Here is a 144179-nt window from a genome sequence, read left to right on the forward strand (position 1 = left end):
CACATTCCTATGTTAAGACTTGTGTTACCTGTGCTTCACAGAAAACCTGGCTTTTATAGCACATACACTCTTGAGTTCACTACATTTCCACTATTCTCTGCTGTCCCCCTATCCCAAAGTCCTGAGCCTATGTCAAGTCTTTCATCATAGGTCAAGTTCTTCTTAGGCCCTGCCTTGCCTCTCTCCCACCTTTGACCTAACAAAGGCTACTGGGCCTAGAATTGAAATATTAGTTGTGAAACTTTTGGTGGTGATGCACCAACTGCTACAACCAGCACTACCAGTGTTTGCTTCAGTATCGTTCTGGTTAGACTCTTGTAAGTTGAATGAAGAAATAAGAAAGCATCTTAACATGGCCCTCAAAACTATACAAACTCCGTAAGATTTTCAAACTTTATATCTTGAACAATGTAAGTTAACAGGAAAAAGTCAAATGACAATTTTAATAGACTTTAAAACGGTGTACAAGTATATAAAACACTGGTTTTGTATTTCAAAAGTTGGAGGAAGATATCCAGTCATTCAACAGTCTACAAAACATATGCCAGTAGATTACATAAAAGACTATGTACAATATAAAAAGAGCTGAAAACAGTCTTCACTGTAAAAATAATTTAAAACAAATTTTTCAATTTAAAATATCATCTATAGCACAAACACACATCATGCAAATGGAAAACTAAATATACTGCATTCTTTAGTGTAGCCAAATAAATTCAGACTGAAACATCTTTTAGGTAGGGAAATGGCCATTCAATAAAATTTCTCTCTCTGGCAGTAATGGTCCTAGCTGGGTATTTTATGCTTAAAGAACAGCTATATTTCAAACCCTTTTTTAAAATTGTAATAAATACTAAAGCAACATAGGAATACTTTATATTTGGGAATAATGTGGGGGGGAAGGTCTGGAAAATAAATTGCTCTGTGCAATTTTATAAAGTATGAATTTTTTGAAAGGCAGAAGCTTCTGCAGCTGAGAAAAGTTTGATCTCTAGTTTTAAGGCAGGCTAAGCTTTTAAATAAAGATGTTACAGGAACTAACTTCATTAACTATTCTGCTATTACAAGTTACATCATGTTCATCTTCATAATACTAGGCTAGCAGTTTGGTGTCTATTACACCAAATCCTCCCAACAGGAGACATGTACTTACTGGCTGAGTTATAATTAACATCTTAGTACTTTGGAACTGTAATCAGGGGCCTGTTGCTCTCCTCATTAGTGGAAAAGAAAAGCAGCAGTCCAAAATATTACACTCTTCCCAGTTGAAGTACCATTATTATAGATTCATAAGGGCTCTGCATATTCACATCTTGGCAGTTTAATACTTGTGGGAAAGAATCAATGTAAGCTCTACCACAGTGATATGTATTTAAACAACAATGGCAAATATTCTTGAAACTAAGGGTACCCAGGCAGGCACTATTGTCTCTAAAGCAATTGAAACATTTCCAAAGCATTTATTTGTTTTTCAGATTAGTTTTAGGAGCCAATATAGACATTACTACATGTCCACAGGAAGTACAAAAGCCATCTTCATTTCAACAATACAATATTCCTGAAATTCTTAGCACCAAGTCTTACTTTAAAAAGCAAAGACAACTGAGTGCTCTCCCACATATTGCTGACTTCCTTCTACACACACTGCATGTTATGAGATTTTTAAAAAGTTAGCTGCCACAAGTTTTGGAAAATGCCAGTGTTTAAAAATAGGTAATTGTGCTAATAAAGAATCAAAAGTTTAGCAGAACAGACATTTGAGGAGTTCAGACTATTCAATGTTACAAATAAAAGTGTGAAAATACCATTCTTTGGTCTAGATAAGCTGTTCCCTTTACATTAATTTAACATTCCAATGGCTTTTTGAAAACTTTAAAATGTTGAAACTCACTAGGCAAGAACAAAATTATATATACATAACGGATGTATCATACAAATGAACTTTTAAAAGAAAAGTCTTGACCAACAGGTGATTAAAGATACTTAGTACCCTTCTTTTAAAAAAAGTTAGTGTTGCGTGTACAAGTACAGAAATAAGAAGTTAAAAACTACCCATGAAGAAAAAATCTTATTTTACCAGTCTATAAATATTACACCTTTCTGGTTTCCTTGCTCTGTTGAATTCACAAGTAAACATTCCTTTTGACATGCTAAAAGTTCCTAATGCTGGTGGAACAATTCCTGTACCTGGACAACTATTACATTATGATTTGTTTGATGGATAGTTAATGTCTGTTGCTTCCTGTTTCATGGATATAGCTTCATTAACTGCCTCTTGATCACCTCCATCAACTCCAAATCCAGTTCCTCCAGCTCTCTCATTAACATCAGCATCGTCTTCCAAACCGTTGTAAAATTCTTCAATCTCACTTTCATCCTCCAAGTGTTCTTCTAAACTTGGACTCTGGCATGTTCCACTATCACTGTTACTGCCACAAGAACTAGAGGATAACACGTCATCTTCAGAGTCTGAATATACCTCAGCGCCATGGAAAATATAACGATTTGGTGGTAAAAACAGATACTGATTACCTGAAATATAGTAATAAAAGAGAAATGATAAATGATTCCAAGTTTTCTAACACTAACTTGGTCTGATTGTACGTTCAAGCCCTGCCTTTACCTGAGTATCATTACTAGAGGCTACTACAATAGTGGTCTTTAAAAACAAGCTAAGAGCTCAGTCTTAACTGCAAATCTTAGTTCTGCCACCCACCACTTTTGTGAACTCAGGCAGTTCTGTGCCTATGCCTCAATTTCCTTATCTAGAAAATTAAGCGATTTTCACAACTCTATCAGCTAAGTATGAATAAATTTAGAGGACGATGTTCAATAAAGCTTAATCAAACTCCTTTGAACAGATCTCATGATATTAAATATCCAGGCCAGCCTACATTACTCAATTCATGTTCACCGAATATAACTTCTCTAAAGCACGTATGCCTTCAAGGCACTTGCATTATTTTCATTTAACTTTAGATTATGAACCTAAAATTAAACGTTTTAATTCAGTAATAGCTTCACCATCTATTCAAAAGTGTAGTCTGCAGGCAATGGCATCACCTTAGAGTTTATTAGAAGTTCAATTCTCAGGCCCCACCACTCACCTACTGAACCAGTATTTATTTTTACCAGAGTCCTAGACACATTAAAGTATGAGAAATGCTGATCTAGCACTGGACATTAACCTTTCTTCTCCAACTCCCTCCCAAATTTGCATTCACACTATAAGCTGTGACCTGTGATGGTAAGGAGAATTCCCTCCCTTTTCCTACTATAGGTCCCAGGTTAAGAGCACCTCTTGGTGGGAACCTTAAACATTAATGATGAAATGTTTTCTACCACTAAATTCACAACAAGTAACTTCGAACTTAAGTCTGTTTCTACACATGATAAATGTCATTTATTTAATGCACCACATCCCAGACTAATTCACAAAAACCTGGCTACTAACATAGCTGAAGTGACATGTCATCTGCCAAGCATACCCAGGTTTGTCTTCAAAACAGCTTTCAAACTTTATACCCCATCATGACCCAAGTTCTCACTTTGAAACAACCTAGTATGTGTATAAGAATTCTGATCTGAACCCACAAAACTGACTTCACAGTCCACTAACATCACAAATTGGCAGTGTGAAAACCAATTATTTCCCTCGGTTTTGGGAGAAAGTATTTGTCAGTTTTCTAAGCCACTAGTATTAATTTCCATGATTGGAGGAGGGAGTACCTTTATTCTAGCTAACAGAAAAGCCCATTTGGCACTTAATATGTCTTCTAAGGGGTCCCGAGGGTGTGCATAGTTTTGGCCCATGCTTCTAAAAATGTTTCATTCTGCTCTATCCCCCATGATGAACAGAATAATCTATTATTTCTGAACCCAAGAATCCTATACCTGTTTTTCTTATTCTTGGGAACCATCAAGACAGACTCAGTTTGCTTCATACATGCTCCTCCTTTCTCCTTTTCAATCTGACCTCACCAACAGAAATCATGGTAAACAAAAATAAATTAACTCTAGTGTGGTATGGGAGCCCAACTCTTGGTTTTGGCTCAGGTCATGATCTCATGAGCTCCAGCCCTGCATAGGGCTCTGCACTGATAGCACGGAGCCTGCTTGGGATTCTCTCCCTCCCTCTTCCTCTGCCCCTGCTCCGCTTGCTGTCTCTCTCAAAATAAAATAAATTAAAAAAAAAAAAACTAGCGTGGTCATTTGTTTTTTAACAGCTGCAATTTAACAGCTGCACTCTACACCAGTTATCTTTTTTAATCCTCACAATGTTAACGTGTATGCTATTTTATTCCTATTTTACAAATGAAAAAAAACAGGTTAAATAACTTTGCCCACAGTGAATCTGAGACAACTGGGTCTGATACCAAAGCCTGTACCTTTTAAGGCCTAAATTGGTAGGGAAAAATCTAGAGACTGCTCCAGGTTTAATTTTTGTTTCCTGGGGCAGAGAGTTTTCTGTATTTGACCCATCTGTCAAAAAGATACTCAAAGAAGGGGTGCCTGGGTGGCTCAGTACATTAAGTGTCCAACTCTTGATTTTGGCTCAGGTCAGATCTGATGGGTTCATGAGATCGAGCCCCGTGTAGAACTCTGAGACTCTGAGCTGACAGTGTGGAGCCTGCTTGGGAGTCTCTCCTCCTCACAGTCTCGTGCATGCTCTCAAAAAAAAAAAAACAAAAAAAACTCAAAATCTCCAGTGCAAAAGTCTTCCAGTACATAAGCAGACTTTGTATATGATACCAGTATTTACCTGACTAAACAGAACAACAATTTTTCTACTTCTGATTCTTGCCACATTTGTAAATACAAGCATTCTTGTATGCTTTTTCTAATTTCTCTTGGCATATGTCCTTTACTTTTAACTCTCCACATACCATTCAAGACCAAAGTCAGAAATTAGGTTTTTTGCAAAGCCTTCTATAACCTAATTCTTTCCAAGTAGCATCTATGTTTCCTAATATCACCTACTTTTGTTTAATCAGCTATTTTTATAATTATACACAAACATCAATACATTGATCACTATATATTCAGAACTTACTACAGTGTGCCTGGTATGGAAAAGGTACAAAGGCTTACTATTCAACTGAACTAAAATTCACTTATGGTAAATGATTATAACTCACAATATATTGGCCTAAAATGTCAGTTTACCCCATGGGACTTAATGTTTTAAGTTGTACAAGATTGTTACATCTAAGTTTGTGTGTGTGTGTATTTACATTTATTAAATTAGGATGTTTCACCCTACTACTTGGTAAAGAGTTCCCATGAGTCAAAACAGGGTATTTCTATACACTATTTGCTAACAATGAAGTAACAGAAAGGGAAATTAAGTAATCCCATTTACAACTGCGTCAAAGACTAAACGACTAAGAAATAAGTTCAACCAAGGAGGTGAAAGACCTGTACTCTGAAAACTGGAAGACACTGATGAAAAGAAACTGAAGACAAATTTAAAGACCTCCTACGTTAATGGATTGGAATTAATATTGTTAAAATGTCCATATTATCAATAAGAATCTACAGATTCAATACAATCCCTATCAAAATACAATAGCACTTTTTCACAGAACTGGAACAAATAATCGTAAAATGTGTGTGGAACCACAAAGACCCTGAATAGCTAAAGCAATCTCAAGAAAGAACAAAAACTGGAAGGGGGATCATGCTCCCTGATTTCAAAGTATACTACAGAGCTATAGTAATCAGAAGAGTATGGTATTACCACAAAAATAAGACACACAAATCTATGAATAGAATAGAGAGCCCAGAAATCAACTCAGACTTAAATGGCCAATTAATGTATAACAAAGAAGGCAAGAATATGCAATGGGGAAAAAGTTTAGCCAATCAATGGTGTTAAGAAAACAAGACAGCTACATGCAAAAGAATGAAACTCCACCACTTTCTCATACCACATACAAAAATAAACACAACTGATTAAAGATCTAAAAATGAACTGGGACTACATCAAACTAAAAAAATTAATTTGCACAGTGAAGGAAACAAAACAAAAAGGCAACCTGAGTGGGAGAAGATCCTTGCAAATGATGTATCCAATAAGGGGTTAATATCCAGATTATATAAAGAACATACAGCTCAACAGCAAAAACACCCAACCCAATTAAAAAATGGGCAGAGGCCACGAATAGGGGCACCTGGCTGGTTCAGTCAGTGGAGCATGCAACTCTTGATCTCAGGGTTGTGAGTTTCAGCCCCACACTGGGTGTAGAGATTAGTTAAAAAATAAAATCTTAAAAATATGGGCATAGGCCCCAAATAGACATTTTCCAAAAGACGATATACAGATGGCCAACAGACACATGAAGACGCTAAACATCACTAACCAGAGAACTGCAAACTGAAACTTCACTGAGATCACTTAACACCTGTCAGAATGGCTAATTATCAAAAAGACAAGAAATAACAAGTGTTGCCACAAATCTGGAGAAAAGAGTACCCTCATGAAGTGCTGGTAGGAATGTAAACTGGTGCAGCCACTATGGAAAACAGTATGGAGGTTTCTCAAAAAGTGAGAAATAGAAAAATCAGAAATAAAAATAAATCTGGCAATTCTACTTCTGGGTATCTTCCTTAAGAAAGCATAAACACCTATTTGAAAAGGTATGTGTACCCCTGTGTTCACTGCAGTATTTATTTACAGTAAGATATGGAAGCAACCTAAATGTCCATCTATACATGAAAGGATAACGTTGTTCTGTATACGTACAAAGGAGTATTACTCCGCCACAAAAAAGAATAAAATCTTGCCATTTGCAACACAGATGGACCTAGTGGGTATTATGCAAAGTAAAGTAAGAGAAAAACAAATACCATATGGTTTCACTTATATATGGAATCTGAAAAACAAAACAGACTCATAAAAACAACTGGTGATTGCCAGAAGGGAAGGGAGGGTGGGGTGTTGTAATAACTTTGTATGGTGACAGACAGTACTACACTTCTCATGGTAAGCATTTTATAAGGTATATAATCACTATGTGGTACACCTGAAACTAATACTGTGCCAACTATATTTCAATGAAAACAAAAAACAGGGTAGATGCTATTCCTAATATTCTGTGGAGAAGGATCAGAGATGTTTCCCGTTCTGAGACAACACAGCCTACTGGTTAAGAGGACATGCTCTGAGGAGAGACCTGGAATCCAATTTGGCTCTTCCATGTCCTAATTATCAACCTCACACAGGGTACTTAACCTCTATGGGCCTCACAGTTTCCCCACCAGCAGGAGACAAGTAGTAATAGTCCCTACCTCATGAGATTAAAATCAGATAATGTATATAAATAAAGCAGCTACCCTACAGTAACCACCCAAATCTGTCATCATTTCTACCAGCTAAAGCTCACCAGACAATGGCAGAGCACAATATATTTCTCAATTTTCTTACCAATTCAATGCTTACCTTCTCAGATACTACTGTTTATCCTTTCTCTGGCTTAAATTCTCAACCTCACATTTTCTCTAAACACACTCATCTGTTACATAAAGCTATACACTATCACCTAACCTGCCAAAATTGCTTATTTCTTGCAAATATTTTGTTAAAATAATTATACCTTCAAAACGGTTCAACAGTGCTTCCTTACCATCAAGCCGTTTGCTAATCTGCTCCTTTGCAAGTCTAGCTGGCCAGCACTTCCTCACTGTTTCAGCAATTGAAGTTCTTTCATTTTTTTCCCCAGTATTAGAGTCAACATTCTTCGAATCCGGACTTCCCAGCTGTTCAGTAACACTGTCAATGTTCCTAGTAGAATTCTGTCCTTCCTGTGATTTTTCTTCCATATGATCTCTTGGTTCAGACACCTCAGAATCATTAACATTGCTCTTAGTTGCTTGGTCTAAAAGTGTAACAATCACTGAAGAATCTGGTGGTGAAGTTCTTTCTGGTGAACTTGAGTCTTCTGAAATATTAAGAGGTGTGGGTGGCAACTCTGACAAATGAGCCAACTCTTTTTGTGTTCGTGGAGGTTTTTCAGTAATTTCTGAAAGCTTTACAGGGTTGCAGCAAAGTTTGGCATATTCACCACCTAACCTATGACATAATTCATTAATTATGACATCACAGTCTCCAAGAAGCTCTACATCAAAATGCAGATGAGGCAAAGGTTCTCTATTTATTAGTATCTGAGGCACTTCATGGGGTATGGAACCTAAAAATAAGTGAAAAATGCATTAGAAAAAGGGAAAGGCACTAAGTTACTAAAGCCACAACAAATGTGCAATGCAAAAATCTAACATGCTCCCAATACCAAAAAAGAAACCCACCACCACTACTAAACCAACCCATCACATTCATTAAGATGTCAAATAAACAGATGAGCATTTAAGCATCTTTTTAAAATTTCAGGTCCTGTTTCCCATCACCTGATTACCTCTGAGCAATCTTTTCAGAGTTTTCTACTTTGTACCTCAATTTCCTTGTCTATTATATATATAACGGGGATAATAATACTTTTTCACAAGGTTGTAGTGAGAATATAAGTCAAATGCATAGAAGGGTTTTTGGCATATAGTGATAGTTATTCTACTGAAATAGCTCCTGGTATAGTGTGAAAATTCAATTTTCCACCATTATATACCTGTGTGTTACATTTTTAAAAAATTACCTTTGCCTATCACCAATACACTATTATACTGCCCCACAGAAAGCTTTTAAGAATTTCTCTGCCTTATCTTTAAAGAGAAAAAAATAACTCAAAAATAAAGGAACTTATTCATTAAATTTCATGTTTTCATTACAAATTATCCTATATTCTGCTTTCAAAGACTTTGACAGCTATTTGAGTTAAAGCCACCACATTTAAGTAGGAAAAAGATGCAGAAAGTTGTAGAGCTGAACTCTTGTTTCTTCCAACTGTTTGCTCTGGGTGCCTATATGACTGCTGAAGTAGGGTCTAATTTAATTATCTGGTTAAAGAGTTTGATATTCTCTTTCTCCCTCGCCTTTTAGGGCACACCTGATGCTACTGAATTAGTCCCTCTATCTTCCTCTCCCTTTTGCTTCCTCGCTAAAGGGAGAAAAGAGATAGTATGAGAGCACATGTTAAATACTCCTGAGGGTTAAAGGGACTTAAATTATATTTGAGCATTTTCATACACACAAACACCCTTATGGGCAAAGCTGATCCACACAGGATAGTAATCCTAAGGCATGACTCTTATTCTTATAAAAACAGACCAATCATAATAAATTCTCTAATGTGAGTATATTACACTTGTATCTAGCTATATATACATTTGAACTTACTGTACCTGAAATCAACTAAATTTGAAAGATGGACAACTATAATTAAATTAAGACTAAAAACACACAGATTAAGATCACACGTTTCCTGAACATATGTAAATCAGCTGAAGCTAACTCTTGTCATATTAAGAACACATTCCACTGAAAAGTTGAACTGTTTCCCTGGTTGGAATTTGACATTACTTCTGTTTTGACAACTCTTCCACCCAACCCCTGCACCAAAGCATCAGATTAACCAATCTTTGTGAACAAAAATGTCACCTAAAAAATAAAACTGGCTCTCTACCACTCTTTAGCCAGGAAGAGAGTAAGATCATTGGGATCCAATGTACAGACCCCACAAACCATGGCAATATATATAGAAGTATTCTCTAAAAATCATCACCAACTTACTTGGAATTAGTGCTACTGGTCTTACTTTCAGGGAAGACCCAATAACAATAAGGAGATCAACTTCATCTTTGTCATACTTCATGGCTCTATGAAACTGCTCTGGTAAATTTTCACCAAAAAAGACAATCTCTGGTTTCATGATAGCAAGTGGTTCATCAGCTGGGCACCTAGGACAACGAGGAACCACCTACATGTTCCAAATTTTGGTTAAGATAGGGAGGAAAAAAGAAAGCTGAAGTTAGAAATAGTCAACATTTACACACTAAGAATGCATTTCAAAATGATAAGTTGAATCACTATGTTGTACACCTGAAACTAACAGAACACTACATGTTAACTATACCAGAATTAAAATTAAAAGCAAATTTAATTAAAAAAAAAAAAAAAAGAATTAGAATTCCCACATAAAAAAAAAAAAATTTCAAACTGAAGTATAGAAACCTGTGGAAAGAGCTACATGCTAGAAGTCCTGAGGGAAAAAAAAATAATCAAATAAAACAGAAAAGCCGTGGATAAATAGTAGGGAAAACTGGATACAACCTCAATGGCAATGTCAACTGTCGATTACTTTATTAACATACAGTGAAATAAGATGGTGTTGTTATTGGTGTATGTAGGTATTATAGTATCCATGTGGACCTACATTTGATATTTAAGAGTCCACTGCAGATTAAGAGAAACCAGCATCTGTATATATGTACACACACACAACTTAATCCTTTAAAAAATGTAAGAAATGATTCCATTATAACATTATAACATGATACCCTCACTATGTATGATTAACTATATATGCAGCTAAGTACACAGAATTTATATCTGGATGGTTTTTATTCTCTGCCATTATTTTCTTGCATTTTTTTTGGCAGTGATCATACATGAAACATCTTTTACAATAAATTTTTTAATGTTTTAAAGAATTACCAAGAATTTAAAATTCAAAATCCAACAGGCACTTTTAAAAAGGAAGAGTAAGGATAAACTCTAATAGAGCAAGACTCCACTTACGATTTGCATTTTTATTTTAACTTAGATATTTTATTTTAACTTAGATATTAAGGAGCCTATTTCATCATTTTAGAGACATTATAGAGCAATGTTTCCAACTTAAGGGATTAAAAGTTTCTTGTATATTTCCACATCAGAATTCCCAGTGGTTAACACTCTTTCTGGATCTTTCTGTCCCAGATACTTTCAGAAAAAAAAGAATTTGGAGGCAAAAGAAGAAACAGATCAAAAACAAGCACAATTCCTCAAGTATAGGTGATGAATTACCTGATTAAAAATATCTCCTCGTACAGCTTCACAGTCTACTTTGTATTTACAAATCAAGCAAGAGGCTGTTGCAAAGGAACCTAAAACAACCAATACACACATGCTTTATTAAAGGAATATTTCCATTTCTTAAAACATACCACAAAGGTATAAAAGAGAATTAAGACTCCACAGGGGAATCTCAGGGATAATTAAAATACTTATATATTAAATACAGACAGAATCATGGGGCGCCTGGGTGGCGCAGTCGGTTAAGCCTCCGACTTCAGCCAGGTCACGATCTCGCGGTCTGTGAGTTCGAGCCCCGCGTCAGGCTCTGGGCCGATGGCTCGGAGCCTGGAGCCTGTTTCCGATTCTGTGTCTCCCTCTCTCTCTGCCCCTCCCCCGTTCATGCTCTGTCTCTCTCTGTCCCAAAAATAAATAAAAAACGTTGAAAAAAAAAAATAAAAAAAAAAAAAATAAATAAATACAGACAGAATCCAATCCTCAATTATCGGGATGTTGATATAGTGACACTTCCTAAAGCTATTCTTTTTTTTGTTGTTTTAAGTGAATTCTAGCCACAACATGGGGCTCAAACTCAGAACCCCAAGATCAAGAGTTACACATTCTACTGAGCCAGGCGAGCACCCCAAAGTTGTTCTTTTTAATAAAATAAACCAACTCCCCCAGAACTAAAACTCTGCAGAATTGAAAGATGACAATTATGTGACCTTAGCCGAATAGCTGTACATTAAAAACAGTTCAGGGGCACCTGGGTGGCTCAGTAAGTTACACGTCTGACTTTTTTTTTTTTTTTTTTAATGTTTTATTTATTTTTGAGACAGAGAGAGGCAGAGCATGAGCAGGGGAGGGGCAGAGAGAGAGTGAGACACAGAATCTGAAGCAGACTCCAGGATCCGAGCTGTCAGCACTGAGCCAGATGCAGGGCTCAAACTCACAAACTGCAAGATCATGACCTGAGCGGAAATCAAGAGTCGGACTGACGGAGTCACCCAGGCGCCCCATGTCTGACTCTTGGATTTCGGCTCAGGTCATGATCTGATTCATGGGACTGCGCCCCAGGTTGGGCTCTGCCCCAGGTTGGGCTCTGCCCCGGCAGTGCAGGGCCTGCTTGGGATTTTCTCTCTCCCTCTCTCTCAGAATAAACACATTTAAAAAAACAAAAAGTTTAGATTTGTAAGAAAATGGTCTGTTCCTACTTGTTTTAAAAGTCTTCTAAATTTCAAAATTCTATACAGCTTAACTACCCTGTTCCTATAGTTTCATACCCTAAAGATGTCATATTTTCCTTACATAGCTAGTATTACTTTGTAACCAAAAAAGGTTATTTAGAAGAATTTAATGGAATACAACAGCTACTCCTTTTGAAACACAATAGAACACTGATCTGGTATTTTGTACAATTAAGTATCAAGGCCAATACTTCTGGTTTCATTTTTTTGCATTCTACTTTTTAAAATTAACATGACTAAATAAATCTCCATTCCTGGATGGTAGCCTACTTTCTAATCCTATTTTTTCCTCTAAGACTAACTAAATAACAGAAAGCAATTCTGAAGTTTACGAACCATGACACTGAATTATCCTTTGGATTCCTGCAACCTGTTCCAGTGTATCTATGTTCTGAGTATAGTTCCGAAGCAGTTTTCCTTCCTTATCTGACAAGGCTATGAATTTGTGACAGAGAGATGGTTGGAACTGTCCAGGATATATTTCCTACATAATGCAAAAGGTAGAAAAAATATTACATTAAAGAAATAAGTATAACACACATGTCACATTTAGGTTTAACCAAAAACTACCATGATAGCCCCCATGTATAAATAAATTAAAAAACAGTACATGAGCATCTCAAAGCATCTAGATGGTTGCTACACACACCTATAAAAGGATTGCTGCTGCAATATGTATAAAACTCAGCAATTAGTGAACTTGGCCCCTTGAAGGAAAAAGTCAACCATAAGCATCTCTAATAAATGTTAATAGATATTTTAATAAAAGAAGAAATATACACCTGAGAATATATCTAAATTTTGTTGGCTGCAAATTCAGGTTTGTTTTTTGTTGTTTCCTCTTTTTAAGGAAAAAGAAAAGTTTAAGTTGAAATTAAAGTTATCAAAGGTATGGTGACTTCTTTTAAAAACTAAAAAAGGCACTGTCAACACAATATTAAAAGTTGTTTATTCATCATTCATTATAAATATCAACCTGTTGGAAGTTTAAAGCTAAAGTTTTAATTCCTTACCAAAATTGTTTTCCTTCCACTGCACAGGCACATACTGGTATAGTATAGAGTTGCTCATGAATGCTGAGTTGCTGGATTTTGTGTGTGTGTTTTTCCCCCCAAATAATGCTTCAATGCTGTTTCTTCTTTAAAAACAAAGAATTCAGATATACACATGGCAAAAAGATCAGAGAAAAAGTATCAATTTTGGTCCTCTCAACTTTTGACAGTGTTTTTATTAAATTTCATTTAGTAAGTGACTATGGCAAAGGAAGTTTCTTCTCTACTTTTTTCTTTAAAGTAGTAATGCTACCTACTTCCTTACCATTCATTACAGCCTCCAACGTATTACAATGCTAGCAAAAAATCAGACACAACCGTATGTCCGTCAATAGGGGACCGGTTGTAGAAATATAGTACATCCATAATAGTGGAGTATGCAGCCATTAAAATGAATGTGAGAGGTCTAGATGTACTGACCTGGAAAATGGTCCTATGACATGTGAAAAAAAGCAAGTTAGTCACCAGTGTGTATAGTTTTGTTTTTGTTGTTTTGTTATTAAGCAAAAACGGTATTTATATGCACATGTACATGCTCATATAAACATCAAGAAAAATACAAACAAGCTATAAATAGAGGTGGGGAAACTTTCAACTTCTGACATTATACAAAAGTTTAAGAACTTTTTAAATGTTAATCTACTTAACATTTCAAATAAAACATCTACAGGGATACCTTTTACATAAAAATTATAAGCAAATCTCATTACAAAAACTACCATGTACATGTCCATAAGCAACTGAAAATACTATACAAAATCCAAAAACTTTGCCTCGCATTCAAAATTTTCTCATGAATTTCTGGGACAATTTTTCAATGTAAGAAACAGACAATGCATATAGAAAGAAGTATCAAGTGAAGGGCTTATTAAAGCCATGTTTCATAGAAAATCGAAAGCTACATTATGCTTTGAACCACTGGACTGTGCTATACTAACCACTGTTTTCTCCCCATGATGCCTTGTTTTAGTACATTTAAAGGATTAAACATCATAGTGGCTTACTAAGCTCTCTCTGGAAATGGCTGTTAAAAGTATTTGTACAAAAAAAAAAGTTTTTACAACAAATACTACAATATGCTAGGCTACAAACAAAATAGGCTCTAAAATAATGACAGTGAGAACAGCATGCCAAACTCATGATATAAACAAATGACTACCTCCAGCACATGCTGGGGAACAAGAGTACTAAGACTCGACCTTCCTGGATTGACCTTTCCTGTGCCTTATCATCCCCTATTCCCTCTATTTTTTAAAGCAGGCTCCACACTATTTATTATAATGCTGCAGACCAGGCTGAAGACTGGGTTTTTACATTTTAATGGGTTGGAAAGGTAACCAAAAATGACAGCATTCCTGTATCATCCACAAAGAAAATCACATTTACTACTCAGCCATATACTGAATAGGTTTGTGGACTCTACTGTAGACATATACATCCCCATTTTGCATATGAAAAATCTAAAGCACAGAAATAACTTGCCAAATGTCACAAGAGGCAGTACGTAGCAGAGCTATCATTCAAACCCAATTTTGACACCTAAGTGTGGCTCTTAACAAATAATGCATACTGCCTTTTTAATTTTCAATCTCTTGACATCACGTTTCCTACTTCTTTTAAGCTAATATGCACCACTGCTATTAGGTATTCCAAGCTAGTCTAGTAAGAATAGTAAATACAATTTGGGGTGCCTGGTTGGCTCAGTCAGGCGTCCAACTCTTGATTTCTGCTCAGGTCATGATCTAACAGTTCATTAGTTTGAGCCCTACATTGGGCTCTGGGCTGACAGTGCCAAGCTTACTTGGGATTCTGTCTCTCCCTCTCTCTCTGCCCCTCCCCTGCGTGTATGCACTCCCTCTCTGTCTCAAAAATAAACCTAGAAAGTATATATACTTCGGGGCGCCTGGGCAGCTCAGTCAGTTGAGCATCTGACTTCGGTTCAGGTCATGGTCTCACAATTCGTGAATTTGAGCCCCACATTGCGCTCGCTGCTGTCAGCACAGAGCCAGCTTCAGACCCTCTGTCTCCCTCTCTGCCCCTCCCCCACTCTCTCAAAAATAAAAAAAACATTAAAAAAACACACTTCATTTTGCACAACTTTGGGATTACAGCAAGCTGGAATTCCAATCACCTTCTAACTTAAAAACACTCTTCAAGAATCCATGATCTCTCCACAAACCAGTGCAGAAAAGCAGCCCAATCGGAAAAAACAGCTAAGAACAAACAGGCAATTCAAAGATATACACGTGGTCAGTAGTGAAAAGCATTCATCCAGGGGCGCCTGGGTGGCTCAATTAGTTAAGCTTCCAACTTCTGCCCAGGCCATGATCTCACAGTTTTTGAGTTCGAGCCCCACATCAGGCTCTGTGCTGACAACTCAGAGCCTGGAGCCTGCTTCAGATTCTGTGTCTCCCTCTCTCTCTACCTCTCCCCCACTCATGCTTTCTCTCAAAAATAAATGAACATGAAAAAAAATTTAAAAAAAGTATTTATCCACACTAATAAACAAAAACAAAACATTAATATAAGAAGATGCTAATTTTTATCTATTAGATAGTTTAAAATGCCTTAAAAACAACTCTAGATAACGACTAATAGAACTAATTAAATATATTGTGGTACAACTATTAATACTATGCAGACTTTTCTTAAAAATGAGGTATATCTGTTAAGTGCCTTTGTGAAACTATTTCCAATATTAAGTAGTACAAACAAAAGCAAGGTAGAGAAAAGGGTGCATGACTGTTGGTAATTATTTTTAAAATGTTGGAAAATTACAATAATGCCCTTCTCCTATATATAAAAACAAGTTTACTCATTCTTCTTCCTAGAAAGATACCCAAGAATACATCTTATGATGGTAGTAACCTTTGAGGAACGAGAGGTAGAGAGGACTGAAGGGGGAAGCCAACTAAAATATGTGTTTTACTGTTAGAAGCAATTTTTAAACCCTAAATACAACAAACCCACACCCCCACACACACTTTTTGAAAAGTATTTTAATGCTAATGAAGTATCGTGGAGGATTTTTGGGTGGGTAGGGAGCAGGGGCATGCTTAAATCAGCCTTTTTATTTTTTATTTAAAAAAAAAATTTTTTTTTACATTTATTTATTTTTGAGAGACAGAGCATAAGTGGGGGAGGGGCAGAGAGAGAATGAGACACAGAATCTGAAGCAGGCTCTAGGCTCTGAGCTGTCAGCACAGGGCCTGATGCAGGGCTTGAACTCATAAAATGTGAGATCACGACCTGAGCCAAGGTCGGATGTTTAACCGACTGAGCCACCCAGGTGCCCCCTAAATCAGCCTTCTAATACCCTTCTGATAGGAGTGTATCTTATTCCACCTTTCCAGGTAGCAGTGAGACAAAACATATCAAGACCCTTAGCAATTTCACGTTCGGGAATTTATCCTTAAGAACATTGGAAACATACCAAAAAGGGCAATCAGAGCAACACTGTTTACAACAAAAGTAAGCAGGAAGGATTCAAAATGTACTCTTGTGGAATTACAGTACATCACTTGATGAACGTTATGACCATTATATCAGTTTAATAGATAAAAAGTTTATTAAATAGAAAATATAAGGATAAAATAACCCATTTTTATAATAAAAATATATGTTTCAGCTATAAAACTATATTTACATTTATACACAGGCAACCCACATACACATAGGTATTAAAATTGTCTTCAGATAAATGGGGCTGTGGCTTTTCTTTGGGGGGGTTGCATTTTATTATTTTTAGATAATGAGCTAGTTTTAAGATTCCTTAACTTTATAACTACAGAATCTCTTATGTTTGCACATTATCAATAAAGTGATAATTTATTGAATAAATATAAAGACACAAGTTTGGAATTAAGTTCATAAAAATTCAGTTCATATTTCTCTACTTTTTCTTGATTTTTAAGTGCTTTAGGGTAAAGAATATTCACTGAATTCAATATAGGATAGCATCTATACTCTCTGAACACAGTCCTTTTTAACAACAAAAAGTTATTTACATATCCTCAGTTTCACCTTAAATCTTAATATAACCATTCATTTTGACCATACCAGTGAATTATTTTAGACTCCTGAGAACCTTGACAACTCATTATCATTCCAAACCCTTACTATGCAGGAGGGTAATGGTTCAGAACATAGCTATACAGCTTTAACGTTGGGCTTAATTATTCCTATATACAAGAATTCAAAGAGATAACCACAGGTAGACAGACACACTGTAATACAGCTGTGCTCAAACACAGAGCAATTATACAGGGGGTATTTGGCAATGTCTGGAGGCATTTGATTGTCAAGACTGGGAGTGAGAGTGTTATTAATAGCATTTAGTGGGAGGAGGCCAGGAATGATGCTCCATATCCTACAATACATAGGAAAGCTGACAGCAAAGAATTACCCACCCCAAAATGTCAGTAAGTTGAGAAACTGCTCTAATGGGCCAGTAACCTCTTTAACACACTTCTCTTTTACTTGGAATTTCTTGTCTAAAAGAAATCTATGTTTCTTCTCAATAATTATATACAACCAATGCCTCCATACATGTGTAGAAATTCTTTCCTTCCAAAATGTCTAAATTTCACCAGTAATATTTCCTCTCTTCATGGCTTCATATTAAATTCACTTTCTCATAACTGACAAAAATCATAAGCTGATTTTATGAACTTTCTGCCAAGTTAGAAAAACTGGTAAACAATTTTATGTTAAGAGTATTTATGTAGTATTTTAAGAATCTAGTAAAATACTGTGCAATATTTACATACCCTCCCCACCCACATTTTTATGTTTTTCATTCTTTGTCCCTACTTATTTCCCCTTAAGCTTTTTCCTATTCATTTTGTAGACCCAAATTAACTCAGTCTTTTACCATTACATCAATTGCTTTTTTTCCACTGTATTAACTAATACACACAAATTCTCAAAACTTTTATAGAAGTGAAAAATGCTGCCTCTCCACACCTTTCTCCCAGGTGGCACAAAAGATGTACACAGAAACATTATAACACATTAACAGTGTGCCATTTTTACTGTAACTCACTTATTTTCTCTTATGCATGGTCTAAATTTCTATTAAGTGTATTTTTGAAAGTCCCTACCATGTATCTTTATCAGAGTAATTCTTAATTATTTCTACAGATTCTTATATATCAAAGCTAATTTAAGCTACAACTGAGTACCCAGTCTGTATATGAGACAACAAAGGTTTCTTACCCTTGCTATTTCTATTCTCAGTTACCACATTTTCCATGTGTCAGGTTACTACTTTACTAGGCAACTTAATATATACTTAAGATAGGGAAAAAAGCTGACCAGTTAGTTTGGGCAACATGTTTTCTCTCAGAATAGAATTTAAAGCAAAAGTCTAGTGAACATTATATAAATGCAGTAGTGAATCAACTTTTATCATCAAATATAAGATCAAAGTAATTTCTAGTTACTTGCTGGCCCTCTAAGTGTTGATTTCTGCCAACTAGAGCTATTAGAACGTGAGTGTCCTAGGTCCAATTCAAGAAACCTATAATTAAGTGATATTTCATTGTTCTTCAAAATCATGCAGTAGTACCACTAGCACTGGAACATGAGAGCTTTTCCAAGTTATAATAAATAGACCATATGGTTTGAAAGTAGCACTCTTTAATTAAACTACAGGTTCCTTTAACTTCTAGATTTATGAAAAACTAGTCAATAATACAGAAGACCCTAACCAAATATAATGAAGTTTAGCGATTAACAATTTTATAATTTCTTTCCATAAGACTATAGAATAAAAAAATAAAAGTTTTTTAATGACTCAAATCTCCTGGGCATGGTATAATGTAATTATCAAACTTTATACTCTACAAGAGGACTGCCCAACAGAAATATGTGAGCCATGTACACAATTCAAAATTTTCTAGTAATCACATTAAAAAGCATGAAATTATAATTTTTGACACAATATATCAAAAGATTACTTCCACACATAATATTTGTTATGATATATTTTCTATTTTTTCCATACTACGTTTCCAAAATCTGGTATGTCTTCCACACTTACATCACATTTCAATACACTTAAGTACCAAGAGCCATTTGTGGCTAGTGGCTTCTCAACTAGACAGTGCAGCCCTAGAGACTCTAGAGCAAAATAAAGCAAATGACTAAAATGCAACCTAAAAATCTTCACCCCTAATCACAATTTTTTTAGGCAAATCCTCATGTGTTAAAACCTGACTACTATAAAACACACCTAAACAGAGATTACAATGCTTATGACCCATAAAAAATATTAAAAATCAAAACAGTGATGTTACTTTCATATGGTTTACTAACTCTAAAACAGTCTGAGTAATGTAAAGGCCATTACTAAAGTGCAGATTTGAAAAATATGAAATAATTTCTTCTTTAAACATAAGCCCAGTCCTAAAATGAAAATTAAATGATAGCCCGTTCTGGGAAGAAGGAAATTCTGACTGAAATAACTTTATTTCAGTGATCTTATCCTACCACAGTCCTAGTGCCCAAATAGCAGACAATGAATGATAAACTTAAGAACACTAAATGTGAATAAAATCTGTTTTCACAAAAAAAGACCAAAGAACAGCTAGAAGACTTCATAGTACCTTTGCAAACTTGAAGAAAGGTCTTGGATCTTTTCTGAAATATTCAATATCAAACATTGCTTGAGGGTCTGGAAGGTCTGGGAAGTCTATTGCAAGGCGAGCATAAATACCATCTCTTGACCTGAAGTCAGGTATTCCACAAGAAACAGAAACCTGAAATATGCATGGCATAATTTGTACAATTAAATCTTTTACCTCTATATTTATAATTACTAATTCTTTCATCACATAAGTAGGGAAGAACTGAAAAATATTTTACTTTAAAATTTATTTTGGGGGAGGGGTGCCTGGGTGGCTCAGTCAGTTAAGCATGCGACTTGTTTTTGGCTCAGGTCATGATCCCAGGGTCTTGGGATTGAGCCCTGCACTGGGCTCCATGCTCTCTCTCTCTCTCTCCCTCTGCCCCTGCCCTCCACACTCTCTCTACAACATTAAAAAAAATTTGTTTTGGGGAACAAAAATACTGTCCTACTCTAATTTCAAATTCAAATAAAAACAAAACAACCAGTATAATGAAAATCCACCACATTTTCCATTCATAGTGGAGTAAGGAATTTTAAGTCAGGCTATTTTTCTTTTCAGGCTAATTTCAAACCTTTAAGCATTTAACCAACAAATTAAAGCAACTGCAATTTGAGAACAGAGTAAACCATTTCAAATTATTTTAACTAGAAAGCAGGCAAGATTTTCTATCACAGTCAAGTATTTCCAAAAACAAAAACCAAAAAACTGTCATCTGGTCAGGGTTCTACTTCAAGAATATTAAATTACTGTATTTTCTTTAAAAACTCTTATCATAGGGGAACCTGGATAGTTCAGTTGAGCATCCAACTCTTGATTTCAGCACAGGTCCTGATTCTAGGGTCATGGGATCAAGCGCCATGTCAGGCTACTCACTTAGTGTGGAGACTGCTTGAGATTCTCTCTTTCTCTCTGCCCCTCCCCAAATGTTTGTTTATTTTTGAGAGAGACAGAGCACAAACGGGGAAGGGGCAGAGAGAGAGAGAGGGGCAGAGAGAGAGAGAGAGGGAGACACAGAATCTGAAGCAGGCTCCAACTCACAAACCGCAAGACCGTGACCTGAACCAAAGTGGACACTTAAACTGACTGAGCTACACAGGCGCCCCTTCAGTATTTTAATTCTTAACGGACACTTCAAACAAGGATTTCAGAAGTTAACTTCTTGTTTCACAATTTTATCAGAGTTGACTCCATTTTGACCTCAAAGTAAAACTAACTAGTCTAAATCACATCTGGGAACAAAGCAAAACGATACTTGATAATCATTTATGATTAACTAGCACTCTGCCTTAACTCAAAATGGCAAAAAGCAGGACTGAATTTTACTCCAACAGTTGCCCTAGGTCACTACTTGTAACATATTCTGTATTCAACACACAATAAGAGCCTTAGGTAGCTAGTTAAGTGTGAACCCAAAGTAGGGCAAATGAAAAATGCCAAGCCACCACAATCACATCACCTTAAACTAAAATGGAAGGGAGGTAGGAACCTGTTGCCTTCCCAACACTGTAATTTTACTTGTGAATACCAATTAGGTTCCCAGTTTCCCCATAAAGATGGAACAAATACCCAATTTTTCCATCAAACTCTGACACATTTTATGCAAATAGACTTCCCTGCATCTCCTTTAGGAGCTGTAGTATAATGTAAGGAAAAATGTTGCCTTAACTCCACTTAGTTACGAGGTTAACAAACAGAAACAAATCTTATTTAAGGTTGTTAGAGAGGTTTTTAAAGAACTAAACCAATTTAACAACTGCTACTGCACCTTTTTAGTAGTTTTCAAACACAAATGCCCATTATCATGTCAGGATAAATTCTTCTACACAAGAAAAATGTTTCTTAATTAGAAAAGACTTAATTAAGAAGTATCATACACCACCTCCCCCTTTAACCAATGTTATATACATCTTACATACCCCAGCTCCAGTTAGAACTATTATTTTTTTGCACTCTTGTAATAATTTCACAGCATCTTCAATTGTATTAATATCTTTTCTTTTTTTCCTTTTTGGTGGTTCTGAAAGGATATTAATAACAATCTGCCACAGTGTCATATCATCCAATTCAGGTGGAGGAATTGTTTCTGGTAATAAATCTTTAAGAATTGTTCGAGGATCTGTGCCAATCATGAGATGCTGCTGAACAAAAGTATATGGACCTGTATCAAGAGAAAAAAGAATTAGATCTAATCCACTTCCAAGTAATTCAAAATCTCATTTATTTTCAAGTAATGAATTATCAAACTTTGAAGTTTTTTTGCAAAGTCAGAAAATGCAATATAAAGGTATTTCATTCTTTAGAGCTAGTGCTCAGGGAGATCAAATCCAGAGTTGGGCCTGCCCCTGGAGTTCCTGAATCCAGCCTCATCTCTCCTGTTTCTAAGAAAAAAACCAAAATTCACTCTTCAGATCATTTAGTACTTTTTCTTTCAAAAAAATATTTGTCATGTTAGACTTAAAAAAAAAAATTTACTACGTTAATTTGATCTGGATCAAAAGACTACCAACATTAATTATTCAACTGCTGATAATAATCACCTTCATTTACTGAATATGTATTTAATGTCAGAACAGTCAGTTATTAATTCACATAAATCTTCCCTGAAAGAGGTTTAACAGATAAGAAAACAAACACTGAGGCAGAAACCTCTTTGACCTGGGCCACAGCAACTTCTTACTCAACACGTCTCTGAAGGCAAGGGAAACAAAAGCAAAAATGAACTATTGGGACCTCATCAAAATAAAAAGCTTCTGCACAGCGAAGGAAACACTCAGCAAAACTAAGAGGCAACAGACAGAATGGGAGAAGATATTTGCAAACAACATATCAGACAAAGGGTTAGTGTCCAAAATTTATGAAGAACTTATCAAACTCAACACCCAACAACAAATAATCCAGTGAAGAAATGGGCAAAAGACATGAATAGACACTTCTCCAAAGATATTCAGATGGCCAACCGACACATGAAAAAATGCTCAACATCACTCATCATCAGGGAAATACAAATCACAACTGCAATGGTATTTAGGTATTTATCCAAGGGATACAGGTATACTGTTTCTAAGAGACACATGCACCCCCATGTTTATAGCAGCACTATCAACAATAGCCAAAGTATGGAAAGAGCCCAAATGTCCATGGATGGATGAATGGATAAAGATGTGGTATATATGCACAATGGAGTATTACTTGGCAATCAAAAAGAATGAAATCTTGCCATTCTTAACTACATGAATGAAACTAGAGGACATTATGCTAAGTTAAATTAGTCACTCAGAAAAAGACAAATATCATTTGACTTCACTCACATGAGGACTCTGAGATACAAAACAGATGACCATAAGGGAAGGGAAGCAAAATAATATAAAAACAGGGAAGGGGACAAAACATGAGACTCTTAAATATGGAGAACAGACAGAGGGTTACCAGAGGGGTTGTAGGAAGGGGGGGGGATGGGTTAAATAGGTAAGGAGCATTAAGGAATCTATTCCTGAAATCATTGTTGCATTATATGCTACCCTGGATATAAATTTTTAAAATAATTTAAATTTAAAAATAAAAAAAGAAAACAAACACTGTGAGAGGTAAAATAGTTTGCCCAAAATTACCCACTTAGTAAGTTGCAAAGCCAGAATGCACACCCAGAGCTGCATGCCAAATTTCATGTTCTAAGTAACTTTATAAGTTTCCAAAGCAATTGTTTCTACTTCTGCAATTTCTTTCATGCTTTTTAATCATTTTGAACACCATCATTTGATGAAAACCAAAGGAAAGATAAATGTTAAGTTATGAATAAATAGAAAAGAGTTAGGTTATCCCCTTGAACTATAAAATACTAAGTATGTATTTTAGGAGTTAATTAACTACCAATTTTTAATGCTATTACAAATTATATCCACTTTTTTTTTTTTTTTTAATGTTTTGTTTTCGAGAGAGAGGGACAGCAGGTGGTGGGGGAGGGGCCAAGAGAGAGGGAGACAGTGGATCTGAGGCAGGGTCTGCAAGAACCTGGAACTAAAGAATCCACGAACCATGAGATCATGACCTTAGCTGAAGGTGGAAGCCCAAATGACTGAGCCACCCAGGCGCCCCAACAAATGATATCAAGGTCTAAGTTTCAAATTCTGATTGTCTGTTGCTAATATATAGGGATACAGTTGAGTTTTAATAATGATGACATATCCTACAACTTTCTTCTAATCATTTAACTCTAGTAGTTTTTGACGTTTCCATAAAATTTCTACTTAGATAATATGATGTCTTCTGCAAATAATAACAGGTTTCCAACTGCCTTCCTAATGTAGATTCCTTTTATTTTTGTCTATTGTAGTAGCCAGAACCTCCATGATAAAACTGAATAAAAGCAGTAAGAACAAAAAAGAAAAAAAAACTACCAAAATCAAATTTCTATAGCTAAGATCTAGAAAAATACACGGTAATTAACAGAAGTTATGTACAAAAGAGTTCTAAAAATCAATAAAGTAAAGGTACCAGCCCCTAAAGCCCACAGGAAATCTATATATAATTACTATCTTTTAAATGATACATACATTATTGATATTTTGACCATTCATAATTTTTACTGTGAAATTTCTTACATCAGTTTCCTAGTTTGAGTAAACATTACAGACACTAAACAGGAACTAATCACCACTAGTTTAAAGAGACAAGGCACTTTTGAAAGAATGAGAGCACAGTAAGAGAAAGATTTTCAGGATGCTCATAACTTTGGTATAAAAATCTGATAGTGTTCTCTATTTCAGATTACTTTCCCATTTCATCCACATATTTAATATTTGTTAAGCACAAACTGTGTGCTAGGCACTGACAAAACACTATACCAAACAGTCAAAATCCCTGCCCCCATGGGGCTTATATTCTAGCACAGCAACTAAGACAATAAAGAAGTTAGATACAGACTTTGTTAAGAAGTGGTAAGTGTTAAGGAGGGGGGGAAAAAAAAAAAAGAACAGATTTGACTTGAGGGAGAGCAAGATACTCTAACTGGAGAAAAAGTACTCCACACAGAGGGGTACAAGTGAAAAGGATTGAAGGTGTGAGAAGGACCTGATTGAAAAACACCAGAGGCCAGCTTCCATGGGCTTGAGAGGCTTAAAAACAAAAACAAAGCACTAGACTTTCCCTAAAAACATAAGCTGATACTAAATCTCAGAAAACACCTAAGAACCTCATCACTAGGTTATAAGGGTATAGAAAACTATATTTTCAGTTGGCACAAAAAGATATACAAAGAAAAAGACAAGATATACAAAGAAAAAGACACTATTCACTAAAGATCTGAAATCATACCTATACGTGGCCTTGGAGTCCAGTCGCTAGAACTTGCATGTGAGGCTCTATCATCCTCATCACTTTCACAGGAATGAAAACCATTGGTGATTATTTCATCACCAAACAGAAGGTTATCTGCAAAAGAAACCAAAGTAACGCAAGGCTGCTGAAACAATCTGAATCTAAAATGTATGCAGATCTGTAACAGTTATTATGTAAAGATTTTCACTGAATAAACCACTGAACATTCATTCATACTGACTATGTAAAAAAAAAAAAAAAATGCCTACTGGGTCAGCTTGCACCATTCACAGGAACAGTATGTCTTCATCTTTAGGGATTCTGCCCATTATCTACAACTTTCAGTTCATCAAAATCTAGAAGTAAGTTAATTATACTTAATCAAAACACAAAAAGTAGCAATCTAGTTGGACTGAATTGATTGATCACAAATAATGGGAATGCATGAAACTTGTCAAAAATTTAACAAGTGATTCAAATATAATCACAATAATTTTCCCTTCTCTTATATAATACCAGACACAAAGATTTCTTTGCATCATTATTAGTTTCCCATATTAAACTGTATTTACTGAAATCAAGGGTCGTTTTATTAATGCAGACCTTAATGCTCAGGTATGGCCAAATGGTCCACTGGTAAGATTTATTGATAAAGACAAACATCCATCCAAGACATAAACAACTCCGATCAAAAAAATGAAACCCTCAAAGATGACATGACATACAAAACTAACACATCTATCTGCTTTAGCATGCCAAAAAAATGTCAATTCGTGTTTCAGGGTTACAGATACGCGCGCGCGCGCACACACACACGCAATTACACCTACTCTAAAAAACATGAGCACATAATCAGAAAAAAAGTACTATTTATATTAAGTACTCAAGGTACTATAATGCTTCCATACCCAGCATTAATTGCACCACAGAATGGTAATGTCTTTAGAATAGCCTTTGCTTTTCAAATTTTGCAGGCTATGGCTTTAGAAAAAAGCTTTGCTCCTGAAAATTTAAAACAAGTTTAAAAATAAAAACCTTCAAGGGGAAAAAAAAAGTTACCAACTGCACAGGTGTGTCAGTTTGCAAACACAACTGCAAAAGGTCGATGCAAGGGACAGACAAAAGTTGCAGATTTAAGTGTGGAGAGAAGGGGTGTGAAAAAGCGAACGATGTTTAACAAAGGCAATATGCTAAAAGAGTTAAGAGGATAGAGAAACTTACTTTAAAACCAACTGCGGGAGCTGGGCGGCCCGGCGGCTGCGCAAAGCGCAAGGCCGCCCAGGCGGGCCGTGCAGGGAAGGAAAGAGGGAGAGGAGGGGGGAGTACTCGGGCCGCTCCCGCAGCCGGGCCAGCAGCCCCGAAGGCGCGCAGCTAAGGAGGCCCGCGATGGGGAGCGGGACGCCGCAAAACCAGCCCTGAGCCCCCGGCCCGCCCCAGAGAACCTCCTCACCCCACACCCGAAGGGGCCCCAAGAGAGGGAGGAGGGGATGCGCAGTCCCAGCCGCCCGCGCCCTGCGCACCTCGGTACCCAATCGCCGCCGCCGCCGCCGCCTCTTCCTCCTCTTCGCCCTCGTCGTCGTCGTCGTCGTCGTCGTCGTAGAAGTCGTCGGCCGGCGGCGGCTCCCGGGTTAGGCCCTGTAGGCCCGGCCCATTGTCTCCTTCTCCGGCCGTCGCCGCCTGGGCCTCCCGCTCCTCGCCCGCCGCTGCCGCCTCCCGCCACAGCGCCGCGGCCGCCGCGGGGCAGCCCCCGGTCGCCGCCGGCACTTCACGCTCGGGGGCCGCCCCACCGGGCTCGCCCGGGCTCCGCCCCAGGCCTGGACAGTCTCTCCGCGGCCTCTTGCGGAGTGGCTCTCCGGCGGGCGGCGACGCGGCCTCCCTCTCGGCCACCACCGCCGAGGGGGAGCCGCCGGGCTGAAGGGCGAGCGCCGCCTCGTCCGCCATCTTCCAACTGCCTCTCTGGCCCTCCTCCCTCGCCTCCTCTGCTCCCGCTCGACTCGCGGCACTGGCGCCCCCGCGGCTCGGGCTGCGGGAGATTTAAACCCCGTCACGTGACCCGGCCCTCTTCGCCCCCGCCCTCCCGCCGCTCCCGCCACCCACGCGGGCCGGACCACAACACGGCGGGTCACGTGGCGGGCGGAGGCGGCGTGGGCTGGGAGGAAACTCGGCCCCACCCCTCTGCGGCAAGCGCTTCTCGCAGCCAAACTCTCCCGTTTCCCAACTTATTTTCAAAACTGTCCTCAAATCACTGCCTCAGGGGTGGCCCTAGTTTTGGTTCACCCTATGCGTTTCCACTTAAGTCTGAAGTGCACACCTTGCTTGCCTTAGTCTTTCTATATTTAAGATAAAGGTTTAAAACTTCGTTCTTGAGAGGCGATAAGGAATGAAGCTGGCCAAGGCTTAGCTTCGTGAATTACACTGGATAGTCTCGTTAACCAGCGTTAAGTAGAGGGAAAAAGACGCAGTTCACTCCGCACTTTCTTCACACCCTTCTGATAGCTGCTCTTAGCTCCTTTTTCTTCCTAAACACAGAATGTTTAGCTGACTGCTTTCCCCCCTTCTCTTCATCGCATGTATACGGTGGTGTAGATTGTCAAATACTTAAAGGCATATGTCCCCCATGAAAAACCTCTGACTTGGGGGGGGGGGGGGGGGTTGGAGGTTAGCATGTCTGCTTTCTGACCCCAGCTTGGCTCCAAAAGTGTGAATTACCTTCTCTGAGTGTATTAAGCCCAGTGGGCCGTATGGAAAGAGCAGAATGAGCATGAGTTGGGCCCGTATACACTTCTGAATTTGGGTTGGAATTTGCGATTCTTGCCTACTAGCTTCAGCAATTTAGCCTTTGTAAACGCAATATTCTCATCTTTAGTATGGTAATTTCTTATTCGCAGGGTTATGAGAATTGAACAAGATAGATGTAAAGTGAGGAGTACCTAGTGGCTCAAAAATATTAGTTCCTTACACAAACAAATAATGTAGCTCTTTGCATACAAGAAGCCCCTCTACTTTCCACCTTCCCTGAAATTCCAGGAGCCTGTCCCTCCATATCTAGCCTTAACTAATGACTCCTATAATACATGGCAGATCTGGAGCCAATGGTTGGTAGGGCATCTGCCCCTGCAGTATGGCATTAGAACTGCTTAAAGGACTGCTCCAAGTTTATAGTAAATCATACCTGAAGTTTACCATGGGGGCCTACCTATACTGGGCCAATTATTTAGGCAAACAACCTAAGTTGTTTCTTCAACCTTAAAAAAAAAAATTAGAATGTTGTAAGTGTATCACTAAGGCCCCATCTAAATCCAAAAGCCATTGCACTTCAAATTAAACTGAGAAACTTTGTCTACAACTACTGACTTTTCATTTCTGAAAGTAATCTCTTTTGTCCTTAAAGCCTAGGAATCATATTTGATGTGTTCCTTTAGATTGATGCCCTCTAACCAATCGGTGACCAAATCCTGTTGTCCTTCCCTTCCCTCCTACACTCTCTCCAATTCCTAACTACATAGACACCTCACCCTTCCTGGCTGACATTCTTGGTCCTGCTCTCTCCCTACTTTCTCCATCTTAACCTGCAAAATAGTTCATAAATTGATTCTCAACCACACTGCTGAGATGTAGTATATGAAATGTTGAGAGTCAGTATCCCATCAAAATTGAGAGAAAGATTGGGGTGCCTGGCTGGCTCAGTCAGTAGAGCATGTGACTCTTAATCTCAGGGATGTGAGTTCTAGCCCTACCTTGGGTGTAGAGATCACTTAAAAACAAAAACACCTACAAAATAAGGAAAACAGTTTATCTTTTTAAAAAATTTGAGGGGCACCTGGGTGGCTCAGTTGGTTAAGCATCTGACTGGCTCAGGTCATGATCTCGAGCTTCTTGAATTTAAGAGTTTGAGCTCCACATCAGGCTCTGTGCTGACAACCCAGAGCCTGGAGCCTGCTTCAGATTCTCTATCTCCCTCTCTCTCTGCCCCGTTCCCACTCACACTCTGTCTCTCTCTCTCAAAAAAAATGAACAAACATTAAAAAACATTTTTTTAAAAATTGAGGGGCACCTGGGTGGCTCAGTCGGTTAAGTGTCCAACTCTTGATTTCAGCTCAGGTCATGCATGATCTCATGGTTTGTGAGATCAAGCCTGGTGTTGGCTCTGTACTGACAGTGTAGAGCCTGCTTGGAATTCTCTCTCTCCCTCTCTCTGACCCTCCCCTGTGCATGCTCTCCCTCTTTCATTCTCAAAATAAATAGATAAACATGAAAAAAATTAAAAGTTTTGAGAGAAAATTGTCAGCTTTTTGTGAGAAAGGCATTTGTAAGCTTATGGACATCCATTACCTATTAATTCAATCATTCATTTATGTATATTGTACATCAAAGACACTTGCTGATATTTATGAAATGCTATGTGATCAATATGGTTGCCACTATGCTGAAATATCAGAAAGCAGTATACATGACAGGTAGGATAAATGAGACACAAGTGGTATTAAAAACAAAACAAAACCCTTTCAACTAGACTTCTGGCCTACCAGTAGTTGAGAACTACTTGTCTGAAATTCAAGTCATAGTCCTTAAAGCTTGCAAGTTTGCATTCAGTTTTTCAAATGTTACCTGAATCTGGCCTTCACCTTCTTATAAATATTTTTAGCATTAGTATACTTTAACTTGAATTTATCATTTTAGGAAGCCATTTTTTTTTAAATGAGGAAGCTCTTTAAGTTTTCATATGGGATGATCTCTAAGCTGCACAGTGTACAATGTAGAACAGTGTGTATAATATAATGCTATTTGTGAAAAAATAGAAGGAGGAGTGTGGAAGGGAGACCATATATATGTATTTGCTTATATATGTAGAAAATAACTCTGAAAGCACTTAAACACATACATGTCTGCCATATATTTGTCATACTTTTTTGCCTGTGCGTCCTTCCCTAAAACAATCTTCTCTATTCCTTATTCAATACATTATCCCCTATTTATTTGTTAGTTTATTTTTCTCTATGTTTTATTGATGGTCTCCCCCAACTTGAGCAGGAATTTTGTCCATCTGGTTCAGCTCTGTATCATTACCTTTTTAAAAATTTTTTTAAAATGTTTATTTTTGAGAGAAAGAGAGAGAGAGAGGAGAAGGGGCAGAGAGAGAGGGAGACACAGAATCTGAAGTAGGCTTCAGGCTCTGAGCTGTCAGCACAGAGCCCGAAATAGGGCTTGAACTCTACAAACAGTGAGATCATGAACAGAACTGAAGTCAGACGCTCCACCTACTGAGCCACCCAAGTGCCCCATTATCAGCTTTTTATTAGAGTAACTGGCACATATATTTATTGAATGAAAGAATAAATGAAGAATGGAAATTAATATTTCCACGTAGGAAAAGAATTATTGAATGAAGGATGATGGGCAGTGTGGGTCTAAAAAAGAAAAGAAAAAAGGCAAGAAGCAAGGGAAGAAATTCAGTTTGTCCCCAGCACAGTTCAGGTGAGAAAGTCTGTGAAACATGACATGAGATTGGTGGTACCTTGTTTGACAAGATGAACATAGGTGTACTGACCTATGAGGTGTTTTTCAGTTCTCTGATTCTTCAGACACCAAATGGGTGTTCAATAATTCAACTCAATCCTGACACTAACTACCCAGAGTTAGTAAAGACCTTACAGCTTAAGGGCTCAGTCTTACAGGACTGCCCCTAGTTCAGATGCCAGTACAAGTCCTAGAACTCCTGTACTTTTGACTAACTATAAAATGGGTGTTCCCATGATACCCTCCTAAAATTCAATCATTTCCTAGAATAGCTCACAGAAGTCAGGAAGACACATTACTTACATTTACAAAGTAAACATATCTTCTGTATCCTTACAAAGGATACAAATGAAGAGCCAGATAAAAAAAGAGGTACTGAGGGCAGGGTGCAGAAAGGTCCTGAGCATAGTAGCTTCTGTCCCTATGGAGTTGAAGTGCACCACCCTCTCAGGATGTGGGTGTGCTCACCAATTTGGAAGATCTCTCTATTGTTCAAGAGTTGTTTTTTTTTTTTTTAAGTTTATTTACTTATTTTGAGAAGGTGGGGAGGGGCAGAGAGAGACAGGAGAGAGAGAGAGAATCCCAAGCAGGCTCCACTCTGTCAGAGCAGAACCTGACTCGGGGATCAAACCCACAAACCATGACCTGAGATCATGACCTGAGCCAAAATCAAGAGTTGGATGCTTACCCGAGTGAGCCACATGGGCATCCCTTCAAGAGTTTTCATAGAGCTCAATCTCCAGCACACCCCAGCCCCTGTATTTGGAGGTCTAGAGTGGGCTGAAAGTTCCCACCCTCTAATCACTTTATCTTTCTGGTGACCAGCCCCATCTTGAGGCTATCTGAGGGTCCCAACTCAAGAACTACATCATTAGCATGAACTCAGAAGTGATGGAAAGGGGCTCATTATGAATAACCAAAAAACACTCTTATCACTCAGGAAATTCCAAGGTTTTACAGAGTTCTGTGTCAGGAACTGAGGAGAAAGACAAAATATTTTTTACTATATCAAAGCCTGTCATAGACTTCTGATACTAGTCACTAAGATTTTTTACTTGCTTTTTAGTACTAAGTCCCCTGAGCAGTCTTCAACAGTAATTTGGTTTCCATATAGAATTTCCCATTGGGGAGACAATGTTTGAAGAGTCAACATTTATATTCTGGCTGACTTTGCAGTTCTATTTATATAAACAAATAAACTGACTTTATAGCTTTAATATCAGTCTCATATGACTACAATTTATTAGAGGAGTTAGTACCAACTCTTTGTGTTCTAAAAAAAATGGTATTGACAAAACTAGTTACTAATGTGGAAAAATATAGATTCCTACCTCAAAGTAGATAAAAAAATAAATTCTAAGTGGGCCAAGGATCTAAATTAAAAAATACAATAAGAATATCATATAATTCTGTATGAAGAAAGAACTTAACTAGGACAGGAGCCATTTATTTATTTGTTTGTCTTAAAACTTTATTTTTTGGGGGGTCTGGGGGTGAGGAGGAGAGGGAGACAGAGAATCCCAAGCACACTGTGCACTGTCAGCACAGAGCTCGATGCGCGGCTTGAACTCACAAACTGTGAGATCATGACCTGAGCCAAAATCAAAAGTCAGATGCTTCACCAACTGAGCCACCCAGGCACCCCACGACAGAAGCCATATAAAATCTGTATTTCCCCATATGCTCCACCAAAAAAATTAAATTAAATAAAAAAATTAAGTTAAAAAATAAAATGCATATTTGACTACATAAAAATTTAAAATATGCTTAAATTTATTAGTAGTCACAGATATGCAAGTAAAACAATGAGGTACCCATTTTTCATTTCTTACATAGGCAAACACAAAACAAATTTTATTATTGCCATCTATTGCTTACCAGGATATGGGGGAACTAATACTCTCATACATTGCTATTATAGTGTTGGAAAGTAATCTGGAATATTTATTAAAACTATAAATATATACATACCTTTCAATCCAAAATTCCATTTATCTTAACAAAATAAAAGTATGAATATGTAAGGCCATGAATGCAAGAATGTTTATTATGGTATTGATGTTGAAGGAAAAGAAAAAAAAAGAAACAATCCAGATGTCTTCAGTAGGAAACCTGTTGATCAAATTATGCTATACACTTACTATGGCATATTATTCAACCATTAAAATGATCTATAACTGATCTCAAAAAATGTTTATGATGTACTGTGACAAAGCAAGTTGCACAAAAATGTGTATACTATGACCTTTTCTATTATTTAACAAATACCCACTTTTTTATTATTTTTAAAATCCCTATAGGGGGTGCCAGGGTAGCTCAGTCAGTAAAGCATCTGACTCTTGATCTCAGCTCAAGTCTTGATCTTAGGGTCATGAGTTCAAGTTCCATTTTGGGCTCTGTGCTGGGCATGGAGGCTACTTAAAAAAATAAATAAATAAAAAATAAGACCCCTAAATACGTATATACAAACCTCTATACAGATATGGCGGTAGAGACTTGGAAAAAGTATGGAAAGTTAATGTCAAAATGTTAACATTTTAATATCCCTGATAGAGGAGGTAGGCATAGATACAAGGGTTAGGGACACATCAATAAATGTTTCTTGCTAAAATTTCATATATTAAAATGAGAATATATATATGTGTGTGTGTGTGTGTATATATATATATATATATATATACATATATACATACATATACATATATACACATATATATACATAAAGGAAAAGAGGATCCATTTTTTGAAACTACAGTCTGAGGGCTAGAATCTGGATTCTGGGGTCTCCTCAAGCCCCTCCAACCCTATGAGGCTTAAGTGGTAGCTGACTTGCCTGTCTTAAACTACTTCTTTTTAAATTTCCAAGGTATAACCACAAGTTTAGCAGATGTTATTCTTTTATGGTTTCATGTATATTATTTAGTCTTTTTGATCAGTTTATAATACAAGTGTTGTACTTCCATACAGAACTTAGTATTCTATATATTATCAAACACCATTTGGGGAGATGTGTGGGATGTCCAAACTAAAGCAAATAGATAGGCTGATAATGTGGCCTGCCTTCCACCAGCTATATAAAGTCCTAGACCAGTGGTTCTCAACTGGGGCAATTTTGCTCCCCTACCCTCCAGAGGATTTTTGACATTTTTTTCTTGTTTATTTATTTGAAAAAGAGAGAGCAAGAGAGTGAGTATGTGTGCACGAGCTGGGAAGGAGCAGAGAGAAATGGAGAGAGAGAAACCCAAGCAGGCTTCTCACTGCCAGTGCAGAGCCAGATGCAGCCAGATGCATGAACCGTGAGATTATGACCTGAGCAGAAATCAAGAGTCAGACACCTAACCAATCGAGCCACCCAGGCGCCCCTGAAGACATTTTTTAGTGGGGGACGTAGGGAAGGTACAACTGACATTTAGCAGATAGAGGCCAGTCATACTTCTCAACATTCTGCGATGCAGAGGGCAGCCCCTAACAAAGAATTTTCCAGCCAAAACATCAGCAGTGCCACAGTTGAGAAAGTCTGTCCTAGAGTTTCAACCACAGGGCAAGTGGTACTGGATGGGACTCTAACTGACAAAGATTCCCAAGGGAATGAGGGGAAAGTTTTTATTAGCAAGGCCATGTTAAAAAGCAGCATAGGCGGTGATTTTCAAACTTTGGTTTTAGCAGCTGAATTTATCTATTGAATGATCTTAACCCTATTATATAATGTAGATCCATTTCCTTTAACATTTAAAGGACTCACACCAATCAATAAGGAAAAGATTGATAGCCAGTTGAAAATGAAGAGTTTGGTTCACAGAAAAGGGAATGCACGTGGCTTTTAAACATGTGAAAGATATAAAACCTCACTCATGAAAAGAGAAACACTCACTAATTTACAATGAGATGCCGTTTTTCACATTATCAAGGTAGTAAGGAACCAAAATTTGATCATATGCTGCATTGAAAAGAATGTGCAGAGCCAGACCCAGTTGTACAGTAATAGTAAAAATGGAAATTAGTACAACCCTATGGAAAGCAACTTGGCACTGTTAATCAAAATGTAAAATGCATATACCTCTTAATCTGGCAATTCTAATACTAGAAATCCATTTTTATAGATACACATACTTGCATATGTGTAAAATGACTTTTATTCAAGAGTATTTATTGTGCCATGGTTTATATTAGCAAAAGATTGGAAATACACTAATTTGCCATTAAGAAGGAATTGGTTAAACATACAACCAGTACATATTGTTTATATGTATATGAATTGTCACTTAAACTCAGGAAATGGGTAACAGAACTTGCTCCTAGGGCATGCAAATGGGAGACTGGAAGACAAAGGTGAAAGATTTTGCAGGTGAGGCAGGGGTGGGAGAGGTGGGGGGCGTAGTGGGGCATGTGCCTGGGTGGTTCAGTCAGTTAAGTGTCCAACTCTTGATTTTGGCTCAGGTCATGACCTCACGGTCATGGGATTGAGCCCCATGTCCAGCTCTGCACTGAGTGTGGAGCCTGCTTGAGATTCGCTCCCTCTCCCTCTGCTCCTCTCCCCTGCTTCTCTCTCTTTCTCTCTCCCTCAAAAATAAAGACTTTTTTTTACTGTAGAACACTTTGTGCCTTTTGAAGTCTTCACCATGTGCATCATTATGTATCATATGTGTGTGTTCTTATGTCATACATTATATGTCTTAAATATATAAAAGGAGGGTTGTTCTGATTGAAATAGGCTCCCTAAGTTTCTACCACATCCCTCAAGGCATCATTAAGAAGATTTAGGGTCCCCAAGGAACACAGTAAAAAAGCCACTGTCAGAGTTGTGGTAGGGTAGACTAGCTGCTGTAATAATCATCCAGAGATTTCAATGGCTAAATACAGCAAAAGTTTACTTCTCATTCACACAACAATCCTACATGGGTGTTTTTCATCTGATGGCTTCTGGGGTCAGCTTTCCATTAAAAAGTGGCCAAGAGACCCTTGTCCCTTTTGTCTTGTAGCTTTGCCATTGGACAGGCAAAGGAAATTAAGTAACATCTGTTGAAAGGTTTTATGGGCCAGTCCTGGAAATGATGCTACTACTTCTCCCATTCAACTGTCTGGGAATAGTCAAGTGGCTACACACAAGGAATCCTGGGAAATTTTATCATTCAAGGTGACAGAATGGAGTGGAGGGCAAACAGAAGACCATGACAAGCATTTAATGAAATCTAGCTACATGGCCAGTTCGTCAGCTGGATCCATTCATTATAACTTTATAAAGTTTCCTATTAGCTTTTCACCAAATGCATCCACCTCTTTAATGGTGTCTTTTGATGAACAGAAGCATTAGTTTTAATGCAGACTAATTTATCATTCTTGTACTTTGGGTTTTTTTTTAATTTTTTAATGTCGATTTATTTTTGAGACAGAGGGAGCCAGAGCATGAGTGGGGGAGGGGCAAAGAGAGAGGCAGACACAAAATCTGAAACAGGCTCTGGGCTCTGAGCTGTCAGCACAGAGCCGGATGCGGGGCTCGAACCCACGAACCATGAGATCATGACCTGAGCCGAAGTCGGACGCCTAACCAACTGAGCCACCCAGGCGCCCCACAATCTTGTACTTTGCATTGCACTGTTTGTTTTCTTTTTTTCCTTTTTTTTCTACTGAACTATAATTTACGTATAACATTGTATTAGTTTTAGTTGTACAACATAATGATTTGATAGATAAATATATTGCAAAATGATTACCAGAATTTAGTTAATTCACCACCACACATAACTACAAAATTTTACACATATGTATTTAGCCTTACTTTTTTAGCAATTTTTTAATATATAATACAGTTACATTAACTAAAGTCACCATACTGTACATTACATCCCTAGGATTCATACTGGAATTTGTGTCTTTTGATCATCTTCATCCATTTCACCCACCCCCTGCCTGTGGCAACCATCAAAATGTTTTAATGCATTTGGTTTTTTTTTGTTTTTAGATTCCACATATAAATGAAACCATACAATATTTTTTAAAATATTGATTTATTTTTGAGAGAGTGCACACATGTGCGCATGTGGGCCCACATGAGTGAGGGAGGGGCAGAGAGAGAGAGAGAGAGAGATACACAGAATTCAAAGCATAGTCCAGGCTCTGAACTGTCAGCACAGAGCCCAATGAGGGGCTCGAACCCATGAACCATGAGATCATGACCTGAGCCAAAGTCAGACGCTTAACCAACTGAGCCACCCAGGTGCCCCTGAAATCATACAATATTAATCTTTTTCTGTCTGACTTATTTCACTTAGTATAATGCCCGCAAGGTTCATCCATGTTGTTGCAAGTGGCAGGATTTCCCTCTTTTTTATGGCTGAACAATATTTCACATATATCATATTTCACATTTTCTTTATCCATTCATCCATCGATGGATACTTAGGTTGTTTCCATGTTTTGGCTACTATAAATAATGCTGCAGTGAATATGGCGGGTGCAGATATCTTTCAAGATAGTGATTTCATTTTCTTTGCATAAATTCCCAGAGTGAAATTGCTGGATTATTTGGTTATTCTATTTTTATTTTCTTGAGGAGCCTCCATACTGTTTTCCATTGTAGCTACATTCCCACAATATACACAAGGGTTCCCTTTTCCACATCCTTCCTAGCACTTAATATCTCTTATCTTTATTTATTTATTTATTTATTTATTTATTTTTAAATGTTTACTTGCTTTTTTTCAGAGAGAGAGAGAGAGCATGAGTGGGGAGGAGAAGAGAGAGGAACAGAGAGAATCTCAAGCAGGCTCTGAGCTGTCAACATGGAGCCCAACAAGGGAGGCTCGATTTCACAAACCGTGAGATCATGATCTGAGTCAAAATCAAGAGTCAGATGCTCATCCAACTGAGCCCCTCAGGTGCACCTCTTATCTTTTCGAGGACAGTCATTCTAACAGGTGTGAGGTGATATCTCATTGTGGTTTTAATTTGCATTTCCTTGTTGATTAGTGACGCTGAGCACCTTTTCATATTTCTGTTAGCCATCTGTATGTCCTTTTTGGAAAAATGTCTATTCAGATCTTCTGCTGAGTTTTTAATTGGATTGTTTGTTTTCTTTTGAGTTGTCTGAGTTTTTTTTTAATATATATTTTGGATATTAACCTTTTATCAAATATGTGATTTACAAATAGTGTTTCATATTCTGTAGGTTATCTTTTCATCTCATTGATGCTTTCCTTTGCTATTCAGAAAGTTTTTAGTTTGATGTAGTGCCACTTGTTTATTTTTGCTTCTATTGCTTTTGCTTTGGTGTCAAATTCAAAAAAATCATCTCTAAGACTGATGTCTAGGAGTTTACTCCCTATGTTTTCTTCTAGGAAGTTTATGATTTTAGGTTTTATGTTCAAGTCTTTAATCCATTTTGAGTTGATAATTGTATATGGTAAAAGATAGTGGTCCAGCTTTACTCTTTTGAATGTGAATGTCCAGTTTTCCAATACCATTTTCTTATTTTTAAGGTTTATTTATTTTTGAGAGAGAGAGAGAGAGACAGAGCACAGGAGGGGGAGGTGCAGAGAGAGGGAGACACAGAACCTGAAGCAGGCTCCAGGCTCTGAGCTGTCAGCATAGACCCCAACTCGGCTCGAACACATGAACCATGAGACCATGACCTCAGCTGAAGTCAGACACTTAACCGACTGAGCCATCCAGGTGCCCTGCCCAACACCATTTACTGAAGAGACTATCCTTTACCTACTGCATATTCTTGGTTCTTTTGTCATAAGGTTTTGTTGTGTCTTGTAAATTCCCTACATATTTTGGATTAAAGTCCTTTGTTGGATATGTGATTTGCAAATATTTCTCCCAGTCTGCAGCCTGTCATTCATTCTCTTAACCAGATCCCTTTCTTTACAGAGCAGAGGTTAATATTAACGAAGATCAATTTATCAATTTTTTCTTTTGTGAATTTTGCTGTTGGTATTATATCTAATAACTCTTTGCTTAACCCAAGGCCACAAATATTTTCTTATATTTTTCTTCCATAAGTTTTTTGGTTGTAACTTTACATTTCTGTCCACTTCTTTTGGGCTAGTTTTTGTATAAAGTATATGAAGTATCGGTCAAAGTGCCTTTTGTTTTTGTTTTCTTATTGTTTGCCTATGGATATCTAGTTGTTCCATCACTACTGCTAGAAAATACTGTCTTTCTCTGTTGAGTTGACTCTGCACATTTGTCAAAAATCAGTTGTGGGTTTTGTGTGGGTCTCTTTTAGATCTTGATCCCGTTCCATGGATGCATATGTCTTTCACCAATAGTATGCTATCTTGATTGTATAACTTTATACTAAATCTTAAAATCTGATAGTAGCAGGGGTGCTTGGGTGGCTTAGTTGGCTAAGTGTCTGACTCCTGATATTGGCTCAGGTGATGATCTCACAGTCATGATCTCACAGTTGTGAGATCCAGCTCTGCATCAGGCTTTGTGCTGAGCATGGAGCCTGCTTGGAATTCTCTATCTCCCTCACCCTCTGCCCCTCCACCTCTCGCACATGAGCAGGCACTCTCTTTCTCAAAATAAAGAAACATTTTATAAAAAATCTGGTAGTAGCAGCCCTCCAACTTTGCTCTTCTACAAAATTGCTTGGGTTATTCTAATTCCTTTGCCTGTTCATATAAAATTTTATATTAAGCTTGCCCATATATATCTAAAAAACCAGGCTGAAATTTTGACTGTGATCACATTGAATCCATAGTTCAATTTGGAGAGAATCAATATCATAACAATACTAAATGTTCTAATATTCTCACATAGCATATCTCCCCATTTATTTAGACTTTAATTTCTTCCATCAGTGTTTTGTAGCTTTCAGTATATAGATCCTGCACATATTTTGTTAGACTTATACCTAGAGATTATATTTTTGGGGTACTATTGTAAGTGGTTACTTTTTTATTTTTTAATTTTTATTTATTGTTTTGAATGGTACTTTAAAATTTTTTATTTTTTTTAATGTTTATTTTTTGAGACAGAGAGAGACAGAGCTGGAGCAGAGGAGAGGTAGAGAGAGAGAGAAAGAGGGAGACACAGAATCTGAAGCAGGCTCTGGGCTCTGAGCTGTTAGCACAGAGCCCGATGCAGGGCTCAAACTCATGAGATCATGACCTGAGCCAAAGTTGGACGCTTAACCAATTGAGCCACCCAGGTGCTCCAGTAGTTTTAAAAATATTAAATTCTAATTGTTCATTCCTAGAATATAAAAATACACTTGATTTTTAATATTAACCTAATAATCTGTGACTTTACTAAACTTACTTATTAACTAATAAGTTAGGAGCTAGGAGCTTTTTTGTAGATTCCTTGATGTCTACATAGACAATCATATTGTCTGAGAAGAGAGATAGTTTTATTCTTTCTTTTCAAATCTATATGTCTTTTCTTATTCTTGCTTCATTGCACTGGTTATAATTTCCAATAAAATGTTTAATGTGAATAAGAGCAGACATCCTTGCCTTCTTCAGATATAAGGAAGAAGCATTCAGTCTTTCCTATTATGTATATTAGCTGCAATGTTTTGTAGACATTCTCTTTCAGGAGAAAGTTCCTTTTATCCATAGTTTGCTGAGATTTTTTTAAAATCATAAATAAATGTTGAATTGTTAAATGATTTTTCTGCACCTATTGAGATGATCATGTACCTTTTATTCCTTAGTCTGTTGAAATGATGAGTTACATTGGTTGATTTTTGAGTGTTGAGCCAGCCTTGCATTCCCAGGATAACTCCTACTAGATTTCATTTGCTAATGTTTTGTGGAAGATTGTTTCATCTATGTTCATTAATGATACTGATCTGTTGCTTTAATTTCTTGTACTCTTTCTCTGGTTTGGGAAATCAGAGTAATACAGGATTCCTAATATAAGTTGGAAAGTATTCCCTTCTATTTACTGGTATTACTTCTTCCTTAAATGTTTGCTAGACTGAAATTTTCTTTGTTGGAGGATTTTTACAAATTCAATGTCTTTAATAAATATAGAATTATGCAGGTTATCTATTTCTTCTTATGTGAGTTTTGGTTCTTTGTGTCCTTCAAAGAATTGGTCTATTTCTCTTGGTAATTTGATTTATGGGACTTGCTTGCAGTATTGTCATTATCTTTTGGATGTCTATAGAGTCTGTAGTAATGTTTCCCCTCTTTCATTACTGTTAATGATAATTTGTGTCTTCTCCTATTTTTCTTGTCAGTATTGCCAGAGGTTTATCACTTTTATTAATCAGAAATAAGGGAGTCTCTTCTCCACCTCTCCCATATTCAGATTTTCCCCGCACTCTCCAGCTATCACAGTCCCCTTCTTTAGTTCTCTGACTAGAAAAATGAGCTTTGTCTTGGAGGTTTAGCTGTCACATAATTCTGCATGATTGGGACCAACATTGGGGCAAAGCAATGAGAGAAAAGAAAGAAAAACATAAGGGGGATTCCCTACACACACACACACACACACACACACACACACACACACACACACTCTTTCAGATCACAGGTTCACTTTATCTTAGTTCCTCTGGACTGAAAGGTTTCTCACTGGGATTTTAAATGCCTGTGCCACTGCCACCACAATACAGCTCTGTGACTGGGGTTGTCCTTGGGGTAAGGCAAAAGAAAAAAACAACAAGGAGGATTGCTCCATACTCTCTTGCTTATAGGAACCCCTTTCCTGCTCTTCTGACCAGAAATGTAGGATTTCTCTAGGGGTTTTTGATACCTGTATCAACTGTACAGTTATATACAGTTATGTGGCTGTCTTTGAGTCAAAACAAAGAGAAAAAAGAGGAAAATGTGGGAAACTGTATGTGTTTTTCTTCAGCTTTGGTTCCCCTCCTCAATCTATCTGCTACTATGTTTTAAGTGTCCTTAAATAGTTGCTTTATGTATTTTGTCCAGAGTTTTTAGTTGTAATCATTGAGAAAGATAGGCTGTAGCGGGATTACTCTATCTTGGCCCAGTACCAGAACTCCTGAAGTGTTTTATTTATTTAAAAAATGTTTTTAATGTTTGTTTATTTTTGAGAGAGAGAGAGGGGGAAGAAGGGGCAGAGAGAGAGGGAGGGAGACATAGAATCCAAAGCAGGCTCCAGGCTCTGAGCTGTCAGCATAGAGCCCGACGCGGGGCTCAAACTCATGAACTGTGAGATCATGACCTGAGCTGAAGTCAGATGCTTAACCAACGGAGCCACCCAGGCACCCCTCTTGAAGTCTTTTATTGATCACATATCACACCTTTGTACTATATATACTGATACATATAATTTCATTTAAAAAACCACCTGAGTGTTAAAAACATTTCTTCTGGATTGAGATATTGTTACCATTATTACTATTATACAATTGATTAAAATAACATTAATATAATTATGATAAATAATTATTAAGAAAAAATAAAATTTAGGGTGCCTGGGTAGCTCAGTCAGTTGAGGGACCAACTCTTGATATTGGCTCAGGTCATGATCTCATGGTTCGTGAGTTCAAGTCTTGTGTGGGGCGCTGTGCTGACAATGTAGAGCCTGCCTGTGATTCTCTCTCTCAAAATAAATAAACTTAAAAAAAAAAAAAGAAAGAAAAAAATTTTATTGGAATTGCATATCTTTTTAAAAAATTTTTTGTTAATGTTTATTTACTTTTAAAGGAGAGAAAGAGAGAGACAGAACATGAGGAGGGGAGGGGCTCTGAGCTGTCAGCACAGGGCTTGATGCAGGGCTTGAACTTATGGAGTGTGAGATCATGACCTGAGCCGAAATCAGATGCCCAACCAACTGAGCCACCCAGGCAGCCCAGAATTGCATATCTTATTGACACGAATGGGACTTAAAATTTTTTTCAATTAGCTTAAGTATCTGTGAATGAATATTAGTTATTACTAGAATGAGACAGATTCAACATCAATCAGCTCTGAGAAACCTTGTCCACATATATGGGTAGACATAAATGGAAGAAATTTTGTTATTGCTGCCATTCAATTCTTTGAACTTCTTCCTAGTTATATACCAAAAATCACATAATTTTCTATTTTCAAAAATTATTCTTAATGATCAAAGAGCTACCAATTGTATTAGTTCTTCCTTTGGATTTTGGTAGGAAAGAATTAGAAAATACCTGACTCCCCCCAAAAAAATTGTTACTCAGTTATTAGAGTCATTCACTTTCTCATTTTGTGAGAAAGTTTAGCAAATTGTATCCGATCTTCTTCTATTAGAGGTACCTTGTTTAATAAGGAAAGGTTAGAATATTAAATATTGTTAAATTCTATACAACATTTTTGGTAACAGTCTTTTATCTTATCAAATAGTCTGAATATATTTTTGTTGAAACATTGAAGTTCCAGATTTAGTTCAGACAACGTACAGAACAGTGATGTCCAGCAGAAACAGAATGTGAGTCACATACATAATTCTAATTTTTCCAGTAGCCACACTAAAAAAAGTTAAAGGAGACTGGTAAAATGAATTTAAAAATGTATTTCATTGAGATCAATATATAGAATATCATCATTTCAAAAATATAATAAAATTTACACTGTTTTGGTTTTTAACTTTAAAATTGAAAAATCAGGCCACCTGAGTAGCTCAGTCAGTTAAATGTCTGACTCTTAATTTCAGGTTAAGTCACGATCTCACTGTGGTGAGATGGAGCCCTGTGTTGGGCTCCACAATGAGCATGGAGCCTGCTTGGAATTCTCTTTCTCCTGTGAGGCACCTGGGTGGCTTAGTCGGTTAAATGTCTGACCCTTGATTTTGGCTCAGGTCATGATCTCACTGTTTGTGGAATCAGGCTCCCACACTGACCGCAGGGAGCCTGCTTGGGTTTCTCTCTCTTCCATCTCCCTCCCCCTACCCCCTGTGCACTCTCTCCCTCAAAAAAATTAAATTAAATTAAATTAAACATTCAATTCCAGGGGCACCTGGTTGGCTCAGTTGGTTGAGCATCCAACTCTTGATTTTGTCTCAGGTCATGATCTCATTGTTCATGAGTCTGAGCCCTGCATCAGGCCCTGCGCTGACAGCACAGAGCCTGCAGAGGATTCTCTCTCTCTCCTGCTGGCATGTGTGTGTGCACGCTCTCTCTCTCTCAAAATAAACAAATAAACTTAAAAAAATTCAATTCCACAGTTAACCTTAGCTACACATGGGTAAAGCCTACTGTGTTGGTCAGTATAGGTATAGAAAATTCCCAACACATAAAGAAGTTTCAAAGCTAGTCCTCATTATCAATCTAACCAGCAAAATTGGATTTACTTTCTTTCAGAAAATGTCTTCATTTCTCAACAAGAAATTATGTTCAAATGCACTGTGATAACTATTGTAAGAACATTTTTTAAGAGCCATACTTGTGGTGAGGATAATGTAACATACAAACTTGTTGAATCCCTATCTGGTACACCTGAAACTAATTGCATTAGTGTAATGTGTGTCACATTGTGTGTCAGCTATGCTTAAATTTTTTAAAAAATTAAAAAATTTAGCAGTGCCTAGGTGGCTCAGTCAGTCAAGCCTTGGACTCTTGATTTTGGTTCAGGTCATGATCTCATGGTTCATGAGTTGGAGCCCCACATAGGGCTCTGCACTGACAGCAAACATCCTACTTCAGATCCTCTGTCTCCCTCTCTCTCTGCCCCTCCCCTGCTGGCATGCTCTCTCTGTTTCTCTCTCTCTCTCTCTCTCCTTCAAAATAAATAAATAAAACATTAAAAAATTTTTAAATGTGGGGTCCCTGAGTGGCTCAGTCAGTTAAGCATTCAACTCTTGGTTTTGGTTCAGGTCATGATCTTGCCTAGTGAGTTCAAGTCCCGCGTCAGGCTCTGCACTGGAGATGTGGAGCCTGCTTGGGATTCTCTCTCTCTCTCTCTCTCTCTCTCTCTCTCTCACTCTGCCCTTCCCCCACTTGCACTGTCTCTCTCTCAAAGTAAATAAACCTAAAAAAATTAAAAATTAATTTTTAATGTTTTATTTATTTTTGAGAGAGAGAGAGAGAGAGAGTGCAAGTGGGGGAGGGGCACAGAAGAGACAGAGGGAGACACAGAATTTGAAGCAGGCTTAAGGCTGCTTGCTGTCAGCACAAAGTCTGACTCGGGGCTTGAACCCATGAATGGTGAGATCATGACCTGAGCCAAAGTTGGGCGCTTGTCCTACTGAGCCACCCAGGCACCCCAAATTTGATGCTTTTCTTGATACTATTGAAGACAATGCTGATTTGTCTTCCGAGTAAAGTATATTGCATATAGTTATATTTATGGGCGCCTGGGTGGCTCAGTCGGTTGAGCATATATTTATATTTAATATATTAAACACTTCCCAGCTCATTACCACTAGGGGAGGCTCTAAAACAGGGTCTAATACTACTACTACTAATGGTGATTAGTACCTTTCACAGTTTCTAAGCCTCTTCTCATGGTTCTTGTTTGAACCTCACAACCAACCTCATTTTCCTGAGGAAATTGTAGCTTTTGCTACATTCTAAAAACCACACTACTGGGGTGCCTAGGTGGCTCAGTCAGTCAAGTGTTTGACTCTTGATTTCGGCTCAGTTCATGATCTCACGGTTTGTGAAATCAAGCCCTGCGTTGGGCTCCATGCTGACAATGCCAGGCCTTCTTGGGATTCTCTCTCTCTCCGGCTCTCTCCCCCTCCCCCACTTGTACTCTCTGTCTCTCTCTTTCAAAAATAAATAAACAGTAAAAAAATAAATAAATAAGTCTTGGGTGATGTATTGTACAGCATGTTGACTATGGTTAATAATACTGCATTGTATATTTGGAAGTTGCTAAGAGCAGATCTTAAAAGTTCTCATCACAAGAAAAATATCTGTAACAATGTGTAGGTGACAGATGTTAACAAGACTTATTATGGTAATTATTTCACAATATTCTGATATATACACATATCAAATTATCAGGTTGTATACCTGAAACTAATATAACATTATATGTCAATGATACCTCAATAAAAAAGAAAGAATAAATGAAGAAACAAAAAAACACTTGATCACTCATGCTTCATAAGATCAACTCACAAATTACTAAAATACAAACTGTTACTTCTCTAAATAACTTATTTAAAATATAACAGGACTTTCAAAGATATTTAATAATGTTATAAGAACTTAAATGAGGGGGCACCTGGGTGGCTCAGTCAGTTAAGCGTCCGACTTTGGTTCAGGTCATGATCTCATGGTTCACATGCTTGAGCCCCGCATCAGGCTCTGTGCTGACAGCTCAGAGCCTGGAGCCTGCTTCGGATTCTGTCTCCCTCTCTCTCTCTGCCCCTCTCCCACTCATGCTTATTTTCTCTCTCTCAAAAATAAATGTTAAAAAATATTTTTTTAATAAAAAAAAAAACTTAAATGAGTGTCTCCTCTTTTCCACTCTGTAGGGTCAATGACCACCTATTTTTTTTCACTTTTGGCTTCAGCTTTTTACTCGATGTCTAGCATTAACATTGGAGCTCAATAAATGTTTTTTTTAATGAATCATAAAGTTCATAATCATTCCTATAGCCAAATAAGTTTTGGTACTAGTGCCTCAAAGGAAGAGTCAGAAACCCAAAGGAGGAAACTAAGATGAGTAATATTCTCTTCTATCTTTCCCAATTCCTAATGCTGGGAAGCATGGTATTTACTCATTCAAAATAATTACCCCATACTTGAGAGATAATGGATCAGAACGATCTGCTTTCTGCTTACCTTGTGGGTTTCTGAAGAGGCACTGGCTCAGCTCAAAGACATGTTGAAGTCCCCTGAGCAAAATCAAGGTATGCTGTGATTATTAGGCCAGCCCCTGAAGAATGAAGAAATGGACAGAAATCCGGGTGATAATGTTTTCTCGGAAACATCTTTGCCACTTACACCTCTTTTATGGAGCCCTCAGACATTTCTACCTAATTTTATTGGTTCAAATAATATCAAATATGTTTGATTTAAAACTTTATTGGGGCCTATTTTTTAGTTTTAAAGTTTATTTATTTATTTTGAGAGAGAGAGAGAGAAAGAGAGAGAGAGAGAATTAATGGGGGAGGAGCAGAGAGAGAGGGAGAGAGACAGAATCCCAAGCAAGCTTCACACTTTTATCTTGGAGCTTGATGTGGCACTCAAACTCATGGACCTGTGAGATTATGACCTGAGATGAAATCAAGAGTCGGTTGCCTAAATGACTGAGCCACCCAGGCACCCTGGGACCTATTTTTTAAATCTCCTTTACCACTAATATTAATTCTACCTTGAAACCTTCACTTATTTTCATATTTGAATATTTCTCTCTGTTTCTATAGAAACTGGTACATGATATTTTTTACTTTACACATCTTGCATCAAAATAGTTATTTGTGCATTTGTATTATCTCACCTATTTGGTGATAAGCTTTTTAAGTATATTAAAAAGTATATTTTTATATTTTAAGTATATTAAAGTATATTTCATAAAATATAAAATAAAATAAAAAGTATATTTTAAGTACATTAAAAAGTATATTAAAAAGTAAATATATTTTACTTAGTCTTCAATTGATCATTTCATCAATACTACAAAGTATCCACTATATACATAATGTGATACAGAGTGCCTGGCTGTCTTAGTTGGTAGAGCATGTGACTCTTGATCTTGAGGTCTGGAGTTCAGGCCCCATGTCAAATGCAGAGATTACTTAAAAAGAAAAGAAAAGAAAAAAAAAGGCAACCAAGTACATAATGATGCATAAATGGGTATGAACATGGAGAAGAAATATACAATTCCTGACCACATAGAACTTGGGGAATATATCACTTATCATTCATACAGAAGGCATTCACATGAGAAAACTGTTTTTTTTGTGTGGTAGGTGAGATTTTGAAATATAGCATCTCTTGCAATTATAATTAAAATATAAGCTGGTTAAGGGTACCTGGCTGCCTCAGTCGGTACAGCATGCGACACTTGATCTCATGGTCCTCAGTTCAAGCCCTGCGTTGGGAATAGAGATTATTTTAAAATATGTGTGTGTGTGTGTGTCTGTGTGTGTGTGTGTGTGTATTAGTTAGACTGCAAATCCACTAAATAGTTAAATTAATACATCACTTAAATTTATGATGGTAGTAGTAAAGAAAAGAAATAAAGTAGATAATTAAAATTGCAATTAATTTACCATATTCTTATGAAAGAAAAATCACCATGAAGATTAAATATCACCTGCAGGTAACTGGTGAAATTCCAAGCAGCCAAAACCCTGTTCTAGGAAGCACATTACTTTCTGGAAGAGGATATTCTCCCTTGAACTTTGTGGGTTTAAGTCAGGTGCTGATTCAGAAATGATAAATTTAATCAAGAAAAAAATTTTTTGCAATTTTTAAAAATATTTACTTTTGAGAGAGAGACACAGAGTGTGACCAGGGGCAGGGGAGGGGCAGAGAGAGAGGGAGACACAGAACTCCAAACAAGCTCCAGACTCCATGCTGTCAGCACAGAGCCCTATGTGGGGCTCAAACTCATGAACTGTAAGATCATGACCTGAGCCTAATTCCGATGGTTAACCGATTGAGCCACTCAGGTGCCCCTCAAGAAAAAAATTTTCTAAGAATGTATAATTTAAATAGATTATTAAAAGCAACCAAATAAGACTAAATCAACTTTTATGTAATATAAATTAATCTATTTTTTATTATAATGATAAAACATGATCTTTTTAAAAAAATTGTTAACATTTACTCATTTTTGAGAGAGAGAGAGACAGACAGATATAAGCAGGGGTTGGGCAGAGAGAGAGGGAGACAGAATCTGAAGCAGGCTCCAGGCTCCGAGCTGTCAGCACAGAGCCCAATACGGGGCTTGAACTCAAAAACCATGAGATCATGACATGAGCCAAAGTCAGATGCTTAACCAACTGAGCCACCCAGGTGCCTCAACATGATCCTTATCTAAGGCTTTTATTACTTAATTTATAATAATACAATATAATATACAGCTAAAATTATTTATAAAAATGTGGCATTCTTAAGCAAATTTATATATGCATATTGGTCTCTGATATAGTTTTGAAGGAATAGTTAAATAAGGATTATGAAATAATTCCATTAGTTAAATATGGATCCTAAATTATTCTGCTAATTTTTCTAGACACCATCATCACATTTTCCCTGTGTATTGTAGCAAAAAGAAGAAGTTTTATCATGCTAAAAATTAATCAGCTGCTCTAGCCACTAAAATACAATTTTGTATTTTGGTAATAGAAGGCAGAAATTTTTAAACATTTCATTAAAAAATTTTTTTTTAAGTTTATGTATTTTGAGAGAGACAGAATGAGCTGGGGAGGGGCAGAGAGACAGGGAGAGAGAGTCCCAAGCAGGCTCTGCACTGACAGTGTGGTTGACACTGCACTGACAGTGTGGTTGACAGTGCGGCACTGACACTGATGTGGGGTTGGAACCCACAAAACTGTGAATTCATGCCCTGAGCCAAAACTGAGAGTTGGATGCTTAACGGACTGAGCCACCCAGGCACCTCTAAACATTTTAAAAATGGGAATGAGATGAAGATGGTGGGGGGGAGGGCAGAATTCTAAGATATTCCCTAGAATATCTGCCCTTCTGTATCTATCATCCTTTCTCCCAGGTATGGGCGGGGCCTATGAATAGGCAGGATAGCTCCTCCTTTGATTAACTCACATTGCATAAACCTGTTTTAAAATTTTTTAAAAGTTTACTTATTTTTGAAAGAGAGAGAGCATGAGCAGGAGGGGCAGAGAGAGAGAGGGAGAGACAGAGACAGAGACAGAGAGAATCCCAAGCAGTATCTGTGCTGCCAGCACAGAGCCGGAAGGGGAGATTGATCTCACAAAACATGAGATCCTGACCTGAGCAGAAATCAAGAATTGGATGCTTAACCTCCTGAGCCACCCAGACGCCCCTCTATAAACCTGTTTTAGCTCACTGGAGTGATTCTCCTGCTGGCTTCTGAGAGGTAACCTGGCCACCTTGTGAGCTGGCCACCTGACAAGGAACTGCAGGGGCCTCTAGGAACAGAGTGGATCCCAGCTGTCATCAGCAAGAAAGGTGGCTCCTCAGTCCTACAACTGCCAAACTGAATTCTGTCAACAATCAGTGAGCTTGAAATAGAACCCCAAGCCTCAGATGAGACCAACCCCCCAGAGTACACCTTGACTGCAGACTGTGAGACCCTGAGTAGCAGATTCAGTTAAAACCTCCGTAACCATGGAAACTGCAATAATAAACGTATGCTGTTTAGAACTACCAAGTGTGTGGTTCATGGTAACTTTACGCAACATCAGAAACTTATACAGATGGCTTGTAGTACGGGAAGAAGTATTTTTGATATGATTTAATAAGACATGTGGTAACTATGGTATTTGATAATCCACAACACAGAATCGAAAATAAGTTACATAAGGGGCACCTGAGTGGCTTAGCTGGTTGAGCGTCCAACTTCAGATTTCTCAGTTCGTGAGTTCAAGCACCACATCCAGCTTGCTACTGTCAGCACAGAGCCTGCTTCGGATCCTCTGTTCTCTTCTCTCTGCCCCTGCCCCACTTGTGCGTGCTCTCTCTCTCAAAAATAAACCCTAAAAGAAAATTTAAAATAAGTTACATAAAATGTTTATCTATAGGTTTTATACAGTGTCAAAAACTCAAAAAATTTGGTTCTCCTGGCTGGCTCAGTCAGTAGAGCATGTGACTCTTGATCTCCCGGCCATGAGTTCCAGCCCCACATTTGGTGGAGTGTTTATTTAAGGAAAAAAAAAAAAAAAAAAAAAGGCATTCTAAGGAAAATTTCTAGTTATATTTAAAAGAATCAGCCTTACTAACCTGCATTACTTCAGCTACTCAACTGTATTTTCTTTCCAGCTAATGACACATCCTGGGGATTAGTGCTGTAATAGATGAAAGAGAATTTTTAAAACTTAAATTCATACTAAAGCTATTTTAAACCTTTCAATATTTCTAACTTAAGTTCTCTTTGCTTTTCTCAGACTTTCCTTCATGAAAAGACATTCTTGGACAATAGCTGAAGGATGAAAGAAATTAGGTTAAACACGAATTACCATTGCTCCCATTGTCCACACTGATTTCAGAACATCCCAAGGCCAGTATACCCCATTTATAAATCAGTGATCCACCCTTAACAGAAATATGTTTAAGTCTGGAAAAGGCAGGAAGCTAAGGAGGGCTTATGGAATCTTGATAAAACATTAAATTGGTCCATTTCCAACTACTGTCCATTTGTATGGCATCTTAGAAGTTGTCTGGGGCGCCTGGGTGGCTCAGTCGGTTAAGCAGCCAACTTCGGCTCAGGTCATGATCTCGCGGTCCGTGAGTTCGAGCCCCGCGTCGGGCTCTGTGCAGACAGCTCAAAGCCTGGAACCTGTTTCAGATTCTGTGTCTCCCTCTCTCTGACCCTCCCCCATTCATGCTTTGTCTCTCTGTCTCAAAAATAAATAAACGTTAAAAAAATTAAAAAAAAAAAAAAAAAAAAGAAGTTGTCACACTGGGGACATTGTTACACTGCAGTAGTATTGTGGACCAAGGTGGGCGTGACTTTTCTTTCTAAGTATGAAAGCTGTCATGAAAAGGAAATGGAGAAGGATAGCCTGAATCAGGCTACCAAAAGGTATAGGTGACGGTATGGGCATATAATTTCCTTAACTTATATATACCTACATATTCCCTGTCAAGTCTTCCAGTACTCCAGTTTGAAGACCTCAGCCCTAGAATATGAGTTAATCCTGGTCAATGACTGTATCTCATGATCTTTATTCTTCTCTTCCTCCCTTTCCTTAACACCAGGTGAGGCAGGTAATAGAAAAGTAGATAATGGCCTCTCAATGGGCTCCAGAGACTCTGGTCTGCCAGAAATGGTGTCCCTCTGCCTGGAGAGGGCAGGATAACCCGTCAGATTGTTGCTTCATAATTCTCCAGTATATTTATTTCCCAGAGGCCATCTTTTAACCACCACATTACTTCAGAAATTACCATGTGAAATGAACCATTCTCTAAGCACTATAAATCCAACACAGATTTATTGAACACCTACCTCATGTAAACGTTGGTTCTGTACTTGGGGGAAGGGTATGCTGATACGAGAAGCAGGTTCCTGAGTTTTGGGAATTCACAGTTCAGATGGGGAAATGGACTCATGTACAGAAAATTCAAACATAGGATTATGCATTTTGTTTTAAACAACATCCGTGCTCCTGAAGATCTCACATCAATTCAAACATCACATTTTTCAAGACTAATTTGGATAAAGGTCAGTGGTGAAATGTTTTTTGTTTAGCAGCTAAAGTATCAACAATATTTGCAATGGACTCAGCTCCCCAGCTCTGAAATCATGCTATTCTTGAATTTTTTACTTAGGAAGTTTGCATTATATCCATATTTACATATTCAAAAGAACATTTAATCACAGGATTTCACCATTTTATAATACAAATTCTCAAACAGTGCATTTGCACGGTCCAAGGAACAAAGGTACTGGGTGTACTGGGTGCCTCAGTTGCTTAAGTGGCTGACTCTCGATCTTGACTCAGGTAGTGATCTCATGCTTCTTGAGTTCGAGCCCCATGTTGGGCTCTGTGCTGACTGCAAGGAGCCTGCTTGGGATTCTCTCTCTCACTCTCTCTCTCTCTCTGCCTTTCCCCTGCACTCTCTGTCTCTCAAAATAAATAAATACACTTAAAAAAAAACAGTACCGTACACGGTTGGATGTGTTTTACAGAGAGCACTTTATTCTGTAAATTAAATATCGGGACTTGGAAATGTTTTAACCTGGCACTTGGTAGGTGCCCAACAAATGAGTATTGTGATGAACTAAGTCTCTGGGGACACTATACAGATATGATGGAAATGAGGAAATTTCATAAATCCTGAACAAGTTGAGGGAGACTTTTTGAGGGGAATGTGGGGGCAAACATTAATGTGCCTTCAAATAAACCACAACAGGACAGAGGAGGTAGTTTTGCTTTGCCTGAGGCTTCAATGTAATTGGTCTGTACTGACCCCATTGAACTGGGATTTGCAGTTCCCCTATTCTCCCATCTAGCTTTCTGGGCAAAGAGGAGGGAGGAAGGGTTTGTTCTCTCATTAATTCCTTCCCTCTTAGGCCAAAGAGAGCTGGATATGGGAGACAAAAAAAACCTTCAATTTAGCAAGCTGGAAGAGGTCAATCAGAAAACACACTCAAAAGCAAACTTAGTGCATTGCCAAGGGGAATGGGGCACTGAACCCCCAGCAGATTATATCCAGAGAGGGAGATGTAATCTGGGCCTCAGAGCCCCAAAAGTGGGGATAGGGCACTGGAGAGCAGTTTGATTCCAGGTCAGCACTAAAACAGTTTGAGACTTGGGATTGGGAAGGTATCAAAATCTAAATCTTAAAGTTTTCTTTAAATAATCCAATAGAAGGCAATGATGGGGCGCCTGGGTGGCTCAGTCGGTTGAGCATCCGACTTCGGCTCAGGTCACGATCTCGCGGTCCGTGAGTTCGAGCCCCGCGTCAGGCTCTGGGCCGCTGGCTCGGAGCCTGGAGCCTGCTTCCGATTCTGTGTCTCCCTCTCTCTCTGCCCCTCCCCCGTTCATGCTCTGTCTCTCTCTGTCTCAAAAATAAATAAATGTTAAATAATCCAATAGAAGGCAATGGTAGTTTCTAGGGCCCTTATTATGCAAAAATGCTCAGTCATTCTTTGATGGGAGTCGTTTTAAAGATAGAAGAAAGAAATCCAGGTGGAATTGCCCAGGCATTTGTTTCCAACCTTGGCTACTTTCTGGCCTTGGACTGCTTAAAAATTTCAATGCTGAGGCTGGACCCCAGACTGATTACATTGACATATCCGGGTGGGGTGGGGGTGGGAGGTTCCAGGCAGTAATAGTTTTAAAGCTGCCCAGCTGATTCCAGTATCCTGTGAAGCTCCACTGATGGGCACTTTTGTAGAGAACTGGGAAGCCCAAGTCTTAACTTCCAGGCAGACACTCAATGAATTTAACATATTCTATTTATAAGTCAAAACGTTGGATTTAGTCTGCAGTAAAAACTCAAGAGTAGATGTGGTGTTAGGCATAATTGATAATTGGAGCATACATTCCACAGGAACTATGTAGAAGGTATTTCTTCATATTTACTAGTTGACTCCCTCCCCCCACCCCCTTCCTTTTAGAGCAAAGTAGTTTTAAATGAACTAAATGGTTCTTTGAGGCCTGAGAGAGTCTAACTTATTAATCTTCCTGGGCCTTGGGTTAAAAAAAAAAAGTCTATGGGGCGCCTGGGTGGCTCATAGGTTAAGGTTAAGCATCCAACTCTTGGTTTCAGCTCAGGTCATGATCTCGCAGTTTGTGGGTCCAAGCCCCGCACTGGGCTCCTCCACATGGAACCTGCTTGGGATTCTCTCTCTGCCCCTCCCCTGGTTTGTCCCTCTCTCTCAAAATAAATAAACATTTAAAGGAAGTCTATAACCTCAATTTTATGTAGTTTGAACCTGATACTGATAGACTACGCAGTTAGTTAGATATGAAGAGGAAGAAATGCTATCCGACAGGTAAAAGGGCAGAAACCAAGTTCCAAAAGATGCATGCGGTCTTCCCTAGGATCACGACTCTACAGTAACCTATAGCTTCATTATGATATATTTACATTGTGGTTTTTACCCCCTAAACCCTGGGGGCGGGGGCGGGGAGAAGTTGCCTTGACACTTCTGACATAGACCACAGAGGGCTCCAAACTGCCCCTCTCAACCAGGAGGAGTCCCTTAGCTGATTGGCTGCAACCTTGGTCAAGAACCACCCTCAGTATGACCCAAAACCTACCTAAACATAAAAATGAGTACCTGGCAGGGTGCCTGGGTGGCTGTCAGGTGCCCAACTTCAGCCAGGTCATGATCCCGTGGTGTGAGGGTTTGAACGCAGCATAAAGATAAATAAACATTTAAGGAAAAAAAAAAAAAAAAAAAAAAAAAAAGGAGTACCTGGCTGGCTCAGTAGGTAAAGCCCTAGACTCTTGATCTTGGGGGCTGTGAGTTCTAGCCCACACTGGGCATAGAGACTGCTTTAAAAGAAATAATAAAAGCTCAGTCGGTTAAGTGCCCAACTGTTGATTTTGGACTCTTAATTTTGACTCAGGTCATGATGTCCAGGTTTGTGAGATCGAGGCCCTCATAGAGCTCTGTGCTGTCAGCCTGCTTGGGATTCTCTCTCTCCTTCTGTCTCTGCCCCTTCCCCACGCACACACACACATTCCCTCTCTCTCTCTCAAAATGAATAAATAGACATTTTAAAAGAAATAATAATTAAAAAAAAAGAAAGAAAAACAGTCCTGATCCCTCTTGGGGAATCTGCCACCTTTGGACGTGCCCACTTTTCGTCTCTAGAATGTACCTTTGTTTGAATTGCTATTAAACACTTGCCTGTTTAAGAGTTTGGCTCTGAATTCTTTCTTGGCTTGTCAACTCGCCACTGACAAAGCTGCTTCTCTAAAGTACCTGTGGCCAGAATGACCTCTATGTTTTTAATCGAGGTAAAAAGTACATACAGTAAAATGCACAAATATTAGCTTAACATTTTGATGAGTTTTGATAAATGAATACATCCATATGGCCATCATCACCCCAGGAAGTTTCTTTATGCCCTTCAGTCTCCCACTCTCCCCATTCATCAGGGAACTGCTCTTCTTTTATTAACCTACATCAGTTTTGCCAGTTCTTGCACTTTGCTGAAATGGAATCTCACATCATGAGCTTTATCACAGTGATCTTTTAAAATTTACTTATTTTTAAAGTTTATTTATTTAAGTAATCTCTACTTCTCCCAACGTGGGGCTTGAACTCATGACCCTGAGATCAAGAGTCACATACTCTTCCGACTGAGCCAGCCAGGCATCCCTGCTCTTTAAAAATTTAAGACACAGTGCTCACTTCGGCAGCACATATACTGAAAATTTAAGACACAAATTGGATATTTACTCTTGGAATAAAATCCAGACTCCTCCTTGTGGCCAGCAAGGCCCTGTATCCCTCTCAGTCAGTCCTCCAGCACTGTCTCCCAACTCTACCCTGTGCTCATTATAATGGTGTTCTATCCACAAAGGCCTTCCTTCCCAGCACCTTCCAACTCAGGGTCTTTGCTCAGCTGTATTCCTCTTCACTCCTATTGGCCTTCAGGCATCATCTTAAGTGTTACTTCCTCTCAGAGGTATTCCCTTGTGCCTCAATTCCAAATTCCAATTCCCTTTGTTCTTTTCATTTGTCACTATCACAATTAATAATTATATATCTATATGCGTTTATTCTACTTTAAAATTGTTCATCGCTTTCAGTTTATCCACAAGGGTAGTGGCCATGTCTGTTTTGTTCACCACTGTGTTTCTAGCCCCTAGCCCAGAACATGAAACATATTAGGTGTCCAATAAATGTGTTAAAATAAATGGATGAAATGGTTTAATTGGACTATTGTATTGAAAAATGAGAAAAAAGGGATAGAAAGGAAAGGCAAGAAAGATGTGGGCAAGTAAGGGTAGGATTTCAGTGGAGAACGGCTCCTCCTTTAACTTTGAGTAGTGAGAGTGAGGAGCAAGTGTTATATACAACAATGGAAAGAACATTTGGGAAGAAGTCAGATCATCTGGCTCAATGACTTCTCTGGACTGTTTTCCTCATTTATATAATGCATGACCTGGACTAGAATATTTCATCAGTACTACCTCACCCCCATGTAGCATTTGGAAATAGTAAGTGGGAATTTTCCATAGTCACAATAATTGGAGACCACTATTGGCATTTATTAATTTGGAGCACCAGAATGTTAAATATCTTACAATGCATGAGACAGTCTTAACCTTGTGTCATCCAAAGTACCAGTGCTGGGGCACCTGGGTGGTTTAGTCAGTTGAACTTCCAATTTCGGCTCAGGTCATGATGTCATAGTTTGTGAGTTCGAGCCCCACATTGGGGCTCGCTGCCACCAGCTGGCTTAGGATCCTCTGTCCATCGCCCTCTCTCTTTCAAAAACAAATAAACATTTAAAAAAAATTCAAAATACCGGTGCTGAGAAATACTACTACAGTAGGCATAGCCTGTGGTTCCGCATTTTGTGATTCTTCTTAGGTGATCTTCCACGCGAATGCTTATTGCATTTAAATAACCTTATTTAGTAAATTATCTAAGTCTAACTGCTTAATTTAGTTTGTCGTAAGAACTCAAGGACAGACATATCAGCATGATTCATATTTGAGGTATATACTCCACAGGAACTATGTAGAAGTTATCCTATTTCTTCATTAGTTAGCTTTTTCCACTTCCTTTTTTTGGGTAAGCGTTTCTCTAAGAAATTCAAGATCTTGATCCTATTTCGTTCTTCCTTAGTTGATGTGTAGGTAGCAGTGAGTTTAAGTTTGGGAAACTGTTATGGACTGATGCTTGTGCCCTCTCTCTCCCCCCAAATTCACACATTGGAGCCCTAATGCCCAACTGCAATGAGATTTGGAGGTAGGGTATTTGGGAGGTAATTAGGTTTAGATGAGGTCATGAGGGTGAAGCCCCATGATGGGATTAGTATCTCCAAGGAAGACTTAGAGAAAGAGACTAGAGCTCCTTCTCTCTGCCACATGAGGACTGTGAGCAGGTGGCCATCTGCAGACAGAAAAAAGTTCCTCACCAAGGAACCAAATTGGCCATCACTTTGATATTAGACTTCTTAGCCTCCAGAACTGAGAAATAGACTCCTGTTGTTTAAGCCACCCAGTGTATGGTATTTTATTATGGCAGCCTGAGCTAATACACAAACTAAGGCTCAAAGAAAAGAAACATTAAAATTACACAGAGTCCTGCTGTGGCAAGGTTGATATTTTCAGTGTTGTGTTTCCCAGCCTAATGTTTTACCCACCAGAAATGACTCAGTAGTTAAGGAGACTATTTGCTAAATGTAGTATCATCTTCACAATCCTAAGGTCCTTGGCTGCACTAAAATTGTATGTTGCTATAAAAATACACGGTGGAAACAACAGAAATGTTCATCAATGGCAAGTGGATTAAAAAATGTATATCCACATGACAGAATATTATTTGACCATAAAAAGGAATGAATCACTATACATGCTGAATTCATAGATGAATCTTAAAAACATTATGCTAAGTGAAAGCAGCTAGTCATAAAAAAACACATATGATTCTATTTCTATGCAATATCCAGAAAAGGCAAATATGTAGAGACAGAAAGGAGATTAGTGGTTTCTTAGGACCTGGGGCAACAGGGGGGAAAGGGACTAATATCTAAAGGATACAGGTTTTGGGGCACCTGGCTGGCTTAGTCGGTGGGACATGTGACTCTCTTGATCTCAGGGTCATGAATTCACACCCCTCACTGGGCATAGAACTCACTTAAAAACAAAAACAAAAGGATGCAGGTTTCTATTTGAGGTGATGCAAATATTCTAAAATGGACTATGGTGGGGCTCCTGGGTGGCTCAGTTGGTTAAGTGTCTGACTTCAGCTCAGGTCATGATCTCATGGTTCGTGAGTTCAAGCCCCATGTTGGACTCTGCACTGACAGCTCAGAGCCTGGAGCCTGCTTTGGAGTCTGTGTCTCCCTCTCTCTCTGCTCCTCCCCTGCTTGTGCTCTCTCTCTCTCTCTCAAAAATAAAATAAACATTAAAAAAAATTTTTTTTAAATGGATTATGGTGATGGTTGTGAATATACTAAATAGACTTTAAGTGGGTGAATTATATGGCATGTGAAATGTGTATCAATAAAACTATTTTTAAAATATGAAAAGGTGTTCAACTTCATTCATGATTAAAGAAATGAGAAAACAATGAGCAACCATTTTTCATCCATCAGATTGGATGAAATAATATTTTCAAGTCAATAATACTTATGATGGGAAAGAGTGTGGGGAAGTTAGTGCTCTTGTACACTGTTGGTGGGGATATAAATTGAGGCAATCTTCTCAGAGGGAAGTTTGGTAAGATCGCTCATGATTCAATATACACACACCTTTTTATTTAATCATTCCACTTCCAGGAATTTATTCTACTGTACATTTATTGAGCATGAAAATAATTATTGCAACAATGATTACAATTGAAAACAGTGATTAAAAATTGAAAACAACTAAACGTCCATTAATAGAGAATTGAGTAAAATAAATTATAAATCCATATATAAATTCTGGGTTTGTGCTTGGTTAAACAAATGAAGTATAGAAACAGTATACATAACCTGCCACTCTTTTGTGTAAAAAAGGAAGAAAATAATAAATATATGTGTATTTGCATAAGGAAGGATACACAATAAATGAATATAAATGATTATCTGGTTGAGTGGGAACTAGGTAGATGGTAGAAGTAAATGCAAGACTTTCCACTGAATACCTTTTTATATTGTTTTATTTTTGAGCCATGTGAATATCTAAAAAATTAAATACAGAATATAACTGAAATAAAAGACTAAAGCTTATCCACAAAAAGTAAAATACAACCTGTACAAGATATATTAAGTGAAAAAACAAGTTGCAGAATAGTATGTACAACACTTTTTCATTTATTCAGTTAACAGATACCTTTTGAGTCCCTAATTTATGTTCTAGAATCTAGGGATATGAAGTAAACAAGGCAGCTATGGCTCTGGCTGTCATAAAGATTACATTTTAGTAGTGCATAAGTATGCAAGCACATAAATAAACAAAGGTAACAGAGACTGACTTCGGTAGGGAATATTTATTTGATGGATGTCACAAAAAGCCTGAGGAAGTGACAAATAAGCTGACCCCCGCATGAGAAAGATGTGGGAAAAGAGTGGTCCAGGAAAATAATATAGTCAGTGCAAAGGTCTTAAAGCTGAAACAAGTTGGCAAGTTTGAAGATCTGGAATACAGTCTGCATAACAGGGGGAAGGTGGTAGGAGATAAAGTCACAGTGGTAGTCAGAAGATAGATCACGGTTTTAAATAAAAGAATAATACATATGTTTGGGGCACCAGGGTGGTTCAGTCAGTTAAATGTCTGACTCTTGGCTTCAGCTCAGGTCATGATCTCACAGTGTGTGAGTTTGAGCCCTGCATCGGCTCTGTGCTGACAGCATGGAGCATGCTTGGGATTCTCTCTCTCCCTCTCTCTCTGATCCTCCCCCATTTGTGTGCTTTCTCTCTCTCTCAAAATAAATAAATAAACTTAAAAAAAAAAAGAAGAATAATACATATATTCATATAGAAATTGAAAATATTTGGAAGGACACACAAACATCTTAACATTATAGAGGCGCCTGGATGGCTTGGTCAGTTAAGCGTCAGACTTTAGCTCATGATCACAAGGTCTGAGAGTTTGAGCCCTGTGTTGGGCTCTGTGCTGACAGCTCAGAGCCTGGAGCTGCTTTGGAGTCTCTGTGTCTCCCTCTCTCTCTCTCTCTCTCTCTCTCTGTCCCTCCCCTGCTGACGCTCTTTCTCTCTCAAAAATAAATAAACATTAGGAAAAAAAAAAAGGAATCAACATTATTAAGTGGCTATTTTGTTGGTGGGTATTGGGGATAATGGTCAATAGTACTCTTTAAATTTTATATCTTTCAGAGGAGCCTTGATTTTTAAAAGTATTTAAAAGTGCATAAATAAGAAATATGCTTCAAAAAAAGTGTTTCTTAAAATGCAGAATGTTGAGTAAGAATCTAGTATGCAGTAGGAATCTAATACAGTGAAGCTTGATGATTCCTTCGGTTCTAGTCCCTCTAGTGGCAATCACGAGGTAGTGCTGGTGGCTGTTTCACAGCAGGAGAGCTAAAAAAAACTTTAATGAAACTGACATACTCAGAAGTTTGAATTCTTGAAATTGCATAATTCTTGCTAAATGGTGGGTGGAGAAAACCCCAAAATCGCTACAGTTATTTTTACAATCACCGCCTGTACATCATGAAGCAGGGGCCAGCAAAATCATCAGATTTTAAAATTAAAACATGAGGAAAATGCTAGGGTTCAGTTGTCTTGCAACTGCATGGCTTAAATATCCAGGGTCCTGGTCACCATCTCTTCTGAGTCTTTTCTCGGGCCTATACTGCTCTGTCTTCTCTCCACCTGGATAAATTATGTCTCTCTCCCTTCTTGGTCAGCTCACTGCTTCTACATAGCTTCTCCAACAATTCACTTTGTCCCCCCGCCCCCCGCGCCCTTTTTTTTAAAGTTTATTTATTTATTTTGAGATAGAACCATCGTGGAAGGGGCAGAGAGAGAGGGGGACAGAGGATCCGAAGTAGGCTCTGCATTGATAGCAGCAAGCCCCATGCAGGGCTGGAACTCATGAACCTGAGTTCATGACCTGAGCCGGTTATATAGAAATTGAGCCAACTGAGCCACCCAGGCGCCCCTCTTTAAAAAAAAAAAAAAAAAAAAAAAAAAAAAGCTTATTTATCTATTTTGAGAGAGCATGAGAGAGGGAGAGAGAAAATCCCAAGCAGTTACCACACCATCACTGCAGAGCCTGATTCAGGGCTCGAGCTTATGAACCCTAAGATCATGAGCCAAAATCAAGAGTCGGATGCTTAACCAACTAAGTCACCCAGGTGCCCCTAGTTACTCTCCTTTTTGACAAATCCTTTAATAATTCCTTGAGAGTAAAGGCACTAAGGTTAGAGGGGAAAGAACTGCTGAGTGTGAGTGTCAGAGTTTGAAAGGATCTCAAGTCTTTCGCTATTCCAAGTGTGATCCCTAGATCAGCGGCCTGCTTGGGATTCTCTCTTTCCCTCTTTCTCTCTGCCCCTCCCCTTCTCGTGCTCTCTCTCAAAATAAGTAAACTTAAAAAAAAATCTGTTACGGGCACTTGGATGGCTCAGTTGGTTAAGCATCTGACCTCACTCAGGTCAGGATCTCATGGTTCACGGGTTTGAGTCCCACATCGGGCTCTGTGCTGACAGCCAAGCCTGGAGCCTGCTTCGCATTCTGTGTCTCATTCTCTCTCTATCCCTCCCCTGCTCATGCTCTGTCTCTCTCAGAAATAAACATTAAAAAAAATTTTTTTTAATCTGTTATGCTAATAGATGCAAACCAATAATTTAGTGACTTGTTTACTCACAAATGGCATATTAACCACTTTTTTAATGATCATTAAAATGAGTAATTTTTAAAAATTGGGGCGCCTGGGTGGCTCAGTCGGTTAAACGTCCGACTTCAGCTCAGGTCATGATATCACGGTCTGTGAGTTCGAGCCCTGCGTCGGGCTCTGTGTTGAGAGCTCAGAGCCTGGAGCCTGCTTCAGATTCTGTGTCTCCCTCTCTCTCTGACACTCCCCCATTCATGCTCTGTCTCTCTCTGTCTCAAAAATAAATAAACATTAAAAAAATTTTTTTTAATTGAAAATACACACTTAGTAAAAATTCCAAAGGTATGAAAGTATATAGTAAAGTTAACCCACCATGCCTGTACTTGGGCCACCTAGTCCTCCTCTCTGAAGGAAAGTACTCTTACTTGTATATCTTTCTAGAGGCATTACTAGCATAGTTTAAATAGTTATTTTTTATTTTTAATTTTGTCTCAAGATAGGAATTTTTAGTAATGCCCCTTTCCTTTTTCTTTTTATTTTGAGAGAGAGAGACAGAGGGAGAGAGAGAGAGAGACAGAGAGAGAGAGAGCACAAGCATGGAAGGGGTAGAGAGACAGGGAGAGAAAGAGCATCCCAAGCAGTCTCTGTGCCATCACTGCAGAGCCTGATGCGGGGCTTGATCTTACGAACCCTGAGATCATGAGCCGAAATCAAGAGTCCAACACCCAACCAACTGAGCCACCCAGGTGCCGCTAGTCACTCTCCTTTTTGACAGATCCTTTAATAATTCCTTGAGAGTAGAGGCACTAAGGTTAGAGGGGAAAGAACTACCGAGTGTGAGTGTCGGAGCATGAAAGGATCTCAAGTCCTTTGCTATTCTGAGTGTGATCCCTGGATCAACAGGGACTTCATCTGGGTCATGGTCAAAAATGCACAATCTCAGACTTCACCCAGATATCCTGAAACAGCAGTTGGCCTTTAACCAGATCACCAGATCATTTGTATGAGCCTTTAAGGTTGAGAATCATTGCTCAAGGAAGTCAAGGAAGTATGGCTCAACAAGGAGCCAGTGGAGAGCTGATGCTAGAAATCAGGTCTCCTAACAGCCTTGTCATGTGCATTTTCCAATAGGCCAAAATTCTGGCCAGGTAATTTGATGTAGTGTTTTTATGTATTTTCTTCACAGTCGGCTCAAGAGTCAGACACAGCAGCAATCAAAGCAGCTTTACCACTAGCATATAGTAGGAGCCCCATAATGGTGGTTTTTATATTTTCTGTTCTTACTATTATTTTTCTAAATTAATAAAAACTTTACTTTTTAGAATTTTAGTTTCACAGCAAAATTGAGTAGTTTCCACATACCCTCTTTCCACACGCACAAACTCCCCACCACCATCCATATCCCTACACACCATTTTAACAACGGGATCACTGATTAAAACTTCAAAGCAATGTTTCAACAGCCTTTTTAAGGACTCTTTCTCAAATTCTATTCGATGTCTGACTTAACAAAAATACTCTGTTTTAACATATCCTGTACTTGTCTCAAAATGCTATTTTGTTCTCACAGCCAGGGAAGGATTTTATTAGGTTGTTTTACAAATTGGTGACACTGACATATTTGGAGTCTAAGGTCCTGGCAGGCTCCGTTTATTTCTGCTGGATCGCATGCTGGAATGGAGCAGTAGATTCTGAGGAGCAGGAGTTGAAAGCTAGGAGCTAAGATAAAATCGAGGCCTTTTTATCACAGTGCCTGTGATAAATGGTGTCCAGGATCCCAGCCTAAGCAGGGGGATGGGGGCCTGCGTTGTGGGAAATCAGGACGAAGGGTTGCAAGCAGTTTCTGGAACTTGGGTTTAGTGCCTTGAAAGCTCGAGTTCCAGAAAACCGCAAGGAAAAAGTGCCAATTTTGTTTAGCAGGACAGAAATTTGGCGCGAGAGTATAAGGAAAAGCGAGAGGCAGGAGAGCGGCCAATCTGAGGACAACTCTAGGGGCTGCCCAGAGCTCACCTATAGGCTGCCCAATTTCTTTTTCCTTTCTTTTTAAAAATTTATTTATTTATTTATTTGAGAGAGAGAGAGAAAGAGAGAGAAAGAGAGAGCGAGCAAGCAGGGCAGGGGCAGAGACAGAGGGAGAGAGAAAGAATCCCAAGCAGGTTCCGCACTGTCAGCTCAGAGCCCAAAGCCGGGCTGCAACCCACCACAGCAAAAACCAAGAGCCAGACGCTCAACCGACTGAGCCACTAAGGCACCCCATAGGCTGCCTAATTTTTATTCTCGCTCAGTGCTTCTGAGGCTTGTGGTCTCTTACCTTCCAACTTTTCTCCTTTCTGTCTTGCTGACCTTAGCTGTTTTTTCTTTCCCACTTAAAGACTAGGCATTTGTAAAAAACCCCAAGACAGAAGCCACAAGCACTTCCGGAGGGATGGCTCCCAGAGGCCGGAAGTAACTAGGACTTCCCAAGATGCCCCTTTCCCTCTAATCCCTCTATGTCTTGTGGGAGTTGTAGTCCCAGAGTGGGTGAGGCTTCTCAGACTTGAGGAGATTGGGTGTTTCTCTGATCTGGTTGGTCCTGAGGTTGGGCATCTGACTCAGCGAGTCTTGAGGTGTAAAGAACTTTAACTTTGTTAAAAAGTTCTACGTGATTGCTACTATATATTTTGCACTATGCATTTTTAAGGGTTTTATTCAATGGCCATATGTAAATAAAACAAATGGTAGTTGCTCTTTGAAAATATTAAAAAGCATAACGAGAAATCAAAATTGGTGGGATGAATACATTGACCTGGTACAAACAGTTCAGAAAAGTATAAACTGAAACTAAAAGCCTCTCTTCTGTATCTGCCCAGCTCCCCTCCCTTAAAAGAAAAGCACCATCTTTTTAAAGAAAAAAATTAAAAGTGCAAATGTACACACTATTAAAAAGTACACAAAAGTGATAGTGCTTTAATACTCTTCTCAAACTTCCTTTTTCATTTGATAATCCATGTTAGACATCTTTCCATACTGTACAGAAAGAGCTATCCTACTCTCTTTTTAATGGCTGTACAGTAATTTATTCCACAAATTGCCATCTTCTTCTCCATCTCATTGAGGGACATTTTGGCTGTTTCTGATTTTTTTTCTGCTGCAAAGACTGTTGCAATGATCACCTTGAACATATTTTGGTGTAAATCCGGGTAAATTCAGAGACAAAATTGCCCAGTTAACGAGATATAAGCTTTATTATATGTGCTGCCAAAGCAAGCACAACGAGATATAAGCTTTATAAAAGTTAATAAATACTACCAACTTGCCAAATGGTGCCAGTTTACACTCTTATCTAGCAATGTATGAAGGTGTTTACTTCCTTACTTCTGCTTTAGGATTGGGTATTATCAAACTTTAGAAATTCCACTCTCCGAGAGGTGAACAATTTTTCTTCCTTTAAATTTCATAGTGATAAGTAAGGTTGCACTCCTATGTGTATCGGCCATCTATATTTCTGAGAGTAGCTGTATTCTCAGCCCAGTTTTCTATTGGATTGTTAACCTTGTTCTTATTGATTTGTCTGCACTTTTTGTAAATTAGGGAAGTTGGTCTTTTGTCTATTATGGGAATTGTGAAATTGTTCTCCCTGTACATTATTAACCTGATTTTACTTTTGTATTTTTTGTGCTGCACAAATGCACTTAATATTTATATACTCATGTTTATTAATTTTCTCGATGGTTTCTGGGTTATTTGATTATATGTAATTTATTTTGGCATAAGGAGGGACGGTTCTAGCTTTATCATTTCTCCAAATATTAGCCAGTTGGTCCCAACATGATTTTTGGTACCTTTATTGGGAGAAAACCCCAATGGGCATTAACAATACACCGTATAGGGGCGCCTGGGTGGCTCAGTCAGTTAAGCATCCGACTCTTGATTTTGGCGTGGGTCATGATTTCATGGTTCGTGGGTTTGAACTCCACATTGAGTTCTGCACTGACAGTGCGGAGCCTGCTTGAGATTCTCTCTCTCCCCTCTCTCTCTCTGCCCATATCCTGTTTTCTCTCTCCCTCAAAATAAATATATAAACTTGAAAAAATATATATATATTCCCTATAATGACATGCTGTGCTAGGTTTGAAGGTTAATTTCGGGGAAAGAGTAGAAATAAATAAGTGGCACTCCAACTTTTCTCAAAACATCTGCTCGCTCTTTCTTTATATATTTATTTATTTGTTTGTTTGTTTTTTAAAGTTTTTGTGGGGGGAACGCATTTTCTTTTTCTTTTTTTTTTAAATGTTTATTTATTTATTTTGAGAGAGGGAGAGAGAGAGAGAGAACATGGACAGGGGAGGGGCAGAGACAGGAGAGAAAATCCCAGGCAGGCTCTGTTCTGTCAGCGCAGGGCCCCATATAAGGCTCAATCTCACGAACCATGAAATCATGACCTGAACTGAAATCAAGAGTCAGCTGCTTAACCAACTGAGCCACCCAGGTGCCCCCTGGTAACCTTTTATGCCCCCCAAAGTCTGGTAATCTATTTTAAAGTAAGTAATGAAAACTTTTCTGAGTTAAAAAAGAGAAAACATTTCTGAAAATGATTTTAAAACCTAAGAATATAAGATATAAGACAAAGTTATTTCCAAAATCATCCTTTAGAAAAAAAGGTAGATTGCCTTATACTTGTAAACTTACAATATATTTTTTCATAATATATGATATAAAACATGTAGATTAAAGTAAATTTTTAAAATTAAATATTGTGAGGGGCATCTGGATGGCTCAGTTGGTTGGGTGTCTGTCTCTGGGTTTCAGCTCAGGTCATGATCTCACGGTTTGTGGGTTTGAGCCCTGCCTGGGGCTCTGTGCTGACAGCTCAGAGCCTGGAGCCTGCTTCAGATTCTGTCTCCCTCTATCTCTCTGTCCCTCCCCTGCTGGTGCACGCTTTCTCTCTCTCTTTCTCATTATTTTAAATAAATAAATAAAAACTTAAAAAAATGTTTAAATGACCACATGGTATACTACTGTATGTGGACATTATTTGTATGATTGCTAAGCATTTAATTTTCCTAAAATATGTTCATTGTATAATCATGTTTTGGTAAAAATAACCATCATTATTGCTATATCTTTGTTCTTGGTTATAATCTTTGGATAAGTTTCTAGGTATGAAATTTCTTAGACAAAGATCATTTAAAATCCTGACTTCTGATATGCCAATTTCCAATTCAGAAAGGATGTACCAATTTCTTCTGCTGCTGGCATATGCTGACTGGGACTCTTTACGAACTTAAATATTCAGAATGTGAAAACATGGTGGTTTAGGAGAAAGATCCTTCCAGTTGCATTCGAAAAACTGAAGAGAGTGCTTTACCAAAATTCCTTTCATAATAATCTTTTCTTTTTGTTCTTCAGGACAACATCAAAGCATTGTCCTCACTGTTCTCAGGATCGAGAGTAAAAGAGCAATATTTTTTTTAGTCAAAGTTGTCTAGTGTTTATATAACTTTTTAAAAAAATTGTGGTAAATATTTACATATATAACATAAAATTGGCCACTTTGACTATTTTAAATATACAGTTCAGTGGCATTGGCTACATTGGCATAGTTGTGTGACCATCACCATCATCCGTGTCTGCAACTTTTGTCATCTCTCCAAATTAAAACTCCATACCCATTAAACAATAACTCTCCATTCATCCCTCCCCTCAGCTCCTGGTAACCTCTACTTTTCTTTCTGTCTCTATGAATTTGACTACTCTAGGTATCTCATATACGTAGAATAATACAGAATGTGTCTTTTTGTGATTGGCTTATTTCACTGAACATAATGTCTTCAAGATTCATCCATGTTGTAGTGTGTGTCAGAAGTTCCTTCCTTCTGGGTGGCTCTGTCGGTTAAGCGTCTGACTTTGGCTCAGGTTATGATCTCATGGTTCGTGGGTTCGAGCCCCATATCTGGCTCTGTGATGACAGCTCAGAGCCTGGAGCCTGCTTTGGATTCTGTGTCTCCCTCTCTCTCTCTCTCTGCCCCTCCTCTGCTTGCTCTCTCTCTCTCTCAAAAATAAACAAACATTAAAAAAAAAAAGTTCCTTTCTTTTTAAGACTGGATACAATTCCATTGTATGTGTATAACACATTTTGTTTATTCCTGTGTCAAACACTTGGTTTGCTTCTACTTTTTGACTATTGTGAATAATGATGCTATGAACATGGGTGTACAAATACCTGTTAAAGTCCTTGCTTTCAGTTTAAAAAAAATTTTTTTTTCAAGCAGGCTTCATGCCCAGCGCAGAGCCCAGTGCTGGATTTGAACTCATGTCCTTGAGATCAAGACCTGAGCTAACACCTGAGCTGAGACTAAGAGTCAGATGCTTAACTAACTGAGCCACCCAGGCTCTCCCACCTTGCTTTCAGTTCTTTTAGGTATATACCCAGAAGTAGAGTTGCTGCATCATATGGTAACTCTATGTTTGATTTTTTGATGACTTGTTACCATTTTCGACAGCAGCAACTTCACATCATTTTAAGGCCATTTGCCAGTTCTGGTCTTATTTCTGGTCTGTATTTTGTGATACTCAAGTAGGCCTCCAAATACCCCAAGGGATGTGAAGTTTCCAAAAAAATATTTATACTTTATTTTATTTACTTATTTATTTCAGAGAGAGAGAGAGAGTGCAAGCAGGCAAGGGACAGAGAGAGAGAGAGACAGAGACAGAGAGAGAGAATCCTAAGCAGGCTCTGAGCTGTCAGAGCAGGATGCGAGGCTTGATCTCATGACCTAAGCCAAAATCAGGAGTTGGCCACTTAATCCACTGAGTCCCCCCCAGGCACCCTGGAAGGGAAAGAGTATTAAGCAGACTCCACACTCAGTACCAAACCCGACAAGAGCTCAATTCCATGACCCTGGGATCACGACCTCAGCCGAAATCAGGAGTCAGATGCTCAACCAACTGAGCCACCCAAGCAACCTATACTTTATTTTAAAATTCCATACAGAAATTTTAGCAAGAGAAGATATATAATGAAGGAATTGTAAAATGGTGCTTTAGTGCTTTATTTCATTTCCAAAATAAACCTTAAAAAAATGTGTTAGGTGAGCTCAGTGAGAATGTTTCTTTTTTCAAGGTGGTAATGTTTAAAGGGTTAAGGTGGTTAAAATGTTGTATCTGTGACCACTGACCTTCTTCTCTAAATCCTAGACTGACCTGCATATCCTAGGACCACAGTGAGCTGAAACACAGACTCCCTGAACTCACCCTAGGCTAGATACCTCCTGAGTCTGGACAGCCAGCTCAGGAATGATAGCACAGTGAATCAAACGTGGTCATCATACAGTTCTACTTCTCACTGTCCTGTTTTATTTCCTTCATAGTATAGATCACTGTTAATTTTTTTTTAATGTTTATTTATTTTTGAGAGAGTGAGAGACATAGCGTGAGCAGGGGAGGGGCAAGGAGAGAGGGAGGCACAGAATCCAAGGCAGGCTCCAGGCTCTGAGCTGTGAGCACAGAGCCTGACCTGGGGCTCAAACCCATGAAATGTGACATCGCTCCTGAGCTGAAGTCGGATGCTTAACCAACTGAGTCACTCAGGCACCCCATAAATCACTATTTTAATTGATCTTGTTTATTTGCATGTTTCTTGTCTATCTCCCTCCATCAGAATGTAAGCTCTTTGAGAACTGAGACTTATTTACCACACCATTTCCTACAACTGTACTGGACATAAAATAGATTCTCAATAAATACTTGTTTAATGAGTAAATTATCAAATGATTGAAAATGTGCTCTCCTAGTCTATTTCCTTCTACTCTTAGACTGTTTGAAAAATTATGAAGTATTCTAAGCACTCAGAAAAATGCCCACTACTCAGATTTAACACATTCTAAGATTTTTATTACATTGCTTCAAAGTTTCTTCTATTTCTTAAAAAAAAAAAAAAGAAAAAGGTAAAAAATATACAGGCGATGGAGAAATGGCTAATTTGGGGAGTACGTAAAAATGAACAGTTTTTGCCAACCTATGAAGGGAATGGTTCGTGTGCATTACTTACATAAACTGAAACTACAGATCCCAGGCAGCACTGCAACAGTTAGGCACATGACTTATTCTTTTCTCTTCTGCCAACAGCCAATGAAAGGTAGAGTTTACAAAGGTCTAGGATGACATCTGTTATATGGACTGTGGCCAGCCTTAAATCTGGTTATTGCTGTTTGGAACGTGCTGCTGAAAACCAGACTTAAAAAGGCTTTTCCTGTTAATGCACAGCTTATTCTGTCTCTTGTTTCACAGGGAAGAAAAGCTGATTTAGTAATTGAAATGGATGCAATACTAAATTACAGGTCAGAAGATACTGAAGATTACTACATGTTACTGGGATGTGATGAACTATCTTCGGTAAGACAGTGGATAATGCTGTTCTTTTTCACAACAGGTTTTCAAGTTTTTATTTAAGGTTTTAACTTTGAACTTTTAGTCACATTGCCTAAAAACCTAATCTTACATTACTTTAAAGTACGTTTGGCTTAGAGAAAGTTAGGGATTTAAATCCTAGATCTTTACTGGAGTAGTGTCCTTTTGTGATTTTACAGATGTTTCTGATTGAATATGTGTATTTGGGCACATGGCCATAGACTCTATTTCAAATATACTAAAAATATATATTTGAAATTTTATTGTAATGCTGTTGGCAGTGTTTTACAGAACACATAAGCTGTATCTTTACTATGGTAATTTATACTATAATTGAGATGAAATGTAATTTTCTGGTAATTAGTGATTTTAAAATATTTTATTAAAATATGTACTCTTATATGAGCAGTTAAATTATATAGACCAAAAATATCCTTTTATGTTAACATCTTAACTTAAAAATTACTTAAAAGGGTGGCTTCTGAAACCAAACATGTGAAAACTCTATAGTTGTTCACTTGATCTACAATGAAATAATGTTTTTAAAGGGCCACATAGACAATGATGAAGGTTGTAAAAGTTTTTAAAATTATGGAAAACTCTAAATTTCATATATTAAAAAAATTATGGAAAACTCATTTATAATTCTATCTCCCAAGATATAATTATCTCCCAAGGATAATACTATTAATGTTCAGTATATTAAACTTCAGTCTTTTTCCTATATATATATATATATATATATATATATATATATTTAGAAATATGTTTGGGAAGATATTATATATTTACTTGTTGATTCCTGCTTTTTACCCGCTAACATTATAACAAGGATTTGTCCATGCCATTAAACACTCTTCATATGTAGTTTAATGTTGCATATTTCATTTTATTGTTGTATCACAATTGATTATTTTCTTATTGTTAAGTATTTCATTGATTCCTAGTTTTCCAATGTTTTAAATACTATTGAGATGAATATGAAGTATATTTCAATTATATTATTGAGTATATTATCTTATATTTTATATAATAGTTACTAAAATGTTTTATTACTAAAACATAGCTATTAATATTAATATTTTCAAGCAAAATATTTTTCTATTTATCTTTGTTTCATAAGGCTGTAGTTTAGTAATAATATGTGCTTAATTTTGTTTGGAAAATAGAATGTGACCTTGGACACAAAGGATTAAAATCTCTATCTTCATCACACTGAGGAAGTCATCTTAAGTATCTTGTAGTTAAACACACACACACACACACACACACACACACACACACACCACACCCCAGATTATAACACTCTTTTAGTTGCATATTTCCCTTTAGGATAATATGTTATTCTTGTTTATTTGGTGGTGATTTACTTACAGCAATTAAGAAAGCTTATTACCATTTTTACTATCTTTATTATGAATTATGCTATTGCCAAATAATTTTTGAAGGAGATTTTTAAAATCAAAGGAACATCACTTAACTTGATAAGCTTCACAATTTAGATTTTACAAAAATGTTGTCATGCTAAGTTATGAGGTAAAGGTTGTTCTATTCCCATAATAAATGTCTAGACCTGATTAGTCAGTCTTTTATAGTTATGTGATTGTTTCCTCAGTCTTTGAAGGAGAAAGAGCATTGGTTTTGAAAAGACTTAAAAAAAAAGTTCATATTATTTATAATGTTTATAACAGTGTCCTTTCATTATAGTCAGCCCTTTTGTTACCAGTTATAGTCATACTTCTCTGTATGTACTGTGGCATGTATGAAAAGGAGAATAAAAGCATTGTCTTGCAATTCTTTCATTACTGATTCTGTCCCTGCCATAGATGTTTAAATTACAATCATTTATTTAAAATGAAATGATCTGTCACAATTTTGTCAATCCTTTTTATATGTATCTTTTCCCTCTTTTCATATATATCTTTCCCATTTAAAAATATTTCAATTACATTTTTTTAAGTATTTAGTGTGACATTTCCTTTATTGATTTGTATTGGATGGTTTTCTTTTGCTTCAAATATTCCTTGATTTGATGCTTTAAAAAATTGACCAGAAATGTTCATACTCAAAAGCATTTAGGAGCACCTAGCTGTCTTAGTTGGTAGAATAGAAGACTCTTGGTCTCAGGGTCATGAGTTCAAGTTCTACATTGGGCATGGGCCCCACTTAAAAAAAAAAAAAGAAGCAATTTAGCAGTTATAATTTCAAAGCGACTTAATATGTTGATTCTATTTATAACAACTGAGTTGAGCCACACACAAAATTCTTTTGCTTTAGTATATAGTTGTTACAATTTATTTATTTATTTGTTTGTTTGTTTATTTATTTAAAAGTTTATTTATTTATTTTGAGAGAGAGAGAGAGAGCAGGGTAGGGCAGAGAGGGAGGGAGAGAATCTCAAGCAGGCTCTTCACTGTCAGCATCACTGACACTGTCAGCATCACTGACTGTCACTTCACAGCCTGACCGGGGGCTTGATCTCACAAACCGCAAGATCATGATTTGAGCCAAAATTGAGAGACGGCTGCTTAATAAACTGAGACCCTCAATATATAGTTCTTACAATTTAAAGCTTGTGTTGAAAATTAATGAAATGACATATATAAACCATAGGAGGATTTCTGCTCTGTTCAGTAGAAAACAACATACCCTCATTTCAAAAACATTTATTGCAGATTGATTCCAAGTTAATCAGCTTTTTCGCCCTGCATCAGATTTTACACAAAAGACACATGTTATGAAATCTTCTAAAGTCTTTATGAATGCATACACCACAAACTAGGATGTATATCAAATAAGATATCTCCTTGATGTATATTTTATTTGATTTTTTGGTATTTGGTCACCATTTCAGTAGTAATGATAAGAAGGCATCCTGATTTTAAGATTTCACAGTCTTGAAAATTGAGCATAAACTTGATAAATGGAGACATCTATTTTTTGTTTCCAGTTCTCTTCCTTATTGACTTCAGACCACCTGGGTTTAAATCTTACCATTTACGAGCTGTGTGACCTTGGGGAAGTGACTTAATTTTTTTCTATGCCTTTGTTTCCTAATCTGCAAATGGGGGTAATAATTATAGTACCCACCTCATAGAGGTGTTGTGGGGATTAAATGAGACATGCTAAATAAAGACTTAGAATAGTGCCTGGCACATAATAAGTTGTGGTGTTGTTTTGGCCTCACAATAATACTGGACACTTGGAACTTTGTAAATTTAGACAATTCTGTCTAAAGGGTTGGGGGGGGGGCGGGGATAGAGGATCTAAGGCGGGCCCTGCCCTAATAGCAGTGAGCCTGATGTGGGGCTGGAACTCAGGAACTGTGAGATCATGGTCTGAAGTTGGACACTCACCCAACTGAGCCACCGAGGTGCCTCTTAACAGACTTTTTAAAAGCAGTTTTAGATACATAGCAAAATTGAGTGGAAAGTATAGAGCTTTTCCATATACTTCCTTCCCTTCACTAATGCCTAGCCTCTCTGTTATCAACATCTCCACTAGGATGGTACACGTGCTACAACTGGTGAACCTACACTGATATAATCACCCGAAGTCCATAGTTTGCATTATGGTTCACTCTTGGGTTTGTACATTTTATAGGTTTGGACAAATGTATAATGACATTTACCATACAGAGTAGTTTCACTGCTCTAAAAATCCTCTGTGCTCCACCTGTTTGAATAATTTTTGACTTAAAGAAAAATTGCAAAAATAACACAGAGTTCATGTATACACTTCATCCCGCTCCCCTTAATGTTAACATTGTATTTACAATTATCACGCATAGTAAAATTATACAAATCAGAAAATTAGCATTGGCACAATAGTATTAACTCAACCAGGGGCCAGCAAGCTTTTTTTTTTTTTTTTTTTTTTTTTTTTTGTAAGGGGCCAGACAGACCAAGTCAGGACTAGGGTGAGGCAAGCAGAGCACTTGGGATACAAAATTTAAGGAGGCACTAACTCTCAGGATTGTGCAAGTGCAAAAGTCTATGAGAGTAAGGCTACCTCCTTAAACCTAGGCATCCTGCTTGTTTCTCCTAGGTGCTGACCCTGAGACAGCAAACATTTTAGAGTTTGCAGGACTCTAGCACAACTATTCAATTCTGCCATTGCAAGAAAGTAGCCATAGATAATATGTAAATGAATGACGAAGGCTGTCTTCCCATACAATTTTATTTAAAAAACAAAACAAAACAAACTGGTGGCAAGCCAGATATGTCCTTTGGGCTAGAGTTATTCAACCTCTGATCTAAAGGATAGGTCTCATTCTAATTTCATCAGTGTTTCTACTAATGTCTTTTTTCTCTTTCAAGATCCAAGCTAGAATCCATTATTACACTTAGGGGTCTTGTTCCCTGAGTTTCCTTCACAATGACAATTTCTCATACCTTCCTTTTTTTTCATGACTTGGACACTTTGAAAAGTAATGGGCAGTTATTTTGTAGAATGTCCCTCCGTTTTGGTTTGTCTCAGGTTTTCTCCTGATTAGGCTGAGGTTATGTGTTTTTGGAAAGAATACTGCTGAAGTGATATTGTACCTTTTTCAGTGTGTCATATCTGGGTACGGGATGTCAATATGTCCTAATGATCCAAACACATAGTTAAGGTTGTGTTTTTCAGGTTTCTTCTGCCAGGTTTTTCCACTGTAGGGTTACTATTTTCCCTTTGGTAATTAAAAAATATTTTTGGTGAAGATTCTTTGAGGCTATAGTGTTCCACTTCAGACTTTCACTGGCTGATTTTAGCATCTTTTGGTGTATCTTGCCTGTAACAGTTACTACGATGGTATTTGCCAAATGGTAACTTTCTATTTTCTTTATTCACTTTACATTTATTACTTGGAATTCTTCTGTAGAGAAAATATATCCTTTATCCCACATTTATTTATTTATTCAACTACTTTTGTCACTATGGATTAATAGTTACTGTATTTTATGGGTTATAACACAACACTACCATTATATATTTTGTGGCTCATGTTATTTCTATAGCTTATGTTTTGATTATCATTTGATTACAATGATGTAGGATGATCTCACTGAATTTATTTTGGGAATATTGCTAACGTTTGGAGTTTTATATAAGGGAAAAATCCAGTTTCACACTAAGTGAACTGAAATGATGGATACTAATTCACCCACTTATTAAGATGAGTCTTCTCTTTTCTATAGCATATGAATTTCCATCACTAGAATCAGTTCATCCTTTTAATGAATAAATCACAATTTTCAGAAAGCTTCTATTATGCTATAATCGTGTTAAAGAACATCTGTTAGTCTATAATCAAGTATTTATTCAACACTTGGCATTGGGCCAGTACTAGAAGTGATGGGGGTAAAAGAAAACAAAACAAAAAGGTGAGAAATTGTATAAGAACCTTGGCATCCAGCTGAGGAGCCAAACTAATACAAAGGAAATAGAGAAAAAATAAGGACTGTGCTATGTGGTATTGTTGGTAAGTGCTACAGAAATTACAGGAAGACTATCTGAAAAGATTTCAGAGAAGAGATGATGCTTGAAATGATCAGACTAGGTCAAAATTTAGACACATAGAGGGAGAGACAGAAGGCATTTGTGTGGCCAGAGAAAGCTGGAGAAGATTCATCCAAGTGGGAACCAGATTAGTGCCTATTGCACACTGGAGTATTTGCTGACACAGATCAAAATATTGTGCTAATAGGCTGTGGAAAAGATAAGTTCTTAAGTTTTAAAGTTTAATTTCTAAAACTAATATTTTTTTTAAAAAAAATTTAATGTTTCTGTAGTTTTGAGACAGAGACAGAGACAGAGAGAGTGAATGGAGAAGGGGCAGAGAGAGGGAGACACAGAGTCCAAAGCAGGCTCCAGGCTCTGAGCTGTCAATGCAGAGCCTGACATGGGACTTGAACTCACAAACTGTGAGCTGAAGTTGGATGCTCAACTGACTGAGCCACTGGGTGCTCCATAAAAACTAATATACTTTCAATAAGAAGATGTGGGGTATGAAGAGAACATGGAGAAAAATATTAGCTTAGATGCTTAAAATCTGGGAGTATATGTGCGTGTATACACATATGCTATATTTATGTGTTATGTAAATACATGCATATATGCGTTAATATTTACATTGTGCATGTCTATATGTGTATGGAGTCAGACTGCCTGAGTTCAAATACTGGCTCTGCTACTTACCAGCCCTATGGCCTTGGGAAAACCACTTAACTTTTCTGTGTATTGACTTCTTAATCTGTAGAATGGGAATAATAACAGTACCCACCTCACAGAGTTGTGGGAATTAAATGAGATGCTATATGCACAGTGCTTAGAACAGTGCTTGGCATATAATAAGTCTTAATAAATCTTAGCTATTATTATTGTTATTATATATGTATACATATATATATTATAATCCTTTTTAAGGTAAAACATTATGGTTTTATGCCTCATATAATGCTTTGTAGTTTACATTTCTTCATAGAACTATATTATATAATTTTTCTCAGATTATTAAAAGTCTTCTACTACAAGATGAGTTTTTAAAGTTTATTTATCTATTTTTTGAGAGAGATTGATAAAGAGAGAGAGAGAGAGAGAGAATATGAGCAGGAGAGGGGTAGAGAGAGAGGGACAGAGAGAATCCAAAGCAGGCTCTGAGCCATTAGCCCAGAGCCTGATGTGGTGCTCAATCTCACCAACCATGAGATCATGACCTGAGCTAAGATCAAGAGTCAGCTGCTTGGAGCGCCTGGGTGGCTCAGTCAGTTGAGCGTCCGACTTCGGCTCAGGTCATGATCTCAGGGTCTGTGAGTTTGAGCCCCGCATCGGGCTCTGTGCCGAAAGCTCAAGGCCTGGAGCCTGTTTCAGATCCTGTGTCTCCCTCTCTCTCTGACCCTTCCCCGTTCATGCTCTGTCTCTATCTCAAAAAAATAAATAAATGTTAAAAAAAATTAAAAAAAAAGAGTCAGATGCTTAACCAACTGAGTCACCCAGGTGTCCCTACAAGATGATTTTTTTAATGACTGTAAAATATCTCAGCCTAAGAAATATTTCAGTTAACTTTAATATCTTATTACTGGACACGTAAGGTTTTGTTTAAAATTTATAACATTTTATTCATTGAACCTTGTTATAACTAAATAATTTTCCCACCTCTGACTATCTCCTTAGACAAATTTCTATAAAATTTCTATAATTGGAATTGTTATATCAAAGAGTAAAAAAAATTATACACTTTTATGTATATATACATATACATAAATATCTCCAATTCTATCACTCTTTGATATCTAGGTAGATAGATAGATAGATCTCTGTATATATCTATTTTCAGGAAATTTGCATCCTCCCCAAGAGAGTATGAGAATGTTCATTTCTTTGTACCCTCAATGACACTGGTCATTATCATGCCTTAGATGTTTTGATTTATTTGATTATGAGTAAAGTTGAACATTTGTTTGTATGTTTATTGGCTAGCATAATAGGCAGTTTTCCAGACCATTGAACATTGGATCAGGAAAACAGGATTCAGTGGACCTTGACATGGAGGGCCTCATTTGTCCATGGACTCCACTTGGCATGAGCACATGGGGTGGGGATGCCAGGAGATAAATGGAACATTCCCAAGACAAACTAACCTGCTTACCAGTTAGTTTACCCAGAACCAGCCTACCTAGGAGATTTGTAATAAATTTTGTGACACTAAAACTATAAAAAGTAATGAAAGGCAGATATGGACTATTCTTAATTTTTTTAAATATTAATTTGGCAAAGTAAAGAAAATATAAATGAGAAACTAACAATCACATACATTAGCATTATTGAGAATTAACCATTTTAGTACATTTGCTTCCATGGACTTATACTAGAATGTTTCTTAATGGGATAAAAATGAAAAAATAAAACAACAAAAAAACCCTCCGAATTTCCTACCTTTGATAGATATGTATAATTTTATCCATTTATCTTATTAAAGTCCTCCAATACATATATACATAAATATGTGTATAAGTGTGTAAAAAATGTATCTTGAAGGGTGAAACCTGTTATTCTGGGGGGCTGAGGGGTAAAGGAACTTTTACTTTTTGTTCTGTATTGATATAAGTATCTTCAAAGAGAGATTATGAAATTCATAAATAGCTTAATTAAAAATGCTTACTACTACTACTAGAATCTTTAGAATTTTTAGTATTTTAAAATTTAAAGACAAGTCTCAGTCTCATTTTCTTTGTTATATAAGCAGTTTATAGTGACTGATGGTCACTATAGGTCACTCTATGGTCACTATAGGTCACTATAGGTCACTCCTAGGGAGCACCTAGGAAGAGGAAACACAATTAATCACAGTTCTGAACAGGAAGTCTATCTCTTCCTGTTATTCCACTGGATTCCCAGTAGATGCTTAGCAAAGAAAAGAATAGTTATTAGTCTGGGCATTTAATGCATATGCTTATCTAGTACAGCCTGGCTGTATTATTATTATTTTTTAAAGATTTTATTTTTTAGTAATCTCTACGCCCAGGTGGGGCTTGAGCTCACAACCCTGAGATCAAGAGTCACATGCTGTTCCAATTGAGCCAGCCAGGCTTCCCTACAGCATGGCTCTATAAAAGTGAAGAAAATTTTTTTCAAGGATTGATTAAGGATGACATGGAGCTGATAAATTTATGTTTTTACCATGAGTCTTATGACAATTTTAAGCTGAGCCTCTTGAGAATTTGTTTCTCAAACAAGAGGTCCTTTCCTTTCATTAATTAGTGTTTAGTAAATATGCAACTTGGTAATAGATCCCTAAGAATTCTGCCATTGGTTAAGATTATTGGATTTGAGAGGCACCTGGGTGGCTCAGTTGGTTGAGTGTCCGACTTTGGCTCAGGTCATGATCTCACAGCTCATGAGTTCAAGCCCCGCATCGGGGGCTGGCTGCTGTCAGCGCAGAGCTCACTTCAGATCCTCTGTCTCCCTGTGTCTCTGCCCCTTCCCTGCTCATGCTCTTTCTATCAAAAATAAATGAATATTAAAAAAAAAAGATTACTGGATTTGAAGTCCAACTTCTTAGTTAACAAAAAATTTGGCTTTTTTAGTAACTAGTTAAATGATTTCAGACAAGTTACTTAACCACTGACATTTAGTTTTAGCTATTATTATTAAGTTCTTACTACAATTAGGCTTTGTGTTAAATGCTCTATTTCTATCATTTATGTAATATAAAGATAAGGAAACTAGGCACATGGAAGTTATACAACTTGCCTAAAGTCTCTGGCAGAACTGGGCTTTAAAATGAAGCAATCAGGGGCACCAGCCTGGCTCAGTCAGTAGAGCATGTGACTCTTGATCTCAGGGTCATGAGTTTGAGCCCCACGTTGGGTGTGGAGCCTACTTAAAATAAAAATTAAAAAACACTATAAAACAAACAAAATAAAACAAATTATATTGTGGAACCACATAACCACTGTTGTCTCCTGCTGCTGTCATTGGAATTACAATTAACAAAGACAAGTATTGATTATGCATGATAATAAGGTTTAGATGGCTGAGTGAAATCAAATCAAATCAAAATGCCTCTCAAACTTCATATTAGTTTGGCTGAAGTTTCTCTTTTCCCAATCAAAATCTCCAACTACACTGTTAATTGGTAACAAAATTAAGAGGTTTGAATTATGTCCTTTTAATTGTGAAATTCTTAATAAAAAAAAAGAGGGGGGCAAAAGGCCTAAAGAGGGAACTTTATAATGGGTCATTTATAAACTAGACAGTCATCCTTGAATAATGAATGATGACTAAGCATCTTTTGAAGAACTCAGATGAGTGAACACCTCTTCTATGTATTCTTAGAATAAACCTATCTGACCATTTGTGACATTTAAATATATTGAGCTCACAGGTGTCTTGGGCTATCATCTAAATGCAGTAGCAAGTTAAACTGTTATCAGTATTTGGACAGAAGTTTTTATTGAATGCTTTCTGAATTTCATTATCAAGGCATTATTTCTTAGAGTAAAATGTCAAAATACAAATACAAGGATCACAATAGAAGTTGGGTTGATCATGGATGTTTTGAAAAGGAATGATGCCCAACTTCTTTCTTTATGCCGTTTAATTTGGAATCCTTATTTTTAACATCAGTTTTTGTTTTAGGTTGAACAAATCCTGGCGGAATTTAAAGCCAGAGCCTTGGAATGTCACCCTGACAAGCATCCTGAAAACTCCAAAGCTGGTAAATATTTAATAATGTCTGTTTCCCATAAAAATGAATAACATCTAAATCTAAAAAGCTATTGAATAATTACCTAATTTTCTTTTATATATTATGCTCAAACTTATTCTTTCATTCAATGCCAAAGAATGTTTTTTGCACTATTGGATGGTAGGAGGGGAGGAAATGGTGTAGGGTCCTTTCTCCAATAGTAGTCATTTCTCATCCATTTTTCTTTCTGCTGTAACATGCTGCTTCCTGGTTTAAAATTTGTTCACTTTATGCTTTATTTCACCAGCTCTTGAGAGTTAACATGACTTAAGTATGTTTGTAACTAGGTGATTGTCTTGATGAGAACTTGATGTATTTTCTTCTTTTTGGGGAACTGAATATGTCTCTATATGATATATGGTAATATATTCATACTTTTGAGTTTTTTCTTTAGCATAATTTAAATTCCCTTATCATAAATTTTGACATAACTGCTCATGTGTATCTTAGCTTAAAATAATACAGACGGGAGGAGCACCTGGGTGGCTCAGTCGGTTGAGTGTCCGACTTTGGCTCAGGTCATGATCTCGCGGTCTGTGAGTTCGAGCCCCATGTCGGGCTCTGTGCTGACAGCCCAGAGACTGGAGCCTGCTTCTGATTCTGTGTCTCCCTCTCTCTCTGCCTCTCCCCCGCTCATGCTCTCTCTCTCTCTCTCTCCCTCTCTGTCAAAAATAAATAAACATTAAAAAAAATAATAATACAGACAGGGGCACCTGGGTGGCTCAGTTAAGCACCCAACTCTTAGTTTCGGTTCTGGTTAGGATCTCGCGGTTTGTGGGTGTAAGCCTTGCATCAGGCTCACTGCAGTCAGCCTGTCAGTGCAGAGCCTGCTTCAAATCCTTGGTCCCTCTCTCTCTGCCCCTCCCCTGTTTGCGCTTTCCCAATAAATAAATAAATATTTAAAAAAATACAAACATACCATTTATCCTTCTTTAACCTGTCTCCCTCCTGCTCCTCTTTTATCTCTCTCCTTCCTTTTAGAGCCAAACTTCCTGAAAAAGAAGTCCACAGTTTATATCTCTACTTCCTTCGCCAATTTTCAATTTATCCCAGGCTGACTTCCCTCTCACCTTTCTTGGAAATGGCTCTTGTAATAGTCATCAAAGATTTCTTGGCTGCCAAATCCAACATTTACTTTTTTAGGTCTTATCTTCCCTGAGTTTGCCTCAGAAATTGGCACTGTTGACCAGGCCTCCTTGAAACATTCTTTCTTTTAGGTACCAAGATACACACTCATACTTTTCCTCCAACTTCTTGGGCTTTTCTTTCTTTCTTTCTTTCTTTCTTTCTTTCTTTCTTTCTTTCTTTCTCTTTTTAATGTTTATTTATTTTTTAGAGAGAAAGGCAGAGTGTGAGCAGGGCAGGGCAGAGAGAGAGGGACAGAATCCGAAGCAGGCCCCAGGCTCTGAGTTGTCAGCACAGAGCCTGATGCGGGGCTTGAACTCATGAGTGGTGAGATCATGACCTGAGTGGAAGTCAGACTCTTAACCAACTGAGCCACCCAGGCACCCCTTCGGTTTCTCTTTCTGGCTCTGTCGTGACTCCTCTTCTGCCTTAAATTTCCCTCCTAAACTCTCATTTCTGGGCTAACTCCCCACTTTCTCTCTGGAGTCTTTTTTAAAAAAATGTCTTTATTTGTTTTGGAGACAGAAAGAGAGAGAAAGAGAGCAAGTAGGGGAGGGGCAGAGAGAGAGGGAGACAGAATCTGAAGTAGGCTCCACACTCTGAGCTGTCAGCACAGAGCCTTAAGTAGGGCTTGAACTTGTGACCAGCGAGATCACAACGAGAGCTGAAGTCAGATGCCTAACTGACTGAGCCACCCAGGCACCCCAATTTCTCCCTGGAGTCTTGTCCAAGTCTGTGGCTTCAGTCATTAGCTCTTTGCTGATGGCTTTCCAGTCTATCCTTAACTCCGTTCTCATTCTGATCTTTGGACTCTAGTTTTGAGTGTTCTTAGAAATCTTCGTTTGGAGACATTTCAAAGTCACCCTGTCAGAAACTGAACTCATTGTTTTCCTCTCACCCTCTCTCAAATCTTGCTCATCTTTGTGTTTCCCCATCTTAATAAATGGCAACCCCATCCATTTAATTGGTCAAGCAGAAACCTGTCTCCTTGCTCTCCCTTATGTCTACATCTGTTCAGTTACCAAATGCTGATGATTTACTTTCCATGTCTCTCCTGGAGGTCTTTTTCCCTACATCTTCACAGCCCCTAGAGTAGACAAGTAACCATCATTTCATGCCTGGATCCCTACAGCACTCCTTTCATTGCTTCACACTGCAGAGAGTGGATTTCTTTTTAATTATGGAAAAAATAAAATATTTAATATGTACAAAAAAGGTATAAGAATACTATAGCAAATACCTATGTATGCACACCTAGCTTAAAACTTCAACAATGTAGTTGAAGTCTTTGTGTATTTCTTTTGTTTTAAATTTTTTTAATGTTTATTTATTTCTGAGACAGAGAGAGACAGAGCATGAGTGGGGAGGGGCAGAAGGAGAGGGAGACACAGAATCGGAAGCAGGATCCAGGCTCTGAGCTGTCAGCTCGAACTCACAAACCATGAGATCATGACCTGAGCCAAAGTTGGTCGCTCAACCAACTGAGCCACCCAGGCTCCCCAAGTCTTTGTGTATTTCTACCTTGATTTTATCCTCAGGGTAGGTACTGTAATACTGTCTTACATTAGATGATTATGTTTACTATAGGTGCATATTATGGGTTTGTGTGTAGTATGTATATGTATATGATTTTTCTATAAGGAAAATATTTTTTTTTATTTTTTTTATTTTTTAATATATGAAATTTACTGTCAAATTGGTTTCCATACAACACCCAGTGCTCATCCCAAAAGGTGCCCTCCTCAATACCCATCACCCACCCTGCCCTCCCTCCCACCCCCCATCAACCCTCAGTTTGTTCTCAGTTTTTAACAGTCTCTTATGCTTTGGCTCTCTCCCACTCTAACCTCTTTTTTTTTTTTTTTTTTTCCTTCCCCTCCCCCATGGGTTTCTGTTATGTTTCTCAGGATCCACATAAGAGTGAAACCATATGGTATCTGTCTTTCTCTGTATGGCTTATTTCACTTAGCATCACACTCTCCAGTTCCATCCATGTTGCTACAAAAGGCCATATTTCATTTTTTCTCATTGCCACGTAGTATTCCATTGTGTATATAAACCACAATTTCTTTATCCATTCATCAGTTGATGGACATTTAGGCTCTTTCCATAATTTGGCTATTGTTGAGAGTGCCGCTATAAACATTGCGGTACAGGTGCCCCTATGCATCAGTACTCCTGTATCCCTTGGATAAATTCCTAGCAGTGCTATTGCTGGGTCATAGGGTAGGTCTATTTTTAATTTTCTGAGGAACCTCCACACTGCTTTCCAGAGCAGCTGCACCAATTTGCATTCCCACCAACAGTGCAAGAGGGTTCCTGTTTCTCCACATCCTCTCCAGCATCTATAGTCTCCTGATTTGTTCATTTTGGCCACTCTGACTGGCGTGAGGTGGTATCTGAGTGTGGTTTTGATTTGTATTTCCCTGATAAGGAGCGACGTTGAACATCTTTTCATGTGCCTGTTGGCCATCCGGATGTCTTCTTTAGAGAAGTGTCTATTCATGTTTTCTGCCCATTTCTTCACTGGGTTATTTGTTTTTCGGGTGTGGAGTTTGATGAGCTCTTTATAGATTTTGGATACTAGCCCTTTGTCTGATGTGTCATTTGCAAATATCTTTTCCCATTCCGTTGGTTGCCTTTTAGTTTTGTTGGTTGTTTCCTTTGCTGTGCAGAAGCTTTTTATCTTCATAAGGTCCCAGTAATTAACTTTTGCTTTTAATTCCCTTGCCTTTGGGGATGTGCCGAGTAAGAGATTGCTACGGCTGAGGTCAGAGAGGTCTTTTCCTGCTTTCTCCTCTAAGGTTTTGATGGTTTCCTGTCTCACATTCAGGTCCTTTATCCATTTTGAGTTTATTTTTGTGAATGGTGTGAGAAAGTGGTCTAGTTTCAACCTTCTGCATGTTGCTGTCCAGTTCTCCCAGCACCATTTGTTAAAGAGACTGTCTTTTTTCCATTGGATGTTCTTTCCTGCTTTGTCAAAGATGAGTTGGCCATACGTTTGTGGGTCTAGTTCTGGGGTTTCTATTCTATTCCATTGGTCTATGTGTCTGTTTTTATGCCAATACCATGCTGTCTTGATGATGACAGCTTTGTAGTAGAGGCTAAAGTCTGGGATTGTGATGCCTCCTGCTTTGGTCTTCTTCTTCAAAATTACTTTGGCTATTCGGGGCCTTTTGTGGTTCCATATGAATTTTAGGATTGCTTGTTCTAGTTTCGAGAAGAATGCTGGTGCAATTTTGATTGGGATTGCATTGAATGTGTAGATAGCTTTGGGTAGTATTGACATTTTGACAATATTTATTCTTCCAATCCATGAGCAGGGAATGTCTTTCCATTTCTTTATATCTTCTTCAATTACCTGCATAAGCTTTCTATAGTTTTCAGCATACAGATCTTTTACATCTTTGGTTAGATTTATTCCTAGGTATTTTATGCTTCTTGGTGCAATTGTGAATGGGATCAGTTTCTTCATTTGTCTTTCTGTTGCTTCATTGTTAGTGTATAAGAATGCAACTGATTTCTGCACATTGATTTTGTATCCTGCAACTTTGCTGAATTCATGTATCAGTTCTAGCAGACTTTTGGTGGAGTCTATCGGATTTTCCATGTATAATATCATGTCATCTGCAAAAAGCGAAAGCTTGACTTCATCTTTGCCAATTTTGATGCCTTTGATTTCCTTTTGTTGTCTGATTGCTGATGCTAGCACTTCCAGCACTATATTAAACAACAGTGGTGACAGTGGGCATCCCTGTCGTGTTCCTGATCTCAGGGAGAAAGCTCTCAGTTTTTCCCCGTTGAGGATGATGTTAGCTGTGGGCTTTTCATAAATGGCCTTTATGATCTTTAAGTATGTTCCTTCTATCCCGACTTTCTCAAGGGTTTTTATTAAGAAAGGGTGCTGGATTTTGTCAAAGGCCTTTTCTGCATCGATTGACAGGATCATATGGTTCTTCTCTTTTTTTTTGTTAATGTGATGTATCACGTTGATCGATTTGCGAATGTTGAACCAGCCCTGCATCCCAGGAATGAATCCCACTTGATCATGGTGAATAATTCTTTTTATATGCTGTTGAATTCGATTTGCTAGTATCTTATTAAGAATTTTTGCATCCATATTCATCAGGGATATTGGCCTGTAGTTCTCTTTTTTTACTGGGTCTCTGTCTGGTTTAGGAATCAAAGTAATACTGGCTTCATAGAATGAGTCTGGAAGTTTTCCTTCCCTTTCTATTTCTTGGAATAGCTTGAGAAGGATAGGTATTATCTCTGCTTTAAATGTCTGGTAGAACTCCCCTGGGAAGCCGTCTGGTCCTGGACTCTTATTTGTTGGGAGATTTTTGATAACCGATTCAATTTCTTCGCTGGTTATGGGTCTGTTCAAGCTTTCTATTTCCTCCTGATTGAGTTTTGGAAGAGTGTGGGTGTTTAGAAATTTGTCCATTTCTTCCAGGTTGTCCAATTTGCTGGCATATAATTTTTCATAGTATTCCCTGATAATTGTTTGTATCTCTGAGGGATTGGTTGTAATCATTCCATTTTCATTCATGATTTTATCTATTTGGGTCATCTCCCTTTTCTTTTTGAGAAGCCTGGCTAGAGGTTTGTCAATTTTGTTTATTTTTTCAAAAAACCAACTCTTGGTTTCGTTGATCTGCTCTACAGTTTTTTTAGATTCTATATTGTTTATTTCTGCTCTGATCTTTATTATTTCTCTTCTTCTGCTGGGTTTAGGCTGCCTTTGCTGTTCTGCTTCTATTTCCTTTAGGTGTGCTGTTAGGTTTTGTATTTGGGATTTTTCTTGTTTCTTGAGATAGGCCTGGATTGCAATGTATTTTCCTCTCAGGACTGCCTTCGCTGCATCCCAAAGCGTTTGGATTGTTGTATTTTCATTTTCGTTTGTTTCCATATATATTTTAATTTCTTCTCTAATTGCCTGGTTGACCCACTCATTCATTAGTAGGGTGTTCTTTAACCTCCATGCTTTTGGAGGTTTTCCAGACTTTTTCCTGTGGTTGATTTCAAGCTTCATAGCATTGTGGTCTGAAAGTATGCATGGTATAATTTCAATTCTTGTAAACTTATGAAGGGCTGTTTTGTGACCCAGTATATGATCTATCTTGGAGAATGTTCCATGTGCACTCGAGAAGAAAGTATATTCTGTTGCTTTGGGATGCAGAGTTCTAAATATATCTGTCAAGTCCATCTGATCCAATGTATCATTCAGGGCCCTTGTTTCTTTATTGACTGTGTGTCTAGATGATCTATCCATTTCTGTAAGTGGGGTGTTAAAGTCCCCTGCGATGACCACATTCTTATCAATAAGGTTGCTTATGTTTATGAGTAATTGTTTTATATATTTGGGGGCTCGGGTATTTGGCGCATAGACATTTATAATAGTTAGCTCTTCCTGGTGGATAGACCCTGTGATTATTATATAATGTCCTTCTTCATCTCTTGTTACAGCCTTTAATTTAAAGTCTAGTTTGTCTGATATAAGTATGGCTACTCCAGCTTTCTTTTGGCTTCCAGGAGCATGATAAATAGTTCTCCATCCCCTCACTCTCAATCTAAAGGTGTCCTCAGATCTAAAATGAGTCTCTTGTAGACAGCAAATAGATGGGTCTTGTTTTTTTATCCATTCTGATACCCTATGTCTTTTAGTTGGCACATTTAATCCATTTACATTCAGTGTTATTATAGAAAGATATGGGTTTAGAGTCATTGTGATGTCTGTATGTTTTATGCTTGTAGTGATGTCTCTGGTACTTTGTCTCACAGGATCCCCCTTAGGATCTCTTGTAGGGCTGGTTTCGTGGTGACAAATTCCTTCAGTTTTTGTTTGTTTGGGAAGACCTTTATCTCTCCTTCTATTCTAAATGACAGACTTGCTGGATAAAGGATTCTCGGCTGCATATTTTTTCTGTTTAGCACACTGTAGATATCGTGCCAAGCCTTTCTGGCCTGCCAAGTTTCAAAGGAGAGATCAGTCACGAGTCTTATAGGTCTCCCTTTATATGTGAGGGCACGTTTATCCCTTGCTGCTTTCAGAATTTTCTCTTTATCCTTGTATTTTGCCAGTTTCACTATGATATGTCGTGCAGAAGATCGATTCAAGTTACGTCTGAAGGGAGTTCTCTGTGCCTCTTGGATTTCAATGCCTTTTTCCTTCCCCAGTTCAGGGAAGTTCTCAGCTATAATTTGTTCAAGTACCCCTTCAGCACCTTTCCCTCTCTCTTCCTCCTCTGGGATACCAATTATGCGTATATTATTTTTTTTTAGTGTATCACTTAGTTCTCTAATTTTCCCCTCATACTCCTGGATTTTTTTATCTCTCTTTCTTTCAGCTTCCTCTTTCTCCATAACTTTATCTTCTAGTTCACCTATTCTCTCCTCTGCCTCTTCAAGCCGAGCCATCGTGGTTTCCATTTTGTTTTGCATTTCGTTTAAAGCGTTTTTCAACTCCTCGTGACTGTTCCTTAGTCCCTCGATCTTTATGGCAAGAGATTCTCTGCTGTCCTGTATACTGTTTTCAAGCCCAGCGATTAATTTTATGACTATTATTCTAAATTCACTTTCTGTTATATTATTTAAATCCTTTTTGATCAGTTCATTAGCTGTTGTTATTTCCTGGAGATTCTTCTGAGGGGAATTCTTCCGTTTGGTCATTTTGGAGAGTCCCTGGCGTGGTGAGGACCTGCAGGGCACTTCCCCTGTGCTGTGGTGTATAACTGGAGTTAGTGGGCGGGGCTGCAGTCCGACCCGATGTCTGCCCCCAGCCCACTGCTGGGGCCACAGTCAGACTGGTGTGTGCCTTCTCTTCCCCTCTCCTAGGGGCGGGATTCACTGTGGGGTGTTGTGTCCCGTCTGGGCTACTTGCACACTGCCAGGCTTGTGTTGCTGGGGATCTGGCGTATTAGCTGGGGTGGGTAGGCAAGGTGCAGGGGGGCTGGAGGGGCAGGCTTAGCTCGCTTCTCCTTAGGTGATCCACTTCAGGAGGGGCCCTGTGGCAGCGGGAGGGAGTCAGATCCGCTGCTGGAGGTTTGGCTCCGCAGAAGCACAGAGTTGGGTGTTTGCGCGGAGCGAGCAAGTTCCCTGGCAGGAACTGGTTCCCTTTGGGATTTTGGCTGGGGGATGGGCGGGGGAGATGGCGCTGGCGCCTTTGTTCCCCGCCAAGCTGAGCTCTGCCGTCTGGGGGCTCAGCAGCTCTCCCTCCCTTTGTCCTCCAGCCTTCCCGCTTTCCGAGCAGAGCTGTTAACTTATGACCTCCCAGACGCTAAGTCGCGCTTGCTGTCGGAACACAGTCTGTCCGGCCCCTCGGCTTTTGCCAGCCAGACTCGGGGGCTCTGCTTGGCCGGCGAGCCGCCCCTCCGCCCTGGCTCTATAAGGAAAATATTATGATTAAGACCTATCTTAATCCACATTGCACAAATGATAAAACCCAAACTCCTCTTCATTAAAAAATTTTTTCCTTTATCTCTTTTTAAAGTTTTTATTTATTTACTTTGAGAGAGAGAAAGTGTGAGCAGGGGAGGGGCAAAGAGAGACAGGAGAGAGTGAGAATCCAAAGCAGGCTTGCACTGCTAGCGTGGAGCCTGATGCAGGGGCTTGAACTCACGGACCATGAGATCATGACCTGAGCTGAAGTTGGATGCTTAACCGACTGGCTTAACCACCTTAGCCACCCAGGTGCCCCAATTTTCTTTTATCTTAAGTTTCTTTATTAATTTTCTCTAGAAATCATTGATCCTTTTGATTTGTATAAATAGGCCATTTTCCAATATATCAAGTCATTTTTGTTATACTTTTTAAAAATTGAAAAAATTATTTTATTATTATTATTATTATTATTATTATTTTGAGAGAGAGAGAGAGAGCAGACAAGAATGGGAGAAGGGCAGAGGGAGAGAGAGAGACAGTCCCAAGCAAGCTCCACATTCAGCATGGAGCCTGATGTGGGGCTCGATCCCACGACCCTGAGATCATGACCTGAACTGAAATCAAGAGTCAGGTGCTCAACCAACTGAGCCACCCTAGTGCCCCATTTTTTGTTATATGACTTTTGCCCTTTTTATTGAGGCACAATTTGTTTAAGGCAATGTGAAGAAACTGTAAGTATAAACTTGATAAATTTGTGTCTACATATTACCAGTTTAACTGCTGCTCAGATGGATGTAGAACATTTCTGGCACCCAGGAGTCCCTTTTTACATCCTGTTCAAAGTCAGTATCCTCTCCCATTTTTGGATCTCTATTTCATTGACGAGTTTTGCCTAGTTTTGAATTTCATATAAATGGAGTCATACAGTATATACTCTTTTGCTTTACATTATGTCTGTGATAGTTGCCCATTCTGTACTTGCAGCAATAGTTCATTCTATGTAATTGCTGGGTCTTTAGGTACAAGCCCCTTCATGTTGTGCTTCCTGACTCCTTTGCATCTCTCCATTTTCATTTTCTCTCTACTACCATGCCTAAAATCCCATGTTTCAGCCACACAGAACTACCTTGATTCCTCAATATGCCTTGTTTTCCACTCTTCAGAACTTTATGCCTGCTTCTTCCTCTGTCTGGCTCCCTGTGAGGCCTGCACACCTCTCCACCTTGCTTTGATTGGTTAGCTCATGCTCTTGTGTCAGGTTTCAGCGTAGTCATGATTTCCTCTGGGAAGTTATGTGTGCCCCAGTTACCCAGAGCACACTGTACGTCAGGCAGCAAACCGTGTATCACACCATCTCCTTGTTGCCTATTTGCTTATTAGTCATACTGAAAGCTCAGTGAGGCAGGCCTCCTGCTATCTTGTTCACAGTAATATGCCCCACACCTCGCAGAGCACCTACCATGGAGGACACCTCCTTTGTGCAAATCATTTATTGAATGAGTGAATGAATAAATTTCATGAACATTTCTTTAGGAGACATATTAATTACCTCTTTGAACCGGAGTTAGTATTAAGATAGATGCCCTGACGTAAAAGTATAAAAATTTGACAAAAACTTAAAAACAACTACCACCCCAGGTTATTCTTTAACTGGGTTCTTTTCCAATAAAGCGTGGCTTTGAGTTGTTTCTCTGTCCCTGGCAAACAATTTCTGTTTGGGGTACATGATGAATCACTGTGCAATCATTGCCATTTCTGGTTACCATAGTGATGGGAATTTTCACGTACGGGCTACCTCAAGGCTTCTTGTTCAGAGAAACACTGAACTGTAAATATTGTTTAAAATGAAAGGTACACAGACATCAATATCTTCCCCTGTCGGGCTTGTAGTTGATAGATGATTCAATCTTTGGGTAGAAATTGTTTTCAAGTCTGTTTAAGCATCCATTTACTCAATTTAGATTAATATGACCTTCTGAAAATTTAAGTGGTTCTTTATACTTGAAGAAGGATTAAGAATACTGATAAAAATATTGTAAAATGTTAAACAAAAATTCATCCGGTGCTGAATTTTAGTTTGACAGAAATTCAGAATACATTAGGCAGATTTTGAAACATATTTCATTAAGGTGAAAGTTTATAGAGCAACTACATTGTACTTGTATGTACACCTTTCTGGTTCATTAAGTGTAGTCTTAATCATTTCCATTACTAATTACTAATTTGTTATCATGATGGAGTAGTAGATATGGAGCACAATCTTGTCTGTCTGGATTGCTCCTAGCTCCCACTTATGAGCTAGTTGAACTTGGACAATCTCTTTGAGCCACAGTGTTCTAATAGGAAAAATGGGTAGACTAAGAACATTATTGCTTCATGCACCTGATGTGGAGACTAACATTCCCGAGCATGCAGGAATAGCTCAGTGAATGTTGGCAATTGTGACCCACTGGACTTTCTTTAGTTGTTGTTTTTTTTAAATGCAGGATTCCAAGATAAAAATTTAATAGAATGAGATAGTTTTCTTTTTTGTAAGTAAACATTACATCTTTCTCCTTTTCATTCTTTCTTTTTTTTAATTCTAAATCAAAGGCTTTTAGGTTTTGAGAAATCCCTTCTCCTCTTCAGGTGGGGGTGATGTAGGCAGGACCAGTTATGCTATAGACATTGTGTCACTGAGCGCAAACGCTCCTGGCTGGTGTTCATGACAGTCCTGTGTGTACACGTGACAGTAACTGTTCCAGGCCAATGCTTTATTAACTTCTCTCTGACCTTGAAGAAGGGGATTTCAGACTGAATTAAAGATCTGTGAAATGGTATTTTTGTTATTGATTTGTAGGCTTCAAAAACATTGGGGTATTTGAAGGAGAGCTCCTTGTCCTTGCTAACTGATATCTTCTCATGTCTCCATGCTTTCCTACTTTAAAAACTCTTTATTGCTTTTTTATCTGTGAATAAAAATAACATACAGTAATAAATAATGTTGAAAGTGAAAGTCCTCTCTTATCTCTCCCTAGCAGAGAAACACTATTAACAGTCGTGTATTTTCCTCCAGATTTTTTTCAAGGTATGTTCTGATATTATATTTTTATTATTATTTTTCAAGTAATTGTAAGTGGCCTACATTTAAAACGAGGCTATAATAATACAAATTCTATTGTGAAATATGAATTTAAAAGAACTTCTGTATTTTCAGAACAGACCTAGGAGTTAAATCAGAATGTCTTTCAAAGGTCCCAGCATCATTTGCTCACGTAAGCTTATAAAATGAGATCTCTCTTCCCAGAACTGGTAAATGTTTATCTTGTGTGATTCATTTGATTAGCTATATATTAAAGGGCAAATATAAACCCAAACTCATTTTTATTAAATGTGGTGGAGAGGATGGAACAAGGAAAGGCCACCTATCAGGAAAGATAAAGTCTCTTTAGCTTTCTGCTTATCAATTGTTGTCAAGGCATTGACATCAGAATAATCCCAAACAGCCTTATTTCATTCTGGAGACTCTGTAAAACAGGTTAACAGTAATGTGCAAAGAAAAGGTGACTCATAGGGGCATCTGGGTGACTCAGTCAGTTGAGCATCCGACTTCAGCTCAGGTCATGACCTTGCAGTTCATGGCTTTGAGCCCCGCATCAGGCTCTGTGCTGACAGCTCAGAGCCTGGAGCCTGCTTCATGTTCTGTATCTACCTCTCTCTTTGCCCCTTCCCCACTCATGCTGTCTGTCTCTCTCCCAAAAATAAATATACATTAAAAAAAATAAAAAAAAATAAAAGGTGACTCATAGATAAATATATAAATCTTTACAACCACTGCTGTGGTAGTAACTGGCATATGCATCTGTGGTGATAATTTAATGAGCTTTTTATTCCTGTTGGAAAAAGTGACATCTTATTTGTACAGTGGGACATTTAAATTGTCGTCAGCAGCAGGAAGGATTACTCACTGGAGTGAGCTGCTATGGCAAGATGCTTTTTATTAGTTTGTTATTTCCCTGTAATTTTCAATAACCCCATCTTTAGGGTCTTTCCTTTAATCTACCAGTTGCTCCTACCTCCAGTGGTGATATTAAGTAGCAAATGACCTGTGAGGTACTGTGCTGTCCAGCTTTGGAGTAGGGTCTTGGAGGGACCCTGCTGTGGCAGGAAGTATGTCTGGTTGTTGGGGGAACACTTAAAGTGGTGGTGTTTGGAGGATGGGGGCTCAGAAATACCAAATCTTTACCACCTGGGGTATAGAAGTATTTCAGTATTTCCAGTACCATCAGTGTTGATGGTACATTTGCTTCAACACCTGTTTGAGAGACTCTTGACTAATTCCAATGAGGTATTTTAAGCACTATCAGAGCAATTTAATTAGTTTCCCCACTGATACTATTAAAATGTTCCTAATTCACGAAGTGTTTGAAGAATATGTGTCATTTCTTTGGTGGTTGGAGCTCAGAAAATAGCACTATATAACATCTTTATTATATTCACCTCAAAATAGGAAACATTCACTCATTGATTCATTGAACAAATACTTTTTGAGCACCTGCTATGCTGTTTCAATGCAAAGGATATAGCAGAGAACAAAACAGATAAAGTCTCTGTTTTCACAGAGTTTGTATGAAGTTTGTATCCCTGGTAGAAGGGATAGATCATAAACAAATAAATACATAATGGCCAAGGACAAGTACTATAAAGAAAGTAAAGTAGGGCAAGGGAGATAAAAGCATGGGGCTAATGGACAGGCATTTTATATAACATAGTCAGGGAAGACCACCTCCACAAGACAGCATTTGTGATGACATCTGAAGGAAGTAAGCCATATGAGTGCCTGGGGTAAAAGTATTCTTTGTGGAAAGGATTGTAAGTGCCAAAGTCCTGCTTGGCATACTCAAGGAGGATCAGGGAAGCTCCTTTGGCTGTATCAAGGGAGATGGGAAAAGCAGAAGAAAATGAGGTCAGAGAAGGAAGAAAAGGTAGAGGGCAGGCAGAGCATGTTAGGCCTACTAGCCATGCCATTTCTCATAAGAATTTTTAGTTTTACTCTGAGAGAAATGGGAAGTTATTAAAAGTCATTTTGAGCAGAGGAGTGATATTATATTACTTGTTTTTAAAAAGGTCTCTCTGACTGCTGTGTAGAAAACAGATTGAGGCAAAGGCAAGGAGATTGGTTGAGAAGCTGGTATAATACTCCAACCAAGAGAAGATGGCGGCTTGAACCAGAGCACTGATAATGGAAATGGCAGCAAGGGGTCAGATCTTGGATATATTTTAAAAGTAGAGCCACTAGAGTTTGCTAAGGGATTAGAAGTGAGATGTGAGAGAAAGATAAAAGTCAAGGATGACTCCAAGTGCACAGATAACTAATGAAATATTTTCTGACCCCCCAAGCAGAATCAATTGTGTCTCTATATTTCTTTTTTTTTAAGTTTATTTAGAGAGAGAGAGAGAGGCCCTTGCCTCTGTATTTCTATCACATGATTTTGAAATGGTTTGTTTATGTGTCTGATTCCTTACTAGACTTTGAGCTTCTGAAGGGCACAACTTGGATCTTACTGATGAATGATGACATTTCATTATCCCTGGAGGTGGAGAAGAAAGTGGAGATTGGAGGGTAGCATCCATTGCAGGAAAATGGAAAGTGTAGGAAGGAAGGGAGTGCAGGAAAATGGAAAGTGCATGAATGGAAGTGGAGAGCACCAGCTGGGGAGCCTGGCAGGTTAGGGTTTGATTTTGTGGCTCCATCACTTGATGGTTTGGGACTTTGGGCAAGTTACATCAACTCCTTCAGCCTTAGATTCTTTAAAATGGGAATAATAATAATAATAATAATATCCACCTCATAAGGTTGTTGTGAAAAAGAAAGAAACTCTGTACTCATTAGTAATTACTTCCCATTTTCCCCTGTCCAGCCCCTGGTAACTATGAATCTACTTACTCTCTCTACAGATTCATCCATTCTGGATATTTTATATCAATGGTATTATACAATATGTGGCCTTTTGTGACTGACTTCTTTCATTTAGCATAGTGTTTTCAAGTCTCATCCATTTTGTAGCATGTTTTAGTACTTAATTTATTTTGTGGCTGAGTGATAATTTCATTAAATGTATATACCACAGGGGCACCTGGGTGACTCAGTGGTTGAGTGTCTGACTCTTGATTTCAGCTCAGGTCATGATCCCAGTGTCATGGAATCGAGCCCCGCATCTCTCTCTCTCTCTCTCTCTCTCTCTCTCTCTCTCTCTCCCTTTGCCCTTCTCCCCCCATTTGCACTTTCTCTCTAAAATAAAGAAATATATATATGCATTTGTTTATTCAACTAACTGATGGAAATATGAGTTGTTTACACTTTATGGTTAGTATAAATAGTGTAACTATGAACATTCATATACAAGTTTTTGTGTGGGTGTATGTTTTCATTTTTCCTGGGTGTATATTTAGGGTTGGAACTTTTGGGTCATATGGTAACTCTATGTTTAACATTTTGATGAACTGGTAAACTGTTGGGTATTTTTTGTTTTGTTTTGTTTTGTTTTATTTATTTATTTTGAGAGAGAGAAAGAGAGAACAGATGGGGGAGGGGAAGAAAGAGAGAGAGAGAGAATCCCAAGCAGGCTCTGCACTGTCAGCACAGAGCCTGACATGGGTCTCAAACCTACAAACTGTGAGATCATGATCTGAGCTGAAATCACAAGTTGGACGCTTAACTGACTGAGGCGCCCAGGCGACCCTGGTAAATTGTTTTTCAAAACAGTTATACTGTTTTACAATCCCACCTGCAATGCATGAGGCTTCAAATTTCTCCACATCCTCACCAACGCTTGTTATTATCTATCTTTTTATTTTAGCCGTTCTAGTGATTATGAAGTGTTATCTCACTGTGGTTTTGATTTGTATTTTCCCAATGACTAATGATGAACATTTACTCATGTGTTTATTGCTCATTTGTATATCTTCTTTGGAGAAATGTCTATTCACTTCCTTTACTAATTTTTAAATAGGCTATTAGTCTTTTTATTGAGTTGTAAGAATTTATATATTTTAGATATACATTCCTCATCACATCTCTAATTTGAAAATATTTTCTTCCATTCCATGGTTTGTCTTTTCACTTTCTTGATGATCTCTGAAGCACAACATTTTCGGTTTTGATGAAGTACAATTTTGTTTCATTTGTTTGTTGCTTGCACTTGTGCTTTTGGTGTCATGTCTAAAGAGCTGTTGCCTAATCCAAGGTCACAAGGATTTACTACCATATGTTTTCTCAGAGTTTTATAGTTTTAGCTTGTACATTTAGATCTATGACCCATTTTATCACTTCTTGGCATTTTGGTTAAGAGCAAATGTAAGTCTATGATCCATTTTGAGTTAGTATTTGTATATGGTGTGAGGTAGGGATCCAATTTCATTCTATTATATGTGGATATCCAGTTGTCCCAGCACCATTTGTTGAAAAGACAATTTTTTTTCCCAATTTAATGATCTTGGTAGTTTTGTAGAAAACAAATTGACTGTAAATTTGAGGGTTTATTTCTGGACTCTCAATATCCCATTTATTTATGTTTAGTCTAATGCCAGTACCACACTGTTTTTATTAGAGTAGTTGTGTAAAAAGTTTTAAATTGGGAGTGTGAATTCTTCCAACTTTATTTTTATTTTTCAAGATTATTTTGATTATTCTGGGTCCCTTGCATGTACACATGGATTTGTTAGGATGAGCTTGTCAATTTTTGCAAAAAGAGGCAGCTGGGATTTTGATAGAGATTGTGTTAAATCTATAGAGCAGTTTGGAGAGTATTACCATCTTAGCAATGTTAGGTCCTCTGATCCATGAATATTGATGTCTTTCTATTTATTTAGATATTTAATTTCTTTCAACAGTATTTTATAGTTTTCAACATGTAAATCTTCCACTTCTTTTGTTACCATTTTTTCTAAGTATTTTATTCTTTTGGATGCCATTGTGAATGGAATTCCTTAATTTCATTTTTCAGATTGCTCATTGCTACTGTATAGAAGCACAATTGATTTTTGTGTATTGATCTTATATACTGTTCTATGGAAAGTTTTAACCTCAGGGGCACCCAGATGGCTCAGTTGGTTAGGCATCTTACTCTTGATTTCAGTTTGGGTCATGATCTCATGGTTTGTGAGTTCGAGCCCTGCATCTGGCTCTGCACTAACAGTGCAGAGCCTGCTTGGGATTCTTTCTCTCTTGTTTTCTCTGACCCTCCCCCACTCACACTGTCTCTCTCTCTCTCAAAAAAAAAGGTGCTGCAATGGAAATAATCCAGCTCCACTAAAGAGAGAGAGAGAGAGAGAGAGAGAAAGTTTTAACTTCATTGAGGAGCAGAAGAGACATTGCAAGCGTTTCCAAAAGGGACATGAATGGTTTCTATTGTATGCCATCTGATCAAATAGATCATTGACAAAGCTACCACTTATCAACTACCTACCATTTTATGTCTTGTGCTTAAAACCTCCCAATACCTTCTTATTGCTCTTACAGCAAAAAACCAGACCAGAATCCTTAGGCCTCTAAAGTCCTGGATGATCAGGCCCTTGTCTAGTCCACAGCCCCATTCTTCATTGTTCTTTCCAGCCCTGTGTCCTCCAGCCACATTGGCATCCTCTACTTTTTCTAAATCACCATGCTCTTTCCTGCCTTAGAGTCTTCATTTACACTGTTCCTCTAGCCTGATCACTGCCCTTCCTCATAACTACCACTAGAAAAGAAGTTTTCTTCCTAGTAGATAAAATTGTAATTTTGAAAATGTTTATAAATGTCAGTCCCACTAAATAGTTCATGTATACTGTTCACACTTGTGTCATTATCACCTGTAACAGCATCTGGCACATCACTGGAGCTCAGTAAAAGGAGTGGCTAAATTGTGAGTCAGGCACTTTACATACATGATCTCACTTGTCCTTATGATTCACTTCACAAGAGGAAACTAAAGCTTTAAAAGGTGAACTGGCTCAAGGTCACACAGTGAGTAAAAAACAGAGACATACTCCAGTGAGATCAGTTTGCTTGGGAGTTTAAAATAACTCCCCCAGGAAAGAAGTGCTCATCTTTTGATTTGTTTTCCAGTGGAGACTTTTCAGAAACTGCAGAAGGCAAAGGAAATTCTGACTAATACAGAGAGTCGTGCCCGGTATGACCATTGGCGAAGGAGCCAGATGTCAATGCCATTCCAGCAGTGGGAAGCTTTGAGTGATTCGGTGAAAACAGTAAGTTTCTCTCCAGGATGATGTGAATTTATGAAGCTCAGGCTTCCCATGGATTAGACCCACACAAGAGCTCAAGAAGTCAGTAAGTAAAGGAGGGAGACCAAGAAGCTTGTAGAATCTGTATATAACTCAGTGTCCACAAACTTCTGTGAGGGAAAATTCAATGGATCAGTGCCAGAAGAGCTCATGACTGCAAGAGCTCATTGGCTGTTTGATTCAATATATACAGTCTTCATTATCATTTATTGTTTTACACATTCTGATAACTGTGCTTCTCAAGTTGCTCATAGAATACTGCTGAATTTGAACCAATGCAAATTCATCTCCTCCATCTTTTTAGTTCATATCAACCCGTTCTCTTCTCAAGGCTTATGAATTCCATAAAACACAGAGTTTGATTAATTAAAGAAAACTGTAAATTATTTTAAGCTTATTATTGTTATAGGTTCTGGTGAAAGAGCCATTGGATAGATACGGAGAGAGATTTCTTAAACCATTGTGTTCTCTTTCTTCATGCTATTAAAAAAACTAAATATATGGGGCGCCTGGGTGGCTTAGTCGGTTAAGCGTCCGACTTCAGCTCAGGTCATGATCTCACGGTCCGTGAGTTCAAGCCCCGCGTCGGGCTCTGTGCTGACCGCTCAGAGCCTGGAGCCTGTTTCGGATTCTGTGTCTCCCTCTCTCTCTGGCCCTCCCCCGTTCATGCTCTGTCTGTCTCTGTCTCAAAAATAAATAAATGTTAAAAAAATTAAAAACAAACAAACAAACAAACAAAAAAACTAAATATAGGGGCCTAGGGTGGCTCAATCAGTTGAGTGTCTGAGTCTTGATTTTGGGTCAGGTCATGATCCCAGGGTCATGGGATCCAGCCCTGCATCAGTCTCTGCATTGAGGGTAGAGCCTGCTTAAGATTCTCTCTCTCTCTCTCTCTCTCTCTCTCTCTCTCCCTCTGCCCCTTCACTGCTCATATGCATGCATGCTCATTCTCTTTCAAAAAAACCCTAAATATAAAAAAATAAGTATAATTACCATGTTATATACTTATTTTGTTCTTACATTGACCTTTATATATTATATAGAAAATACGATTTAAAAATTTTTCTACATTCTCAAGTATGACTTATTATCCAGCTTTTTAAAATAGGGACACTTTTCTATGACATGAGACTTAAAATACACAAGTTACTTTATTATATGTATATTTACTTATTTAAATGCAAGTTAGTTAACATAAGTATAGTATTGGTTTCAGGAGTAGAACCAAGTGATTCATCACTTACGTATAACACCCAGTGCTCATCCCAACAAGTGTTTTCCTTAATGCCCATCACCCATTTAGTTCATCCCCCATGAACTTTCCCTCCAGCAACCCTCAGTTTGTTCTCTGTATTTAAGAGTCTCTTATGGTTTTCTTCCCTCTCTGTTTTTATCTTATTTTATTTTTCCTTCCCTTCCCCTATGTTTATCTGTTTTGTTTCTTAAATTCACAAATGGGTAAAATAATATGGTATTTGTCTTTCTCTGACTGACTTATTTCACTTAACATGATACTCTCTAGTTCCATCTATGTTGTTGCAAATGGCAAGATTTCATTCTTTTTGATTGCCAAGTAATATTCCAGTGTGTGTGTGTGTGTGTGTGTGTGTGCACAAATTAATTTATAGGCAAGTCTTTAGGGACACTTGATAGAATTAGTCTATAAAGGGATTCACATCTCTTAAATTACACCCCTTCAGGTCATTTAGATTTCCTTCTTAACAGTTTTTATTTAAAAAAGACAAGCAAATTGTTTTTTCACTGATAAAAGACCTATAATAGTGAGGGAGAGTCTTTGACATAATGGGGAAAACATTGCAAAACTCTCAAAGTGTATATAGTTGAAAGCCACTCTACATAAAATGTAAACTGTTTTCTTCATCTCATATTGGAATAAGTTATATATTCATGTGATTTGTTTCAAGTAGGTTAATTATTTATGAAGGATTAACCATATGATTATTGAGTATATACACAAAATAACTAGATTATTTAAAAAAATAGTAACTACTTCACATACTCAAAAATAAGAGTTTTTTCCTTTCCATTGTGTATATCCAAAATTCCTTGTTGACACTGACTAAATAAACACTGTTCCACCATCTCCACATAACCATATTTCCATTCTCCTGAGTATGACACATTGTAACTGCAATTGAATTAGTGACCCTTGCTATGCTAATACGTTTTGATTTACAATGTGCTTTTTTTCTTTTTTTGATGATCTACTGAACTCTCTTATTTAATTTTAACCACTAATATCAGATTAGCTGTGGATTTTTCAAAAACTTTTCTCCAAATTTCTCCTTTATATTGCCAATGTCTTTCCTTTAAGTGCTAATTTTCTGTCTCCAAACATGTCATTTCTGCCTTGAATTTAGGTTAACTATGGACTGTTTGAAGTCTTACAATATAATATAATATTTTATTTTATTTTTTGTTTTTATTTTTCTTAATGTTTATTTATTTTGAGAGAGTGTACGTGTGCATGAGGCAGAGAGAGAGGGAGGGAGAGAATCCCAAGCAGCCTCCACACTGTCCTCGCAGAGCCTGGTGCAGGGGTCTATTCCGCAAACTGTGAGATCATGACTTGAGCCGAAATCAAGAGTCAGATGCTTAACCTACTGAGACACCCAGGCACCCCACAATAATATTTTAGATATTACTGGCTGAATCATTTGTCTTGTCAGAAAAATTGAAACAGTATGCTGAGCCAGTATATGGTTTGAGATTTTTTTATTAATGGAACAAAAATGATAAGATGTATATCTTTTTGCTTTAAATCAACGGTGATATTTTTTTCATGTACAGTCCTCTTAGGGCTAAACCTTGTTGTTTTCCTTAAAAAAACTTTTTGTAATGTTTATTTATTTTTGAGAGAGAAAGACAGAGCGTGAGCAGGGGAGGGGTAGAGAGAGAGGGGACACAGAATCTGAAGCAGGCTACAGGCTCCAAACTGTCAGCACAGAGCCAACGCGGGGTTTGTGAGTTGAACTCACAAACCGCGAGATCATGACCTGAGCCAAAGTCGGACGCTTAACCTACTGAGCCACCTAGGTACCCCTAAATCTTGTTTAGGGTGCTTGCTTTTGTTTCTCTTCCTCAGTGAATCCCCTATATCAAGTTTCACATGTTTTGTAACTCATTTAATATACTTTCTATTTCCTCTCATTCTTTTCTGTTCTAATCCTTACAGTCTTTCCTCCACGTGAAAGCCTCATCTGTGTATAACATTTTAGTTGCTGCTTTCGATGTGCATGCATTTCATTTGTTCATCCTTTCACATTCACCATGTAGAAGAATTAACAATTATCATGCTAATATTGTTCACCTTCTAAATAGACCATTGTCTCTCCTTTTGTAGATAAACATCACCATTAGGCTAGCTGGGTTAGGTATGTTATGTATGCCATCTGACAATAAAATGATTATAACTAAAGGTTTAAATTTTAGGTGACATTTAGCTAAAACACATCTGCATGTTTGCTTCCCCTATACATTTATAGATTGTTAAATCCCATAAAACCCCTACCCTTTACATCACCAACCCTGTGTTTCTGCTTTTTATGTAAACAATACAATCCCTCTGGATAGGAAAGAATTGGTGGGAGTAATATTAGTCTGTTGTAGGACTTGAACCCAAGAACTGTGACATCATGACCTGAACCAAAACCAAGAGTCAGATGCTTAACTGACTGAGCCACCCGGGTACCCCATGTGATATGGGTTTTAAATAAAGGGATATGGGGAGAGGTCTTCAGTTATCCCAGCCTTTGGGTCTTGGGGTAATCTGAAAACAGAGACCTTTCTAACTCAAAGGATCTTAGGGAAATTCACTGCTGTGATGCTAAATGGTTTTACCCCAAGGAATCCAGGATATGAATGGTTCTCCCTCTAGTTCTGAAATACATGGCAGAATGGCTTTAGAGTGGCTGTGGGAAAATGGTTGCAGCAAAGCTACAATCAAAATAAAGTGCTGGGAAAGATTCTTATAAACTGTTGTAACTGTCATGTCATATCCATTGCTGTACGTTTTATAAAGAGTTAATGGAAACACATTTTTAGTGAATTGATTGTTTGACAAATTGATTACTTCTGGGAGAGCTTGTTGGGACTGCCAGTTACCCTCACGTGGGTCTATTTGTCTACTGATTGTTTCTGGGTTCCTGGGCTCAGCGCGGTGCCCTTGTGGTGAGTCCAGTTGGCTACAGACTACTAGGGAAGCTTCCTATTATGCCTGGGTGGCTACGCTATCCTCCATCAGATGGGAAACAGTGTGCAATTCAGCACCTTCTGAGCCAGATTAGAAGGCAGTCTGTTCTAATTGAACATTAAACAAAAGCAGAGATTATATGCAAACTTATGCTGCCCTCCAGTCTGTCTATATATCTATATCTGTAACTATATTTTATGTATATGCATATGAATATACATATATTTATGTATCTATATTTGGATATATATATTTACCTTTTAATAGAGTTGAGATCATGCTATTAATGACCACTAATGACCATTGTGGCCTATTATTCATTAACACCATGCCATCAATACTCCCAATTGTATCAAAAAGTTGTGATGAACAGATTTATCTAAAAGATTCCAAGAAGGGGGGCATCTGGCTAGCTCAATTCGTATAGCATGCGACACTTGATCTCAGAGTTGTGGGTTCAAGCCCCATGTTGGGCACAGAGTTTCCTTAAAAATTAATAAATAAATAAATAAAAAGGTCCCAAGAAGGCATTTTACCCCTTTGCACATTCCCTTTCTTCTTGTTGAGGTGCTTCTCCTGGCTCCTGCCTGTGAGGTCAATGTCAGTGCTCCTGAGAGAGGAGATAAGAAATTGTGGTATCTCTCCAAGCTCTTTTAAGAAGCTGTTGCTCTGATGAACCCCTGGCCCCTGCCTAGCAGCGTTTGCTTGGGCGAACCAAGCTGGTCACATCCCCATGCAATACTCAGAGCCTCCTTCCTATGTTGCTTTGTTAAACTGGTAAATAAGGGAAGCTTGGGTCACTCAGTCAGTTGAGTGTCTGACTTTGGCTCAGGTCATGATCTCACCATCTGTGAGTTTGAGCCCCATGTCAGGTTCTGTGCTGACAGCTCGGAGCCTGGAGCCTGCTTCGGGTTCTGTCTCTCTCTTTGTCCCTCCCCAACTTGTACTGTCTCTCCCTCTCTCAAAAAAAAAATTTAAAACATAAAAGAAATTAAAAAAAACCCTGGTAAATAAAATGGTGCCCGCAGGTAGAAGTTGGCAACCCCAGTATTTTAAGATAGTTCAGATAGGCGTGCCTGGGTGGCTCATTTGGTTAAGTGTCAGACTTCAGCTCAGGTCGTGATCTCACAGTTCGTGAGTTTGAACCCCCCATTGGGCTCTCTGTCAGCACAGAGCTTGCTTTGGATCCTCTGCCCCCCTCTCTCTGCCCCTCTCTCGCTTGCGTGTGCGTGCGCTCTCTCTCACTCTCTTAAAACTAAATAAACATTGAAAAAAAACGACTTTCAGAAGTGTGCTGAAGATGAAAAGTATGCCGCCCCTTGAATCATGCGCACAAGTACAGCATGGCAGCGGCCCCTTCTGTAGTTCCTGGCATGGTTCTCATAGGCCTTGAACTTCAGAAAAGTTTGTTTTGTTTTGATTTCTGTGTTTCGCTTTTTTTTTCTTTCTGTCAGGAAAACAATATCCTGGATATCAGGAATCAGGAAAAAACTTTATTCTGGGTTTTAAACTTGCTTAAATATGTGGCTTATGGGTTTTCCTTGGTTTTTTGAGTAACACAAGTAGTAAGATACTGTTCAGGAGTGCTTCAGGAATAGGGTCCCATAATATCCAAATGAGGTTTCAAGAAATAGTTATGGTTATTATTTTGGTTAATGCCAGGGTTAGTTATTCTACTTGAAATATTCTTGACACAGCAAACTCAATTTTTCTTTCTCACTTTGAATTCATTTATTCATCCTTCCATTCATCCCCGCATCTTCCCAATTTTAAATGTTTTAATAGGAAATACATGTAGAGGACACAACATTTAAAAAGATACTACAATAGGGTGAATGGGGGAAAGTAACTCTGTTTCTTACCTTTGTTTTATTTATTTAGTTAGTTTTTTAATTTATTTTGAGAATGAGAGAGAGCACAAGCAGGGTAAGGGCAGAGAGAGAGAGGGAGAGAGAGAATCCCAAGCAGGCTCCATGCTGTCAGCATGGAGTCAGACATGGGACTCAAACTCATGAGCTGCGAGATCATGATCTGAGCTGAAACCAAGAGTTGAATGCTTAACCGACTGAGGTAACCAGGTGCCCCTATTTTAACCATTAAAAATTTTTTTTTAATGTTTATTTTTGAGAGAGAGAGTGGGAGAGAGAGAGAGAGTGTGCACACAAGTGGGGGAGGAGCAGAAACAGAGAGGGAGACACAGAATCTGAAGCAGGTTCTAGGCTCTGAGCTGTCAGCACAGAGCCTGCTGATGTGGGGCTCCAACTCGGAAACAGTGATCATGACCTGAGCTGAAGTCGGATGCTCAACCAACTGAGCCACCTAGGCGCCCCTATTTTAACCATTTTAAAGTGTACATCATTAAGTACATTCACAATGTTGTTCATACATCATCACGACCTAGTTCCAGAACTTTTTCATCATCCCAAAAGGAAACCCTGTATCTGTTAGCAATCATTTCTTATGCCCCTTCTCCCAGTTCCTGGTAAGCATTAATCGGCTGTCTATCTACAAGGATTTGTCTATTCTGGATATTTCTTACAAGTGGAATCATACAATATATGGTTTTTTGTGGTTGGCCTTTTTTTACTTAGTATAATGTTTTCAAGGTTTATCCACGCTGTAGTACTGAATTCCTTTTTCATGGCCAAATAATATTCCATTGTATGGCTATAACACATTTTTGTCTATCCACTCACGAACTGATGGACATTTGGGTTGTTTATATCTTTTGTCTGTTGTGAATAGTGCTGCTTTGAACGTTAGTAAGTTTTCTGAACACCTCTTTTTAGTTCTTTTGAGTATATGCCTAGGAATGGAATCACTGAGTCATATGGTAATTCTATGTTTAACTTTCAGTGGAAATGTCTCATTTTTTAATCTCTCTGATGCAGGTCCCTTTGCTCTTTGCCATGGTTTGGATATCTCCTTATATCATTAGTCTTTTAAATTAGTGAGGATTAATTAATTAATACCTGGGTTAACTCATTAATATCTGGTTAATAGTCAAATCTAACAATCAGCACTGTAATAGTAGGTCGGGTTTTACCACACATTGAACTTTAAATATAGAATACTATATAATATTGATTTTATATTATGTGTTTACTTTTAACTAATGTAGTCAATGCACTGGGCTGTCAGAGGTAAAAAAGATCTGATGCTAGAAGAATCTGACCAGGTTCATACCAACCAGACTGAAAATGAGGAATGGAACAAGCAAAGAGAAATAAAGAAAGAGAAGCTGGGTTCAACCACAGAGAAAATGGAGCAAAAAGAATCCAACTCCTTGGAGAAGTCATTCTCCCCGCAAAATCTGGATTCTCCAAGTAAGTCAAATCATGTAGCTTTGCAGACCAAGAAAGGTCTGAAATTAAAGGGCTTGGTTTATACTGTATTTATTCTCAACCTTTTCCAAGTAAACAGTAGTGCCAGATTTAAGGGTTGCTTTATCACCTTAAAATATACTTACTTAGCATTGACACAGAAACTGGAAGACACATTCCTCAATACATCCCTTTCAAGGGAAAATGTGAGGCATTTCTGGGAGTGACTGATATAACACTGCCATTTATTGAGTGTTTACTATGAACAGGAATGTTCTTTACATACATTACATGTATTATCTTGTTTAATATTAAGTCTATAGACATTAATTTATTTAATCCTCTACAAGCCTGTGAGGTTGGTACCAACATTATTCTCATTTTACGGAAAGGAAACTGAAGTCCAGGGAGGTTGAGTAATTTTTTCAAAGCTATACAGCTTGTATATAGCAGGGAAGGGGTCTGAACTAAGACAGTTTGACTTCAGTGTCTGTTTCTAAGGCATTGCACTGTCCAGAGAAGAGACCTTATCTGTATGTAGTTCTGAATGATAGATAGATTCACTGAAGCAGGGTATTACAGAAGCTAAACTCGCAAGCTATACTACCGAGGCTCACATCTTAGCTCTACTACTTATTATCTGTATTTCTTGGTAAAAGTTACTTAACTTCTCTAGATTTCAGTTTCCAAATCTATAAACTCAAGATCATAGTGATACCTTCTCACAGAGCTATCATGAAGATTAAATAAGGAGATCCATGTTAAATGCTTAGCACACTGATTCACCTAGCAAGCAGGTCTTGGGTTAATGTCAACTATTATTATCTTTTCTTTGTCTGTCTAGCCACCGTGTTTATCTTGTATAGGTGCGTTATAAACATGCACTGTCACTGTCCTCCGAATTCTTGATTCTCAAGGTTGTGATACAGTATCTCATTAGAATTTAAACTAGAGGCTCCTGAAGGTCCTTGAATCTTGAATCCTTACTTATAAAAGAAGATAATTAGATAGCTTGTGGTAAATTAGAGTCTTTGTAGAAATAGTCACTTGAAAACTCTCTTTGGGGAGACTTCTGTATGCTCATTACCTGCTAGAATAAAGATCCTTAGGGTGTGATTCAGGTGTCTCTGCTGGTTGCTCAAGATATCCTTTTGTGGACTCTGCAAATTGATTGCATCAGCCTCATAACTGGGAATGGTTATAATGTAACAAATTCATCAAAGCAGAAGCCCGAATTTCAGAAAAAACAGTGTTTTAAGCAAATACACACCTACAAACACCTACCCACAGTCACACACAGGCAAAACATGCAAATGTTTCACTATTCGGCCCTGGAATGTTCAGATCTGTGCTTCTTGAACCCCTGGGGCTGCCCTGTGACTTCCTGTTTCAGATTCAGACCTAGTCTGAGTTCACCATCACTGGGGTGGGGGGGGGGAGGGGCACTTTATCACCTCAGACACTCAGGCAGGAGGCTGAAGCCCCACTTGAATCCCTCTCATAAGATGCAGTGAAATTTTCTCTTCCTCTGAAAACTAGTTATTTAGATATTTAAAAATCCCAAAGTAATACCAGCTTGTCATTAGAAAATTCAAAGAATCATATATAAACAATGACTTAGTGTCTCCCCCAGGCTCCCATCCTTCTGTATTTTTGTTTCCTGAAGTAACCAATGCAGATGCCCAGGTGTGTCTCCTTCCACATTATTCTCAAGCGTATATAAATATGCCTTCACATAGGAGGGTTTTAAAAACAAAGAATGAGGGGCACCTGGGTGATTCAGTAGGTTAAGTGTGGGACTCTTGACTTTGGCTCAGGTCATGATCTCGTGGTTTGTGAGTTCGAACCCCACATCGGGCTCTGGGCTGACAGTGCGGAGCCTGCTTGGGATTCTGTCTCCCTCTCTCTCTGCCCCTCCCCCACTTGCTCTCTCTCAAAATAAATAAAAATAAACTTAAAAAAAAAGGCATTACACTGTGCCCATTTCTCTATGTTACACGGAGCCTAAGAGTACAAGCTCTGGAACCGGATCCCAGCTTTTCCACTGATGAGTTTTGTGAACTTGGGCAAGCAAATTAACCTTTCTTTATCTGTGTTTTCTTATCGATATGGTCAAAACATTAGTGTTTACTCATAAGGTTTTTTTGAGTATTAAAAAATCTATGTAAAATATTTAGACCAGGTACATGGTAGGTGCTGTTTTTGGTGTTAGCTTTTATTATTATGGGACGTCTCCTTAGACCTTACATTTAGAATTAACTCATTCTTTTGAACAGCAGATAAATATTTCACAGTATAGATATATCATAATTTATTCAAGATAAATTGTGATGTGCTCATTTTGGTGTCAGCCTTTATTATTACGGGACTTCTTCTTAAGCCTTGCATTTAGAATTAACGCATTCTTTTGAACAGGAGATAAATATTCCACAGTATAGATATATCATAATTTATTCAGGATGACTTGTGATGTCAGGTGTGGTGTGGTTTGTTTTGGCTATTTTATTATTATTATTTTTAATTTCCATTATACTTAACATACAATATTAGTTTCAAGTGCACAATACAGTGTGATGTCAGTTTTGATGCCCTCACATGATGAAGTGTATCCTTTTACTGTGGCTTGAGGAATGAAGGTGGGGGCCATGAGAGGAGGATCATTTTTCTGAGAAGCTGTTGTTGGAGAATAAGAATTATGAAATTTTACTAAAGGCTGCATTTGCCAGTATTTTCTTGATGCTGTTTAAGAGGTTATTGGCTGGTCTGAGTAGCACCCTAAAGCTGGAGTTTGATATATCAAAGTGCAGTTGTATGATTATTTGTAACTTTGTTTTACTGTAGTGTAAATTTTTATTAACATCAGCATTTAAGAAATGATATTCATGTCATCTTTAGTGAGTCCTGAGTGGTTTCTCACATACCTCTTAAGCATATTTGTTAATTTCCTCAAGCAGTGGTTGATATTTACTTTGGAGTTTGCTTTTTGATGCCTCTTCTGTGATCAGCAGCCCTCAAATAGTCCCCATGTTATTCTGACTCTTCACTGCAACCAGTAAAATATGGAGTACAGCCTCTGAAAACTGGTGCGTGACACAACCTCACTTTTCTTTTCTTTCCATGTAAATATACAATAAATATGGCTTCTGATAAATGCAAATCTAGAATCAAATAGTTTGTGTAGCATTCTGGAGTTAGAAAAAAGGATCATACGTAGCCAATGCTGTTGGTGTGCTGTCATATTTTCTGGGCATCTAATTTCTCATTGCCAATTCTATGGTTTCTATCAGAGGGCTTTCTCTGGCACTTGAGCTGGCTTGGCAGTAAGTGCCAGGGAATAAACACTCTCTGGAGGTAGCCATCAGATACTGATGAATGTGAGTGGGAAACTCCTTTACTTCTCTAACTGGATAACTCTTAGGGGTTTTTATACTGTCTTCCAGGGGTCCCCATCATAATCAAGCTCCAGTTGCCCAGGGTGGCAACTTGCCTGATAATGTACCTTTTATAAACTTGGTTACTTTCTCTACTTTCCTACCAGGGTCTCTTTGAATCACCTTTCAAATTATCCACTTGCATTCAAATTCTTGTCTGGGGTGTCTATTTCTATTGGAAACCAAACTAGAAAACACTTTTTTCAAACTATAAAATAACAAGTATTTACAGTAGAAATGTGAGAAATATGGTCAAACAAAAGGTAGAAAATACACTTCTAATATTAGCACCTAGGGACATATCTATTATTGGTCTTTTGGTATATATGTATATATATTAGTATACCTAAAACTAAGGATCATACTATATATATTTTATGTGTGTATTTCAATTATAGGTTGTCAGAAATTTTCTTTTGCTTTTTTCCTAAGAGGAATTATATTTTTTAATGTTTATTTATTTATTTTATTGTTTCTTTATTTGACAGAGAAAGAGTGTGAGCAGAGGGAGGGCAGAGAAAGAGAGAGAGAGAGAGAAATCCCAAGCAGGCTTCTCGCTGTCAGCTCAGAGTCCAATGCAGGGCTTGAACCCATGAGCCCCGAGATCACGACCTGAGCAGAAATGGAGTGGGACGTTTAAGTGACTGAGCCACCCAGGCACCCCCCTATAGGAGAATTCTTAAATTTGTTTTGTCTGAGAATTCTAAAGAAAGTGCAAACAGATTGTTTTCTTGGGACAACCACTGTCAACTGTCCTGTGTATATTTTTCTGACAAGATATTTAGATAGTATTTTAAAATATCAATGGAAACATTTTGTATATTATTTTGGAACCTGTTTTTTCATGGGCAATATTATAAACATAAAAAAAGACGTAAGGAATATGTGTCCATTGCAGAACAATAAGAAAATACAGATTTTTAAAAAAGTGTCAAAGATGAAAATCACATGTATTCTAACTATCCAGGGATAACTATTAACACTGAGGAATAATTCCTTATAGACTTTCAAAAATTTTTACATAAATATCCATGTAATAATGAATTTAGAATGAGATCATACTATATACATTATTTTTTAAATACCTGTCAGTTAGCAATATGTTATGAACATTTTTCTATGACCATAAATATTAAAAAAATTGTTAATGCCAATATAAAAGGCTTTTATTTTTTAATTTTTTTTTAAATTTTTTTTTAACGTTTATTTATTTTTGAGACAGAGAGAGACAGAGCATGAACGGGGGAGGGGCAGAGAGAGAGGGAGACACAGAATCGGAAACAGGCTCCAGGCTCTGAGCCGTCAGCCCAGAGCCTGATGCGGGGCTCGAACTCACAGACCGCGAGATCGTGACCTGAGCCGAAGTCGGATGCTTAACTGACTGAGCCACCCAGGTGCCCCTATAAAAGGCTTTTAAACAACTTTCTATTGCTGAAGATTTAGATTGTTTCTTGATTAAAAAAATTTATAAATGGTGTCACGACAAATATCCTTATAGTTAAACCCTTGAACACATCTGTGATTATTTCCTTAGGATAAACTTCTAGAAGTAGAATTATTAGATATACACATTTTAATTAGTTTGAGAAATTTTGCCAAACTGGCTGCCAAAAGATTTTTACCAATTTACACTCCCGTCAATAGAAAAGGAAAAAGGCCTTTTTTCTAGTGTTCAACAAAGTTGCTTATTAGAATTAAAACTAATCTTACTTTCATGGAGTAAATTATTTGTATTTCCAGAGATCCTTTACCATTGACCTTTTACTTTTGGCAGCTGTTTGGAAGTTGTTTCCAATTTCCATGCTAGTGAATTGCCAAAATTCCCACCCCTGAAGGTTTCTATAAATATCCTTTTATTAATAAGCATTTAAGCACATGAGTTTCTTCCATCCATATAAACTAATTCTTGTTGATAAGAATTCAAAAGTCGACTCTACAGATCAAAAAGAAAATGATCCAAAATAATCCAAAAGAAAAAGGGAAGGAAACTATATAAACAGTTCAGTAGAGAAAATATAGCGGTTCTTAAACATATGAAAAGAGGTTTAATCTCAACATAATTCGTGAAACGGTAACTTCTCTTAATGTACACTTTTATGAATCAGTGAGACATAAGATCAACCATCTAGTAAAAAAAGAAGGGGTGTGTGTGCCCCTGGGTGGCTCAGTCGTTAAGCATCTGACTTCAGCTCAGGTCATGATCTAGCAGTTTGTGAGCTTGAGTCCCACATCGGGTCAGCTGGTGCCCTGCTTCCGGTGAGCACAAGCCCCGCTTTGGGTTAGCCCCTCTTCTTTCTCTCTGTCCCTCGTGGGATTTTCTCTCTCTCTCTGCCTCTTGCTCACTTGCACCCTCTCTCTCTCAAAAAAATAAATAAATAAATAAATAAATAAATAAATAAATAAAAATAAAAATAAAAAAAAAGAAAGAAAGGAAATGAATATTTCATAGAACAGAAAATACAAATAGCCTTGGAACATATGAAAAGATGCCTAAACTCATTCATAGTAAGAGAAAGGCAAATTAAAACTGCACTTTTTGTATGCAAGAGCCTAGCAAAAGTTACTGAGTTTGTTCACATGGTGTTAATGAAGGTGTAGGAAAATCAGCTGCTGCTGGGTGAAACTTTATGGAGAACCGTTTGGCAATGTCTATTAAAACTACAGATGCATGATGACTTTGACCCAGTAATCCCAGTTCTACAAATTTTATCCTACAGGTCACCCATGTGCAAAATGACATGTGTACTATGTTATTCACTGCAGAATTGCAAATAAATGCCCCTCAGTAGGGTTGCGTTTTTGTATGTCACAGAATAAAATACCCCTCCACTGTTAGAATGAGAAAGCTCTCCGTATACTGATAAAAAACAATCATCAAGATATGTTAGAAACAAAAAGTCAAAATGCAGAATAGTAGACTGTATGTTAGCATTTAGGTTAAAGAAGGAGTAGGGCGGTGATGTTGGAGATTGTATGCATGTATTTGCTTGAATATACCTCGACTATCTCTGGAAAGATATGGAGGCAATTGGTAACAACTTTGTTGGGAACATCAGAGTGGAGGGTGGAAGACTTTTGAGGGTTATGTAATCTTTGTGCTTTTTGAACTTTAGCCATGTGAATATACCACCAATTCAAAAATAAATACAATTGTATTAAACAATTTTTAAAATGTTTTATTTATTTTTGAGGGAGAGAGAGAGAGAGAGAACAAGCATGTGTGGGGAGGGGCAGATTGAGAGGAAGACAGAATCTGAAGCAGGCTCCAGGCTCTGAGCTGTCAGCACAGAGTTCGATGCAGGGCTGAAACCCATGAACTGTGAGATCATGACCTGAGCTGAAGGTGGACGCTTAACGGACTGAGCCACCCAGGTGCCCCATAAAAAATAAATAAAATGTTAAAATAAATAAAAATAAAAATAGGGGAAAAAGAAATCTGGGATCTATTCTTCATTTTACCATTACTTTTTGTGACCCACAGACAATTTCCTTTTTTTCTTTTGGTGGGGTCTCCCCATATATGATATATAAATAAATGAATATTTAGTATCAGATATTCACAAAGACTTTTATAGAAAAATAAGTAGCATAAAGGGACAGGGAGGGATGGAGGTAGGGGCTGGGTACTGTTTTGGATCAAGTTGTCAGAGAAGGTAGTTCCTCAGAAATCCCGAATCTCAGGCTCCACCCCAGACACCTGGAATCAGAATCTCCAATATAACAAGATCCCCAGATAATTACCATGTATATGGAAGATTGAAAGATACCTTGCTCTAGCTAATTCCTACTCATGGTTATTTTGTTTAAAAAAAAATTTTTTTTTTTACATTTATGTATTTTTGAGAAACAGAGTGAGACAAAGTGTGAGCGGGGTGGTGGGGTGAGCGCAGAGAGAGAAGGAGACACAGAATCCGAAGCAGGCTCCAGGCTCTGAGCTGTCAGCATAGAGCCTGATGTGGGGCTCGAACCCACGAACTGTGAGATCATGACCTGAGCCAAAGTCGGACGCTCAACCGACTGAGCCACCCAGGCGCCCCAAATCATGGTTACTTTGAATGTGAATTCCAGAAGTCTTCTCTCACTCTAACTTTGTTCTACTCAGTCCACACTGAATGCCTTTCTCAGGTCTCCCATTCTCTTGTGTTTCCCTCCATATATATATGTTTATTTATTTATTTTGAGAGAAGAAGGGAGGGGCAGAGAGAAGAGGGAGAGAGAGAATCCCAACCAGAGATCCCAACCGTGAGATAATGATCTGAGCTGAAATCAAGAGTCAGCTGCTTAACTGATTGAGCCACCCAGGCACCCCTCCCTCCATATATTTTGCCACATTAATAATTTTCTGGATTTTTTTATTACCACCGCCAGGAGATGTGTACTGGAGTCTCACAGTACCCAGCATAGAGCCTGGCAATATGTAACAGGTGCTAGATAAATATTTCTATAGCAAATGAAGAAATGAGTGGATGAACCAAGCCAAATAAAAGTGTGTGGGGAGGGAAAAAAGAATTCAAAAGTCTGCTTAAGATAATCCATTTCAGGGGCGCCTGGATGATTCAGTCAATTAAGCAGCCAATTCTTGATTTCATCTCGGGTCATGATCTCATGATTCATGGGTTTGAGCCCCGAATTGGGCTCAGCACTGTGAACACAGAGCTCAGATTCGGTCTCCTTCTCTCTGCCCCTCTCCCACTTGTACTGTCTCTCTGTCTCAACTCTCAAATAAATAAATAAATGTAAAAAAAAAATAAAGGAAAGATAATCTGTTTCTGTAAGATACTAATAATTCATATTAAACACTTACCCTTGCATTTTATTTATTGCAGTGAAATCTTATCAGCAAGCTGTTTTACTATGACCCTGTGGGTTTTCTATTCCTACATCTCTGGTTTTAAAATCTTCTTTTCTGTGCTTTAAAGTCTTTTCAGATGTGAACTCTTGGCACCTTCGTTTCCGCTGGTCTGGGGACGCTCCCTCAGAACTCCTGAGGAAATTCAGAAATTATGAAATATGAAAAGTGCTCAGTAGGAGAGAGAGAGAGCAAGACCATCTCCCGTGCTGCCAACAAGTCTTTGAATCTTAAAAACGTTATGTTTCTCTGTCACGTTTGTGAATTGCTCAGTCCCGATTGATTCCTCCATCCTTGAACCCATTCTAACAAAATGTGTGTTTTAAATGAGAACATTTTCAGACTAGTCTCTTTCAATATTTGAATAGATTAAGGCTCTTAGATCCAAAGTAGCTTGTTGTGAATCTTCCTGTTAATGTTGTAGAAAATCTATTTTAAAAAGATATCTCTGTATTTAAATAATTCATTAATATACCACGATCCCTATTAGTGCTGTATGTACAAGAAATGCTTTCTGACTCTTGGGGCACCTGGGTGGATCTGTTGGTTAAGCAAACAACTCTTGACTTTGTCTCAGGTCATGATCTCAGGGTCGTGGAGTCTGCTTAAGATTCTCTTTCCCTCCGTCTCTGCCCCTCCCCTGCTCACTCTCTCTCTCAAAATAAAATATAAATAAAATTTATTTTTAAAAAAGGAAATGTTTTCTGACTCTTGACTTTAAATGAAATGTCTAAACTCCACAGAGCGAAATAAATAATTTTCCCAAAATTCATGATGAATTTATAATTCAGCAGTATTTTGAAAATAATTTGATTAGATATTTCTATTTTAATTTTAATAATTGTAAATTTAAAAGGTTATTATTTATTTGAGGAAATATGCTTTACAAGATTTCTTTTGTTATACAGCAAGTGATACATTTATAAATTATGTTCTAACAATGTGAATGGGCCTGTTAGGTGGACATATCCTTTTTAGGTTGGGATTGTTGATGGTCATGTGTAGTCTATGGTTAGTTTTTAGTTTGCAAACAAGTGAATGAAAAATTAAGAAGAAAAACAATTTTAGAGTAAACTAGAGCTGTCACTGGTCTGTAGCAAAGTGACAGAAAAAAAAAGAATATAGGAAGTTTTTAAAAAAATTTTTTTAAAGTTTATTTATTTCGAGAGAAACAGAGACAGCATGAGTGGGGTAGGGGCAGAGAGAGGAAGACAGAATCCCACCGCACTGACAGTGCAGAGTCCAACTTGAGGCTTGAACTCACAAAATCATGAGATCATGACCTGAGCCGAAACCTAGAGTTGGATGTTTAACTGACTGAGCCACCCATGTGCCCCAGGAAGTTTTTTTTTTAAATTAAAGCCACATAATTCAGAAATTATGTCCTTTGTGGTTTAAAATGTGCTTCCTTTTATGAAATAGTATCATAGTAGACTGTGTTAGTTTACAAGGGCTGCCATAACAACATACCACAGACTGAGTGCCTTAAACAACATATCTCATAGTTCTGGAGGCTAGATGTCCAACATCAAGGTGTCTGCAGGTTTGATTTTTTTCTGAGGCCTCTCTTCTTGGCTGATGCCTTCTCCAGGTGTCCTCACATGACCTTCCTCTGCGAACACACATCCCTGGTATCTCTGCTTCCTCTTTTGAGGATGCCAGTCACATTGGATTAGGGCTCCACCCTAACACTTCCTTTTAACACATTTCAACTCTTTAAAGACCTTATCTCCAAATAAGGTTATATTCTAAGGTAGTGGGGATTAGGACCTCAACATACAGGTTTTGGGGGGAATACAATTTAGTCCATAACAGATGAAAACTTTTTTTAAAAAACAAATATAGGGGTGCCTGGGTGGCCCAGTTAGTTGAGTGTCCAACTCTTGATTTTGGCTCAGATCATGATCTCACAGTAGTGAGATGGAGCCCCAAGTTGGGCTCTGTGCCGGGCATGGATCCTGCTTGATTCTCTCTCTCCCTCTCCCTCTGCCCTTCTCCTGCTTGTGCATGCTCTCTCTGTCAAAACAAAACAAAACAAACAAAACAAAACAAAACAAAAGTATTAAAAAAATTTTTTTTATTACATTTATTTATTTTTGAGAGACAGAGACAGAGCACAAGCAGGGGAGGGGCAGAAGGAGAAGGAGACACAGAATCCAAAGCAGGCTCCAGGCTCTGAGCTGTCGGCACAGAGCCCAATGCAGGGCTCGAACTCACAAACAGTGAGATCATGACCTGAGCCGAAGTCAGAGGCCTAACTGACTGAGCCACCCAGGTGCCCCAAAACAAAAGTAGTTTTAAAAAATGTTTATTTATTATGAGAGAGAGAGAGAAAATAGGGAGAGAGATTGCACGTGAGGGAGGGGCAGAGAGAGAGGGAGAGAGCATCCCAAGCAGGCTCTGCGGAGCCCAAACTCGGGATTTGATCCCACGAACTGTTGGTACAGAAGATAGGATTCAGTAGCCACAGAGGGAAAGATTAGGGCCTGAGGTTCCTGAGTAGGGAAAAACACCTATTTTGGAACAATGCTGGGAGTGTCTGACCACAGCAAACCCCCTCAGGTGTAAGGTTCCTCTTAATGTAACAGACCCCACCTACTCCCCCTCAGGTTTCCCCTCAGGAATTTGACAAAAGACCTAAGTATGGCCATAGACCACCCCTCATACAATGGAAGGGAGCCAGTTGGGAATGGGCAACCCAGCACCTAGAGGTATCAAGCCAATAAGGGTAGAAGGAACAAGGGAGAAGGGATGGGGAGGGCTGACCAGAACCTTATAAAACAAGGACCTTGCCTGTAGTCCGTGGGCATTTACTTTTGAATGTCCCCTTTCTGTAAAGAGAGCTTTCCTACTATTCTTCCTTTCTAATCTTATATTCTAATAAACCTTTGCCTACTGCTCATTTTGTGTCCGCCTCTTCATTCTTTGAAGCTGTGAGATAATGAATCCTGGGTGTTGTGGCAAAAGATCCTGCAAGACAGTGAGATCATGACCTGAGTGGAAATCAAGAGTTGGACTCCCAACTGACTGAGGAGCCCCAACAAAGTATATTTTTAAGGCTTATTTTTAATTTTATTGGAAAATAAAGTGTTTATTCAAAGAACATTAAAAGATTAAGGACCTTTTAATTGTGTGGGTGTTGGCAGGAGGAGGAATGAATCTCAAGCTTAGCCAGACTGGGCATGAGACTCTTCACAGAGCTGGGGGTTTCAGGGGAGGCCGGGTTGGGGGACAACTGGGTCTGGCAGGAGTCAAGAAATGGTCAGAGAGCACCAGGCCACAGTGCAGAGCTTGGGCCAGGGGTGCTGGTTGGCTTAGCAGCCTTAGCAGCTTAGCAGCTCACCACTTACATCCCATTGACAAAAAATAGAGCATATAAAGTTAATAAAATGAGCTTTTGGACTACAATTGCCTGTCATAATGCCTGTGTGGCCCACATGGGCACTCAAATAAATAACTACATTGAATACGAGAAGTTTTGAACCTAAACATCAGGGTTTAATTTTTTTTCTTTTTTCTACCAGAAAAAAGGCCCATTTACAGCACTGATAACTTTTAGTGACTTGTCAAGAGGAAAACTACTCCCATTCGTATGGTCCACTTCATTTTTCGTAGAGATGCACTTCCCCGTTGTTGACAAGATTGAGACCAGCTCTTATTTTCTCTCCTATGATGGCCTGAAACCTCCAAATAAGAAATGAGAAATAGCTCCATTTGAATGTGGGTTTATGATGGGTCAGGCCTGACATAAGCACTTTATATACTGGATCCCATATAACTTAGTAGGAGACATTTTATTCTTTTTCTTTTATGATTTGTTTGTTTGTTTTGCTTTGAGAGAGATGGAGCAAGTGAGCAAGAGGCAGAGAGAGAAGGAGAGAGAATTGCATCGCAGAGAGGGAAGCAGGGCTCACCCAAAGCAGTACTCAGACTCAAACTATGAGATCATGACCTGAGCCAAAGTCAGATGTTAACCGACTGAGCCACCCAGGCACCCGGAAGACCGTCTATTCTTCTATTCTTTTTATCTATCTATCTATCTATCTATCTATCTATCTATCTATTTATATTACTTTTTTAATGTTTATTTTTGAGACAGAGAGAGACAGAGTGCTAGCAGGGGAGGGGCAGAGAGAGAGAGGGAGAATCCGAAGAAGGCTCCAGGCTCTGAGCTGTCAGCACAGAGTCCAATGCAGGGCTCAAACTCACAAACAGTGAGATCATGACCTGAGCTGAAGTCGGATGCTTAACCGACTGAGCCACCCAGGCACCCCTATTCTTTTTTTATTAAAAAATTTTTTAATGTTTATTTAATTTTAAGAGAGAGAGAGAGAGAGAGAGAGAGAGAGAGAGAGAGAGAGAATGTGAGTGGGGAAGGGGCAGAGAGAGAGGAAGACACAGAATCTGAAGCAGGCACCAGGCTCTGAGCTGTCAGCATACAGCCCAATGCGGGGCTCGAAGCCACAAGCCATGAGATCATGACCTGAGCCAAAGTTGGATGCTTAACTGACTGAGCCACCCAGGTGCCTCCAGAGGACTGTCTATTCTTAAACACTTAAATACTTTCCTGAAGTCAAGGTTTAAAAAGGGAGGGGACTGTGTTTTGATAATATAGTTTTTCTCTTTGAATGAAAAGTAAAATGAAATTCTTCAATAATTTGTTTGAATTGTCCAGTGTGTTTGGAATAACCACAGTTGCACGTATGTATAATACCACATTTTCAGAGTCATTTATTTTTGGATTACGGCTTAACTTTATGACATAGCAAATTGATTATGAAAAGATAATTTTACATAAAAGTTAGTAAACTCTTAGGTCAGCTCTAAATGGTGAAGATAGTTTGTTTCTCTCACATTTGATATTGAACGAATGAATGAGACACATATTTCTTCAGAACATTATTATGTGATATTGTACTAGCATTTGTGTAGGATATAAAAATGCTTAAGTCATATTTATGCTCTCAAGTAGCTAATAATCTTGTGAAATAGTTTAACAGGAGTATGTCAAATTAGTTTAAAGTATGTAATGTATTTAGAATATGCCTGGCACATAGTAAGCACTAGGTGTGTTAGTTACTATTTCTACTATATTGTTATGTGTTAAATCTCTCTCTCTCTCTCTCTCTCTCTCTCTCTCTCTTAGAAAGTTCTGCACCCAATGTGAGGCTTGACTCCACAACCCTGAGGTCAAGAGTTGCATGCTCTACTGACTGAGCCAGCCAGGCGCCTTGTTATCATGGGTTAAAACTTGATAATCAATAACAGAATTGTGGTCTCCTTCCCCCCCCACCCCCCACTCCTCAATCCCTTTCCCCCCATTATTCATCTCAGAGGCATCATTTATTGCATATCTTTCCTTGGCTATCTTGTGAGTTTACACATGAATGTATTTCTCTTCTTTACATAAATGGTAGCTTACTATTTACAGTGATGCATAACTTCCATTTATTCAGTTGATATATCTTGGAGATTTTTCCATTTTAGTATGTTAGGGCTTATTCTTTTTATGTGCTTTCTTTTTTTAAGATTTTATTTTTTTAGGTAATCTTTATACCCAACATGGGGCTTGAACTTACAATCCTGAAATCAAGCGTTGTATGCTCCACCGAGCCAGCCAGGTGCCCTGCTTTTTGTGTGCTTTATAATATTCCATGGTGTGGATGAACCACACAATTTATTTAACTTGTCCCCTACTTGATTGATGCTTTTCAAAGTTATTTACATTTTTTTTTCAATCACAAATAACACTGTAATGAATAGCTTTGTGCACAGTATTTCTTGCATGTGAAGTACACCCATAGGATGAAAAGCTAGCACTGGAATGGATCAAGGAGTATGTATGTAATTTTGAATTGCATTACAATGTTCTTAAACAAAGAAATGAAGCAATTTAGCAAGTTTCAAAGATTTTAGGGCCAATGGATTGGAAAACCCAGAAAACAGTTTGTTCATTGGTATTGTTGCCTACAGTTTTGTTTTGTTCTGTTTTTATTTTTTATTTTATTTATTTATTAAAATTTTTTTTGATGTTTATTTTTGAGAGAGAGAGTGTGCGTGGGCAAGAGTGGGGGAGGGGCAGAAAGAGAGAGAGAGAGAGAGAGAGAGAGAGAGAGAGAGACAGCATCTGAAACAGGCTCCAGGCTCCGAGCTCTCAGCACAGAGCCCGACACGGGGCTCAAACTTAGGAATGGTGAGATCATGACCTGAGCCGAAGTTGGATGCTTAATCAACTGAGCCACCCAGGTGCCCCTGTTTTGTTTCTTTAAATCTAGGCCACAATTGTTGAGTGGTTCAGTTTGAAGCACTGTGCTTATGGAACAATATACCCATCACTTCCCCAAATCCCTGATGTCAGGGGGTGACCAATATATAAGCAATAATAAAATCAGAGTATACTTTTCTTCCAGTAACTTCTCACAGAGACAGGAGGAGAACAGAGTGCTTTTCTCAGTGTAACAGCTTCCTGCCTTCTGGATGTCCTGAAATGTTGGAAATATAATTCTGAAATATTTTTGCTCTTTTAAACAGCAGAGCAACAGGCAACTCAACAGAGCAACTCTGGAAAACCTAGGCGGAATTTACAATTTCCTGTGATCCCAAAGTTTCCAGTCCCAAATGGATATATCCCCGCCTGTCAAAAATATGCCCCTTGATGAGCAAATTATAAATGGAAAAAAGACTTGCAGATATTTCTTGTAAAGAGAGAGCTGGATAAGGGAAAGTAGATAACATTGTTTTCCTGCTTATGAATTTTCATACCCTTTCTGCACCCAGATCTGATGGTGGATACAGGATCAATCACAGCAGCAAGTGTCAATGACTAATGCAGTTATTGAGAGGGGTCTTTAATTTCCTGGAGGCAAACACCATTACCCACCACCTCCACATCACAGATGAGGAGATGCCAGTACCGCTGGGGAGTCAGTGATGGAAGAAATTATAAAACTGATGCAATTACTTAGAAAATGATGAAATGTCTCACAATGAAAGGCTTCAGTTCTCTTCAATTTCAGGTTCTGTGATATGCATCAGTGTGGCTGTGTCTTCAGTATTATTACTTCTCAGTGTTCTGTGTCATCTACCCTCCTTGAAGGAGAATATTTTGTATCGGGCAGCTCATTCTCATCCTTTCTCCTCCCATCCGAGCCCTATCATTTCTTCCAGTGTTTTTGCTTTGACAATTTCTTGTATTGATTAGCTGCCCAGCATGAATGTTTCCATAGTGGACTCTAGGTTAGGTTTATGGAGAACTAGATCTTTCTCTTGTTCTAACCTGTGGGATTTAGGGAAAGTCAGTTGAGTGCTCTGGTCCAGTTTCTTCTACCCGTGGCTGGAAATTAGAATCTCCCCTTAGAGAACATAGTATCTCTGCCCAGGACCAGCTCCAGAATTGGCCTGTTTAGGGCCTCCAGTGGGACCAGGACAGTGTGGGACTGACAAGGAGCATGTAGGTTAGAAGTCAAAGACTAGTGAGGACAGTAAATGCAGAGAAAGAGGATGTGTCTTCTCCATCTTTCTTTCCATCCAGACGACCCGCCCCCCTTCTTTTTTACTGTGCTTTTAAGTAAAAGGGCAGAGATAGAAAGGGAGAGATTACAATTAAGTAGGTATATCTACAAATACCAGCTCCATACACCTCAACTGTCTTTTTACATTCAGTTAAATTTGATGCCATTCCTTTTTTTTTAATTTAAAAAAAATGTTTATTTTTGAGAGAGAGAGAGAGTGCGAGTAGGGGAGAGGAGGGGAGAGGCAGAGAGAGAGGGAGACACAGAATCGGCAGCAGGCTTCAGGCTCTGAGCTGTCACATGGGGCTTGAACTCACAGACTGTGAGATCATGACCTGAGCCAAAGTTGGGTGCTTGTCCTACTGAGCCACCCAGGCGCCCCAAATTTGATGCCATTCTTGATGCTATTGAAGACAATGCTGATTTGTCTTCCAAGTAAAGTATATTGCATATAGTTATATTTATGGGCTCCTGGGTGGCTCAGTCGGTTGAGCATATAGTTATATTTAATATATTAAACACTTCCCAGCTCATTACCACTAGGGGAGGCTCTAAAACAGGGTCTAATACTACTACTACTACTACTACTACTACTACTACTACTTCTCATGGTTCTTGTTTGAACCTCACAACCAACCTCATTTTCCTGAGGAAATTGTAGCTTTTGCTACATTCTAAAAACCACACTATTGGGGTGCCTAGGTGGCTCAGTCAGTTAAGCACCTGACTCTTGATTTTAGCTCAGTTGATGATCTTGCGGTTGGTGAAATTGAGCCCTGCGTTGGGCTCCCTGCTGACAGTGCCAGGCCTTCTTGGGATTCTCTCTCTCTCCCTTTCTTTCTGCTCCTCCCCTGCGTGTGTGCTCTGTTTCTCTCTCTCTCAAAATAAATAAATAAACTTAAAAAAAGTAAAAAATAAATAAAGATAAAAACCACAATAGAATGGAAAACATTATTGTGTTTTTGGCTGAAATCATTGTTTTTCAATCTGGAAGTCACCTGGGGAACATGAAACCCTAATACCTGGGTCCCAGCCCAGCGATTTAATTGCTCTGGGTATACATTTGGCATTGGGATTTGATAACTCCAGGTAATTTTAACGTGCAGCTAAGGTTGAGGGCCACAGTTGTTTATTTTTATTTGTTTTCAATGTTTATTCATCCTTGAGGGAGACAGAGACACAGAATCCAAAGCAGGCTCCAGGTTCTGAGCTGTCCACACAGAGCCTGATCGGGGGCTTGAAGGGACTTGAACTCATGGACCAGGAGGTCATGACCTGAGCCGAAGTTGGATGCTTAACTGAGTGAGCCCCCAGGCGCCCGGCCATGGTGTTTTAAACAAATACAGGTTATAGGTGACTTGGTTAATGTCCTGATGGCTCTACCCATATATAGCACAGCATAGCTTTCCCTCCTCTGCCACCAGTTATTTCTGGGGCTCCCCCAAACCCCATGGGCACTCTATTTGGGCTTCCAAACAGGCCTGTGAGTTTCAGCCATTGCTCTGCCTCCACCAGGCTCTCTCTTGTCTTCACCTCCACCCACTAGGCCACCCTGCTGCCACCAGGCTAAGAGTACCGGCTGGCAGGAAGAAAGGCCTTCTTTTAGCTTTGATCAGCTTTTCAGCAGCTGGGACTAGCTCCCTAACCAATCTGTCACGTATCTTGACTTGCCTGTCTAACATGAAGCACAGACCTAGCTCTCTCAACAGTCCTCTCCCCTCTCCTCTTGGCCTCATCCAAATGCCTTTCTTCCCCCATCTGTGGAAAAAGGATCACCTCAGCAGATGAGGTCAAGAGATTCCATTGGGGAGGGGGAAGTGTAGGGGGGAGGGTGATGTATCTCCACCAGTAGTAGCTAGCTAAAAATGCTCAGTTTTAGAAATTCCATCAGTGTTTGAACAATAAAAATGTGGCACCAAAAATTTTTAGAAATGAAAGACGATATGAAAAACAAAAAAGCTGATGTGTGGGTTGTTCACCAGATACTACTTAAAGAGAAATGATTGGCTATACGACCTTAGGCCTGTCCTTTACTTTTATTTCTTTGAGCCTAGTTCCTCCCTTGTAAAATGAGGAGATGTAAACCTCATTTTATCAGGAAGTGAAATGAACCCAGGAAAATTGTGAACCCAAACCAGACTGTTCTAGTTTTAACTCTTTTCTTCTGGTCCACATTCAAGGAATCAGGGAGTCTATGCATCAAGGCAAGGCCACTAACTGGCTGATATCCACGGGTGACATCATCCTTTGTGAAAATATGTGGTTAAGGTGGCTCTGGAGATAGCACTTAACCATCTGTGCAATCTTGGGTAAGTTAATTAACCTCTCTGTGTCCTCAGTTTCCTCATCAAAATGGGATGGTAACTACCTTGATGTAGGACACAAATATTTAACAATTAGTAGTAGCAATCAGGACAGAAAATCAGAGAGTGACTAAAACTATTTTTTTCCAATACCTTCCCATTCTCTAGAATGGTGCTCCAGCATCACTCAGGAGCTTGGTACAAAAGCAAATTATTGGATCCCACCCTAGATCTACTGAACCAGAATCTATGACGGATAAGGCACAAGAACCTGTTTACATCTCAGGAACCTCCACAGAATCCTTATGCATGCTAAAGTTTGAGCAACACCATTTCTTTTTCTCTTTAAAAATTAAAAAAAAAGTTTATTTATTTATCTTGAGAGAGAGAGAGAGGAAGCATGAGCAGGGTAGGGGCAGAGATAGAGGGAGAGAGAGAATCCCAAGCAAGCTGCACCCAGTTAGCACAGAGCCCGGGGCAGGGCTTGATCTCACCAATTGTGACATCATTGCCTGAGCTGAAATCAGGAGTCAGATGCTTAACTGACTGAGCCACCCAGACAACCCTTTTTAAATTTTTCTTTAAATTCTAGTTAGCTAACATATAGTACAATATTAATTTCAGGAGTAGAATTCCGTGATTCTCACTTACATATAACACCCATTGCTCATCATAACAAGTATCTTTCTTAATACCCATCACCCATCTAGCCCACCACCAACCTACCTACCTCCCTCTATCAACCCTTAGTTTGTTCTCTATATTGAGAGTCTCTTATGGTTTGTTTCCTTCTCTTTTTTTCCCCTCTTCCTATATGTTCATTTGTTTTCCTTATTTTTTTAAATCAAATTTTAACATTTTATTTTATTTTTGGGGAGACAGAGAGAGACAGAGCGCGGGCAGGGGAGGGGCATAGAGAGAGGGAGACACAGAATCAGAAGCAGGCTCCAGGCTCTGAGCTGTCAGCACAGGGCCTGATGCGGGGCTTGAACCCACGAACGTGAGATCATGACCTGAGCTGAAATTGGACATTCAACTGACTGAGCCACCCAGTTGCTCCTGTTTTGTTTCTTAAAGTCAACACATGAGTGAAATCATATGGTATTTGTCTTTCTGTGACTGACTTATTTCACTTAGCATAATACATTCTGGCTCCATCTATGTCATTGCAAATGGCAAGATTTTCTTCTTTTTGATGGCTGAATAATATTCCATTATATCTATCTACCTACCTATCTACCTACCTACCTTTATCACCTCTTCTTTATCCATTCATCATCAGTCAGTGCACACTTGGCTCTTACCATAGTTTGGCTATTGTTGATAATGATACTATAAAAATTGAATCTGTATTTTTGTATCCTTTGGGTAAATCCCTAGTAGTGCAATTGCTGGGTCATAGGGTAGTTCTATTTTTAACTTTGTGAGAAACCTCCATACTGTTTTCCAGAGTGGCTGTACCATTTTTCATTCCCACCAACAGTGTAAGAGGGTTCCCCTTTCTCTACACCATCACCAACATCTGTTGTTTCTTGTGTTGTTAATATTAGTCATTCTGACAGGTGTGAGGTGGTATCTCATTGTGGTTTTGACTTGTATTTACCCGATGATGAGTGATGTTGGGCATCTTTTCATGTGTTTATTAGCCATCTGGATATCTTCTTTGGAAAAATGTCTACTCATGTCTTCCCATTTCTTAACTGGATTATTTGTTTTTTGGGTGTTGAGTTTGATAAGTTCTTTATAGATTTTGGATACTGTTTATCAGATAGTCATTTGCAAATATCTTCTCCCATTCCATAGGTTGCTTTTTAGTTTTGTTGATTGTTTTCTTCACTGCACAGAAGCTTTTATCTTGATGAGGTCCCAACAGTTTATTTTTGTTTCCCTTGCCTCTGGCAATGTCTAGTAAGAAGTTGCTCCAGCCGAGGTCAAAGAGGTTGCTGCCTGTGTTCTCCTCTAGGTTTTTTATGATTTCCTGTCTCATATTTAGGTCTTTCATTCATTTTGAATTTATTTCAGATGGTGTAAGAAAGTGGTCTAGTTTCATTCTTCTGCATGCTGCTGTCCACTTTTCCCAACACCATTTCTTGAAGAGACTGTCTTTTTTCCATTGTGACTATTAAAATTAAAATTAAATTCATTCAAAGGAAACTATATCAGAAATGCAGTTCATCAGTAACACTGGCCATATTTCAAGTGCTCAAGTGCCACATGTGGCTAGCGGTTACTGTATTGGGCAGTATAGATTATAGAACATTTCTATCTCAGAAAGTTCTATTGGACAATGAAGCTCTAGAATAATTATTACTATAATGTTATTTTGTAGTCACAGAGCATCTAGATGGAACAAACTCTCTGGGGCAAGAGTGACAAATTAATGTCGAAAGAGCCAGGCAGGTGAAGTAAATGAATGAAGTAGGTCAATTATAAGAGAATAAAGAGCACAGGCACAGTGGTAAGTGGCCAGTGATACTCAACCTCCATGCTGGGGCTTCAGTAGGGAGTACTGGGGACTGGGTGAACTGGGAAAGCATGTGCAGAGCCAGAAGTGGTTACCACGGAAGAGGTAGTTTTATGTAAACTAGACGGTTTTATTTTTGTTTAAGAAACTAGAAATCTGATTTTAATGTGATTCATAAATCTTGATTACTAAATAAAAATTTTTAAAAATGCTGTGCTGGCTCACAAAACATTACTGGACCCTGAGTTGACCTTGGTGTCGTGGCTTGAAAATCAAGCTGTGTGGTTCTGCCTTGCCAGGATCAATTGTTTGCCTTATGTATATCCTCCTTTCTTGTCTCTATTTCTTATTTCTTCTCTTCCTTTGATTTTATCTCTGCTTTCCCTTCCCTTTTTTCCTTCTTCTTCATCCTCTAATTCTTTCATTCAGTAAGCATTTGTTGAATGCTCTCTGTGTACTGGCACTGTGCTGGAGACTGAGGATACAAAGACGAACCAACATTGCCCCTCTACCCCAGAGAACCCACAGTTTATTGGGAGACTCAGACATGGGATCAGGTAATGAGAGCATGATTTGTGGGGTGCTGTAGTAGAGGCATGTCCAAAGCCCTATGAAGTGGTAAATAAAGGAGTAAATCAGCTTTGAGTGGGTAGAGGTCAGAGAGTTCTTCACACATGTATGGACATTTAAGCTGGGTTTTGAAGGATGTGTGGGAGTTCTCCTGGCTGAAAAGCTGGCATAGGAGTGGGAGAGGGTATTTTTAGTGGGAGGAACAGCTTGGAGACTTGACAGTGCTTGCTATGTTTGGAAAGAGAAAACCTCTGGGTAGCTGATGTATAAGGTATAAAAAATTATTTATCAGACTTCCTTATTCTTATAGTCTGTCTGGTAGCCACTTTCCACCACTATTTGGGCCACTTCACCCTACCCCCAGGTTCCTCTTACAACAGCTTTGTGTCCAGGGATCTAAGTCTTCCTCTTGTATCTCCCCCATCCCTTGCTGTCTTTTGTATTCCCTCTTCCCCCACCCCAGATCTCCCTCCATCCACTTAAAATTCAGAGTTCCCTTTATATATTCAAAATCATCCAGTGCTCAACCAACCAGAGGGAGAATAAAGATGCTGAGATTGTTAAACCACCTCCTAGGAAGGTAGTTTAAATGTCAATGACTCTGACAACTTTATTTGGACTCCAATTCAGACTTAGTGTTAAAAAAAAAAAAAAACTGACAGGATTCATGAGATGATTGAAATTTGATAATGATTTTGATAATGATATTGTGGTCATGTTAAAAGAAGTCCTTCTCTTTAGAGATGCATCAGTAATTTATGGATGAAATGATAAGAAGTCTGAGATTTGCTTGAAAGTAATATAGGAGAGGAGAGGAGGGAAGGGATGAGGTGAGGTATAGAGGAAACAAGATTGGCTGTGCATTTATAACTGTTGAACCCAGGTACATAGGGTTCATTATACTAAACTATTTCTGCTTATGTTTTCATGTGTATTATGTTTGAAATACTCCATGTTATTGGTTGATTTGAGTCCTTCAAAAAGATATGTTATAGGGGCGCCTGGGTGGCTCAGTTGGTTAGGCGACCGACTTCAGCTCAGGTCATGATCTCGCAGTTTGTGAGTTCGAGTCCCCCACGTCTGGCTTTGTGCTGACAGCTCAGAGCCTGGAGCCCACTTCAGATTCTGTGTCTCCCCCTCTCTCTACCCCTCCCCTGCTCACGCTGTATGTCTCCCCGTCTCTCAATAATAAATGAACTTAAAAAAAAAAGATATGTTACAAGGGGTGCCTGGGTGGCTCAGTTGGTTAAGTGTCCGACTTTGGCTCAGGTCATGATCTCACGGTTCATGAGTTTGAGCTCCACATCAGGCTCTCTGCTGTCAGCATGGAGCCTGCTTCAGATCTTTTGTCCTCTCTCTCTGCCCCTCCCCACTCTGAAAAAGAAATAAACATTAAAAAATATATGTATATATGTTAAAGTCCTAACTCCGAGAACCTCTGAATGTGACCTTATTTGGAAAATAGGGACTTTTTGGATGAAATCAAGCTAAAATGAAACCATTAGGGTTTGTCTTAATCCCATATGACTGATGTCTCTTTATAAGAAGGGGGAAACTTAAATGGTCAACTAATATTTGACAAGAAAGCCACAAATACTCAATGGTGAAAGGATTGTTTCTTTAATAAATGGTGTTGGGAAAACTGGATGACCACATGTGAAAGAATGAAATGGGATTCCTGTCTTACATCACTCACAAAAATTACCTCAAAATAGATAAAAGATTTAAACATAAGACCTTAAACTATGAAATTCCTAAAAGAAAACATAGGAAAAAAAACTCCTTAACATTGGTCTTAGCAATGATTTTTTGGATATGACACCAAACACAAGCAACAAAACCAAAAATAATAAGCGGGACTATTCCAAACTAAAAAACTGCTCAGCAAAAGAATCAATAAAATGAAAACATAACCTATAGAATGGGAGAAAATATTTGAATGAGTTCATATTCAAAATATATAAAGAACCCATATAACTCAGTAACAAAAAACTAAATAATCCTATTAAAAATGGGCAGAAGAACTGAATAGGCAATTTTCCAAATAAGACATACAAATGGCCAACAGGTAACATGAAAACGTGCTCAACATCAGTAACCATTAGGGAAATTAATGCGAACCATTAATGAAAATTAAAGCTACAATGAGATAGTACCTCACACCTATCATTAAACATCTATCATTAAAACATCTATCATTAAAAAGACGGTAACAATAACAAGTGTTGGTGAGGATACAGATAAAAGGGAACTTTTATGCATTGCTGGTGGGAACGTAATTGGTAGAGCCACTATGGAGAACAGTACAGGAGTTCCTCAAAAAAATTATAAAACTACTATATGATCCAGCAATCCACTTCTGGGTGTATATCCAAAGGAAATGGAAACAGGATCTCAAAGAGATATCTGCACTCCCATGTTTATTGCAGCATTAATCACAATAGCCAAGATACAGAAATAACCTAAGTGTCTGTAAACAGATGAATGGATAAAGAAGTTGTGATAGACACACACATACACACACAGGAATATTATTCAGCCATAAAAGTGAAGGAAATCCTGCCATCTGCAACAACATGGATGAAACTTGAGAGCATAATACCAAGTGAAATAAGTCAGACAAAGAAAGACAAATACTGTATAATATCATTAATATGTGGAATCCAAAAAATGTAGAATATTGTTTACCAGGGGCTGGGGGTGGGGCCGGGGGAAATGGTATGGTCAAAAGGTACAAACTTCCAGTTGTAAGACAAATAAGTTTTGGGGATCTAACATACAGCTGGTAATTATAGTTAATAATACAGTACTGTATACCTGACAGTTGTTAAGAGTTAGATCTTAAAGGTTCTCACCACAAAAAAAGAAATGGCAATTATGTGAGATGATGGGGGTGTTAGCTAACACCATGGTGGTAATCATCTTGCAACATATAGGTATATCATATCAACACATTGTACACCTTAAACTTCTGCAATATTACATGTCAATTACATCTCCTAAAGATGGGGAGAAACAGAGAGGATTTGAACAGAGACACATAGGGGGAATGCCATGTGACTGGCAGAGGCAGAGACTGGAGTGATACAAGTATAAGCCAGGGAATGCCAAAGGCAGATGGCCATCACCAGAGACTAGGAAGAGGCAAGGAAGAATTCTCCCTTTTACCCTTCAGAGGGAGTATGACCCTGCCTACACCTTGATTTCTAGCCTCCATAACTGTGGGAGAATAAATTTTTGTTGGGTCAAGTCACCCAGTTTGTGGTTCTTTGTCACAGCAGTCCTAGGATACTCCATAATAAAAAAAATAATAATAATTATCAACTACTTCCCTCTCTTAAAATCTTTTTCCCCCTCTGCTTCCTCTTCTATCACATCATAATCTAAACACCTTCACTATGTGTCCACCTTGGGCATTATGCTCTGGTACTTTGAATAAGGAGAGTGACTTAGAACTAAAATCTAAAGTGAGAGGCTGAGGTGGAAGGAAGGAAGGAAGGAGAGATTTTCAGAAAACTAGATAAATGCATAAACCAACTCACAAATATTTGCAGCTTCCCCAGGCCCCTTGCATGCCCCAAATAAGCCATGCTCCTCTGGGGAGGGGCTGCTTAGCACCTTCTTCAGGTCACTAAGACCTGCTTTTTGCTCTTGGCTGTACCATTTTCTAACTTGGAGATGCTGGGCAAGCTGTTAAATGCAAAAGACTTATTTTCTCCTCAGTAAAGTAAGGGGGTTGGGTTATACCAGGAAGCCTTCCTTGTTCACCTTACGCTTGCTCAGGTGCTCCTTCAGCATTTGAGCCAGTCTGCTCCTACTGTAGCATATGCATTATACCATTTGTCAGTGGTTACCATTTATCACTGCCACAGGAGGATTGTGAGCTCCTTGAGGCCAGGACCATCTTGTTCACCACTGGATCCTCTCACTGAGTCCCTGACTCTTAGTAGATGCTCAACAGAAGTAGCCTGTCACAATAATGCTGTATTTATGGTAAATCTATACAAATGTATGGTAGAATTTCTCTTTCAGAGAGCTACAGAAGAAGCCATTTGTCTGCATGTAACTGTTCTAACTCTTCTCTGGACTCTGTCAGGTACCTCTCTTCCATATTCTATTTGGAGATTAGCATCTGAAAGCCTCCCTCACCCTACCTCCCCTTCCAGAGGCTCCACCTCACTGTGCCTGACATTAGTTATGCATTTGGTACAATGTCCAAAACTGTGCTGAGGATAACTAAAGTGCTTGCCTGGGGTAGATTTTTCTGAGTGTGTCAAAAGTTTTGTGCTTTTTAGTGATGAGAGTTAAGCCTTACAATTGGTTTCAGAGAGGAAACAAGATAAGTGACAGAGTACTATCGGTGTTTAACAAGGACTTGGAAGAAGGATTTTTCTTTGCTCAAGGGAAGACATCAGAAATGCAGATATGCATGTACAATTGAAGCCCTGAAGAAAAATGATCCTGAAAGCACTTCAAACACATGCAGGTTGGTTTCTGCAGTGAGCATGGAATGAGATTTTCCTTAGGAATGATGCCATTTCAGGAACAAGGAGAATTTCATGATACAAAGTTATGTGAAAACTATAATCTGATATATAGTGATTTTAACAGAGGGATACATTAAGACTTTGGCATTTTGGTGGACTAGTCTCACAAACTGCCTGGCTATTTCTTTATAAGGTGGTTTCTAAGATCATTTCTATTCTATAAACTTCGATGCTTCTTTGTGTAGAATTTGTTCTTAAAAAATTTTTTTTAAATGTTTATTTATTTTTGAGAGAAAGAGACACACAGAGTGTGAACAGGGGAGGGGCAGAGAAAAAGGACACACAGAATCTGAAGCAGGCTCTAGGCTCTGGGCTGTCAGCGCAGAGCGCAAGAAGGGGCTCGAACCTATAAACCATGACCTGAGCTGAGGTCGGACGCTTAATCAACTCAACCACCCAGGTGCCCCTCGTGTAGAATTTTTTCTATTCTACTTTCAAAATTATTCAAAGTAGGTTATATCCAGACCAAAAATTGATGGACGATATGACAATGAAATGTGAGACTGTTTTCTCTCAGCAGCATATTTGTATGGCCCGGAAAAAACTTTTCTTCAAATCTAGAAGGTGGAATCAACTATTCCTCAGATGGCCACAAGATGGCAGCTTTGAGTTTAGCAGTACGGGAAAGATCCACCCAAAAGGCGTTTGCTAGTTGTTATGGTGCAACAAAACTCCAGATCTGGTTGTTTCTTTGCCTCTGCATCTCCACAGTGTTATTTCCCACGTTTTACGTAAGGCAGAGTCCTGGCCATCTCCTCTTGTCCCTCAGACCCACTCTCTCCTGTCCTCAGCTGCAGAGGCTGACCATTTGCATTTGGCCAATGGGGAGGCCCCGCCGGGGAGCAGAGGGAGGGAGAATGAAGAGGTGCAGCTACCCCCTTGCAGGATCACCTGGCACCACTTGTGTCCCCTAAAGGGACACTGCTCTTTGGGGCAGCCCTCTTCAGAACTTTGTTCTGTGCACCGGTGCCACTCCCTCCCCTCTTAGGAAATGGTGACAGCTATTCTGTCTCTTGCGGTTTCTCTACACCCTCTCCATAGCTTTTTAAGTTGCTTGTTACCCCCGTATAGAAAAAAAAAAATTGTCGAATTGTCCTAAATTGAGTGTGCCTTCTGTTTCCTGCTGAGATACTGATTGATACTATATTAATCATGCCTTTTATTTTCTGTATTTCTGATGCTTTGACCTATAAGACCTTATTAAACCTGGAGAGGCTGCCCCTCTCATAGCTAGCCAATTCCCAGAGACAGGAAGCAACTCACCTGCTCTTGGGCCTTTTGTATGCAAACACACCAAGCCTGAGTCCACATCCCACCACTTCCTTTCTCAAGCTCTTACACTTAAGGCCACTCAAGGCCACGATTCCCCTGCTCTTATCACCAGGGGACAGTCCCTGGGCTTCAGAGCCTGCTGAAATCATTCATACTAGCCAATCTGAAACCTACTTACCCTGCCTCCCATGCTTCTTTCTGCAGGAACCAAAATAAAGATTCTGGCCCACATTTCCCCCTTGCTCGCAGTGCCTCTGGACAGACCCAGTGCTCATCTGGTCCTCTTGGGAACTCTGAGTAACTGACTTTCTTTTCAGTGGTGATCTTCTGATTTGCTGGCCTCCCCATACCTGAAAAATAATAAGGCCTACATTTTAAAACATATACAAGTGTTTTGATACTTTTATCATTTTTTAAAAAGTTTATTTACTGAGAGAGACAGAGAGACAGAGAGAGACAGAGACAGAGACGGGGGTGGGGGTGGGGGGGTGGGGTGGGGGTGGGGGGTGCACTGGGGAGGGGCAGAGAGAAGGGGAGGGAAAGAGCACTCCAAGCAGGCTCTGCACGGTCAGCCCTGAGCTGGATGCAGGGCTCAAACTCGCAGAATAGTGAGATTATGACCTGAGGTAAAATCAAGAGTCAGACTCTTAAGTGACAGAGCCACTCAGGTGCCTAGATACTTTTATCATTTAAAAAAAATGGACAGCACTCACCTGAATCTGTGACATTGCAGGATAGTTGTAACTGGGAAATGCTACAGCTGTGCAGTGGGTTTTAGCAGGAAAGATGAAAATCTCAGTTTTTCCAATGGCCAAAAATTCCCCCCAGTGAGAAATTCACAAATACTATAGTAATAATAATAGATAATAAAAAAGAGCAACTAAAAAAATTGAAATATGAAGACACAGCCTAGCCAGTGGCTCTCTAGATGTTTTACAGAGGAAATCTTGAGAAAAATGGTTACAGGGTTTTTGTTTTTGTTTTTGTTTTAAGTGAAGCTTAAAGAGCATTGGAAGGAAAACAAAGAATAATTCACAAAGACATACTACTGGAAGGTGGTATTGATATATTAATATATGATAGAAATGAGTGGCTCAGGAAGCATCAATCTGCCTGAGCAGTGGTCATTTTTCAAGCCTGGATGAATGTAAAGGAAAATCAAATTGTCACAAGTAGATCTGAACGATATATTGGCTAATTTTCATGGCAAAAAGAACAAGAAAAGCAATAGGCAAGAGTGTCTGTGAGCCTTTTTGCCTGCATTTTAGAAATAAATTCATTTCTAATGAGAATTCACCCTCAAGTCAATCTTGCAAAGGAGTTGGGACTGTGCCACCCTGAAAAAATTGAATTCATACATTTCACCCCTGAAAGTTTCTGCAAGGAGAAGCAGTAACCAAGAGTGGGTCTCATGGACCTCCCATCACTCTCTTGCCTTATAAATAACCTTTATCATTCTGTAGGGAAGGTTCCAGACCTGCAATCTTCATTATACAGTCTTTCCTGTCCTTTTTATGAGCCATAGGCAGTGAGTCCTACACCCAAATAGCATCTGAGTTAGCATCTGCCTACGGGTCACAGGAATTATTACTGAAGCATCTTGAGTTGCTAATAAAAATTCGAGGAACGTTAGTAGTTTCTGGTAGAATATGAAGATAAGGATAGAGAGAGGAAACAAAAGGAGGAAGAAAAGAGGTAGTTTCCAAGAGCTAACTCATCTGAGATAATAAAAGGTAAATTAATACTTTCACTTTTGGCCCTTCCCTTTCCCTGGACATGGAATAGATTAGCAGAGAGGAGAGCTTCCTTTCTCTTTCTAGGGCATTTGTTTATGCTATGCTTTTATTTATTATCTTTTTCAGCTTTATTGAGGTTAGACTATGTTTTTAGAACAGTTTGACCACCGTGATTTTTTGTGCCCAATTCCTGTTGTCTGCACAAAGGGCTGACCACTTTCTCCTAATTCTGTATGAAAACAGATGACTGGGATTAAGATCCCTGTTTTAGAAAATGTCATGGATGTAAGATTTTCTTTGAAGTTTTTTTTTTGGTTCAATCAAAAGATTGGAAACAGTTTTAATCATCATAAATAGGGATTTGGTTAAATAAGTTATGGTCCTTTTATTCTGAAGCAGTGAGCTCAAAACTGCTGAGGGCATTTGAGTTAACAGAGGCCATTTTTAATGAGAAAGCTCTTTATACAGAAATATGTCCAGGATATATTTTAAAATAACAAAAGAAGGTTCAGAACATTTTGTATAGTGTGGTAATATTTGTATAAAAGCTACCTATATTCTTGCATGTGCATAAAGAAGGCATAGAAGCTGATAACCGGTGGTCCAGGAAGGGCACGTTGGTGGCAGGAGGACAGGGTTAGGAGGGAGTCATTATGATTTTGGACCATGAGACTATATTACCTATTCAATAAGCAAATTAATAAGCAAATTAATGTGATTTAATTAAAAATTGGGATGAACTGGAATTGAAAGAAGGAATGTCACACAGGCTTGGAAATTATAATTGTAAAACCAGTAATGAACTGTAAAAAGCATCCTCCCTACCCCCCAAAAAAAATCCCAGATAAAAGAGACTATCGAAGTAGCAGCAAGCCTCTGGGAGAAGGCCTCATAAAGTCCTAAGTATGTCCTCAGCCAGTGCCAACTCTGGGCATCTTCGTACATCAACTCCCAGGGATCTTGCTCAGTTCAGTTCAGTTCAGGGAGAGAATCCAGCTCAGAGAGACAATAAGGCATAGAAAATTACACTCCAATAACATGAATTATTCCTCCTTTATTCTTCCTTTATTCCTGTCCAATGGCTTCCTTAGGATGATCCTAGACACCTTTAGGAGGGACCTGCTCTGGGTGAAGAGGAAAGGAAGTAACATCATAAGATCTCATCCTCTGTTCCTCAGCAGTAAACTAGCTATGGCCTCTTTTGAGGGTTAAATGAGACAATGGATGTAAAGCACTTATCACAGTGCCTGGCCTATGGTTGGAACTCAGAAAATGGCAGTTATTTCTGACCATGCCATGAAGTAGAAGTAATCATTATTACCACTTAGGAGATGAGGAAACTAAGGCTCAGAGAAGTGAAGTGAGCTGCCCAAAGTTACACAACAAGAAAGGGAAGGAGCCTGGTTTTGAAGCCTGGTGGCTCTGGTGCTCCCTTCAGCAGCACATACACTAAACTTGGAATGACACAGGGAAGATTAGCATGGCCCCTGTGCAAGGATATGGCACGCAAATTCGTGAAGTCTAGTGGCTCTGACTTCAAAGTCTCTGTTCTTCCCACTCCCTCAAGGCACTTTACAAATAAATCTGCTAATGTGTATTCATCACACCTTAAGATGCTCAAATCACACCCTAAGGTGAAGGGTTTTGTTTATAACAGAAGATATAGATACAGTACTTCCTATTTTCAGAGCAGTAGTAGCCTATGTTGCAAACTGTAGAAAGAGAACATGAGCAAGCATTACCAGGGTCTGCACCTTATCAGATAAGGTTCAGTCTCACTGCACCTTATCAGTCTCACTGCAGTCTCACTGCACCTTATATATTTCTCTCAGTGAAATATATAAGCACAATGTATGGGAGAGAATTCTGGAAGCTTCTGGGCTGTTCTGATGTATTGAGATAAAATGATCTTAGAAAACATTCACTCCCAGCTTTGCCTCTTGATGTCTTTTTTTGGTATCTTAAGATTTCATAGATCTGTTAACTAGCCTCTTAGCAGAGTCCCAATTAACCATATATTAACATTTATAACTTGGAAAGATCTTTTTCATTATACTAGGATGAATTCTCTGGTCTGTGGGCCAACTCCAGCCTGCTACCTGTTCTTGAAAATGAAGTTCTATTGGAACATGACCACACTCATTTGTTCAAGGCTTCTTTCATGCTACAAAGGCAGAGTTGAGTAGTTACAACAGAAACTACATAGCCTACAAAGCCTAAAATATTTACGAGCTGACATCTTATAGAAAGTTTGCTGATCTCTGCACTGGAGAAACATGTACAAAAAGTAAGTGTGGCATTTCTGTGCTCCAACATCCTAACACACATTATTTCAAAGCACTAATAGTTTGTCTCCACTGACGTATGTGGCTTAACATCTGGGAAGATACGTACCTTTTATATGGACATTCTATGTACTCATATGACTTGTGTTTTCACATAAAATGTTTCTAAAGTCTCCTCCCTGGATAAATACTCTGAGAATCTTGTCTCAGATGGATATGTTTGGGAGGGAAACATATTCCCTAAATGTGTTTGGGGAGAAACATGGTATGAAGGGACAAAGGGCTTTAAGATCCCTTGGGTGGGACCAGGGGATTTATGAAGTAATCAGGTTGGGGCTGTGCCCTACCTCAGTACCTGAGTAAGAAGCTTACCAATCCGTGACTCTTCTCTATCTCTGACCTCAAGCATCAGAGAGTTGAAAGAGCATAAAGCTTATGGGTCATGTTTTCTGTTACTAGAGTCTTCTGAATGGCCTAGAGATGCCAAAGGAGACCTAGCCTTGCTCTCTCATGCCTCTGGAGTCAGTCCAGTGCCAGACAAAGCAGTGAAGGTAAATCTATCACATCCTGTCTTGAGGCCTCAGAGTCCAGTCCCTGAAAGAGTATCCCCAGACCTCTGGGAGGCCTGGATGTCAGGGAGAGTGGGAAGGAAATTGAAATAACTCGTTTCCCATGACATCCAGTCTATTAGCTTGAGTGAACTTGACTGATCAACTTCGTGTAGGTTGGGAAGAAAACTAGTTGTTAGAACAAGAGCTGAAAGCTCTAAGTTTTTTCTATCAGTTCCTCAAACAGTCATCTGAAATTTCTAGTATCAGAGCTTCTGTCTCTCTAATTCTGCAGGGGCTAAGACTCAGCTATCTCTATTAGTCATTTGTATTCTAGTATGTAGAGAGGGCCTAAGACCATGTGGTCTTGGGGGGTGTCAGGCCTCCAAAAGTGGACATGGGGGGCTTGTCCAAACCAGACGGGACTTAGGATACAAGCTTCACACATGTCCTAGGCCAGCCCGATCTCTTAATCCCTTTTTCACTGTCTCACTACACAACAATGCCTCTATTAATGAAACCTCTGGGGATGAAACTCCTTTACAATGAACATGATGTGTTAAAACAAAATAACAGCTTCATAAATCACACTAAACAGTACTGCAATATATCAGGTGTTTCAGCTGCAATATTCCTGCTGATTTAGGTAGTCAGGGCACAAATCTCCTCAGGCATGGTTTTGATTCATCTCTCAAAGTTGAAGGAAAACAGAGTCTACCTACCCTCATTGGAGACTCTATCTCCCACTGTTTCAGGTATTCTGAGGCCTCTTGTTCTCTGACTTTCCCAACCACAAAATTCATTCAACAAAATTATTTATTGAGGGCCCACTAAGTATAAGATAAGGAGATCTAGTGGTTAAATGAACACACACACACAGACACACACCCCACACACGTTCACACAAGGGGAAATCAAGCAAATATTCATACTAGTGTATTACAGAGTATGATAAGTGTTGTGAAATCATGTAAGAAGGGAACCTGACAAGTTTAAAGGGGAGGATGACATTGGAATATGTGTAAAATTCCTAATCTGGGGAAGAGTTTGGTTCCTTCAAGAACTAAAAGAAAGGACAATACATCTGGCTAGAGAATGGATGGGAGCAGCCCAATAGGTATGCTGGCTGGATCATTGGGAGACATGGATTCATGCTAAGGATTTTAGTCTGAATTTTATTTTAATGTTTATTTATTTATTTTGAGAGAGAGTGAGAGAGGAAGGAAAGGAGAGACAATCCCAAGTGGGTTCCGTGCTGTCAGTGTAGAGCCCCATGCAGGGCTAGATAATGACCTGAGCTGAAATCAACTGCCACCCAGGCACCCCAAGTCTGTATTGTTAAGAGCATATGGGAATCCCCAGAAGGGTTTACAGGAGGAGGTTTATAAGCTCAAATGCACATCTTGAAGAAAATTTTATTTTATGGACAACAGATTGAAAGGGAGGAAGAGTGGATGGGGGAAGACAGGAGGCTGAGATGTAGTGGAGGTGAGAGGTCATGTTGATTTAGACTGGGTGGTAGTGGTAGATTTGGAACAAAGTAGATTTTGAGCATATTTAGGAGTAAACTCAGTTGTATTTGGGTTGGATAGGAAATGTGGTAAAGGATAGGCAGTATCAGGGTGATTCCAAGTGGGTGTATCCTGCTCCATGGTTGGAGATGCCACAAACTGGGTGAAGAACATAAACATAGAGAAGGACATGGATTTGGAAGAGAAGGGAAGATTATGAGTTCCACATTTGCTAACAGATCACAATTTGAAAAAAGTTCACTTTAGTCTATTTACATTTAAAACCTTTGAATTCTGGGAAGTTGAAGGATTTATCTTTTATTCATAGAAGTGGGTAGATAAATATTTGGGTAAAAAGGAGACTTCAGTGTCCTATTTATAACCTCTTCTGCCTTTGAAGGGGAGTCTCTTTGATTGCTGGGCATACTGAAGCCAATGCACAGGGAATTGCTCTGTAGCATAAAAGATTGAAAAAGTAGCGGTCCCGAGGGGCAGTCTTCAAGATCATGTACCTTGTGAGGCTGGACTGGAAAAAGCAGGCTCTAGGAGATGCACAGGAAGGTGAGGAGGTAGGAGGACTCTGGAGTAGAGAAACATGGAAAGAGGAGTTGAGGTAGCGTCCTTCCTCTGAGAAGTGCACTGCAGAACCTTGTCCACATCTTCCCTCTAAAATATTCCATACATTTTCTTTTGCTTACCATGGAGAGAGCTGAAATTGGGTTATAGGAATGCCAGGGTGAAAGTGAACCACGTTTAGGAAGATGGGAATGGGAGTTGACCCACAGAGATGAAAATGTACATGTGCTTGCCTCCTGGCTTAATCTGCCCTTTCAGCACTATAAGACAAGGTACTGGGAGAAAAAGAAAAAGGTGAGGAAAAAATAAGAGAAGGGAAGGCAATGGGAAGGGAAGGAAGGGTACCTTGTTGGGGTACTATTCTCTGTCTTCTTAAATTAAAAATATACTGTGAGGAGGATACTGTATATTAAATTAATTCATACTAAGGCAAAGGATAATGACTTTCAAAAGGAAAATGGCTATTGACCCCTTCATCCCCTTTTATGGGGCATTCTTGGAGTGGAGGTGGTTTTGTGTGCTTACTCGTATATTTATTCAGTCCTTCATCAAAAATTTGTTAAGTACTTACTTTCTTTGTTTTGTGAATTTTATTTTATTTTTTTAAAAAGTTTTTATTTTTTTATTTTGAGAGAGACAGAGAGAGAGAACACAAGTGAGGAAGGAGCAGAGAGAGAATCCCAAGTAGGCCCTGCACTGTCAGCACAGAGCCCAGTGCAGGGCTTGAACCCAAGCACCCTGAGATCATGGCCTGAGCTGAAACCAAGAGTCAGGCACCAACTGCCTGAGCCACCCAGGTGCCCCTATTGAGTACCTTTTCTGTGCTAGGCAGGGGTATGAAGATAAGAGTCATGACGCCTTATATATTTGCAGAGAATTTAGCACTTAATGGGAAGAGAGGCCAACAGAAGCATTTCAATAGGATCCCTGCTATATTAGGGAATAGGAGAATATAAAAGGGGCTTATGAACCAGCCTGGGGGATTGCAGGAATGCTTTATCCACAAGGAGATACTTGAAGAGAAAACATGAGTTTCCATTAGGTGATGAAGCAGTGAGGAGGGAAGCTAAATCTTGTATTTGGAAGAAAAAAAAAATGACTGGGGCTGAGTTAAGCAGAAAACGTACTAATTTACCGTAAGAATATTGAATAGCTCAAAGAATTACCAGGAAGGCTGCAAAGCCACTTTTGGAGAATGAGAGAAGAGTAAGTTGGCTAGGCAAAATCCAAGATCATTTCAGGCTGACACCACCACAAAGGCAGCCTGGTATAGACAATACTGTCACTGATGCTGAACAACTATAAACCCCAGTTGCAGCCTTGGTGCTGCTGCTGTAGCAATGTCTATGGTTGCCATTATGGCCTCTCCTAACCACTGGGATGCATCCTTGCCTTCCCTGCTTCTTTGTATTAATAGCTCTGATTGAAAGTTGCAGGTGGGCATATCTGATTATCTGGGCCTACGTAACACCCGGCATCTCTAGCTGTAAGGGAGTCTTGGAAAGCAAATACGTGGCTTTTTCAGCATCTATAATGGGAATGGGGCAGGAGGGTAGATTGCAGCCTTGTACCTGGATTCAAAAAGAGAGCAAGTCCTCTAAATAGGGAGTTCAAATGATGGGCAACCTTCTTTTACTAATGAGGGGAGAAGGATGGAAGCAAGAGAAAGATATTTCAGGTAATTGTATGTGAATATGTAGAAAGCTTCAAAGGCATGATGAGCTATAATTCAGTGTTGGGAGGCCTGTTAATAACTCAAAAGGAGATGGGAGAGAGAAGAAGGAAGGCTAGGAAGGCAGGCAAGGGACTTGTTTCAAAGGTTTTATGCCTGCAAGTTTTGCCTTTCCTTTTAGAGGGGTGTGGCAGATACAGTTGGTTGCCGGCTCAGTATCCATTCAACTTTCTTCCTTACCAATGAAATTCCAATTTTGATTTGGATAGCTATATACCCAGCTAGAATTTCTTGTAGCTAGTAGTAGCCTTGTTACACAGTTCAAGTAAATGAGACATAAACTGAGGGTTCCTGTCTTTCCACTTCCTAGCTGAATACAGATGTGAGCTCTGGAGGTATAGCAACCATATTAAGATGATGAGACAACAAGTAGGGGACAAGGTCAATGTATTAAATGGCAGGACAGAAAGATGGAAAGAGTGCTGCTCCCTGTTTCATTTGAGAACTGCCTACTCCCAGATTTCTTGAGACAAGTCCCTATGTGTTTAAGTCACTAGAGTTGGATTTTCTGATTTTTTGTTTGTTTGTTTGTTTGTTTTTCAGCAGAATGTGATCCTGACTGAAAGAGGGAAGGAGACCAGCTAGGAAACCAATACAGCCATTTATAAGTGACTCCGTGGGGCCAGAAGAGGTGGAATTGGGAAGAGAGGACGGACTGAAGATGTGAATGTGGTGAAGGTATATGATGAGATAAGTGTCAAATGGGATGGGGGCTATGTGGGTGGAATCTACTTCAGGTACCCCAGAAAACCATCCCTAGCATTTGAGGTGTTAGAGAACTCCATAAGAACACCTGGAAATCGTGGGGTGGGGAGGAGATTGTGACAGTGGGTGAAAGGGAGAAAGAGAGGATGTGTATGGTTTTAAAGACTAACCTCACAAGTTTCTTTTTATTATTTTTTAATGTTTATTTTACTTTTGAGACAGAGAGAGACAGAGCGTGAACAGGGGAGGGTCAGAGAGAGAGGGAGACACAGAATCCAAAGCAGGCTCCAGGATCTGGGCTGTCAGCACAGAGCTGGACGCGGGGCTTGAACTCAGGACTCTGAGATCATGACCTGAGCCGAAGCCGGACGCTTAACCGACTGAGCCACCCACCCAGGCACCCACACAAATTTCTTTTTAAATAATACACACATTTTACAATGTTAAGCAAAAAACTGTTAAAACTATTAAAATCTTTCCAAATTCCACTACCCAGAGATAATAATTAGTGCTAACATTGTGATTATTTCTTTCCAGCCCCTAGTGTTTTTGTCCCATTCTTGCCATAAAAATGATTCTATAAATAGTTTAACAAAAATGTGATCATTATATATATTGTTTTCTAGTCTGTCCAACATTTTGGATTTGGCAAAACTGAGAAGGCCTTCTCATGTCATCACTATCATTTTAGTGGCTACATGCATGGTGTTCCATTCTGTGGATGTAACTATCATGCTATAGAAGTCAAACTTAAAATTTTTTTTATTGTTTCTCAATTCATACCACTTCTGGATGCAGTGGGGCGACTATTGAAGGTGATTCTGAGATTGAAAAAGAGGTGGCATTAAGCTTGTCATCAGTTTTATTTTTATTTTATTTTTCTTAAGTTATTTTAATTCCAGGATAGTTAACAATATTCTATTAGTTTCTGGTGAACAATATAGTGATTTAACACTTTCATTCACCACCTTGTGCTTATCACTTATTTAACCCGTTACCACACTCGCCATCAGTTTTCATATGATAGCTTGTCTGGGCTGTGATAGCCCAAAACATTGTGACAATATTTACCTTATTTTATTTATATTTCGCGAACTTGCCTTCACATTGAAGACCAAGTTTCTGAAACCATTACCTTGCCGGCTACGGCAAAGGAAGATTTTTCTCTTTAGCGTAAATACATGTTTGGAGCACTGCAACGTAGTGGTTTTTCTTTTGACACATTAAACTTTGTAGGTGAGCCATTTAGCTCGCAGTAATGGGAAATGCAGCAGTTCAAGTAAAGGTTATTGTTTTAAGGCATAAGGGAAAAAGGAAGCCACCCGCTTCCGCAGCGAGCAGGGTTCGAACCTGCGCGGGGAGACCCCATTGGATTTCAAGTCCAACGCCTTAACCACTCGGCCATCGCTGCCACGGAGACGATGCGCAGGCACAAATACTTTAGTACAATAACTACGCGCAGGCGCGCCATGCCCACCAAGAGGCGGAGCCTACAGACTCCCTGAGCTCGGTTTAGAGAGGCGTCGGAGGCTGACCGGACAGCTTTCGTGAACTACATCGTGGAAGCTAAGAAATAGAAACTCCCTGAAGGAGTTTAAGTAGACTCTTTTAAATAGGAGGCCTGGGAAACCCTTGCCTTCGCTGCATTACGAAAATCGCAAACTTGTTTGGCTTCTGGTCACTGACCTGATTTTTGCCCTCCCCCTTCCTCATTAGGTCATCGAGAGAGCTGTGAAACAAATACTTCTTCTGTTCAGTTCTGCGGGCCCGCGCTCTGGAAAATTTCTATTTCTGCGGGGTGTGCGTGTTCTGCGTTCCCGCGTTGGCCGCGACGCCTCGAGCCCTCCTCTGTGCGGCATGGAGGGAGGCGTGAGGAGTCATACTGCTACGTGTGGGCTCAACTCTGCCGAGCCCGTCCCCAAGCAGCCATCTCTCATTACCCGCCCCCGCCCCCAGGGATCGCTTTACTGTTGAGCCCTGCTGGAAGAAATCGGGCCCTAAGTGTGGTCTCAGCTGTCAAGTGTTGAGGAGCCTGGAAAGTGGTTTGAAAACCAAGTTCTGCGCATTAGGTCTGCATTCTGCCTTTAAGTATCATTAGTTTCCTCCCTTCAGCGCTAGGCTCTTTTTTTGGTTTACTTTGTTGAAGCTCTAAGACCGGGTAGGTCCATTCTATGCCGCCTACCTTAGGGAACAGAGGCCCGGGATTGTGGCGCGTGGGTGGGTGCGGCGGACTCCAGGGTGCAAGCGCAGTTTCTTACCCGCGCACGTGGAGATACGCCCTCGCCCTCCCACCCCGGGCATCAAATGGTTGATGCAAGATTTGGGAAAAAAGAATAGGTAGACTTTTACTAAATTTCTAAATTTCTTTTTAAATTTAAACTTTTAAAATTCTAACAGCGTTCATGGAAAGAGACTTCACCATGTATGCATCTCATAGTGGTACCTCAGGAAGGCAAATCCTTGCCTTTTGGAAACCTGGATGTTAAGTGAACTCACTTGATATGTGAATTTCTTTGAGAATTTTCCATAC

The 144179-nt window shown here is 38.7% G+C and overlaps 3 protein-coding genes and 2 non-coding genes across 16 annotated transcripts in view; 3 read left to right on the plus strand and 2 right to left on the minus strand.

Annotated features, from left to right (window-relative positions):
- Positions 1-415: 415 nt before the first annotated feature.
- SIRT1 (sirtuin 1) lies at positions 416-64123 on the minus strand. 9 transcript variants are annotated; one of them, XM_060642622.3, is made up of 15 exons: positions 64000-64123; positions 50496-50560; positions 50086-50251; positions 47582-47640; positions 46389-46482; positions 32675-32815; positions 26707-27209; positions 25184-25300; positions 21790-22031; positions 19850-20002; positions 12526-12673; positions 10955-11034; positions 9680-9866; positions 7626-8189; positions 416-2532 (listed from the first exon to the last, which is right to left on the minus strand). In XM_060642622.3, the coding sequence occupies exons 6-15, from the start codon at positions 32692-32694 to the stop codon at positions 2204-2206; spliced, it is 2343 nt and encodes a 780-aa protein (XP_060498605.2). In that variant the 5' UTR covers positions 32695-32815; positions 46389-46482; positions 47582-47640; positions 50086-50251; positions 50496-50560; positions 64000-64123; the 3' UTR covers positions 416-2203. The 9 variants fall into 9 exon arrangements, with proteins under 9 accessions (XP_060498605.2, XP_060498606.2, XP_060498604.2 ...); XM_060642623.3 differs by lacking the exon at positions 50086-50251; XM_060642621.3 differs by lacking the exon at positions 47582-47640.
- Positions 64124-69821: 5698 nt separating this feature from the next.
- DNAJC12 (DnaJ heat shock protein family (Hsp40) member C12) lies at positions 69822-119121 on the plus strand. 4 transcript variants are annotated; one of them, XM_060642636.3, is made up of 5 exons: positions 69822-70061; positions 80196-80274; positions 97898-98037; positions 105408-105612; positions 119036-119121. In XM_060642636.3, exons 1-5 carry the CDS (start codon positions 69984-69986, stop codon positions 119104-119106), a joined length of 573 nt encoding a protein of 190 aa, XP_060498619.1. In that variant the 5' UTR covers positions 69822-69983; the 3' UTR covers positions 119107-119121. The 4 variants fall into 4 exon arrangements, with proteins under 4 accessions (XP_060498619.1, XP_060498620.1, XP_060498621.1 ...); XM_060642637.3 differs by lacking the exon at positions 119036-119121 and adding an exon at positions 108564-108689 and having other exon boundaries at positions 69823-70061; XM_060642638.3 differs by lacking the exon at positions 119036-119121 and adding an exon at positions 116821-116992 and having other exon boundaries at positions 69824-70061.
- Positions 119122-135717: 16596 nt separating this feature from the next.
- Positions 135718-135826, plus strand: LOC132685659 (U6 spliceosomal RNA). Its single transcript, XR_009613248.1, has one exon. It is a non-coding gene; the product is annotated as a U6 spliceosomal RNA (small nuclear RNA).
- A 7055-nt stretch (positions 135827-142881) lies between these two features.
- CTNNA3 (catenin alpha 3) overlaps positions 142882-144179 on the plus strand; it is a 1784170-nt gene continuing 1782872 nt past the window's right edge. The window contains exon 1 of the mRNA XM_078434311.2: positions 142882-143718. The gene's annotated coding sequence lies outside the window, so the exon portion shown is untranslated. The remainder of the gene's footprint in view (positions 143719-144179) is intronic.
- TRNAS-UGA (transfer RNA serine (anticodon UGA)) lies at positions 142979-143060 on the minus strand. The gene has a single exon. It is a non-coding gene; the product is annotated as a tRNA-Ser (tRNA).

The sequence above is a fragment of the Panthera onca genome, chromosome D2 (assembly GCF_046562875.1).
Source record: "Panthera onca isolate mPanOnc1 chromosome D2, mPanOnc1 haplotype 2, whole genome shotgun sequence".
Taxonomy (NCBI): Eukaryota; Metazoa; Chordata; class Mammalia; order Carnivora; family Felidae; genus Panthera; species Panthera onca.

Coding starts and splice junctions, on each gene's coding strand:
- SIRT1 (XM_060642628.3), bottom strand. CDS start 32,694: ATGGAATTTTGGATTGAAAG. Junction 12,674..19,849: donor CTTTCTTCAAGTTTGCAAAG/GTACTATGAAGT, acceptor TGCATTATGTAG/GAAATATATCCTGGACAGTT. Junction 9,867..10,954: donor GAGGAGATATTTTTAATCAG/GTAATTCATCAC, acceptor TGGAACATGTAG/GTGGTTCCTCGTTGTCCTAG.
- DNAJC12 (XM_060642635.3), top strand. CDS start 69,984: ATGGATGCAATACTAAATTACAGGTCAGAAGATACTGAAGATTACTAC. Junction 70,062..80,195: donor GATGTGATGAACTATCTTCG/GTAAGACAGTGG, acceptor TTTTTGTTTTAG/GTTGAACAAATCCTGGCGGA. Junction 105,613..113,959: donor GCAAAATCTGGATTCTCCAA/GTAAGTCAAATC, acceptor TGTGCTTTAAAG/TCTTTTCAGATGTGAACTCT.